This window comes from Gouania willdenowi, chromosome 1 (genome assembly GCF_900634775.1).
Source record: "Gouania willdenowi chromosome 1, fGouWil2.1, whole genome shotgun sequence".
NCBI classification, from domain to species: Eukaryota; Metazoa; Chordata; class Actinopteri; order Blenniiformes; family Gobiesocidae; genus Gouania; species Gouania willdenowi.
Genome location: NC_041044.1, coordinates 23,600,437 through 23,722,617, shown reverse-complemented (window position 1 = coordinate 23,722,617; position 122,181 = coordinate 23,600,437). Strand labels below are relative to the sequence as shown.

At 38.2% G+C, this 122,181-nt stretch overlaps 8 protein-coding genes and 1 pseudogene across 11 annotated transcripts; 3 read left to right on the top strand and 6 right to left on the bottom strand.

Annotated features, from left to right (window-relative positions):
• Window positions 1-4,439: 4,439 nt before the first annotated feature.
• On the bottom strand, window positions 4,440-14,593 carry LOC114471897 (CD209 antigen-like protein D). Its single transcript, XM_028460887.1, has 7 exons — window positions 14,401-14,593; window positions 13,306-13,423; window positions 10,865-10,954; window positions 8,449-8,643; window positions 7,835-7,959; window positions 7,213-7,316; window positions 4,440-6,220 (listed from the first exon to the last, which is right to left on the bottom strand). Exons 2-7 carry the CDS (start codon window positions 13,415-13,417, stop codon window positions 6,085-6,087), a joined length of 762 nt encoding a protein of 253 aa, XP_028316688.1. The 5' UTR covers window positions 13,418-13,423; window positions 14,401-14,593; the 3' UTR covers window positions 4,440-6,084.
• Window positions 14,594-17,117: 2,524 nt separating this feature from the next.
• Window positions 17,118-20,607, bottom strand: LOC114471890 (solute carrier family 22 member 7-like). Its single transcript, XM_028460882.1, has 10 exons — window positions 20,136-20,607; window positions 19,932-20,035; window positions 19,484-19,638; window positions 19,217-19,385; window positions 18,990-19,113; window positions 18,781-18,890; window positions 17,940-18,154; window positions 17,747-17,855; window positions 17,464-17,670; window positions 17,118-17,305 (listed from the first exon to the last, which is right to left on the bottom strand). The coding sequence occupies exons 1-10, from the start codon at window positions 20,586-20,588 to the stop codon at window positions 17,278-17,280; spliced, it is 1,674 nt and encodes a 557-aa protein (XP_028316683.1). The 5' UTR covers window positions 20,589-20,607; the 3' UTR covers window positions 17,118-17,277.
• A 6,985-nt stretch (window positions 20,608-27,592) lies between these two features.
• synpo2b (synaptopodin 2b) lies at window positions 27,593-35,163 on the top strand. The gene is made up of 3 exons (XM_028453667.1): window positions 27,593-28,241; window positions 28,963-30,254; window positions 33,910-35,163. Exons 1-3 carry the CDS (start codon window positions 27,608-27,610, stop codon window positions 34,432-34,434), a joined length of 2,451 nt encoding a protein of 816 aa, XP_028309468.1. The 5' UTR covers window positions 27,593-27,607; the 3' UTR covers window positions 34,435-35,163.
• Window positions 35,164-36,076: 913 nt separating this feature from the next.
• myoz2b (myozenin 2b) lies at window positions 36,077-40,270 on the top strand. The gene is made up of 6 exons (XM_028460429.1): window positions 36,077-36,232; window positions 37,012-37,128; window positions 37,770-37,936; window positions 38,179-38,272; window positions 39,485-39,641; window positions 39,721-40,270. Exons 2-6 carry the CDS (start codon window positions 37,047-37,049, stop codon window positions 39,944-39,946), a joined length of 726 nt encoding a protein of 241 aa, XP_028316230.1. The 5' UTR covers window positions 36,077-36,232; window positions 37,012-37,046; the 3' UTR covers window positions 39,947-40,270.
• A 2,082-nt stretch (window positions 40,271-42,352) lies between these two features.
• usp53b (ubiquitin specific peptidase 53b) lies at window positions 42,353-73,588 on the top strand. 3 transcript variants are annotated; one of them, XM_028453004.1, is made up of 17 exons: window positions 42,353-42,822; window positions 46,493-46,666; window positions 48,151-48,311; window positions 50,697-50,789; window positions 50,885-51,019; window positions 52,194-52,307; window positions 52,433-52,515; window positions 54,674-54,779; window positions 56,654-56,800; window positions 56,928-57,077; window positions 57,157-57,325; window positions 61,949-62,071; window positions 62,184-62,883; window positions 65,566-65,627; window positions 67,264-67,342; window positions 68,620-69,425; window positions 69,536-73,588. In XM_028453004.1, the coding sequence occupies exons 2-17, from the start codon at window positions 46,591-46,593 to the stop codon at window positions 69,610-69,612; spliced, it is 3,081 nt and encodes a 1,026-aa protein (XP_028308805.1). In that variant the 5' UTR covers window positions 42,353-42,822; window positions 46,493-46,590; the 3' UTR covers window positions 69,613-73,588. The 3 variants fall into 3 exon arrangements, with proteins under 3 accessions (XP_028308805.1, XP_028308814.1, XP_028308797.1); XM_028453013.1 differs by having other exon boundaries at window positions 42,353-42,826; window positions 62,217-62,883; XM_028452996.1 differs by having other exon boundaries at window positions 42,353-42,826.
• Window positions 70,674-71,779, bottom strand: LOC114456069 (uncharacterized; annotated as a pseudogene).
• A 3,819-nt stretch (window positions 73,589-77,407) lies between the features above and the next one.
• fabp2 (fatty acid binding protein 2, intestinal) lies at window positions 77,408-78,574 on the bottom strand. Its single transcript, XM_028447002.1, has 4 exons — window positions 78,404-78,574; window positions 78,028-78,200; window positions 77,710-77,817; window positions 77,408-77,607 (listed from the first exon to the last, which is right to left on the bottom strand). Exons 1-4 carry the CDS (start codon window positions 78,468-78,470, stop codon window positions 77,557-77,559), a joined length of 399 nt encoding a protein of 132 aa, XP_028302803.1. The 5' UTR covers window positions 78,471-78,574; the 3' UTR covers window positions 77,408-77,556.
• A 6,982-nt stretch (window positions 78,575-85,556) lies between these two features.
• gucy1b1 (guanylate cyclase 1 soluble subunit beta 1) lies at window positions 85,557-103,801 on the bottom strand. Its single transcript, XM_028444148.1, is given in 14 exon segments — window positions 85,557-86,893; window positions 87,095-87,249; window positions 88,566-88,706; window positions 89,864-89,985; window positions 89,988-90,100; window positions 91,694-91,891; window positions 93,500-93,633; window positions 93,910-94,026; window positions 96,118-96,348; window positions 97,398-97,595; window positions 100,588-100,706; window positions 100,800-100,900; window positions 103,333-103,406; window positions 103,678-103,801. Coding segments are annotated over 14 exon segments (1,857 nt in total). The 5' UTR covers window positions 103,681-103,801; the 3' UTR covers window positions 85,557-86,742.
• A 2,185-nt stretch (window positions 103,802-105,986) lies between these two features.
• Window positions 105,987-119,357, bottom strand: gucy1a1 (guanylate cyclase 1 soluble subunit alpha 1). 2 transcript variants are annotated; one of them, XM_028444129.1, is made up of 8 exons: window positions 118,903-119,357; window positions 118,631-118,698; window positions 117,918-118,006; window positions 117,110-117,825; window positions 115,380-115,865; window positions 110,589-110,732; window positions 107,358-107,512; window positions 105,988-107,134 (listed from the first exon to the last, which is right to left on the bottom strand). In XM_028444129.1, the coding sequence occupies exons 1-8, from the start codon at window positions 119,218-119,220 to the stop codon at window positions 106,996-106,998; spliced, it is 2,115 nt and encodes a 704-aa protein (XP_028299930.1). In that variant the 5' UTR covers window positions 119,221-119,357; the 3' UTR covers window positions 105,988-106,995. The 2 variants fall into 2 exon arrangements, with proteins under 2 accessions (XP_028299938.1, XP_028299930.1); XM_028444137.1 differs by lacking the exon at window positions 118,631-118,698 and having other exon boundaries at window positions 105,987-107,134; window positions 118,903-119,008.
• Between the last annotated feature and the right edge of the window lie 2,824 nt (window positions 119,358-122,181).

The window sequence follows — 122,181 nt, the reverse complement described above, 5'->3', positions numbered from 1 at the left end:
GGACTGGGCTGCCCCGCTAGAGGTCCTCTTGGGTGGGTTTGTGCATCCTTGTGGTGAGTTGGCGTGGTCCGTTCTCCCTCCTCCTCCTTTCTTATTGCTGGTCTTCTAGCTAATAAGTACAGTATAATCTGTGCCACAGTTTGGACCTAGCGCTGCCTGGCCTGCTGTGACACTGCGCCAGTGAGGTCCAGACAGAAGCTAATCCTCCACCACGGCTCTCTGGACGGCGCTGCTGTTTTGGCTCTCCGTGTTGAGCTGGCTTTATACTATTGCTTCTTTGATTTTAATATTCCCTGGTTCTGCTGTCAGAATACCGCAGCTGCGTTGATGCGGCTGTTTTAGTATTAGCCGCCCATGCTCTTTTGAGTTTGATTTATTTTGTATTTCTTTTGTTTTGCGTTGTTTATATTCTGTTGGAGATTTAATTATTTTTGTTGTTTGTTTATTGATTTAGGTGATTATTCCTTTGTTTATTGATTTAGGTGATCATTCATTTGTGTATTGATTTATTTTGTATTTATTTTGTATTTGAAAGTCTGTTATTACTTTGATTTGTTGAGTTTGATCTATTTTGTAGTTTATTGATTGCTCTTGGTTATATTGTATTTTGTTATTTCTATATTGTTTATTTTTTATGTGAGTGTGTTGTATGACCAGTTTACGGTGTGGCCATTTTATTTTTCCCCTTTTCCCTGTGGACAAGCGCTGTGGACTCCAAGCGGCAACCCAATTCCTGGTGGTGGTGGTTTTTTTTTATTTATCACATTATAGTTTGTTTGTGTGCAGTGTCATGGGTGGTCACATAGTTTCCTCGTCCCTCCTTGGTTTCGGGCCACCGAGGTAACCCAGCACTGTCCATTCCCCTCTCTTGGCCTTGTATAGCATTAGGTATCGATAGCATGTGGGATTTTTAGCAAACATTCTACTAAAGATTCTTTGTACTTTGAACACTATCTCTTGCCCCGTGGTTAATTTCGAACTTGTGTAGCCTTTAGCCTACCTGATACAACTGGTGATTACTTCCTGGAGTGAAATTCCCCAGGTGGCATTGTTCAGTAACCAAAATTGATTATTCTATGATCCTCATCTTGCCACATATTATTTGTAAAATTTTAGTTTTACTGTACTTTACTTTTAAATGTGATAGGCCGAGATTGAGGAGGCATAACATTTTTTCCCCCTTTGGCCGTTGTTGGAAGAACGGATGCTGTTTTGGATAGAGAACTACAAATATCTTTTGCATTTTTGTCCTCAAAGCTTCTGCCATGTTACATGATGCCTTTCGCTGTAAGACGCATTTAGGTCATTGTTGACAAACGTTTCTTTTTCCAAACTAACTTCAGTGACTGACATTCAAGTGACATCAGTGCCCGTTGTGTATGTCAATACTAACCATGATAGGACCATCCTACATTCACTTTTTTGATTAAAAGTCAAACATTATAATACCTTAAAACACTTCAAAATTCCAATCTGCAAATGTTACAATTTTCTACTGTCTAAAAATAACAAAATGAATGTCATGAAATTTATAAAATGTCATGAAAATGGCATTTTTATGTCAATGACATTTAATGTCTAAAAATGTCAGGCAAACATTTAAAAAATTGATACAAGCTGTCATATTGTCACAGAACCTATTCTTCATCTTCACTGGGATATTTGCTCTGCTTTAAAACTCCATTTCTCTCATTGTGTCACAGGTAATTCTCCCACAAATAGTGTGGGCTACCATAAAGATGGACCATTTGGACTCTTTTACTGTGACAATTTTTTTTAATTTTATTTATTTATTTATTCAGTTCATTTCCGACATGGTTGCAATCACAGAAATTCATTTTGACATTCAGAGTAAAATCACATCGATTTTTTTTTTTTTTTTTTTTTTTGTCATTTGCATGCCGGAAAGGGCGACGGAAAAAAGCATAATGCTTATCCAAATCCGTCCCCTGATTTGAACACAGATAATTTTACATCAAATCTAGTTTCTTCCCTAGTCAAACATTGTCATCTTCTTCATACCATAATTTCATATTTTCATTAACACATTTTTTTTTTTTTTTTTTTTGTTTTTTTTGTCCTTTTTTATGTGATGTGTTCTCGTCTGCAGTCATTGTTCCTGTTGTTACTCCTCCTCACTGTTTTTTTTCTCCGTATCTCCTCGAGCTTTCTTTTCCAGTCGTTGTTTATGTTCCTCCAACTCTCCAAACGAAAAGTTCTTCTTCTTTCGGAGAACCTTCATATCCTCTGAAAGTCGCCTCAGCATACGATGCATCAGAAAGGCACATGCACATACACATACCCCCATCATTAGCAGGCCATCTTCCACTGTGAGCAGGGAGAGACAGAGCATCTGGCTTCTCCCTCGTGCATCCATGACATATCCACTTGTGTATGTGTCCTTTGGACACGCTGGTTCGTGCTGTAGTAATTGCCTCGTCGTGAAGATTTTGTCAATGGCGCTTAATGACCAGTTGATGAGTTCCATGTAGTCGCTGTATAGTTCGATGAAGAGTTGACTTGAGACCTGTATGCGTGTAGAAATATCCTCCATGTTTTCTCCTGAAATACTTTCAGGTTTACAGATTGTTGTGTCTCTGCGTCGAGGCTATTCCAGAGGTTCATGGCTCTATACACAGTACTAGGTTTACCAACATTCGATTTGACCCTGTCCGGTCTGAACACATTATTATGTCTGAAGTCGTAGGAATTTTGATTGTGTGTGAAACGTTTTTGTATTTGATATGGTAGTTTTTTAGATGAAGCCCTAAATGCGTGTATTTGTGTGTTGTAGTGTATTATTTCTTGCAGTTTTAGGTATTTTGACTTCTCGAATAATTCGTTTGTGTGTGCGTTGTGTGGTGCTTTATGTAAAATTCTTATAGCTTGTTTTTGTAGTTTAAATAATGGTTCAAGATAAGTTTTGTAGTTATTACCCCATATTTCGGAGCAGTAATTTAAGTGCGATGCTATGAGTGAAGAATAGATTGTTTTAAGTGATTTGGTATGTAGGATTTGTTGAAGCTTCCATAGGATGTAACTGCTTTTGGCAACTTTGTTTTTAACTATTTGTATATGTTTTTTCCAGGTCAGCTTGTCGTCCATCCACACTCCTAGTACCCTATATTCTTTTACTTGTTCTATTATTTCCATGTTTAGTTTCAGTGTTATATCTCCTGTTATTTTTTTCTTTCCGAAATTGATGAATTTTGTTTTACTGACGTTTAGGGCTAGTTTATTTACATCTAACCATTTCTGGATTTTTGATAGTTCTTCATTTGTTGACTCTATTAGAGTTTTAATGTCTTTACCTGAGCATAGGATGGTTGTCATCTGCAAATAACGTTAGTTTAAGGCAATTTGTGACTTTGAATATGTCGTTTATATACAAAATAAACAGTTTTGGCCCTAAAATTGAACCCTGTGGCACACCACATTGTATGGTTTGGCATTTTGATGTGTGTTCTTCAAAGTCAACATATTGTCTCCTATTTGTCATATAGCTTTTAATCCATTTTAAGGCGTTGTGCTTTATTCCGTAATTTTGAAGTTTTTCTTCTAGAATATCATGATTAATTGTGTCAAAGGCTTTTTTTAGGTCCAGAAAAATTCCGAATACATATAGTTTTTTTTCTAATGCTTCTCTTATATTTTCCGTGATGTCAATTATAGCCATTGCTGTTGAACGTCCTTTTCTAAATCCATATTGTCCTTCATGTAGTATATTATTGTCTTCTATGAATTTGACGAGTCTTTTCATAAACAGTTTTTCCAAAATGTCATTTATTAATATGCCACTCGTTAGATCTGTATTTTGTATGTTTGTGAAGATGTTGTCTATCAGTGTTGAGCTGTGTTTATTAATTCTGGTTGGTTTCGTTATGAGAGGTTTTAATCCATTTGTGTACATGTAATTAGTAAAGTTATCACTTCCACCTCGTCTTACTTAATAAAACGTCATTCAAAGTTCTTTATACTGATGGCTTGAAAGTTTAATGTTGTACATAGCTTGAGCATAACACCACTGTTTTCACCGACGCCACCGTCGAACTAAAAACACAACATAAGAATACCATAAGGTAGAAAACAAGGTGTAAAATAAAGACATAAAATTTCATAAAATATATAAAACATACCTCGCTGGCTGACCCATAACTACAAGGCAGAAATGCGGTCTTATTTAGCACTTTTGTTGTTTTAAACTGTGGCCTTGATAAGCCAAGCTGTGTTTCTTGCTTGGGGTGTGCATCACTCTAAAACGCCCCAGCGGAACCAACATAACAAATAATTGTTCCTACCTGGGAATATTCACATAAATGTCCTAATGACATGCAAAAATATGCTTAAGGCAAAATAAAATACATAAAACAAAAGTATGGCAGTAAAAAAAGTCTTCAATGTGGGTATTTTTTAAAGGATTTAAAATGTTTATATTGAAGTCTCCACATATCAGTAATCTCTTATTTTTAACTTCTTCTATCATTTTAGTTAGTTTCTCATTAAATATGTCTATTTTACAGTCAGGTGCACGATAAAAAACAACAGATTATTGTCTTCTGTCCCTCTGGACTTGCAATTTTCACTGTTATACATTCCATCACTCCTTCCACGGTTAAACTCATCGATTCTATAATCTCCATTTCAATATTTTCTTTTATGAATAGTGCTACCCCTCCTCCTGGCTTGTGTAATCTGTTCTTATAGACAAATTTATATCCTTTTATCATGAACTCCATGCCTTTTTTTTCTTTCAGCCAAGTTTCTGTCAGCGCTATTATGTCAAACCTATACAATGTGGAGATGTAATCCTTAATGTCTTCAAAATTTGCATACATACTCCGACAATTACAGTGAATAAGTGACAGACCTTTTTCCTTCTTTGTTTCGTCTTTGAATTCAGTCTCTGTGTAGTAATGACTGTTGGTGTCTTGCTTCCAGTGTGAAAAGTTGTTTGGGTCCACTTCGTCCACTTGATTAATCGCCCGTTGTTGATGTTGATGATGTTGTGGATGATTTTCAGTGATTCTTTCCATATCCATAATTTCTATCAGTGTTCTTGTAGTTTAGGTACCTCATTCGTATTTTTCCAGGTCTTCCATCTTTTCGATTAGAATGGGTTTTCCATTTTCTTCTCCTGGGGGTGTGATGTAGATCCTGCAGCCTCTGGTCCATGTTTTCATAATTTTTCCTCCTTTCTTCAGTTGGCGTGCCTTCCATGCACGTTGGTAAATGTGATTTTCACATCTCTGGTATCTTTGCGTTTTGGCAGAAGCTGGCAGTAGTTGATGTTGTCAGGGTTCACTTCAATGCCTTTCGAGTTCAGGTAATCAATCACCTGTTCTTCAATCGATTTTGTGTCTTCGTTGGTCGGATCCTCTGCTTGTCTTGTCGCACTGGCATAGCTCCTTGGCCTTATCTTTAGGCCCGTGATGATGACATCTTTTCTCTTTCTTTTCTTTCCAGTTCTTCAACCCTCGCATCCAGTGTTTTTATCTTTTCAGCATTCTTTCCATTTTTTCTTTCAATACCTTGACGTCACTCTCCACGGTTTTCAATGATTTCTCCAGGGCATTCATCATGTTCTCTAACTTCGTAGACATGTCCTTAATCATTTCTTTAAGCTCTTCCATAGCCGGATCAGGTTCTGGATCCAGTGGTAGCAATTGACTTGCTTTCTTAGGCATGTTCTGGGCCCAGTTTTCCCAGGCTCAGGCTCAGATGCAGCTGTTCGCTGCTCGCTGTTAATCCCAAGGTCGTGTTATCAGACGGGAGTATTGCACTCCCGAAGAGCCTCTGAAAAACACATCTGCACTCTTCCAGACTCAGGAAGAAACTGAGAAAATCAGAAAACATATGGATGCAATGGACTAGAGATTGTGTGATTGACTTTGAATATGATGAAATTGTGAAAGAAGATGTTCACGATTTTTAACATTTATTAGTTTTTTGTCACTTTGATCAGACTGAGGACATTTTCTGGTCATTTTATAGCTCAAACAACAACATATGCTTGTTGTTGTTTGAAAGAAAGAAGCAGCACAACAAGTTTTGCCAGGGTTGAGAGCTCATGATCAGTGTGTAGACTTATGCTTTTTTCTTCTCACAGATCCAAAAGTTTAGATGAAAACAATTATGGTCATTCCAACAATCCTTTGAAGGAATATATTCCCCACAGTCTTCTTTTCCACTGCCGTTGTTGGGCTCATTGGGACACCAACTGCTGAATATCAACATAAAAAGAATATCAAGTTTCAATAAAAACATATGGTCTGTACTACAAAGCTGGATTTCCTCTTATCGCGCTGACTTCTGGGATTTAATCGGTGAGTGCTGTTCTACGAAGGTGGATAACTTCTTGCCGGGCTAAATCACTGTGGTAACTTATGCTGAACTCCTAACCTAGTCGGGACCAGGTTATGAAGTGGACAAGATCTGAGTGAGTATGAAAGTCCCGCCTCCTGACCAATCAGTTCTCTTAGAAAACGACCTGCCCAAGAAAAGGTGGATCATTCTGTGAACACCTCACTGTGTGGATCTGATGTGATGCTGACAGGAGAGAGATAATAATTAGGCATTGATGCATTCCTTTCATTTACCCAATGACATCCTATAGGAAACATACTTATGATGTAGGCTGAGCTGTATGAATGTAGCATCAGAGCCACAGACAATGTCTTTCTTTGTAAAAGTGAAAGTGATCAGTCTGTTTATTCTCCCAGTAATTAATATTGTATAATCTCACTAATTTAAGCATTATCATGTCATCAATGCCTGCATTCATTCCTTGCTGCTTTTTCTGCAGCAACAGTGTTGTTTTTGGTAAAAAATTGATTCCGGAATTGGGACATAAGTTGCTCTACAGTCTACATGGTTTGTCCGGGTTTGTGATTGTTTTGACGCTGCAATTTCCACCCCTTTCACAAGAGCGTGTATGGAGTCCGTCTGAAATCAAGTTACTTAAGTTGTCAAGTTCATGTCACGCTTTGTAGTATAGCTTCTCTCTGACGTAGAATGTTTGGTTAGGTGAAGCCCGCTAAGGGAGATAAATCCAGGATAAAATTATCAGGCTTCGTAGTACCGGCTTATAAAGTCCTGCCAACAGTACAACAACAACAGGAGCAACTTTTCAATTAAATTTGCTTTTTAAACTTATTACCCTTACCTGAGACCAGGATTAATGTACTGGTAGTTAAATAATAATCAAGTACAAACCTGGAATCTTGAAGCAGAGAACCATCCACCCATTTCCACACACCCTCAGTCTTTGCATCACTGAGTCCAATCCACATTCTTTTTTGATATGTTTCAACAAAATCCTAGGAAAAAAACATGCATAAACAACAATAATGAAACCCTGAACGTTTTTTGTAATAAAGCTCCAGCTTTAGTTTGACATGCATTTTTTTCTTCTACTTATTTGTAATTAGTACGGCATAATAAGATAATATCAATCATTGCCTTTGTAATGATAATTATAAAAACATAATTTTTTGATAGATCAACAGTCATTGAGTGATTTTTTTTCTTTGCTATTTGGGATCAGCAAAGTGGTTTATTCATAAAAACTTCTCTCAGAGTTTATTGTCCTCTTGTGAGGACAATGGGTCTTTCTTTGCTGCTAAATTGGTCCTCCTGTGTCTTCAACCTGTGAATACGTGTCATTGAGGTTCAGTAAATGTAAGCAGGAGTGATCATAAAGGACCCCTAGATAGTTCAACATGAGACCAGTAATGAAGCCAACAAGTCAAAGTAATATTATACAGAAAGGTAAACATGTAGTATTGTCATATTACTATAGTAAACAAGGTACCAGGACATTAACAGAATGAGAAACCTGCTCTGCTCGGTTGTCAATGATCATCAGATCCGCCCCTCTGTCCCAACAGTCATCACGACTCTTTTGCCAGGATTTCTTCACTGAGGAGATGTAATAGAGACTGGAACCATTATGAACCCATCCTATAATTGAACAAAAAGAGGATCTTTGTGTCATTTTTTTTTTTTTTTGCCAAGGAGTCATTCCCTAATAATCAGCTCAGGTATATTAAAGCAGAACTAAGTAACTTGCGCTTAGCGCTCTCCCTAAAGGTCCCTTTTGGTTATGTTACTGTCTTAAAATTCTGCACCCCCCGCCGCCTGCCCCACCCCACAGCGACATGCGCACCTTTGCTCTCCCAAGACGGTAGCAATTGATTACTGAAAAATCCTAATAGAACAGTGACACTAAGGGTGCTTTCACACATATAATCCCATGTGACCAGTATGAGGAAGCGAGACAAGTAAATGATGATGAAAGACCCCACAATCACCCCATAAACACTCGTATTACCCTCACAGGGACTATGAGAATAATTTATTAAGGTGAAAAAGTTACTTTGTTCTGCTTTAAACAGTAGTAAGTCAATGCACTATTTCATTGTGATTGTTCCAGATTCCTCAGCAGCAGACCTTGCGCTTTAAGCAGACTCTTGTACATTTGTTCTTTCTCTCTCATCAGGTTCTCATGACTGCTCTCTAACTGGCGTGTACGGATGAGAAGGTTGTTGTAAGTCTTCTCCAAGTCATCTCGTTCTTTCGTCACGTTGTTGTTGCTCTCACACAGCAGAGCCACCTGTGCCTCAGACTCAGAGATGCTCCGTGTAACTGCAATAGACACAAAAACAAAGAAACCCAAGAACAGAGATTTACAGGAACCATAACAGATGTCAAGTACAATGTACTCCAGTCTCCTCAGCAGCTGATCTTTCTATTTGAACAGGCTGTTCTAACTGGTTTGTAATTGGTCTCTATCAAAGAGCTATATAGTTACTTGCTGCTTTGCTTCATACCACACATTCATTCTCAAAGTTCTTCACACTGATAGTCACATTCACCCATTCACATATATGGCAACTGACAGGGGCAGATCTAGAAAAAAATCAATGGGGGGGCAGGAATTTTTTAGAGGTGGCAACATATAGCAGACGTACATAAAGCATACTGAATTATAGGGCTGGGTATCACCAGGTACCTCACGATGCAATATTTTTGCCCGCGAAAATGATATTGCGATAATCAACATATCACAGAAAAATTAATCCATGATACATGATCCTTTCACTGCAACTACCTAGTCAAATTCCTCGTATTGTTCTAAACTGTACCTGGTCAATAAAAGATTCTGATTCTGATTCTGATTCTGATCACGATAACTGTCACTGAAGAAATTCTGAATTTATCTAGTGCACTGAATCCATTTCACAGGAATTACAAATGATTGTCAATCAATTTCACATGAATGACAGCCAAGTGTATACTGCACAGTGGCTCTTCTTAACACACAACTAGTCACATGTCCTTGTGTTATGTTTAAGTCTTTCAGGGAAGACTAATACGAAATATTGCTTCACCAAAATATTGTTAATGTTTGTGCAAATTAACTTTAAATCATTAAAAACAAAATGAATGCAGAAAATAGTCATTTCAGTGCAAGTATTATCAACTTCTCTGTAAACATGGACACATATCAGTGCTGCTTAACAAGCACAATTATTATATCCTCTTCATTTCTGTAAGATTCACAAAGTAGCTTCACCATGTTTTCTTTGACAGTGTAGGCCTACCTGTACCCCTAGGGGTACTTAAACACCTTGCAGGAGGACCTTGAAAATATTTATGAATCCCAGACAGTGCTCACCAAATATGTCAGCAAATAAATTCACTAATTTACATTAGAAATTGCTAGAAGGCTGCTCAACTAAAGGAACAATAGGAAATCTTAAAAAAAAAAAAAAACTGTACTAATCTTTATTATTATTTTTAGAAAAGTTTGACGAGCACTTAATTTAATTATGTTTCAGAATTTTATTGAATTGAACAAATGTGAGTGCACATTGCCTCACACACATTCAAACCTACACAATCCTGAACTCAACTAACTCACAAAGAAGTCCCACAAGTGAACACACAAGCTGCAGTGCACAAAACACACTCAGACGAGCAAAACCTGTGCACAAACACTCACCGATGTCTGAAGGCAGTGGAACATCAGTCAGGGAGGGAGGGAGGGAGGGGAGAGAGAGTTTGGCGTCGTTACTTCGTTTTGGAATGACTTTTTTCTTTTTGGATGGTACAAATGTGTGCTCACGGCAAATGCTTAAGGGTTGGCAGCTGTGTTTTTACCTTTTTCCTCTCGTGCTCCAATGTAAAAAACGCACTTCTGTGCTGCTCTCGAGATACTTTTGCGTCTTCTTTGTTGGTGTTTTAGAACAATGGCTCCTCAGCCAGGACGCGGAAGCGGGGCATTACCGGGTGGCATTACTGGTCGGCGGACCGCGGCCGTATAGTTCCGTGCTCGTGTGTACAAATTAGGGTAGCAGCAGGGGTGAGAAGGCTTTGTCGTCGGGTGACATTTGCCAGTGAAGGTTTAGTAGTTATGTGAGCTGCGGTAGTTTACTTTTATAGTTCGGAGTACAATTTAAAAAAAAAAGAGGTTCAGATAGGGAGCAGACCTTCCAGCAATAGAGTTCGAGCAATCCTCTAAGGTCTAAGGAATCAATCAGTGGTCTACCCGGTGTGATTCTAGAAAGAGGAGATGTGGTATAATCTTGCGATAGAAAAGGGTACTTAGAGCGATGATATAATGACGTCACCATGGAGATGCTATGCTGAACCTACAGTTGGACTCACGTGAATCAATAATGCAACATTTTCATCCATTTTCTTCTTTTTTTTCTTTCTTCTATTCATTTTCTGACCCTCTTACTCCTTTGTTCAAGGTCACGGGAAGTCCTAAGTCTTGGAAAGTGTATAACGCCAATTAAGTTTGAATGTGGAAAAAGAAAATTAGTTAAGAGAAGAATAAATACAGTGCAGAGCAACTCACAGTAACCAAGGCGAAGGGAAACGTTGAGGGAAACTTGAAGTACACACAGAAGTCCAAAGCTAACAGCAACCACTTTAAGAAGTTTTCCACCTGCATGCAAAAGCTCAAAAAAATCAATAACACATTTGGAGGACACACTATGATTTTTTATGACATTTTATCCCACTTTTATGTGATGTAATGGTCTTAGTTTTTACCTGAAGCATCAGTTTGATGAGGACTTTCCGTGACAATATTAAAATCCTCTCTCTTAAACATCTTTGCCATCTTTCTCTGCCAGAAGAAGAGAGCAACAAGGGACTAAGTTAATACTTATATGCACTTCTTCTTTCTCAAATGACAATGCAAAAAATATGTCTATTACTTCCTTTTTCTTAAACGTTCCACAGAATGCGGGAGATGAAAACATTTACCATGCACTGAAATGAGTTATTACACAATAGGGGAACAAGAACAACTCTGGAATTCCTTCATCCCCTCTAAATTGCAAAAAACTGTCAATTTATAATGGCTTGGATTTATATCGCACTTTTTTTGAGGAGACTCAAAGCGCGTTGCAGAAACCATTATTCATTCACACCAGTCACTCACATCAGTCATAAACGCGGTGGTACGCTACAGTATAGCCACAGCTGCCCTCTGGCATACTGACAGAATTGTGGCTGCCATTTCGTGCCTATAGCCCCTCTGACCACCACCAACATTCATGCACAATTCATACCCATTTATACGAGGCAATGTGGATAAAATTTCTTGCCCAAGGACACGAAGACAATGACTTGGATAGAGCGGAATTCGAAAACCCCAACCCTTCGGTTACTGGACGACCCATTCTACCACTGAGGCATGGTCGCCCCAAATTGAAACTATAACAGACTGATACAAGAATTTGATACACAACAACTCCTCTGGATGGGTTAGTTTGTGTTTGTTTTTTGCTTGCTGCCTTGGTTTTGAACTTCACCAACCTCTGTTTCTGAATCTTTTCCTTTTATAATACAATGGGTAAGCTGGACTGTTCATGAAAGGCCTTGTTCGGATCGAGAGCCTTTTTTTTGCTTGTAGGCATAACAGTATGCTTCAAAGTTGTGCCGTTTAGATACATTAGGCTGTTTTCCTGTGATCGTTTTGTATAGTGTCTTATTTGTTCTTTGAATGTTTCTCACATGGCTGCCCTCTGCATAGCATGGTTCCAAAAGTTACCATCCATCCATCCATCCATCCATCCATCAGTTTTCTCTCACTTATCCAAAGCTAGCTGGTGGGGCAGCAGTCTCAGGAGAGATGTCCAGACCTTTTTCTCCTTGAACACTTCCTCCAACTCTTCCCTTGGGAACCCAAAGCATTCCCAGGCCAGCCGAGTGACATAGCCCCTCCCCTCTCCAGCATGTCCAGGATCTTCTCCTGGTAGGACATGCCAGAATATTTCCCAAGGAAAACGACCAGAAGGCATAAGACACAGATGCCTGGGCCACTTCAGCTTGCTCCTCCCAACATGGAGGAGCAGCGGCTCTACTCCAAGCTCCTCCTGTGTGACAGAGCTTCTCATCTCAGCAAGAGCCTTTACTTTCAAAGTCTCAAACTCTTGATTTGTGAACTCTGTTTTGATGTTTGTATGGAAGCACTTTACTTTCTCGTAAGGTGTCATGTTTGCCTGGAAGGTTTCTGTGGCCTGTCACTCTTGGATTTACGGAAATATACTTTTATAATGAATCACAAGATGTGTTCTGTATAAAACACGACTCTAAGGTATTTATTTGTGGTAAGTCTTCTACCTCAGGCTTGAGGTCAGCCATGACTTTCTCCCTTCTTCTGACTTTTGCGCATTAGATTAAGTAAAACTGAGCATCTTCCATATTTCCATGTGTCATCACCAGTCATCTGGCAGATTCAGGAAGCCACCTTCTACAACAAAGTTAATTTACAGGGACAGGTTTTTAATACAATTTTAGTCACACACTTCCAAAATTTTTGTATGTATCGGTAAGATTGGGACGTCAGTTGTTTTCCCCTCTTCTCACACCAGGTGATGGTAGCTACCAACAGCCGGAAGTTACGGAGGCTGTCAGATGTCTCCAGTCAGTCACAAAATCAACCATTCTAATAAAAATAGAAAAATCAAAAAATGGCTAAATATATTCTTATTTCACCACTTTTTTTTTTTTTTCTTTGCAGATGGATGGGAATAAAACATGTATGTATGTATGCATTTTTTTCTTCTACTGGGTGATAAGATAATATTGATCATTGCCTTTGTAATGATAATTACAAAAACATAATTTTCTGATAGGTCAACAGTCATTGAGTGATTTTTTTCTTTGCTATTTGGGATCAGCAAAGTGGTTTATTCATAAAAACTTCTCTCAGAGTTTATTGTCCTCTTGTGAGGACAATGGGTCTTTCTCTGCTGCTTTATGTGGTGTAATGGTCTTAGTTTTTACCTGAAGCAGCAGAAGTCTCATTTTTTCTGGAGAAGCTACTGGGTGATGGTTCAGTTTGATGAGGACTTTCCGTGACAATATTAAAATCCTCTCTCTTAAACATCTTTGTCATCTTTCTCTGCCAGAAGAAGAGAGCAACAAGGGACTAAGTTAACACTTCTATACACTTCTTCTTTCTCAAATGACAATGCAAAAAATATGTCTATTACTTCCTTTTTCTTAAACGTTCCACAGAATGCGGGAGATCAAATCATTTACCATGCACTGAAATGAGTTATTACACAATAGGGGAACAAAATCAACCATTGTAATAAGTGTCCAATCCAAGCTCAATAAAAAACTAACTGCAGACCGACAATAAATACTGGACCACTCGATAGCTGTATGAACAACAGCCCCTGGCAAAACATTAATAAAAGAATGCAATCCTTGTAACATACCAGAAAAATCAAAAAATGGCTAAATATATTCTTATTTCACCACTAATTTTTTTCTTTGCAGATGGATGGGAATAAAACATGTATCAGAATGTGTAGAAAACAAGAAATAACTCACTGATGACAAAGGAAATTAAACTAATTGCTGGAAGTGAAAGATCTCATGGCAACAAGCATCTCAAAGTTAAGGAAAATCCAAACACTCAAACACTGTGGTGGTAATTTAAGAAACAAAAATTGCCTTCTGCATAAAAAGACGTGTGATGTGAAAGTATTGCAAGAAAGGTCGAAGTTCCTTTTTTTAGTAATATTACCACCAACTATATAGTCCGCTGAAAAACCCTTAGCATTATGTTGTCTTTTTTCTTCTTCTACATTTTCATGGTATTGCATTTCTGTTCATTTGAAAATGTACATCTATGATGACTAAAATAATTAGGTTGAGTACTATATTTCAAACTTGAAGATAAAGTATGAAACTGTGACTGAGTGGTGACCATGAAACTAGAAGACCCGTCACTCAGACAGTCAAACACTGAAGAACATGGTGGCTACAGCTCTGTTAGTTTCTTCCTGTCACAAACTAGAGAGAGAAAACACGTAGAAGTAGACATTTTTATTTTCATTTTTTTTGTATTTCAAGAGTCAGAGAACTAACCTTTGTGGCCAGAGTGGACCTAAAGGTGGTTTGGTCATGAAACCGTGTGCATTGGTTCAGTGGAGTCAGAGGAGTTGAGCAGCAGGTGATACTGAGGCTGTGAGAACATTTCGTAGGAGCTGGGGTTCCCGTCTTGTTGAAGAGGAATGCTAACAGTGATCCTGTCAGCCAGAGACAGATTACTGAAAACACCTCCATCATCCAATGAGCTGTTGTTGCAGTGGTGAGACAGGACTGCAGTGATGAAATTACTCAGCAGGAAATGAAAGGGCAATGGTCAATCTTTGAAACCATAACAGCGCCATTGTCCTGATCTAATTGATCCAAATCCATTGATCTGGGTCAACAAACTTCATGATGAAACAAAAAGACAATATTAATAGTTCCCAGCATATATAGGATGTAGCCTGAGGCAAACCTTGAGCTGTTTTCTTGAAGTGTGTTTATGGTCATGTCATTTCACCCATCTCCATTTGTTCTTAGAACCCCAAAAACATAGTATTTGAGGTGTATTTTCCCAAACTCTGTTTTCCATAGTTTTAGCCTCTGAAAAGTCACTTTTTGTACAACTCTACACACTACTTATGCATATTCATGAGTGGCCGTGTCTATAGACAGGACACTGACTTCCTCCTCCCCGCACGGTGAAGTAGGGCCAGAGGACGGCTCGACCTCCTCCCACCCACTTTGTAGCCGAGCTCATGCTGCTTTATAAACACGAGACAGAGCGTGGGGGCGGGGCGTTCGCCGGTACATACATATACTGTAGAAATTACATACATAGCACTGCGCGAAGGATGCTGACATGCTCACCTTCGTGGGCGTGTCTGATTCAATCACGGCAGAGAGCTTCCTGGAGGCGCAGCTTCTCCAGCTCAGTGCAGCGTCAAATTCGTCATCAAAGTGGGAACGCATCATCAAATTGGGGCGAGGTGTTTGGGCTCACCATGCAGTAAGAAAGGACCCTCTAACTAACGATTGAGGGAATCAATGAAAAAACACTTTGGGCATGTGTATGAAGCCCAAATAGTACTTTATGATGTTTATGATGTTTAAAGCACAGAAAAGTCGATTTAGTGTAACATGGGCCCTTTAAAGTCATCTCACTATAGTTCATTATATACAAATAGGCTTTTGTTGTTTTTAAAATTATATGTATCTACACATCAAGTTCCCAGTGTAAAAGCATGGCACCATGCACACTACAGCGCACAGCTTAACACACAGACAGTAAAAAACTGAAAAATGACAAACATATATTATGAATCAAAATTAAAGTTGGGACACATTTGCTCATTTCATTTAGATAACCGGTAGCATCTATGTCATGCACTCATATTCACCCCTTCACATATCTAACTAGGACAGATCACACATCTTTTTTTGGCTGTTTTCACACCTTATTGCAGTTGTCACACTCGTGTTCCTCTTAAGCTACTGACTTCCCACTGGCTCTAGTTCCAGCTGAAGTTCATTCAATCCTCCTGCAGGTCAACAAACTACAGTTTTCAAATGTTATTACTGGTAGCTGTATGCAAAAATTAGAAACCATTAGTTACAAAAAAGTATTATGAAAGTTCTATTTATAAATGTGGCAAATTACCTTCCACTGACACATGGGTGCGTATAGTGAACCTTGATCCTCCAGTTTAACCACAGCCTGCCACAGTCCACCACTCATAACAAACAACAATTTGTAGAACATTGTAACTGACGTGTGTGTATTCCCTAATCTCTCAATGACATTGAATGTACAATACATTTGGATCTTAGACCCTGTACATGGGTACTCATTCATGCTGAATGGGCTAATTTAATAATGGTATTGACTACACAACAAGGCTTAAAGACACAGAATTGAATGTCTCTCATTCAATTACTGTTTTATGTTTTTGACTTTAATAAAAGCTTGATTATTTGCATTTTATGAAGAAAATGCAAGTGAGGATACAATCCTTTAATGTCACAAGGGTATTACCCCTCAGAATATGTAACCCCTCAGAGTCAGTATAACCCAGTATAATGTAACTGTTTCAAGAGTTTGAATGAGTAATTTTTCATTTATTTTTGCCAACAAATCAAGTACTGTTAAAGTTACAAAAATGCATAGCATAGATGTTCTTAGTCCAATTGTACCAACCAGGGTACCCCAGAATACTAAATGTGGAGGAATGAAGTACACAGAAAACAATGAGGATATTTGACATGCTCACTAATAACTGGACCTGCTAATGAATTGAGGTGGGTGAGTGGAGTGTGCAGCACTATCCCAAATGGTCCACAGACCTCTACTAGACGAAGGGCACGGTGGTTTCACTTACAGGGAGCTTTATTTTTTACGAAAACATGAACATGGTTCATGAACTCATGAAATCATGAACATGGTTCATGATTTACGAACCATGGTTCATAGTTCACTCATCCTGAAATCAGGATGTGCTATACATTTTCACATTTTTGGTATGTGAAAACACATGCTGTCCTCATAATGGTAATAAAACCAAAGCGCCAAATGACACTATCATCCTCAGAATCACATAGTTAAACACAACTATTTTGTAATCACAACCCTGTATTTGACTGAACGGTGTTGACACAAAGCCCTACATAGGACCACTGGATGTCCTTTTGTCAAGTTTGCTGTTCTTCCTTTGCTGATATTTACCTCCTGTGTCCTGTAGCAGTGTATTATAGTGTTGAAAGCATAGCATTTTCCATTCATTAGGTATTGGATTTATTTTTAAATGTCCCATAAAACAAAGACACAGTATGGTTTTAATAGTTATTAATGATTTTAATAATTAGCAGAATGAAAAGATCATTTTAAAATTGATTATTTGTTATTGATTGAAAAACATGACATATCCAAACAGGATTTCACTTTTCTGACTTTGTGTGTTGTTTCCTGTAAAACAAATAAAAATGAAGTTTGTCAGTTGATGCAAGGACTCAGATTGGAAACTTTTGTCAGATAAACAATATAGTTTAGTAACACAAACAAGCATGGCTTATCCATGGCTAATACCCTGCTGTAGTGTTTATGTTAGAATTGAACATCTTCACCTTGGTTTCTCAATGTCCTCAATTAACTCTGGTAGATGAATGTTTAGCGTTTCTGGAAGGAGTACGGCCACCAAACCGGATCCAACTGCCACAGAAGAGTAAATGAGTGCAGGGAAGTGATTCCACACATCCTCCAATAGCATGATGAGTGGGGAAATGGACACTCCCAGCCGTGCAACAAACGAAGTGTAGCCTAAACCATTCTGTCTGAAAAGCCAAAGCACTGAGGTCATTGAACTGACATCATATAAGGAGAGTCTTTAGGTGAATCTTGAAGACGAACCGAACGATTGTGGGAAACAGCTCAGTTGTATAGAGAAACATAATTGTGAAGGACGCCTCTGACATGGACTTCCCAAGAACTGCTACGACTGTACGGATGATGACATTTTCTGTGGGAAATAGGACGGTTGCATTACATCAAATAAGAACATTTAAAAATGACAAAAATCTGTTTAAAAAGAGAGGATCGGTACCTTTTGGAATTAACATGTTGACGAAAAGACATAGACCAACTGATAACAGAGTTACTATCATTCCGGGCTTTCTACCAAACTTCTTCAGAAAGAAATACACACCAATTTTCATTGGCATTTCAATTGAAGCAAATGTAAATTGGGTGAGGTATGGGTTGAGTCCAAACCCTGTGATATTCAAAGTTATTCCGTAGTACGTAAAAGCAACTCCGTACCTAGAAAAAGAAAACATCAAAACTTCCATGATGCCATGATGAAACATCTCAGTGGAGGTTCTCTGTGGTCGTAGAATAATCTTCACCTGGCCTTGAGATTCTTTCGTAAAAGCTTTCAAACATAATTAAATATTTAATGCCAGACATGTCAACATGTTAACTAGATAACAAAATCAATTATTTTATCACTCTGATGCAGAAAATGCAAAAAAAAAAAAAAACTAGTAAGGAAATTGCACGGCTGGATATGTGAAAAAGAAAATGTGTTTCCTCTAGGAGGAACAGAAACAAATGGACAAAAAATAAATAAATAAATAAACACGGTGATTGTATGTTTCACATCACTCAGGTGGGGCAAACATCATATTTTGGATGATCTCAGATATCCATAAGCTTAGCAAGCCCAGATAATGATTATCTTAGTGTTACATAAATCAAGAAACAACACATTATTTAGCTCAATAATTAGCTGTGTGTGAAATAATGGATGGATTATTGTTTTCTGATTAAACCACGGCATTATGGTTAAATCATTCATTGCCGACAATACATTTACCACAAAATCATGAGTAAAAATACTTCATACAACCTTCTGAAAAAAATACCTATCACTAATAGATACTTACCATACAATTCCGGAACAGATAGCAACTTTTCTGAGGTTAGGGCTCTTGAAAAGATCTAAAAAAGTGTACTTCTTATCTTCAATTTCCTCCTGTGCAGACTTTAGCAACGTCTGTTTGAAATTAGGCCAGATGTATTGTTATGGTTTAAATTTATTTCATACCATACAACAATAGTTCAATTTAAAACAAAGCACATTTTTTGATTGTACCTCAGGTGTGATGGCAGACATACTCTTGGACCTGTTGTTCATCTTGGAACATTGCATAATGTAACGGTGAGCTGCGTCCACCTTTCCATTTGCCATCAGCCACCTTGCAGATTCTGGAAGCCACCTAAATTGGAAAAACATCTTGACTTTTACGTTCTAGCAAAAAGAGAACTTTCCTTCTTGAGGTATTTGCAACATTGTAAAGTGCAACATATAGAATATATTACCTCCATGCAAAAATTGATAGAATTAGCGGTGAGGACACAGCCAGGATTAGCATCCTCCAATCATTTACTCCATATGCAATTCCAACCAGAAGCCAGCTTCCTAAAGTCCAATCCAGGCTTATGATTATGCCTGAGAATGTTCTGTGTTCAACGCTGAACCATTCGACATCTGCACAAGTATGAGTGATTATAAATGTATTGATTTTTTAAAGATAGTACATTTCTAAACACAGCACAGCAAACTTTCATACACAACAGGTATCTTACTTAAAGCAATGGAGATTATGCTTATGCCTGCCTGGGACAGCCCTGTGAAAAATCTCATGATGGTAAACATTATATATGAAGTGGAAAAAGCACTCAGCACCGCAAATATCAGGGTTGAGAGATAAGATACCAGCAGCATCGGTCGTCGCCCAAAGCTATAGAAATAAAACAAAAAATCACACGTGAGATGACAGCATTCACTGTGTTTCAAGCCGCAAATTAAAGCACAAATTGCATTTATAAGTGATTACAACATGTAAGTTTAGTATTTTCAAATTGAGGGTTAAAAGTTAAAAAAATTAATCAAACACATTTATAAAATCTTAGAGAAATAATAAACAAGTGAACTTCCAGAGTAAAAATAGTCTTTGATGAAAAATAATTTAATTGGGTCGGAATTTTATGTATAGGTTAGCGATTATTTTAAGTAGGCAATCCAAACAGTTACCTGTCACTGAGAAATCCAAACAAAGGAGCTCCAACCATCACACCAGCAAATAAAACAGTGGCTGTAGCTTTTGTCATGGTTTTTCTGCTGCACACAAGATCCCACTGCAAGGAAACATTACAACTCAACTTATTCACATGTTTCATTAAATATTTGCAAATGTTGCAAGCATTGGTCTTTTAATTTATTCTCACTGACACTCACCTCTGTCGCCAGCGTAGATTTAAATGTGCTGTTGTCATACATCCATCCATTCTGACAGGGAACAGTGGTAACTGCATCCTTGGTCCCAGTGCTGTTTGAGCCCAACAAATATTGATACTGTGGACTTGGGAACATCTCACAGCCGTTGAGGGTCCCATCCTGCTCTGCTGGAATGCTCACTGCTAGTTTCTGTTGAAAGGTTAAATTGCCAAACACATCACCATCATCCAGAGCACTGATGTTACAGTGGTGATTGGGAATCGCTGCCATGAAGTTATTCAGTAGAAAGTGACATGGCAGTGTAATACGAGAGAGCATCTGAATCAATATTAGCCTGAGTTGAAACTTTCCAAATCCATTAATTTCTGAAAGTATACTGTCAAATTTCATCTTGCAAAGCAAGCCTAGTTTACAGTAACCCAATCCAAAAGTGAAGAGTCTACAGTATGGCATGCAGAAGGAAACACATCCATTTATGTGGTTGGTGTTAATCATTGCCAGATTGTGCAGAAATAGTTTAACATTTTTTTTGTGCACAGACAGTAAGAGAATACACATTTGCTTGATGCATACTAATTGGTTTGTGCCACCATCACATGCTTTCACCACCACAAGATGACCAAAGTTATGACTCTCACTAATAACTGTATGTTTAATAGCAGCTCTCTAACAATAAGTGAGGCTTGCTTGAAAACCAAATCTGTAACTGTGAGCTTAGTTGCTCTCTCTCACTGTTTGAGAACCTAATGTGATGCCTAAGCTTAGTGATATCTAAACATTATTAAAATAAACAAGTATATTAGTCATACATCGACATGATCTCAATGAAATAATAATAAATGTGACTGTAGTCTCTCTATAGAAGATTAGGATTACCTTATGTGGTTAGTGCACAACTGCTTTATAAGACATTTTATTATTCTTATTGATGCAATGGTCAAAGACACGCAAAAGGCCATCCCAGCTTAAAACCTGGGGACACATGCTGCCTTTGTTTTTAAAGGGCCCATGTTACGCTAAATCGACTTTTCTGTGCTTTAAACATAATAAAAGTGCTATTTGGGCTTCATACAAATGCCCAAAGTGTTATTTTCATTGATTCCCTCAATCGTTAGTTAGAGGGCGATTTGCTCCTTTCTTACTGCAGGGTGAGCCAAAACACCTCACTCCAATATGATGAAGCGTTCCCACTTTGATGACAAATTTCACGCGGCAATGAGCTGGAGAAGCCGCGCCTCCAGGAAGCTCTCGCCTTCGTGCACTGCTATGTATGTATTTTCTACAGTCTATGTATGTACCGGTGAACGCCCCGCCCCCACGCGCTGTCTCATGTTTATAAAGCAGCATGAGCTCAGCTACGCAGTGGGTGGGAGGAGGGCGGGCCGTCCTCTGGCCCTAAGTCACCGTGCGGGGAGGAGGAAGTCAGTGTCCCATTTATAGACACGCCCACTCATGAATATGCATAAGTAGGATGCAAATCAGCCTGTTGAGAGTTGCTCAGAAAGTGACTTTTCAGAGGCTAAAACTCAAAAACAGTTGAGTTTGGGAAAATAAACCTCAAATACTATGTTTTTGGGGTTCTTAGAACAAATGGAGATGGGTGAAAAACAGCATAACATGGGACCTTTAAGCTACTTTATTGCTGTTATAAATATGTTTTTTTTTTGTAGTTTAGAAGAAAATCTTTTCCTCATATCAAGCAGCTCATCTGAGCTAAACACTTTCTTTCTCTCTCCTCCTCTCCATCTCTTTTCCTCTCCTTCTTGAACTAAGCTGCACACATGAATGACTCAGGGTACGTCACAAGCTGTCTAAATGGGGAATGAGCATTTTGGTGCTCTGAGTGTAGTTTGATGGTCAGACGAACAGGTTCCAGTCAGCACTGCTGGACATCTACTGACAAGACACCCTTTGTTTTCTTTAGGTTCATCCGTGAAAAACTAGGTAAGTCAAAACTTCTGTCATGTTTGTCGAGAGCATCCAATCAAAGCTTTCCTTCCTGTTATGTTATGGAAAAAAAAAATCTTTGTCTCATTATTATCCGCCTGAACAACTGCTTTACAGTCACTAAAGGCTTTATTACTGTAATCAAGTCTTAGCTTGGTTCTTGATGGAAAACCAAAGGTTTATAAAATAATGCAACACCACCTTGTGGCATGAGGATAATGTGATCAAAGAAAAAAAACAGTACGGTGGATTTGACCCCCTTTTTCATATCATCATATGTTTGTACTGACCATATCATATCTCTGTTCCCAGTAAATCGGATAATGTCACCTGTAAAGATTGGTAAATATGTGTCTGTGTTGTGGTCGTGCTAAACCAGGCCTATACTACGTGATGTCAAGAATACATCTAATCCTCAAGTGCTCGGTCCATGAAGGGGTCAGCCACTGGACCAGGAGTTCACTCATTTGTCGAAAACGCTGGCTCCCTGTTTCCATGGGAATGTGCAAACAAACTGCAGTTGCTTCCATAATAGGGAAGAGAGACTCCTGTGGCCCCAAAGTCAGACTTAAAGATGTTGGTGTGTCAAACCAAAGTGGAACCAAGTGTGAAAAGAAGCCTCCTTTGGGAGAAAGGTAGAGCTAGAGGCCTCATCAGGGAAGCGCTGGCTATTCAAGGAACCTGATTGGACACCTCAAGTGCTACCCCATTTGATTGATAGGTCACTGTAACCTGGGTTCTAAACTGTGTGATTAGAACAAATTAAAAAAAAAAAAACATATTTAACATCATCCATCTGTCTATCTCTTAAACATTTTACTCTGAAATAAGTTTTAAAGGGGTTTCCTGATTAGATTTAAACTATTGACAAATTTCACATGTTACAGAAGAGATTTTGTTAGATTAGATTAGTAATAGTGTAATATGGGAAAAACCCGTGGCTCTCTCACTCTGCTATTGTCTTTGGGGATAAACGTTCACAAAGCTTTTATTTGAGTCATAAAAGCAGTTTTATCTTCACAATGCAAGATAGTGTTCATAGCAGTAAATGTGACCATATACTGAAAAAAAACCTAACTCTAAGTATTTTTTATAAAGCCCTTTTCTCTGATAAAAATCACAAAGTGCTGTACAGAACAGATGAGAAATTAAAACAACAGGAGCAACATTATAAAAAGATAGTAAAACAAAGGTGAATCTAGAACAACAGGAACAGCGTCATAAAGGGATAAAATGGATTAGAAAAGTGAAAAATTTTTTTGAAATCCATTTAACCAAAGGCTTTTCTGAAGAGCGCAGTCTTCAAATGATTCTTAAAAGAGTCCACACAGTCAAGCTCCCGGCGGAACCGGTGCAGGTCATTGTAAAGTCTGGGGGCCACAGCCTGGAACGCCAGGTCTCCCTGGGTTTTAAAATGACTTTTTTGGGAACTTTAGGAGACCCTGGCCTGAAGACCGAAGGGTGCGCCCTGAAATGTAGGGGCACAACAAGTCAGCGATATACTGTCTTTATTTCTATTTCTCTGGACTTTATTCTGAACTTATAAACTACAATCATGGCATCAGGTAATTGCTTTTATATTTGTTAGTACAGAAAACTGAATCAAGTGAAACATAGGAGTGGTATCTGACTTTGTATTCACATTTTACAAGACATTTAAGCCTGGTTTAAGGTTCAGTATCAGGACCTACGTCGGGGCATGCTGTCAACGTGACGCGGAGGTTGGCCCTTTTAGGTCTGCGTGGAGGGAACGCCTCGCTATGCGATTGGCCGCCCTGCCGCTAGGGGGTTGTGGCTGTGTGTTGTTGTTACAAATGAGCATTAAAAAGCCCTTGTTTATCTTCCGGTCACAGAAAAATACGTTTTATGTTTTTTAAGCATCTTAAAATGTAATTTATTATTATTTATTATTACTGACCTACTGTACCAAACCATGTGTATTTTATTGGCCACAAACATTAAAACAACGGTTTCAAAACGTGCACTTTATTTTTCAATATAAACATAGGAAACTCGTAAACAAAGTATAAAAAGGAAATCGAGCGGACTGTCGACTGCTCCGGTCAACAGTTACACCGAGGGTGAGGGGACCCCAACCTCACCATAGAGCAGAAAGAGAGCAGCGAGGTAACAGGGTCCACGGCCCTGGGAAGAGGGTAGTTAGAGCGGGACAGCGCTGGTCAGATTGCTTTAAACATAACGTCACGTCTACTCCCCTGGCTCCTCCACAGGATATTGATCATTGTTTACAGTTAATGAAGCACACACACACACACACACACACACACACACACACACACACACACACACACACACACACACACACACACACACACACACACACCTTTGTGTGAGTCAGTGAGCAGGTTCTCACAGTTCCTTCCTGGTGTGAACTCAATGCCATCCAGAGCTAAGAACCCTGAGGAACCTTTGATTCCTTCAAACACCATCTGAAAAACAGCAGCAACACATCCACACCTTTTCACACACAACTATAGCTAATGATGGCCGCGCCCCCTGGCTTTGATCCCACAGGTCAATAACAACTGTATGTTTATGACAACATAAACAGAAATTATAAATACAAAAATGACTCTTAAAACACACAAAATAACAAAAATACACAAAACTACTCCAATCTACACAAAAATACACAAAAGAAAGTTAAAAATAAACAAAGAGAAAAATATTTTAAAAATACAAAAAAAAAGGATGCACAAAATGTCAACACAAACTACACAAAAGGTGGAAAAAATAAATAAAATGAGAACAAAAATACACAAAATTAGAAGAATCAGAATATACAAGATTTCATCTTTAATAAACAGAAACCACACATCTGTTCTGTTGTGTATTAATGCTCACATTCTAAATGCTGACATTATTTTGATAACGTAACCATCTGATCAGATCAATCTGCAGCAGGAAAAACATTGTGTAAATGACTAAATCATTCAGATCTCAGTCCTTCTTAATTCACAGTTAATCAAACTTCAGATTATTGACAGGTTCACATTTTTTGTAATGTTTATATCGTGTGTGTGTGTGTGTGTGTGTGTGTGTGTGTGTGTCTGTGTGTGTGTTCTGACCTGATATTGTTCTGTAGAAACCACATTGATGTCAAAGCGTGTCCATCTTTCCTGAAGGTTCCGTAGCTCCATCAGCTGGTGGACACGCCCCCCACTCCTCCTCCACACACGTCAGCTGACGTTGACCTGCTCAGGTACACACACACACTCACACACACACACACACACACACACACACACGCACACGCACACGCACACGCACACGCACACGCACACACACACACACACACACACACACACACGAGGCAGAGTAGTGATAATAACAGTAAACGCACATCTTTTGTCTGTGATTGACTCTGTTTGCCGGTGTTTTGCGTGCTGCAGCCATGAACGGAAATAATACAACTCTGGCACATTTAGTCCATCTTGGTTCTCTCTTTGACTCAATTCACTTGTAGAAAAAGGCAGTGACCGGGACTGAGGTTTGGAGCTGACCAATCACAGCCCTAGTTGACTACGTGTCAAGACGTCGGCTTGATGGGTAGTCAGAAATTATTTTAAGAACAATATGTTCAGTTAATTGGAGTCTTTAAAGGGGACATATCATGCTAAATCCACTTTTTTAGTCCTTAAATGCATTTTGTTGTATATTTGCAGCGGAACTGCCGAATTAGGACATGGACTCCATTCCCAACACTTCGAGCAATCCGCCATTTTTATTTCTCGCTTTTATTTTGTAGTCCAAGCTCAAGGATGCTGAAGTTACGAGAGGATAAGTCAAAATGTTGGGTTGTTGGATGTAGTAACCCACACGCTTCATTACACCGTCTCCCAGCATCAGAACCTTTTCAAAGTGCCTGGTTGAGTTTTATTTTTCACGGAAATGTACCCACATTTGTGGGTAAGGTCATTTTTGTGTGCGCGAAGCACTTCAAGGATGACTGCTTCACCAGTATAAAGAAGGATTTGCCGAAAGACTTTGTCTGATTGAGGGTTCAATTCCTTCTATCTTTGGAGACAACGAACAGAGCACTTTGGTAAGCTGTAAATAACGCTAAAAAGTGTGATGATAAGACGTCCCTGTCATTGTTTTGTTAGCATTAGAAGTTGCACCGTCTTCATATGTTAGCGCTGTGTGATCGTTTTAGATCCTTGATGATATGGCCTACGTGGTTTAATTTAAGTCTAAAGTTTTCATTAGTCATTTCATTTTGCCGTTTTTGTCTCCAAAAAAACTGTATTAAAATGCATTTCGTGACGTTAGCTTGGCGCTAGCGTTAGCTTGGTGCTAGCGTTAGCTCGGCGCTTGTGTTAGCTCACTTGTTAGGGTTCTGCAGGTTCATCATTTTCATCTCGCTCCGCCGGGTCCGACTCTGGCTCGAACATGTAAGGCTGGATGGACAAGTCTTCTGTTGTTGACATTTTGTAAATAACGTGTGAATAAAAGTTTCTGCGCCACTACATAGCCGTATCTCTTCTATCAAACTACAAAAATGGCCGAACAGGGTGGAGTTGAACCGAGTCTCACCTCTGCAACCTGAAGAGGGGGCGGGGTATGGAGTGTCTCATTTGCATTTAAAGAGACTGCACCAAAACGAGTTGCTCTTAGAAGCACACCAGAAAAGGGGTAGAAAAGGGGCCTGTGGAGTTATAATAATGAGGAATTCAGACCCAAGCATTGCAGTTCTGCTTTATATAGACCACAACTATATGATTTATATCTAAAAAGGAAGGATTTAAAAGCATGATATGTCTCCTTTAAATTGCCCATAGGAGTAAATGGGAGCTGAAGTCAGTCTGTTTGTGTTTACCCTGCGATGGACTGGCACCCTGTCCAGGGTGTATTCCCAACTAACACGTGATGAGAGCAGGAGATAGACACCAGCAGACCCCTGCAGTCCTAAACAGGAATATGTGAGTCAGACGATAACTGAAACAATGAAAAATGACAAGATTAACATTAGCCTCAAATGGGAATAAGGTGGATGATATACAAAGCAAACAGTGCAATAGATGTATCTGTTGAACAAAAACCGGCCTGTTGTGACAACAGATGAGAACAGTCGGAGGAAAAACCTTTGCTGTATAAACAAGAGTTCAGAAAACAGCACCCAAATGTTTTGCTTATACTCTTGCTTGGATGTGAATGAAGATTCCTCCAGTGATATTACATACCATTCCATTTACAGCAATGACAATCCTGTTGGATGTGTTCAAGCAAAGCTTCTCTTCCTATTGGGGATTGGAATAATTCAGAGAGCTGCATGTGAGACATTAATGTCACAAAGAGGACTGAATGTGGAAATCTCTTTAGTTGATCTGAATTCATGATAGTACGTCTTCCTGTTCTTTTTTACAATCTTCTTAAGAAAGAAGATTGTAATAGTGTTTTTAAATGTGAAGAAATGTTTTGTGTTGCAATGCACATTTTATTGTATGTATTATATAAGTTGTTTGTGTTTTTCTAGATAAAGGTAAGATGAATCAGCTTTAGAAATGGACCCTATGGCTGAAGACCTGGAAAACAATGACACCTTGCCCACTTGGTCTGGATCCGAAGGTTCCCAGGATCTTGATGTATCAGAGTCCTACACTGAATATGATGTCATTGAGTCCCCCGAGGTCATTGACTCAGACCCTGAGACCACAGATCAACAAGACTCAGTAGATGAACGACTCAAATATTTTGAAAGCAATGAGGGGGTTTCATACCAAGAAGAGGATGATTCCTACCTAAGTGATTCAAGAGTATCCACTACAGATACTCCCCTCATAGAAACCTCACAAACATCACAGTCCTCACACCCAGAATGCCCAGAGTCTGTGCCTAATGTGGACCATGGATCAAAAACACATTCCAAGTCTTCTTCCTCCTCGCTCGAATACACAGCAGATATGACCCTGGCCTTGACCCTGACAGCAGAGGCACCCCAGGGTGCCTGTAATAGGCAGGACCTTGGGACTGGGAACAGGAGGGCTGAATCTTCAGAGGAAGGAGGGAGTAGTGAAGTACCTCCTGCTTCTGTCTTCTTTGGAGCTTCAAATGAGTGTGCTGAGCAGGCAGAGACATGGTACTTAGAGTCTGACACAGATCTGTACAGACCGGACAAGCACAGGACAAGGTACACACGTGAGTATTTGATACTACTCCTTTTACTTAGCCATAAGAGCAAGCAGAGCAAACTGCACAGCATGTGGTGAGAGCTTTTTAAACATGAAGTATTCCATGGACCTTGTTTTAGAAAAGAATTAATCTGGGATTAATCTATTTTGCATGCTGCAGAGTCTTATCCTTTGGAAAAACTTATTTGGGGGTTATTTTAGGAGCTACTTCAAACAATGAACATCACATACAAAGAATAAAGTGTGCTGCTATTTCCATGTTGTAACATGGGCTATTTACGGTGGACTTGCAGGGAAAAATCCCATGGCTTTAATAGTCAAAGCAGGATAAGAATAAATTATGACCATATGATGAGGCTGGCAGAACCATATTTGACAGACACGAGCATGTGTCAGCCTAGGCTGTCATTCGATCTCTTATCCGATCGTAGGACTGCAATGGAAAAGTGAGCTCCTCACTTTCCTTGCCTTATGGTTTACCCACCCACGCAGGGCTAGCTGTAAGTAAATATGATGCTTTTATTAGTGTGCTTGCATCAGCAGGGGGAACCTAAGAAATATCTGTAATACTTCCCTTAATCCTCAGAATTATTCTTGTGCTGATATCATTTTTTATGTATTTATTTGGTATGGAGGTTTAAAAATGGTAATCTGTACATGATATCTTTATGTTACATATACCTTAAGTCTTCATCTTCTTCCTCCCTTCATCTCTCCCTTTGCTTTAGGGCGTAGCCACAATGACAGCCAATCAGAAAAGCAAGTCAAAGAGACCAAGTCCAAATGTAAGCGAATTGCACGTCTTCTAACAGAGGCACCAAACCCACTAAACAAAGGAGCCATTCTGTTCAAAAAACGTCAGCAGAGAGTCAAGAAATACACTCTTGTAAGTTACGGAACTGGTGATGATACATTTGATGATGAAGAGAAAATAGAGGAAGAAACGGAGCAAGTTAGATCATCTGGGTATACCTTTGTGTCAACAAGTGACTCTGAAGTGGAGGAGCAATATTCCCTGTATCACCAGCAGCACAGTTTGAGTCTAAACTGGGAGAGACTCCAAGAAATGGATTCACTGCCAAACGCAAAGGGTAAAGGAGTTTTAATGTTTTCTCAACGGCGCAAACGCATTGATGAATTACAGTCGGAGCATGAAGACATGAGGAGGCAAGGATTGGCTTGTGAGGCTGAATGTACGGAAGGAGAAGATATTTATGACATCAATGAAAGATATGTGTGTGCTGATAAAACCAACAACATGGATGCCAAGCTGCTTTTAGAGTATAAAGGAAGTATTCAGGAGATGAACCATGCTTCCGACATATCAAAGGGTTTGGTGCCAAACAGAACAGCAAAGCCTTTCATGGGATTTCAAGACAGCAGAGCTGCTCCGTACATGTCTGGTACCATCAGTACCGTCACAAAAAAACCTGGAGCTAAATTGAAGGTACCTGTACCTATCATCACTAATCCACAGGTTTGGTCCCCCACTGGTGACATCATAGCCTCAAGGGATGAGAGAATTTCTGTGCCAGCTATTAGGACTGGTATCCTTCCAGAGTCAAAGCGCAAACCCACAAACAAACAAACAAAACAAATTAATATTAATCAACAAAATAAAGGTGATAGATGCTCTTACATTGAGCCAGAGGAGGACTGTTTTAGCCTGGGCGCTGAAGCTTGTAATTTCATGCAACCCAGAACAGTAAAACTCAAGAATCCGCCTCCAGTTGCTCCAAAACCAACCATTAATCCAGCATGCCCCCCCTGGATGAGGAGGAGTCCCTCCTGTGAACAATATATTCCTCCAAGAAGTCCAGTTTCACAGCCTACACACAGTCCTGTGGGGCCTCATAGTCAGCGCTACTTACAGCCACAGGAGTGGATACAGCCTTCACAGACAGCCATCCCTCATGTCCAAGACCAAACATCTGTCAACTCTTGGGCTTCGTTGAACACCTCTCAACCTCACCTTCAGCAAACCACAAATAGAGAGACCCAACAGTCGCTAAGAACCCCTGTGAGTATGCAAGTACGCAGTAGCCCACAATATCCAGCTTCACCTGCAAGGAATTGGTCAGAAAGTGCTCCAAACTCAATTGTATCTTGCCCACCAGGATCAGGGACAGTCCATCCATCCTCAAAGGTAGCAGCAGTTGTTTCAAAGAGTCAGTTCACTGACAGAAGTGGTAATCGAGCTGGTGAGGGTTCACCTTTGGCAGGAAAAGGTGCACAACTGTTTGCCAAAAGACAGTCCCGTATGCAGAAGTTTGTTATTGATGGTGAATCAGCTCAAGCTAGCAAAACAAGATCCCCATCACCAACTTCATCCCTGCCTAACTCCTGGCGATATTCACCAAACGTTCGTGCTCCACCTCCTTTGTCCTACAATCCCCTCCTTGGTCCTTTCTACCCTCCTAGAGCAGGCAAGCAACCACTTTCCACAAGCCCCAAAATCAAACCGAAGCCCAAAGAAATACCCACTCCTGCTCCCAAGCAGCTTAACACTTTAGATATTATGAAACATCAGCCGTACCATTTGAATTCATCACTGTTCAAGTATAGTGAAACCCCTGAGGCAAAAAGCCCAAGCCCTAAACCTTCTCCCAGATTAAAGTTTGAGGTCACCAAAAACTTAAAGCAAAGGTCTGCCTCCACTCACTCTAGTCATGACAACCTTGCTAATCAAAGCAAGTCAGAAGCTTCTGCTAAGGCTGCAGGACCAGTTAGTCCCCAAAATGTATTGGCCCCAAACATGAGATTAGCTCAAACTTTGGCTGCTGACAAGCCCATTGGTGCAAAGCTTGATGCCACACATGCAGCAAGTGACTTAAGAAACAAGCAGCCTACTTTCTCTGACAGCATAGCGTCAGCTTTTTCTCCTGCATCCCTTATCGCCAGAGGTGTTCGCCAAATGGCTCCTCGCCCAAAGTTCTCTGCTAAAAAACCTGTGGTGACAAACAAACAGAAGAAGCTTGTTGCAATGAGTCATTAGTTTATTTAAATGCAATATGTGGACAGAATTGGGTGTAGCCTGAGTGATCATCAGATTGGCAAGTGGATGCATAAAATCAGTGCACTTGACAGGCAGAGAAGTGACCTTTTGCACTAAATGTCAGCCTAATTCCAAACAAACTGCTACTGCAAATATGTTTGCATCCAGCAGTGTCAGAGAACAGATGAATGTATTTTCTTACAATGATAAAGACACAGAATAAAACCAATTCACATTTACATTGCAAGTGGCATGTGAACTTGGAAAAAATTAATTATTTTCAGTTTTTTAAGGAAGTGATTGTATATGCAATGGTGTATACAGAGGTTTTTATTAATCATCGATTTATCTCTCTCTCTTTATTTTTTTTAAATAACTATTTGTATGTAGCAGTTGTAATGACAAAAACCCTAAACAATAAACCAATATTATATCTTTTATAGGATTTCTAATGTCAGATAAAAGTAACATTAAACTTCTGATTATATTTGCAGGCTATTTCTGAGCACTTGTTTTGAAAAAACTTAACTCTGCACTTCCACTTTTGTGCACACAGTTTCCATTTTCTTCAGTCTCATTCCACCTTTTGATGGCATCAAAATAGCTTTACGCAATGTCATTTTAAATTTAATACGTCACTCGACTCATGATGAAGTTTCTTGAGTTATCTTTTTATCTGCAAAGTTTTTTTATGACCAACTGTCAGAAAATTCACCAGATTTCATGTTGGCTAATTGTGGAGTGAAAACTCGATCGAATGATCACAAAGATTTGAATGCTGTGCCACTCCTTTGAAATATTATTAGCAACGAAATGTGAAAACAGAAACGATTGTCTCCTTTGACTCCACGTCATGCTTCTTTACTGTATCACTTCTTACTCAACTCATTCATGCTATTAAATCTCTCTTTCCTTCTACTTGTGTCCTCTCTGTGTCTGTTGTAAATGTTTGTTAGCCTGTCCTGAGGGGCTAATCCCTTCTTTTTCTGATTTATTTTTCAAATATTTCACACTTATTTATATTTCAATCAACACTTTGGCCACATTAACTTGAAACACAGGTATCTATTACCTTTATATTTCTATTGCATGTCTTTTGCATGTCTTTCACTTCTAAAGCAAACAAAGTAAAACAATATTCTCTGCCTGTCTTCACTTAAAAATATCAACATAATTCTTACAAAGAAACATTTAAAAAATGAACGAAAACATCAATATATATTGATCCACTATGTGCTGATTATCAATAACTCTCAAGGTCATTTCCACTTCTTTTTTTTCTTCTTTTTTTAGAAAACAGCATTTAAATTGCATATTTAAATCCACATCACCACTCTTTGGAATAAGGTGGAGGTATTATACTGTATGTGACCACATGCATAATAACACCTTTGAAATGGCAACCGGTTTCCTCATGTTTAGAACATTACAAAATTCCCATATTGTAATATGTTCTTACTGAGATTGGAAAACACTGTTCCAGGCTTTGCTGTTGTTTAATATTTAACAGGTAAGACAAATTCAAGGAAAGTAAATCATAAACAAATGTTGATGTTGGCAGTGAAAATGGGTTCAGGTCAAGTTTTATCTTCTTGTTGATGTTTGACTTAATGCTGGCGTCAGGCTGCAGGAATCAACTGCAGGTGAGTTTTAAAATCTTTGTCAACAACATTGATGTGGTTCAAATTTAGCTTTACTCACATATTTCTTTCCATCTGATAATGGAACGGAACAGAAATCAAATTGATTGTAAGGAGTTTAGCGATCAAAAGCTCTCAGAAATGTTTTAGAGAAATACAGTTTATGACAGCGGGAAGTTTCATTTTAAACTTTATGTGTATCCTGTTTATCAGAGCTTACAGATGACTATTGGCAGCACCGTGTGTATGGGGCGCAGATTGTAAAGTTGTGCATGCTAAAATAAACTGCAACTTTTTGCAACATTTAGCAACAAACCAAGTTTAAAAAATGTATGTGAATTTTTTTTTAATGTTACTTTAGACCAGATTTAAAGGAATATTTGTGAAATTTTAAACATTAAATTTGATACTATATATTGTATTACATACTTAAATGTAACATTTATATTTAACATTTTGGTTTAGATTTAATATTTAACATTTAGATTTACTTTTTAACATTTAGATTTAGATTTAACATTGTGAATATCAAGTAACTATCACAATTTTCACAAATATTGCTGTAAATCTGGTCAAAAGTAACATAAATGTGGTTTATTGATAAATGTAGCAAAAAGACGCTGTTTATTTTAGCATGTGCAACTTTACAATCCGCGGCCCATGTATGTGGATCACAGACAGGTCACAATAATCAGTCAGAAGGTCTAAACTCTAAATTTAAATAATGATAACTTACCAACTATGAGGAGATGCATTGGTTTATTCCATCAGCTTTGTTTTTAATCCCACAGTCACCCACAAAAAATAATTAGTTTTACATTTTGGTGACATGTTTGAGGCCGAATAGGATGCTCTGTGATTTCCACACTTTGTTCTGTGTTGCATCGTGATCTCATGGTGCTGTGAGATTAATCTTCAGGATTTATAATCTTTTCCAAATCTAAAGTGTCTATACATAGAAGCCAGACGGTGGCAGCAAAAACTGTATCCTTCACACTGATGTAACCACTCATTCAAACCAATGCATGGTTTTCTTTCAGAGTTCAAACCAGAGCCGCTCCCTGAGTCTGCCCAGGCGGCTGAATTCAATGCCTTCTCCTCGACCACAGAGACCAGTGATGACTCCAACACAGAGGCAAACATCCTGCCAGGAAAAGGCCTTTAAGCCTCTGACACCATGGGAAGCAGCCTCCAGGAGTCCTTTGGGTTCAGTGGATGAAGCCTTCATGTTTCAGAGTCTCACATCATCGGTTGCCTCCAATGTCAAAGCTGCAGGGCTCCTCATGTCTCTGCCACAGCCTCCGGATGAATGGAAGCGCAGGGTGTCCCTTGATCCTGCCTCTGTCAGCAGGGGTCAACACCATCACACAGCCCCAGCTTTTCAGCAGCAGTCTATGAGCAGGGTGCTTCCACCTAAGAAACCTGCATTTTGTGGGCCTCCCTTCAGACCTGCTCAGCCTCTGAAGTCCATCAGTAGGACCAGTATAAGATTCATGACACCAGACCCCAGATCATCAAAGTACTTACCTGCATACGGTGCCTGTAGTAGAAGTTTACTGCACTAAAAGCCTTATTTTAAAACAGAGGCAAAGGGCACAAGCACAAGATTATGATTGACAATTAAGTTTTACTGCATACTATATATGTATATTTTTACCAGACTTCCTCATCAAAAACAAGGAAGGACTGTTATATTGTGTGTTTGGTAGACAGAGGATGAAAGAAATGGTCAGTAAATGGAAAAGTGGAGTTGATCACTGACACTGTTTGCTGTTGTGTTTTGACAAATCACTCGTTGACGCACATGCCCAAATATTGCAGCTTCACTTTAAATTAATAGGTAACAAATCCTTTTTCTTATCATTTATTGTGGTTATTGCAGCATTTATGGGAAAACTATAGGTAAAGATCAGATCCCATCATTAGGAACTCAATTGAAAATGCTTTGAGAGATATTCCCAACCCAGTTGATATTCCAACAGTTGGATTATAACCAGTGCAGTTTTAAATGTTTTTTTTGTTTTTGTTTTTTTCATCATTAATTGAGTCACTGTGTTGTTCTTGTTGTTGATGGATGCATTTAAATAATGTTCTGCTTTGTTTGGACACAATTGGATTATATAATGGTGACAAAAATAGAGCTAGGTTATGATTGTCAATGGTTGATAAAGTGTTGGTCAAGAAAAAGGTCAGTGTGTGCATCAATTAATTGAGTGAACAAAATAAATGTTTATTTGCAATATTGTGTTCTTCCTTTGTCATTTTTGGTGATCTAATAAAACACAATTTTGTATGATGGTTGATGACGTATATATTTTGCATGGCGTGTGTTGTAAAGACTTAAAAAATTAACATATCTATCGTTACCTACATTTCCAGACTATTCACCAAAATGTTGATTATGCAGCATGTAACTTCCTATGGGAAATATAGATTAAATAAATGTAAAGAAATCAGCCTTGTCAGATGAAATTATCTATGTGGGCATACACACACATCCAGGAGTCTCACAAACTCAACATCAACTTCCTGGATATTGTCTTTAGATTTGTAATCCAACACCTGTTTACTGTCTTTGAAATGTGTAAATTCCCTATAATTACTAATAAATAGGCATAACTACGAACCAATTTGTTTTCTATCACAAAGCAGTACCCATTAATAGAAGCACCTCCAGTGCCTCAACATTACATCACCTCTTGGTAGGTCTTGATTGCAATAGTGTATTTGCTACTTGCAGCAATATTTAACCCGAGTCAACTTATTTATATACAGTACATCACAAACCATTGTGCTATTCACAGTATGCTGGGCCAGTTTCTTGATGTCCGCTTTAGTGCTCTGAAGGAAGGGATTTTTCAGAGATAAACTCGTTGTTTTTTTCTCATCTCTCTGACAAAGCCGTGCTACAGTTTTAACCCCAGCACTTAATTTTCTGTCAGTAGTTACCCAAAATCATTTTTCATGTCATATTAGAGTCTAATGCGCAGCTGCTGCCTCAGAGGTTATATCAACCCAAAGACGTGTTGACTTCAGGTCCAGAAGGAGGAAAAGCGATGGAAGTCCTTTCCCCAAACACCATCATATATGTAGTGTGTGTGCTCCTGTCCTCTCTCGCTCTACTGGTGGCCATCTTTGCTCCATGGTGTTTGAGAGGGGTTTTGAGTGTTTGGTGGGTTAAATTTAGCCTATTGATGTAAGCCGCATTCCACCAACAACAGACAGAGACACACTCACACTTTGGCTTTAGTGTCCGGCACTGTGAAGATCAGGGCAGATCAAACTACCTCCTGTAGGTTGACCCCTGAGCCTCCGTGTCTCCTCGTTAAGGATACAGCTTGCACACTAGGGACACCATCACAGGTATGAACGAGCCTTGATGAGGTGTATTCTTTAAATATGCAATAGATTTTTTACAAAACTTGTGGTTTAATAATCGGGCTAGTGTGACGAGTTTTACGTAAATTCTCATTAGACTTTAGGCTTGTCATTTGTAGGTTGTATTATTTGTCTTATTTTTCTTTTCGTTGTTGTTTCCACACACCAGTCCTCCAATGTGTGCTGCTCCACTGCCATTTGATAACAAGTAGGTTCAGTGTGGTACAATCTAGCGTCACAGTCTTTATATCTCTAAAAACTAGTTTCTCTAAAACGATCGCGCTGACTAATGAAAAATTGCAAATGATTTCTTTACCACATTGGAGCACTCCTCGGGGACTGCTGTCCATTTGTTTGTGTGTCCAGCAATGCAAACTATCTTTGGGATTCAGTGTTCATCCTTGACCTTTATGCAGGAGTTTCATTTTGGGAGGACATGAAAGGGAAATGCCACCACACCTCTCTCACTTGAAAACCAGCACAAGAACATTTACAGGTTTAGATATTGCCGGTGCATGTGTGATTATAGTTAAGATGAAATAGTACTTTAAGGATTGTGCAATTATTTTTGGCGGATTTTTTTTATAGTTATTTATGTGTAGAATATATTGGAGTTTTACGCAAAATTAAAAAACGTATCAACGTTATAGTCATAAACTTGCACTGTATTTATGTCCTATTAGGGGGTGATAACGCAAACAAAACTTCTTTGCGTTGAATTGAGCAGAGGAACTACATCCCGTGTCCTTTTGTTTTGTGTCCAGTCCTCCTGTAGTCTGCCAACCTCGTCAAAGCAACAATGTCACAGTTCTGTACAATGTCCACTGGAGAGAGGAAGAAGCATGCTGCAGCTCTATGCCGAGAGGTCCATGGAACAAGTGGTATGATGTTCAATCTGAGACCTGGCAGAAAAATCAAAACATTTTTCCAATCTGACAAGAAGTGAAAATACCAGAGGAGCTGCTGTCCAGCACCTGCCATTACATGCTAATGAGATGATTTACTGTCTGTTAAGTAAACCTTTGTCGTTGTCCTTTGCAAAGGTCTATTTCTGGGTGGGCAGGACAGGGGAGGGATGTTGTACGCACGCGACAACTGTCTAGCTGTTTGGGTGAAGGTTGGTGACAGCTGGGGTACAGTCTGTTGTTATAATACAAAGGTAAAGCATCGTCTAGATAGAGAACTAACAACTGACTCTCTTTATAAACATAGATTGTTGTGTTTCATATGTTCTATTAGTTTAATTTACTGAACCATGATCAGACGACAAAACTCTATTAGATGAGATTACTGGGAGTTTTTTTTTTAAAGTTGCTCCTGTTTTAGCAGCATGGTTCGGCATCCTAAAACTATTCCAAAGATAGATAATATTCACCTAGTCGCCCACCTATTGGCTTCAATGATGATTTTTCATGGATTTGTTTTGACAAAAGTAAAAATAATGGGCTTAAATACCATGAAAATAACGATGTACAAACCGAATGAATATCTGTAAGAACAACAGAGCTTGTTTGTGACACAGAGGTCGTCATGGATCTTGGAAAGAAGCTGAGCACCCCCAAAGACATCATGTTGGAGGAGTTATCCCTGCTTTCCAACCGAGGCTCTCGGCTTTTCAAAATGCGACAGAGAAGATCTGAAAAATACACCTTTGAAAGCATCCAAAATGAAACAAATGCGCAACTGAGCGTAAGTAAACTTTAATGTGGCATTCAGTCCTTTTATGCACTAAAAGGTTTTAATCAAAGCAACAACTGTATTTATCTGAACGTGTGCTCTTTAGAAAAGGTGCTACAACACATGAATGATAACAGAGACACGTGCAGTGTGTGTGTGTGTGTGTATTTTAATCTCACAACTCTCCATTGTGGCTCTTTGATAGTGATGACTATTTTAAGTGTGAACTGTAAGTTCTTTATTGTTTATTGCAGAATGATATTTTCAGTGAGAATACACACAACGTGGAAATCAAAGTGGACCCACCACCAAATGAAAATACCACAGATGAAGAAAACATTGTTTCAGGTATTTATACCATCTGAAGCCTTTTCTTCTTTGTTTCGTCTTCTTCTTCTTCTTCTTCTTCTTCTTCACTTAAAAAAAATAAAAAAAATAATTTATTTTATAAAAAACAATCAATACAACAATGCAAAACCAGCAATGTTAAATCCCCACTGAAATGGGTCTTTGGTTCAGTCACAAATTTTGTCCAAATTCATGTAGGTTTGTTTTTTAGTTTCTGTTGTTGATAGGAGTGAATGTGTGCAATAGCTTTGTGGTAGACTGCCATCATGTCCATAGTGTAATCCTTCTGACACCAAAAGTTATCAGAGACACGCTGAAGAAGCTCCTCTGATGTGAACAGAGTAGGTGATAATCCACCTTTTTTCGAGCCACATGTGATTTTTCTTACCTTTTTAAGGTTTATGTTACTCCTGAACCTCTGTCAACCTGTCTCTGCGTCTCTTCCTTCATCTTTCCTCCACAAAATGTAACAAAATGAAGATGCACTTTGAAGCGTTTCAGAAAAGTAGTGACTTTCTGCTGTATTACAAATGTAATTTCCCTGACGGAGCCTCCCCAAAGGATGAATAAAAAGTCTATCTAATCTGATCTAATCTATTATTCTGGATCTCTCGTCAGAATGTTACTAATGTGACTAAAAAATGTTTTACTAAAGTCTGCCACATTAGATTGGGGCACAAACTAATCTATCTATGTTTTGGTTGCCTTTTCACAACACTGTTAATTAGCATATGCAGGCCTATGTAAGGAAATGAAATGCAGAGAAACTTAAAAAATGAAAAGAAAAAGAAAAGATGATTAACTTATAACAATGCAAAACCCAACAGTATTTTGAAACACTGATGATGTCAGAGTCATAGCAGCTAGTCCTTTGAATGGAAACCTATCCTAATGCACAACATTGCAAACTGCATGTTAATTCTGTTATTTGAAGTTACTTTTATTTTACAATGAAATGCAGCCCTAAATGTGACGCGCACACACTGGATGTGCTATTTTGAGTCCTTAGACTCTGATAACCCTGTGCCATGTTTTCTCTAAGGACAGTATCTATTTACAATCTACTTTAAGACTTTAGAAGTTATGAAGGGGAAGGAATATCTCTGCATTAACCACAACTCCTGCCAACAAGCCGAGTGTTAACGTCTGTAGTTTGTGGAGAATCATCTTCCTTGGAGTCTCATGATGACTTAGTGTGATCCTCTATTGTAGACACTGCTGCAGAGAAGTCCCCGACTATGCCCAGGTCCTTCCACTCTCCATGGGACCAGGCCATCCTTTGTGATCCTGACCTTGCAGAAAGTGTCAAACTAGGAATGCCAGCTCTAGACCCCAGACCAGATCTACCTGAATATAAATCCTTTAATCGGTAATAAACAAACACTGTGAGTGTATTTCAGTGAAGTTTTTCACTAACAGATGGACTAATGTGTTGCTGTGTATTACAGGGTTGCGACCCCTTATGGTGGCTTTGACAAAGCCCCCAGAGGGATTACTTTCAAACTTCCCGAGATTGACCTGAATCCCCCAAAGTACCCAGAACTCCAAGAGCAGGGAGTGAAGCGGCCCACCTTCAACAGGACAGCCCAGGGATGGATATCAGAGGGGACACATCTGATCCTGCCTACAATCATCCTGGAGCCCATGAAAGTCCCAGAGTCTGATGACCTGTAGATGGTTTTAAAGCGATCTGTCATAAACTAGCAGGTTTTCTGACTAATGAATACACAACAGTCATTTATTGGCACAGTTTGAATTTCTATCCAGGACTTATTTGTCTTTTATTTAACAAGAGCATAAAAGGTTTCACGCTTTTGTTGTTGAGCTAAAGAGTAAGTCTACCGCACACCAGACAAATGAATTCCAGAGGATAAATGTAAATACCCAAAAACCAGTACAATGTTCAGAACTGACGCAGTGATGTGTTGTGTTGTAAGGAAATGAATAAACAAATGCAATGTAAATAAAAAAAATTAAAATAGAAGAACAAAGCAGAAACACGGCAGTGGTTACATGTATTTATTTTAAATTTGCATTCATTTAAAGCAGCTTTTTCATTGAAAACAAATTAAAATGACATTCTCGGGGGGTTTCAGGTGGTCAGCAATGATGTTTTTCAGAAGTTCCATTCAGTTATGTGTATGAAGATCTGTGTGCTCACAAACATATTAAATGCTTAATTTATTCACAAGCAGTTTCAGCTGGGATATGTATGGCAATGAATGGATGAGTGAAAGATTCTAATAATTCTATGTGATATTTGAATTGGCAGTCTTTAGCATAATAATTTGTGAACGAAAATATGATGCAGATAAAAATAAATCAGTAAGGCTTTCTGACAGGGAGAAGCAGATGTGTCCCACATGATAGTAGCATGAATTATGAAGGAGGCTTTTTATCAACTCCAGAGAATCAAAAAACCATCCACTCTATGGTTTCACAAAATGATGAGGGGAGAACTTAATATAAAAATACTTTTGCATCTATCTTTTTTATCCTTAGGTCATTGGCATCTTGGATAAGGTTTTATTCTCATGTTACATAGGCTGTAAAACACTTCCTCTCTTTAAGAGATTTAAATCCACTTCAATGCTGATGCAAAAATAAAATAACACAGATACATCCAACTCTTAAAATAACCTGAAGAGAGACACGTTTGAGTGGAGTACGACAGCTTATTTGAAGCTCAGCTGTGTCACACTCAAACGGGAAGCAGGAGCTCCTTTTTTTCCTTTAGCTTTTTGTTAAAAATAAAACTAAAAACTTGTCATGTATCCCCGGGGAAGGTTTGTTTGCTAGTGCTGAATCATTAGCAGAACGCACAGCCCCATGGAATGCTTTCTGGAAAGAGATTTATTACAGTTGTGTTTTCCAAACTTCACATGAAAAGTGCCCTTAATTTATCTGTTGTTTACATGTCCGTATCTGAACTCAGTAGCTTATATTAAAGTTTACTCTGATCTAGAACAATAATTTGGTCATTTGAAAACTTGCAACATTTAGGAAGGATTTGGTAGGAAAAAAGCTGTATTATTATTTTTTTTCTACTGAATGTCAATAGGTGGAAAAATTGTCGTGTGGACACATGCAGGATATTAAATTACTCATTGTGTTGGAAATAAATTAATGAATGTTTTCAAATATCCCCTGGAATACCTTCAAGTAGGGTGTTCTTATGCCATGTTTAAAAGTTTATAAATATGTTATTTTTGTGCATAGTTCCTGTTATGAATATATATTAAATAATAATAATTAAAATATAAATAAATAATAATAATACAACTGGTTTCCATGTGTTTCCGAGCCGTAGAAACTAATCGCCGGTAAATAAAGCCCAATAAATCTCTGGAAAACAATAACAAGGAATAAATATTTGGTCTGACAACTGGTACAATGATAAACTTGGTGATATTACAGCATGTGAATGCAGTACGGGGCAGAATTTACTCTGTCTCTGGTATGTTTCCAGGTTTTAGTATCTCACGTTCAAGTACCGCTAGGGGTACACGTACCACTGGTTGGGAATCACTACAGTAATACGTCACTCATCACTTTGAAGGTACAAAAATGCACAGATTAAATGTTACTTTTCTGACTTCAGTTTTCTTGCAGCATTAGCTTCTGTCCGTCCTCTCTCCGTGTTACACTTAAAAACCTGCTCATCTCCCATGCCAGGCTCTCCGCCTTTTTTTGCTATTTAATTTTCTAATTCAAACTACTGCTTTCTATGAAACGTAGACAAGAACAGTCATTGAAGGGATCAGGTTGGCCTATTGTAAATATTTGCACATTAGGAATATGTTTGACGTGGAAGAAAAATGAAATCATGGCGGAGAGACAAAAAATAAATAAATAAATAAAAAATAAAAAACTGAACCTTTGTGCATTATGATGCAGTTTGCGTGAGATGCTCCACAGAAAAAGGACAAAAAAGGGGGTTAGTCCCCACTGCATGATTATGAAACCACTGTGGCCATGTGATGTCTTTTCTCATCATCATCATGACAAGTTGGAAGTCTGACCTTCCGCCAGCACAGCACAGCACAGCACGGCACAGCACAGCACGGCACGGCACAGCACAGCACGGCACAGCACGGCACGGCACGGCACGGCACGGCACAGCACGGCACAGCACAGCACAGCATGCAGGGATTGAAGGATGGCTACAGAGCAGAGCAGCAGTGCACTACAGGCTACACTAGGGGCGGAGTTTGACCTCTCAAGTATCAACACATCGCTAATCCTCGTCGGACATTCTGGTGCAGGGCCTCCATCGGCCTGACAGTGAGGGAATAACAAGGAGGAACATCAGCACACTGTCACTGCTCCATGTGCTGCTGCTCTGCCTGTTGTGACGGGGCTGCAGATGCCGCCGGCGGCGCTCGGATAGTGTGTGAGCGTGTGTGTGTGAGTGTGTGTGTGTGTGTGTTTCCTGCGGCTGGACGGAGCTGCAGTCCTCTCTCAGCAGGTTTGCTGCCAGGGTTGAGTTAGAAGTGGAGAGCTTTGACAGCTGGACCGCTGAGCGCCGTCAGACCCTCCGTCCGCTTCCTGTAGGTGAGTGTGCACGCGCTGCGACTCCTTCCTCCTCTGTGCATGAGCGCAAGTTGCGGCATATCTGCTTTACTGTAGCTGTTGACATAGACACACACGCACACGCACACACACACACACACACACACACACACACACACACTTAGAGAGAGAGAGAGAGTGTGTGTGTGTGTTTGTCTGTGGGAGGAAAACACAGGTCCGTGTTATCATCAAATCCCGTTCCTTTCAGAAAGCATGGCCTCCCCGTGAACCTGACGGTATCCCGGGCGCTTATGTGAGACTATAAGGTCTATATCATTGTTGCATCGTGTGACATGAGAAAATGGCTCTAAATATGAACATAAACCCTAACGTTGCGGACTTTACGACAGTCAACGACCAAATACGATAAAGAAGACTGCTTTAAAACCTTCAAATTAAAGCCCCGACCGATTAATCGATACAGCCGATTAATCAAGCAGACTTCGGCTATCACTGATGAATCAACATATCGGTCATAAGCCTAGCTGTATAATCAATCGGGCTAATAAAACTGATCTTTTCTGCATGGAGATTTTGTGGCGCTGTGCTGTCTGTTATTTAACTATACTTTTGAATCAGCAGTAATGTTTACAAAATGACTGGGAGAAGTCACTAGTACAATGCAGTTTTTTTTTATTTTATTTTATTTTTATTTTGATGTATCCATGTTTACTGTTTGAGATTTGAGCAACTTTACTTTTAGAGGTGAAAGTAACAGATTACAAGTACCCACGTTACTGTGTAATTGAGTTGCTTTTATGGGTACTTTTTTTAGTACATTTCTAAATCGGTATTTTTGCTTTGTCAGCCTACTTAAGTACGTTTTAAAATAAGTAAAGTAATTTGTTGTATTTCTCCACCCAACCGTCACTGAGTAAATTGTATGTTTTTGTGATTATTTTAAAATTTCTGTTCCAAGGCAGATTGAACACAATCCACATGTTCATAGTTGTGCCATTTTTGATTAATGCCGAGACACTTTCTCCGGTTCAGGTTGGGATTTCTATACTTATTATGTTGTTACCCACATGGTACATTTGGCATGATATTGTTTCAGAGTTAATACATTTAGCTATACAAGCCTGATAATTTTTTATTATTATTTTGAATTGAATTAATTAGTGTTATTTTATTTAAAAAATAATAAAAAAAAAAAACAATTTCATATTTTGACAAACTATTTATCTTATACAGACGCCTTTGTGGAAAATAAATGAAGTTCCAATTGTGCACGATTTAGTCTCTTCCTTTTTGAGTTTATACATGAGATGTTTACTGTATGCAAGGGAACCATGGTTAGATTTATTACCAAAGATAAACGTAGGGGGGAGAGTAGCTAGTAACTTTTACTTTAAGTACTATTTAATTGAGCTACTTTTTACTTGTACTTGAGTATTTTATGTATGACTTACTTGTACCTGTACTTGAGTACAATTTAAATCGAGTAACTGTACTTCTACTTAAATAGGATATATCAGTACTCTTTACACCTCTGTTTATTTTTGAATATTTCTATACCGGAAATACATGTTGCTCTTTCGTATTTATATTTATCACAGGCTTTACAGTCCTTTTGTAGACTGTGTTATGAGTTAAAGTTTCTTATTTAATTTAGTAGAGTTTTGCTTTTTTGTCTTGAATCATATTTTGGGTATTTTAACAATTTGTGTTTAAGATGTACAGTTTATATTCTGCATAAAAATGTATTTCATATATGAGGCGATACATCGGCAGACGACTGATTATCGGTTATCAGTAGATGGATATCGGCTTTTAAAAACATCAGCCCTCAAAATCCCAAATCACTACTTCAGATAAACGCATATTTAAACTGGTAATGACCATTAGAGTTACCTTGCGAACATGTGCTGAGCAGACACTGCAAAAAAACATTCACAGATAAAAACATGTCTCAGTTGACAATCACTGTGGCACGTATGACAAATGTACCAGGCTTTAGCCAGTTGTTTACATCTGCTTATATCTTAAGAATCAGATTACATAATGAAAAAGACTATAGTTTTGTTGATATTTTATAGATACTTCTAAAGCATGCTGTTTTATTATGAAAAGTGCTTTAAAACAAATAACTGGCTTCAAATATTAGATAATATGTGTGTTTTGTTGAAACTATCTAGCTCTCTCATATATGTTCTTTTAGGTAATTTTAGACAAGCACACAACACTGATTTTTTATGAAAAAGTCATTACAACCAGGGATGTCCCGATACAACTTCCGATATGATACCGATATTGCAGCCTTGTGTATCGGCCGATACGATATCAACATGAATCATACTTTTTTTTTTCTCTCTCTCTCTTTTCTTTAATAATAATAATAATAATAATAATAATAAAAAAAAAATACTTATTTTGCTGTGTGTAATGTTAGAAAAGGCTTCATCAAGTTATGTTACTCTAACAAAGAACAATAGTCAGCAACAGTAGGTATGATAAAAACTGACTCATTTATTATTAACCAAATGGTTACATAATCTTTTACCTTCAAAATAATATCTACAGTATTCTACAATTGAATAAAAATAAATAAAAAATGAATTGGAAAAAAATAAATAAATCGAAAAATCCGGAAATTTGAATCCGATATCCGATATTCGTTTTTAGGCTAATGTTGGACCAATATCCGATATCGATATTGGATCGTTACACCCCTAATTACAACCACAATATTGTCTGATTCCACCGAGTCAGACATTTTCACTCCATCCTCCTGTACTGTTTCAGAAAAACAAAGTTGACACACTTAACTGCTCCAGCTTCATGTAATGGACACTCTCTGTGGTGTATTTTATGGTACTGTGCACTTTCCTTTATGTAAATCCAGGCAAGATTATGGAATATCAGCGATCAATAAGTCCAATACCTTAAAGGTGCAGTCCGCTACTCTCAGATCCCTTTCTCCCCCTCCCTCCCCGCTGCTCTCTTGCCGTGCCTCCAAACTTTCTAAAGTCCCTCCCTCAGAGGAGCTAACAAGCTAATGTTAGCTCAACAGCAACATCACAGTAATATAGCATGCTCTGTTAAAAGCATATTACTGCAGCACTTCTCTCTCTCTATGTGCACATGCAGCAGCAGCAGCAGCAACAGTGTCACTTACGGCAGCCCACATGGATGCTGCTGTGCGCACACACAAACAACACATGCATCACAGAGTTCTAGTGTAACAATTACAAATCAAACATAATATAAATCAAGCAGCAGTAATTACGTTGCAAGCAGAAAAGTCACCAATTCCATCTTCTACTCCTCCAGACCATACACTTTAAAAAAAAGGCGGCGCTCCAGCCTGGGAAAGGGGCGGGGCTTGTGAGCACCAGCTGTCAGACAGCCCATCAAACACAATCCTGGCTCTGATTGGTTCTTTTTGCTCAGTCGCGGTGCATTCTGGCAATCTGCCAAAGGCTGCAGGAGCAGCGGGGGGGCTCAATGAGCCTGTTTTTTTCACACAAACTACTAGTTTGATGTAAAGCTGTCCATACATAGTGACAGCTTTAGCAAATATGACAAAAAGTCACTTTTATAAGAGTTGCGGACTGCACCTTTAAATTAACATAATTTGATAGACAATCATTTTCACGTTTTACATTTAGATGCAACAATATCTGCAATTATTTATCCTTTCCTCAGACCAAGTATCACATGGCTGAAGCTGCCCTGGGTCTGATCTCAGGAATTCTTATGGCACACCACTCAGGAGGTGCGTGGGGGTGAAATGGACAGAGCCCATGGCCAAACCATTGAACCAGCTCCATCGTTCCAACATGTCAAGCTGCAGCAAGTCTCCCCCCAACTCTGGAGAAGGTATGTGGTTGCTGCATCTGTCTGGCTTCTCACCAAATCAGCCATTTGGATTAGTAGTGCAATGAACACTGTGTCCAAGATGAACTGAATTCTAATGCAGAGCTGCTCCTGTGCAACGCGAATATTATGAATAGTCCCATGTACTAGAATTTTAACCTGAATATACTACAGCATCAATGAAACATTTTTACAATATTACACTAACTGTAATTGTTTTTGGTTCTTTGGATGTTTCGCTTTTAAAAAGGTTCTGTCAATCAACATGACCAAATACAGATCATTTCACAATCACAAAACTGAACTAGGCCTAACCCTCATGTTGATTTGTTTTAAACTGGAAATTCATATTGAACCAAAAAAGTAATAAATCACCTTGAATGTAAGTCAGTATTCCTAAAAATAGTAAATAAATGACTTCATGTGAACTAAAGCACTCGTACTAAAGCCTTTACAAGCAGAATTTGTTTAGCATTTGAACCTCACAAGGTCTCCCAAGACCAAGACAGAAATAGTTGGTTTAAGTTTCATTGGCCGAGTTTCTCTGCAGGGATTACATGTTTTCTCTCTGGGTATTTGGCTTCTGGATGGATGTGGTATTTAGTCACACACTTGCACTAAAAACACTAAAATAGAGAAAAAATGCCTTAATCTTGAGAAATTGGTAATGTTTTTAGGCTTCATGATGATTTCTGGTGACACTTGAAGTTTTCTACATCAGGCTGACATTACGCTGTCATTATTATGACAATACACTTGTCATTAGCATGAATAAGGTGTCATGAAGGCTGTCATTGTATGTGTTCCCATACCTGTAAGCTGCTGGAACTGTGAATTTCTCTTGGAGATGAATAAAGTATCTATCTATCTATCTATCTATTAAGTGTCGTCCATTACCCTAACCCTAACCCTTCGTTACCTTAACCCCTAATCCTAACCCTAACCTTACTTTTCTCCAACCCGCTTCTGCACATCCCAGTATAGGCATTTTATCTTTTGGATCCATATTTTAATTATTTATTTTTATGAAACTTTCAAAATTGGGTGGGTAGTACTCTGTTTTTTTTATTCTCACAGAAAGCTGCAGAGCCTTTCCTCTTTTATTGAATCCTGGGTCTGTTTTATTCTTTAAATTCTTGGTTTTATTTTTTTCTTTTATTTTGATTTTGCTATTTTAAATCTACTGTTATAGGGAGGGGGAAAGGTTTGCTGTAGCCCGTGCCTTTAAACATGTCTATCCCTACCTAACCCTTAACCCCTAACCCTAGCCATACCTAACCCCACTAGCTCCCTCCACCCAACCCAAAAAATGCCAACATAGCTCAAAAGGTGTCATCATTTAGCGAAAGGTGTCTTAATTTAGCAAACAACACTTAATGACAGGCTTCATGACACCTTGTTCATGCTAATGACAGCGTAATGTCAGCCTTATGTATAAAACTTAAGGTAAAGTCTTACTGAATACCTCTTTGTTCTTTCCATGTCAGCTGCTGCCTCTAACTCAATGGCATGGGTGAAGATGTTCAGAAAACCTGGAGGAGGCTTAAAGAAATCCTACCAGCCTGGCAGTATGTTGTCTCTGGCTCTTACCAAAGGCCTGCTGAACGAGCCGGGCCAGAACAGCTGTTTCCTCAACAGCGCTGTTCAGGTGAGCACCATCTTCTCCTGTACATCACTTGTCAACCCTGAAATTACACAGCTGATACACTAACTCTATTGAAACAAAACAAACAAAAAACAAACAAACACAGAAGTCACATGTCACTATTGATTTGTTCCGTGGCGAAGACTTAACACATATTACTCCCCTTAGACAATTGGATTAAACCATTAATATGAGAGCAAAGCTAGTGGTTGGTGTAACAACTGTGTTTACTGGTGTTTTTAGACAAAAAAAAAACCCCATTAATCTGTTTTCAAATTTTTATTTTTTATTTTTTTTAAAGAATGCTTCAAGTTTGCATTAAGATGGGATGTACCAAAATAAAAGTTATTGGCTGAAACCAAAAACCAAGAATATGGAAATTAAGAAAAGGAAACCCAACAAACTAAGAGAAATGATTACGCTAACTATTAGTACCATTGCATTTACGGCTCTGACTAACCTCAATAAAGTCAAGGCATAAATCAATATTAATGTTTCAAAGAGAAACTAAAAAAAAAAAAAAAGTAAATATTTATTTAGCACTGACATTCCAACAATGCAGAGTCAAATTAAAGTCTTTCAGTGGCTGAGTTTTCAGCAGATGTGTAAAGAGTACTCATATATCCTACTGGTACTTGATTGAAATTTGTACTCAAGTACAAGTAAGTCATACATAAAATACTCACGTACAAGTAAAACGTAGCTCATTTTAAAGGAGCATAAGGCAGGATTTATAAATCAGGCTCCATAGTGACATCACGGTGGTTAGTGTAATTGCAGCCATCAGGCCAGCCACCGCAAGGGCGCGCATCAACTGTTTGCCGATCACAGAGTACAGCTGATACTGTGGATAGAGGATGGACACTCGACCGAATCCTGACGGGGCCGGACGGGTCGGCTTCGGACAGATATTTAGAAGTGGTGTTCGGGTTCTGTCACATAGTGTCCTTTGCGCTGCAGCATTCTTCTTTTCCTGCTGCAGCAGCCACAGCTGATCTGCAGTGGATGTAGAATGGAGCAGAGGACAATTTTAAAGGAATACAGCGTTGAAACATTCCCTTTACTGCACAATAACATGAATTATCTCTATCTTTTATACATGGATTATGTAAATAGATCCAATGGGTGTCTTGTGTGCACTGCACCCCTGTTTGTGTTTCACTTTCGCTTTTTACCATGCGCTGATCTGATGTTGACATTAATAGTTGTTTGTTAATAAAATTGGTGTTTACCACTAAAACAAATGTAAATGTAATTTCTTTCAGAGAAAAAAATGAGTTTTTCACTGTTGGGTTGGACTTGGATGAGAAAATGCAGCCCGATCCACGCTCTAACGGTGACACGGTTATTTATTTACTCTCCGTTCACATGACTGTTTACTGTAAGACCTGTGCACATGCCTCTGCATGCGTCTGTGGAACCCAACAGCAATTTAGACCACTGTGCTTGTTTTCAAGCCATCTTTTTCTCATTCTTTTTTATTTCCGGGTTATTGGGATGCCTCTCCAAGCCGTCGTGAATGCGCACCATCGTCATTTGATGTCACCATCACCTTCATTTCACTCCACGTCCACAGAACTGGGCGGGAAAATCAGACTCCGAAAAGCAGTACCAAATGTATCGCACAATATTTTCAAGGCATTAGGTAGAAATACAGTATGTGTGGACTCATTCTCTTTGGTTTAGAGCACTTCATCACTCATTAGCATTAAAAAAAGTTAAAATGAATGTTTATTTTTTCTCAAATCCTGCCTTATGCTTCTTTAATAGTACTCAAAGTAAAAGTTACTCATTACTTCTACGCCCCACATTTATTCTTGGCAATAAATCTTGCCACGGTTCCCTTGCATACAGTAAACATCTCATGTATAAACTGAAAAAGGCAGAGACCAAATCTTGCACATTTGAAACTTAATTAATTTTTTACAAAGGCATCTGTATAAACTGTACAATTCCTTTTTAAATGAAACAACATCAATGAATGAAATTCATGATAAAAACAATTCTTAGGCTCTAAGTATAAATACATTTATGAACTCTAAAACTCAGAAAATAACCTCCATTTAATGCTGTTTTGGCGCGGTACATTACGTTTAATCTGATTGGTCGGTTATGATGTGATGCATTTTAATGTTGTCTGGTCATTTCTTTTTTTTGTGGTTTCACAATGTCCGTTGATCATTTTAAATAAAATAATAATAATTTATTAGTTATGGTTAGGTGTAGAAATGTATAACATACTTAAGTACAATTAAAATGATTTAGAAATGTACTAAAAAAGTACAAGAAACTCAGTTACAGTAACGTGAGTACTTGTAATCCATTACTTTCACCTCTGCTTTTTGCTGCATTATAATTAACTACATGTGCTATGGTAATCGTTTGCAGGTCCTCTGGCAGCTGGACATTTTCAGGAGAAGTTTAAGGCAGCTCTCAGGTCACTTTTGTCTGGGTGATTCATGCATTTTCTGTGCTCTGAAGGTAAAGTGTGCTGCCTACACAGTTTCTGCTTAAAATATAGCACTGTTTGTTCAGACTGATAAGTTTGGATCATTTTGATCATTTTTCATTGTCAGAGTATCTTCAGCCAGTTTCAGCAAAGCAGAGAGCGAGTTCTTCCTTCCGACAGCCTGCGGAATGCTCTCGCTGAAACTTTTAAAGATGAGCAGCGCTTCCAGCTCGGCCTGATGGATGATGCTGCAGAGTGCTTTGTATGTTGACACTGCACTTTTGGATTTTAGTTAGTAATAGATTCAGCATTACTTCTACTGTAAATGTGCATTCAATGATGTCAAATGTTATTTTAAATGGATCCTCCACTGTTTTTACAGATGTGGTCTAAAACCTTTGAAATGTTCTTATTAGAAGATCAATGCCTAACAAAATGCATTATTTTGCACCATATTTGTTTTATTAACTTTTAAAAATGGGACTACTTTACCGTTTGAGAGCCTGTGCGCCGCCATGTTGAAATGACGTCATTGAAAACGCGAATTGCCCCTTGTAGTTCATTGAGTTCTATAGAAGAGAAGCATTTAGGATAATTTAGCAGCTTTTTCAGTCAAAATAACAACTTGTGCTACTTTGGGTTGCTCTAAAAATCAAAGGTTTTAGGCCACATTTGTAAAAACAGTGGAGGATCCCTTTAACATCAGAAAACAGGCTGCAGTGATCAGAACCAGTGCGATGGAGGATTGGCTTATTAGTTTTCTGCTGAGAAAACTATCAGTGCCTGTTATGAGCATCAATATCAGTGTTCATGATATAAAATAACTTACTTGACAAACTTTTTATCCACTTGGTTAAGAACAGTGTGAATTGTGTAGGCTAAAAGTGGCAATAACTACATTATGACTAATTAAAAAAAACAAAAAAAAAAACAAAAAACAAAACATGTTAACTATAAAAACTATATCAAAATATATTTATGTTATTGTCGACTAATAATAACAAAATTATAATTTTGTCTCGTGTGACAAATTCCAATCAGAACTCTTGTGATCATGTGATCATGTGATCAAGTGTATTAACAAACACTAATACCATCCTGATACGGTATGGTATTATGGGATGGAAATAGTATTTGAATCCATAAAAACTACATAAACTTTTATCCTGTATATTTTAGTTGACTATATCTGTAACAGATTTAGTCGACTAAAATCTTAATGACATTTAATTGACTAAAACTAGTATATACACTGTATTTCAGTCCAAAGTCTTTGATTAAAACTAAATCAAAGCTGTCAAAATAAACACTGGTCAGGATTAAAAATACAACGAACATTCCTAATATATAAAGATGACCTAAAAAACAGTAAAATGTGCTTTAAATGGTGTTGTTCTGCTGTAGTCTGATGTTGTTAATGTTTTTTTTTTTTCTAGGAAAACATCTTAGAGCGAATTCACCTGCACATTGTTTCAGACACTGCAACAGACGCTTGCTCTTCCAAGTCCTGCATCACCCACCAGAAATTTGCAATGATGCTTTATGAGCAGGTGGCTTAGATTTTTGATTTTCACTATGATTGTGTTTACGAAGCCCTGACCTGTTCACATTTCGTCATCAAACCTCACATGACTACGTACAAAGAGTGTAGCAAAGTTCTGTTTCTGTTTTGCAGTTTGTGTGTCGCTGTTGTGGAGCATCCTCAGACCCACACCCGTTCACAGAGTTTGTACATTATGTGTCCACCACTGCTTTATGGTAAGTAAGTACTTGAATGTCTGCCACGGCTCTACAGAATCAGGCCAGAGAGCAGATCCTGATTTAAAAATCCCTGTGATAAATGGGGTTACCAGGAATACCTTTTTTAATTTAGATTCATTTTAAATCAGTTTTCTTTCTGCCATCTAAAAAAAAAACACAGCTGCCAATAATGATTGGTATTGACAGAGTCCTGTATGGTAGGTGGCAGGTTTGGGGGCAGTTATAATTTAATCGTGTAATTGAAAATTTATTAAAATGATGACGTAATTAGAATTTTCATTGTAACTGGAAAAATCTGTTGCTAATCGTGATTGGATTGTAATTGAGTTCAGATAATTGACCTTGTAATTGTGATTTATTTTAATGCAAAACTGAGGAACCACGTTATAGTTATATGGCTTACATGTACACAGTTATCAATAATAAAATATGTTTCATATCAAGTTTACCTGTCAGTTATCTTAAGGATCAATATAGTATTTAAGAAACATGTAAATCTAGGGCTATACTGAAAAAAAGCTCCTACGCCCATACCAAAAACATTCAAACCAATATTTTCATTGATTAGGAAACCTAACAAGGTAACCAAGAGATGAAAAACAAAAAACAGGATAATATTTTCTGGTGTATTTTACAGCTGTTTTTTTTTTTCTCCAATTATGACTTAATTATAACTGCAATTATAATTGAAAAATTTTTTACTGTTGTAATTGTAATTGAGTTCAGGTAATTTACTTTGTAATTGTAGTTGGCATATACTGTACATTCTATAAAAACTGTAATTTACAATTTAATTAAATTCAAACCCTTAGAAACATGTTACAGTTCTCTAACTTAAAAATACATAGTTAAGAGTTATAAAAAATATGTTTTTTATATTAACTTTTCCCACTAACTGTCTGTTCTCTTGAGGATCAATTTACCATTTAAAAATAAAAAAACAAATATACATACATATCTATAGCTCAGCCTAACAAGGTAACCAAAAGATGAAGAACAAAAAGCAGGATAATACGTATTTTACAGTTGATTAAAGATATGGGTCAAAACTGACCTGTTATTATAACACAATAGGAAGATTAAGTTGTATGGCGTTAATTATTTAAGACTCAGTAATTGTGATGAATTGTAATTGAACTTTAGTAACTGAGAATGTAATTGTAATTTTCTTAAGGGGGAAAAAAACGATAATTGTAATTGGAAAGAAAATGCCCGATACAGTAATTGTAAATGAGTTGTAATCATACATGGATAATTGAAGGCATAATTGTAATTGAAAAATGTAATTGACAACCCAACAGCCTGCATAAGATAAATTAAAATATAGCCTCTGAGCCAGGGTTGGGGTCAATTCTAATTGTAATTCTGTAATTGACAATTAATTACAATTATGTCATAATTTTAATTGTAACTGTAATTTAGAAAATGTGTTGATGTCGTAATCGTAACTAAATTGTAATTGAGTTTAGATAATTGACTTTGTAATTGTAATTGCCATGAAAAAATATTTAAAAAATTGTCAATTATAATTTAACGCAAAACTGTTGAACCATGTTACAGTTCTATGTACAGTTCTACACATATGTAGTTTACAATTATTAAAATATGTTGCATATATAGCTTTCCCACATTTTACCATTTAAAAAAATTGAAATCAAGGGGTAATACTGACACAAAAAAGGCTCAGACACCCACACCCAAAATATTAAAACCTATATTTTAATTAATAAAGAAGCCTAACAAGGAAACCAATAGATAGGAAAAAATATTAGATGATAGATATTTGTTTTACAACTGATTTAGGACCCGTTATCATAAGAGAAGGAAGTTTAACTTTTATTAGGTTATTTATTTCAGGTTCAGTAATTGTGATTAATTGTAATTCAAATTTAGCAATTTAGAACATAATTGTAATTGGCTTTCTGAGGATAAAAAAAATAATGTATATTAATTGTAATTGGAAAAAATGCCAGTCACTGTAATTGTAATTGAATTTTAATTTAATTTAACTGAAAAATGTAATTGACCCCAACCCTGCTCTGAGCTGTGTATTGTTGAAATGTGCATTAGATGATTTTTTTTCTGCATTTTATGAAAAATAACTTAATATTGATGCAAGTATCATTGGTTGACTCTCTGACTTTATGTGCTGCAGCCAACAGGTCGATCGTTCGCTGGGGAAGAGCGAGCGGCTGAGGTCAGACATGTTTGGGGAACTGCTGCAGGCAGCAAACAACACAGGTGACCTCCGAAGATGCCCGGTACGTTTAAAATATTGGTCTTTTCTCTCACTAATCTCTACAGTACACGGCTGTCCCCTCCCCGGGTGCTTTTCTGTTCAACATCTGAAATCCAACCCCACTCTGTTGATTCACCCCAGTCACTCGTTCATGAATCATGTATTCAGCTGTCCAGGTTAAGCGTTGTGGTGTTTCTGTAAAGTGGACAGGAAAGCGGTTCTTGCTGCTGTTCAGAGTACACTGTGTGCTCTTTCCTGTGACTCAGCACTCGAAGCGGCCGGAAAAACACGGTGCCAGACTAGTGTTAGGATATAAATAGCGGTGAGGGCTTATCCACTCTTTCTCTCCTCTCTGAATTTGCTCTTCATATCTTTCACTGTTCATCAGTTTGGTTAAAACACTAACACCAACTTCATTTTGTATCACAGCAGTAATCTGGTCCTTGTCCACATTTTATTTGTTCCCAGTGAGGTGACATTTAAGTAATAGGATTGATTGATGATTCAACCCATTTGCTTATTTTTTTACATTTTATTAAAGAGAGAGAAAAACAGGGCTTTCTCCAAAATGCCTTCATTTATTTATGATCCAAGCTTAAAAAAAGGATCAGACGTATTTGTATCTCTTTACACTCAGTGGGATTGATTCTGTGTTGGTTATATAAGTGTGCACTGAAACTAAAAATGAGATTCAGCAATTCCAGGTCATATTAGCATATTATTATTTTACACATTTTAATATTGATTAAAATTGATTTTCATAGTTTAAAATTCTTCAGGCTTAGCAGTAAGATATTGTGTTATTTATTCTAATTATGATTATTTTTATTATTAGGGCCCGAGGAACAATAGGACCCTATTGTAATACAATTAGTTTCACATACAGCTACGAAATTCTGTACAATTCTGACATCATCACTGTAGAGGTAGAACTGATGACATTATCACTGTAGAGAAAGAGAGCCCACCTCCACGCCCCACCCATTTTGAACATACAGTGATGATGTCATCAGTTAGAAATTATTTAATTAACAGTATCAGCCTTGTGATTCTCCAATATGAACAATACAATATAATCTAGTATTCCAATGTTCCAAAATGGGTGGGGCATGGAGGTGCGCTCTCCAGTGATTGGCTCTGGCACACACATGGCTACGGAGTGCAGTGATTAGCCACCTATTGGTAAAAGCAAATCATAGACATTATATTTGCACAGAACATTGCAGGAAAGTTTGTGATAAAATCCTTGAAAATGGTCAGCTACGTGTGCTTATTATTATTATTATTATTATTATTATTATTATTATTATTATTATTATTATTATTATTATTATTAATATTATTATTATTATTGTATTAATGTATTATTATTATTATTATTGTATTAATGTATTATTATTATTATTATTATTATTATTATAATAATAATAATAATAATAATAATAACATTAACAATAAACTGATTTTTTTGTTAATGCTTCAGAAATAATATATGCTTTTTTTAAGCTAAATTTCAACACAAAAAAACAACCAAGTAAATCAGTAAATGGAGGATACATAATCTGAACCCCTCGGAGTCAGTATTACCCCTAGGAGTGAGTGTTTTTAACAAAATGAACTGTATAAATAGTGACTAAAAGCAGGGCTGTTCACTGTCTCAATAGGTTTGAAAGGGAGAAATGTATTCAGTAACTATAAACCAACCAAAACACCATGAAAAAGCATGAGTGTCCTTAGTACGTTGAACGCTGGAGTACCCTGGAAGGTAGAATCAGACAAAATTTGGGGGGGACAAGTTATCAAAATCAGTTCAGATAAGTTTTGCAATGTGTTTAAGCTTTAAGATTTGTCTCGGGAGTAATGTGTTCATTGATGACAACAACATATATTTTACAGAGTGACTGTGGTCAAAGTATTAAGATTCGCCGTGTTCTCATGAACTGCCCAGAGATTGTAACTATTGGGTTTGTTTGGGACGCTGAGCAGTCAGATCTTACAGATGACGTCATTCGCTCCGTTGGCCCACGTTTGAACCTGAGTGGGGTAAGATTTGCACATGCAATCATTTTTGGGTGATTTCCCAACAACACCAGCATCAGTCATATTATTGTTTAAATGTAATTGTGACTTGATTTGTGCAATAATCCAACAGGATCTTTTTGTCTTTCAGCTGTTTAACCGAGTCACAGATGAAAATGCTAAACGCAGTGAGCTGCATCTGGTGGGAATGATTTGTTTCTCTAGTAAGCATTACTCGGCTTTTGCCTACCACACCAAATCTTCAAAGTGGATGTTCTTTGATGATGCTACTGTCAAGGAGGTGAGGACTGCAGCTGACCGTCTTCTGCCTTCTGTTGTGGATGATGTGTCAGATTAAGTCTTTTCTTTTCTTGAACTAGATTGGATCTAAATGGAAAGACGTTGCCTCTAAATGTATCAGGGGGCATTTCCAACCACTTCTTTTATTTTACACCAACCCAGAGGGAAGTCCAGTGTCTAATGAGGATGCACTAAGACAGACAACCATGTGTCCTCGGTACAAAGCCCAGGTGAATGGTGACATCAATGGTAAGACAAACTAGACTAACTTTTTAACAATTAATAATCTTTTGACATCTCATAATCCCCTAAAATCTATGGGGCGCCAATTGTGATGTTGCTCATGCTAAAATGAACAGCAACATTTTGCAACATCTAGCAACATTTAGCAACAAAGCACGTTTAAAAAACATTTGCACATTTTTTTACGTTATATTTGACAAGATTTACAGCAATGTTTGTGAAATTTGCAATATTTACTTTTCATCCAAACATATTATGTCAATGTTAAATCTGAATCTAAATGTTAAATGTAAATCTGAATGTCACGAGTAAAATAGAGGTTTAGATATTTAGATATTTAGATAATATACAAATTCACCAGAAATACCAAATAAAATTGACGCGAACAAGCGCTACCTGCTGATTGTGTTTCACCTTTAGATTTTTACATTTAATATTTAGATTTACATTTAACATTTATATTTAATATTTTGATTTAAATTTAGATTTAGATTTAATATTTAGAATTAATATTTAACATTTAGATTTAAATTTAATATTTATTATTTAGATTTAGATTTGACAATTTACCATTTAATATTCAGATTTAATATTTAACGTTTAGATTTATAACATCAACATCATATTTTTACTAGAAAAATAAATATCACAAATTTCTCAAACATTGCTGTAAATCTGGTCAAAAGTAAAGTAAAAAAGGTGGTGTTTATTTTACTTTTATCCTCCGTACGCCGTGAGAACCAAGACTCTGTCACCAGGTAAAATGAGAAATCTGTTTAATTCAGCTCAAACTAAAGTTTTAGTGCATGTTTCTCACCTTAAGTCCAGTTAATTTGGTTAGTGTGAGTCGAACTGTGCTGGAACGGGGCTTGCTTAAGTGTGCAATGTGTTTGTATTTGTTGATATTTTAAAGCAGTATGTAAACACTGGGTTTGATCTTGAATGGATAGTTTATCTTGTAATTTCAGCTGGGTCAGGTCAGGGATAATCTGCTGTGTCGTCATAAATAAAGACCCTATAACGCACATTCAGCTTTGGTCGAGCAGTGGCTCAGTCTTGTTGTTTGATGTACACAGTGTATGTCACGTCTGTGATTGGAGGCTCTTGTTGATTAACACTTTCAAGATGAATTCAAAGGCCAAGTGTTACATGATGATTCAGTAGTAGATATTTTCTTGGCAGTAAAGACACTTTGAGAGTTAAAGCTGCAGTATGTAAGTTTTTTTTAATGGCATCATTTGATCAAAAATCTATATTCGTTTGAGCATATTGTAATTCAGAGTGTTCTGAGTGGAGAGTGAATCATTTTTATGTTTCGTTCAGAAGGGGAGGGGAGAGCGTGGAGCGTCACACAATTCTACATATTGAATTGTTCCCTGTTTTCTATTTTAGGTTTAACAACTCGGAAACATTATGAATACATAGATAAATCAAAATAAAATTTGGAGATTATGACAAACATTTGAACATATCTGGTTTAAAGTGTAAATACACCCCCAGGTTTTAGCCGACCTGGCACTAGGGGGGAAATTTAAAAAAAATGCTCATCTCATTTTTATTAATCAAAGTCTTTACTTTGTGTGTTGACATTGAGTGCAAAGATATAAGATCTCTATTTAATGATTTACAATCTGTATCTTGTGTTTAAAAAGTAAAGTAAAGACCACATCTAAAATTTAAATATAGAAATACTTCCACGGGAAACTGCACCAACTAAAAAAATAGCTTCAAATATTGGTTGACTTTAACTACAGTACTCAGCCAACTCCTGAACTGAAAGACCTTAAGTCTAACCTGTATGTATAAGGGTTATAGTTAGACCCCAGGCCTACTCTGTGCAGCCGGGGTCTGTTGGGCATCTGGGGGGTGGGATGGTTTGGGTCCTCTCGGTGGCCGCCTGCCTGGCATGTCTCATGGATTCGGGCGGCTCGTGGCATCTAGCATCTCATACTCGCATATCTGTTGTGAACTCACAAGCAAGCATGGGGCTTCTGGAGTGCTCTTTTTGTGACATAATATATAGATGTTTGCTTCGAACAAATAGCTCTGTCACAATTGTAAGCACACACCCACTCCCTCTGTTCACTCTTATCTTGCTAGTATCTGAGCATGAGGGTGTGTTTCCCCCTAATATTCTCTCTATGTGTCACTACATTGGCACAGCAGAGTTTGCTCCTCTGCACAATAGTAACATCACTTTACCAACAGCATGGCCAAAATTGCCTCATTTTGGTTGTTTTTTCCATCCTCCCTAAACCTTTTACTTTTGTATTTCCCCCTTACTCAGATGTAACACTGATCTCTCTTTTGATATCTTTCCACTAATTAAGTCTAACATACCCTTCCTTAGGGAGGGCTGGTGACCTCACAGTTAAATAATATACATTACATTTTTTTCAAGTGTTATAGGTCAATACTACAAGATGTAATATTGACTTATAATATTACATACATAATACTCGGTAGTATTGACCTATAACTACATATTTTTTTTACATATAAAGTTACAAACATATTGTTGAAAATTTCATATGTTGTTTTTCATGTATTTCTCACAAATCTAAGGAAAATTAGCTAAATGTGAAGAAAGATAACTACTCTTTTTTTAAACAAATTTGCTAAAAAAAATTGTCTACCAATTCTTTCATTCAGCAACCTATACCAGGCACTCTGCGCTTTAGATCACCAAAAATAGGGGTGCATGTTTTTTTTTGGGTGAAATAGATGGAAGTATTCTATTTTGAAAATGAACCAGATATTTTATTATGTGTCTGTGCACTACTTCCTGTTTCGCACGGGCTTATCTTTGTTGAATTTATGCAGCACAGCTCTGTCGTCGAGCAAAAAATAGAAGGGCTGTGTATCTGCTGCAGAGGGCTCCCATCATGCTGCAGTAGTTACGCATGCGGTGGAAATTTGGCACATTGACTTTATTGGAAACCTATCAGCTTCGTTGCGGATCCGTAGCTGACACCGAGCAGTTACGGATCCGGTGGAAATTGGGGATTTCATAAATAATTGCTGCTGTCAACAAGTTGTGTTTCCTGTCCACAGTTTTTATTAAAAGGTGTCTCAGCAACAAAGTTTTAACTTTCAAAGACTTTTATGATTGTAATGATAGGGACACTGAGGCTTAGGGAACAATGTGCAGATACTTCACCAGCAAGAGAAATAAATATTACTGTACTTTTTATTTTCTGAACTAGAATTAATTGCAGTGCATATGGAAATATCATAAGGTGAAATGAAACAATTTTATGTAAAAAAAAAAAAAAAATGGTTATGGTTTGCATTAGGATTGCAGTGTTAAACAGCAGGCGTTGAGATTGTTTTGCCCCGCGTGGTGGTTTGAACTTAACATGAGGATGACGCTTCTGTTGCACGCAGATTACCACCCACGCTTCCCTCCCTAATCCCCACTCCTGTAGCCAAACGCACTCATGCTGCTGCTCTGCAGTTTTTGCTCCGCCCTGAGTCATTTCCAACATTCGCTTCCATCAGTTCATCGGCTTTGGTTTTTGGCAGGGCTGCGCTGCCTCTTTAGATGGATTGTTTTAACATTCTTTAGCATGGGGCAGCAGTCTTGTTTTTGTGACTGTCAGAGTAAGTACATAATGCGTGATTTTGAATACCCACATTGCTCTGTTTTCTTAACATGAGAAACATCATGTGCAATATTTATTGATATCCAATTTGTTGAGTAGATGGTTTGCATCACTTTCTCACTTGGTCCCATATTCAGCTGCCTTGCAGTGGGACACTTTTATTAGTGAATCATTGCTTGATGAAGGCTGCATGATGAAGTGTGCATTAGTTAATTACTTGGCAATTGCGTAAGTCATACACTATCCTTTTTGTAGCGGAACCACTTAAATGTCTGGCTGAACGAACAAATCCAGGAATCTTTAATTCTACAGTTTACACTGCTGTCAGTCATCAATGCTGCTGCGTCCTGTAGCCATTCACATACAGTACACACAGGCAGCCTATTCTTCTCTGTTTACGTTCACCTTTAATGTAAATAAAGTGATTCCACTGACAGAACTGTTCAGAGTGAAGGCTATCAAATCAGCTATCAAACCTTATTAATGAGGTTGTCAGCAGTTGCAGATTATTGATGCTACATCTGTTTATGTCTGTTCATTCTAGGCTCTGTGTTATTTCATCCAACGGTATTATTTTATCAATTTGAAAAAGACGCTTCTGCCATTGCATTTGGTGTTTTGCAGTGACATTAATGATCATTTATCAGGCAAAAACGGGAAGTTATAGACTATCCAGCAACCAAAACAGATTGTCCGCTATCTATAGGGATTTAAGTTATATTCCCACTGTCGGAATATTTGATGGATGCTTGTATGTATGACATGTTAAAACCTAGTGTTGCCCTTAAAGGAGTGAGATTGATTTGCATTGGAGCATTTAGCCAATAGGGGGTGAATGGGTAAATTGGACTAATCATTTTGGTTAGCCTGTTAACATATTGTCTTAAATTAATATACAGTAATTCAGCTATTTAAAAGCAGAGACTACAGAATGCATTGTTGGTTGTAGAGGTTTTCGTTCTACGGGTCTTTTAAAGACTCTAATGTGAGCATTCCCTAATTTTTTTTTCTTTTTGCCTCACAGTGAAACATCCTCTAAGCAGCCCAAAGAAATTTCAGGAAACCTTCATGGAAAATACCCAGAGGCCCGCCGAGACATCCAAAAAAGACAGAGGGCATCGAAGAGCCGAAGCATCCCAGCACAAAGGTACCAGGTTTTAAACAAGAAAGTTAGGTTAGAGTTGGAACATCTGACCAGGTTGGAAGTAGTCACTCTACATGTAATATTTCCAATATGTTCAATGTTTAATTTCCTTCAGACATTGCACATGCTAAATCTTCATCTCCTCCAGAGAATGTACCGAGGCTTCCTGTGGAAAAATCTAAAGGTCACCAACATGCTGATAAGTTATCTGCCCATTCAAACCGAAGATGTCAGGAGCCGCACGGACAGTCCTCCAGCCGAAGGACCAGCACCTCACCGGGGCGACGAGATCACGATACCAGCCATGAGCAATGGGAAAAAAGTGTTTGTGCTGGAAGCCGCACTAAGCCCAAGTCTACCTGGAGACCCATTCGGGAAGTATTGAATGTGGACAGTGTACTGAATGAGCTCGAGCAGCGACGTCAACACCAGCATGACGGCCCTCGCTGCAGCCAGGCTCCCAACCAGGAACGAGTGCACACAGAGCAAAGCCGAGACCGAGAGCAGGATTTTGTACGAGCGAGAGACGATCGGAAGCAGAAGTGTTTAATGACCATTTATGAAGATGAACTGCGGCTGGAGACCGAGAGCCACAGCTCTGTGGAGTCAGAAAGCAGGCTCAGCCATCAGAGGAGCAGCAGGCTGAAGGGCGGCCCTAAGACTCTGCTGCGCAGTGACACGTGGACCATTCAAAGGACAGAGTCTGGCTACGAGAGCAGTGACAGGCTCAGCAGTGGCTCCACCAATCCTGACTCACCTGGAGTCGATGGCTTTGCTGTTAAAGACCCGAGATCGACACCAGAGGCACAGCAAAGGTGACAGGGTCATTGTTCATATTGCACCAACAAACTGGAGACAAGTCAGTTTGTCACAAGAGATAAAAAAAAAATGAATGCAATAAACAAGTGGATGCATGGAAAGATGGATGGATGGATAGCATTACAGGCCTGAAAGCGTTACTTTCATGTAATTGCCTTCAGCTGAGGTGCTCTCCAGTTATTTTTGGGGTCTTTTACTGTTCTGAGCTTCATGACGTATTAACACTCAAGTGTAGATGCATCTTCACCCAGAAATGCTTTTGATTTCCTTAGAAACTAAAAAAACTAGAGAAAAACGGTATCAACTCTGCCGCAGTGCTTGTTCCCCAGGCACTATTTTTAAAACATCTTATGTTATTTATAGGCCTAATGAGTCAGAAAGGCAGCTACAACCACAGCACTGACAGAAACGTCAACTCTCAAGTCAATTTTGAAGATCACAGTAAAGCACAGATACCATTGTATTGTTTGCCAGTGGATTTGATCAACAATACCAAAACTTTGGTCACATGCTAGCAACTTTACGGAGAGTTTTTTTTCTGCTTTTTATTCCCATTGTTTCTTCTTGTTTCGTGGAGCATGATGCACAGTATCTACCGTACAGTTTGGTTTTCTTTTGTTTTTTTGTTAGTTCGGTAATAGTCCAGAACAGAGTTTATGTCTCATTCTCTAGTAAAAGTGTAATGAGCAATAATGAGATGTCCCGATACAACTTTTTCATTTCCAATATGATACCGATGTTGCAGCCTTGCGTATTGTCGATACCGATATTGATCCAATATCAGTATGAATCATACATAGAGATGGGAATCGAAAACCGGTTCTTTCTGAGAATCGGTTCCCAGTAATCTTATTCCTAGGAATGGTTTGTTTGCTTGTATTTCAATTCCGCTTATAGGTTCCTCTTACGTTGCAAATCCGTAACGATAAACTCCTCCAGGTCCTGTGTATTGTGTTTATGCTAGCACCAAGTGAAGCTCCTTCCACCATGGAGTTGTTTTCTGTCCGCCACGTAGAATCCACCTCCTCCATCCGCAGCTCTGCTGCCCTTCGTGCTGTGTTTGTAGCGTCTCTGTTGCTACGCAACTCACTTCCGGGTCTGTACACTTGCGCTATAGTTGCTTCTTGCGCTGACTTTTCTTCTGAAAACAACAAACTTCAGCAAGAACACACACCTCGTTGCCAGTTTATGTCCTCATAACAAGTAATCAGACATGGGAGGCGGACTGGTACTGATCGTTGTCTTAAGTTTGCTCACACACACATTCATACACACGGCTGATGACGTCACATGTAACAACGGGGACAGCGTCTCTGAAGGTCCATTTTTCATAAATGTAAACAAAGGCTAAACTAAAGCTTTACTGTTTAAAAACATAATAAGTGCAGCTGTACTTTTCGTTAATATGATTTTTTTTTTACAGAAGAATTATTTGTTTTGTCTGAATAAGTTTTGGATCAAGTTGTTCAAGTTTAAAGGAGCACTGTAAATATTCTCAAATGTTTGGAGCCAAAATGTGTCATATGTTGTAATAATAATAATAATAATAATTCATCAATTTTATATAGCGCTTTTGTATATATTATTATCCAGTGAAAACAATCTATACCTAGTGGATTAAAAGAGAGCTGATCTCCCTGCAGGACATTAAAGAGACAAAGATAATATAATGAAGAGTTAAAGCAAACAAATCCATTTGTATTATTTAATTCCCTCACCCAATGAGAATCGATAATAGAATCTGTAAGGAATCAAATCGATGAGCAGTATCGATAATGTAATCGCTAAATTGTTATCAATTGTTCCCATCCCTAATTATACATAGTATTTTTTATTTTATTTTTCCTCTCTCTTTAATAAAATAATAATAATTACCTATTTTGTGGTGTGGAATGTTAGAAGAGTCTTGATCAGGTGATGTCACTCAAACAGAGAAGCAACAGTAGGTATGAGAAAAACTGACCCATTTATTATTAACCAATTGGTTACATACATTTTAACCTTCAACATAATATCTACAGTATTATACAATTGAATAAAAAATGAATTGAAAAAAATAAAAATCAATCAGAAAAATTGGAAATTTGAATCCGATATTTGTTTTCAGGCTAATATCGGACTGATATTGATATCGGAATCGGGACACCCCTACAAACTGACCCATTGAATGCAAAAAGAGCTCTGTTTTATTGATAGAGGCTGCAAAAGACTGGGTTTTGATTATTCCAGGTTGCCACACATTTTTTGTTGCCACAAAAAAAAGTTCTTGTTCAGCAACAGTTTCTCAGTTGCAGACACTTATTTATTTGTTTTAAAGTTGCCCTTCAGCTAAATCTGGTGTATAACATACAACAAGCTGTCAACAGTGCTTTATTTGAAATAAAGCCTTGTTATTTTACTCCTAGAAAACTGTCCGAGCTCACAGTATTTACAATTTACATCATATTTTCTCTTCCCTGAAGTTTACTAAGAATATGTTACAACAAATCATTTACAGGCCACAGCAATATAGTCATAAAAAAATCCTTAAAAAGATCATTATAATTAAGTGTTTTTGCCTGATTTGTTCTTTATTATAAAAACACATCTGCTTTGTTTTCTGTTCATACCATTTACAGTAGCTATGGTGATTTACTGTTTGTTAATATTTATTTGTTTTTTTTTTTTTTTGCCCACAGCCAGCTGCCTCAAAAAGGAAGTGACGTGAAACAGGGGGCGGTGACATCACCGTCGCACAATGGTGAGTTTCAGCCTTAAGAAGCTTTATCTACATCAATGTCTCATAGTGAGGATTCATCTTAAATCATTGTTATGAAAAAGGATTGCAGTGTTTAGTCAGTGTCTCAAAATCCAACCGGTGGCACCTGGGGAAGTTAACCTGCTACTGAAGATTGGAGGCACCCAAACAAGTGCTTCATTAGTTTCTTTAGTTTGACCCTGAACATTGGAGATTAGATAATCTGATACTGGAAATGTGAAAGTAATTGGAGGAACAGTAATGTCTGTTGATTTGTTCAGCGTGGTTTATCTAACCTCTTCACCCATCCGGTCGTGTGTAGGAATTAATCTGATGATAATCCCACACAGCTCACTCAGAGAGCACAGCTGGACTGGGCTGCTGTCATTGTCAGAAATGTCTTTGTATTGCATACTGTTCTTCTGCAGTTATAGGTATAGCAATCCTCTGAAAATGTAAACTCCTTTTTATCATTACTTATGCCTCTCCACGGCGACAGCAAAGACAAAAATAACAGGTCTATTTTTAAAGAGAAGGAATTCAGTAGCACACTGCCACTCAGTGATGCTGATGGATTCATCCAGCTGCAGGAAGGTCCTGAGAGATGAAGTCTCTGCTGCTGCCATCTAGTGTCCTAAGAGGACAACAGCGTTTCAGTTTCACATGAAACTTACTATTTTAACTGTGTGCAGTCCTCTCAGAGCAGGGGTCAGCAACCTTTACTCTCAAAGGAACCATTTTGCCTAATCTCGCCTGGACTGAAGTCCTTCCGGAGCCAAAAAAAAAAAAACCTTCTCAATGAGCACTATCGAGGTACCCTTAAGCAAGGCACCAAACCCCAACACTGCTCTGGTGCACACCCTTCAGCCCCACTCTGACATCTCTCCATTAATGCATGTCCACAGGTCCTGTTTGTGCGTGTGTGTGATTCCATCCTATGTGTGTGAGAAGCATGTCCATAAAAAATAACAGAGTGGAATGTAATTTCCCTTCAGGGATTAATAAAGTAATTCAAATCAAAATTCAAAGACAATGCAGTGTATAATATTCTATACAGTTAAAATTATATCGAATAATTTTACGAGTTAATGTTTTTGAAGGGCTACAAAAAATAACTTGAGTTTGATAACACATGATCATGTTGGTCAACACATGCTAGTTACTCGTTTCTTGCAACATATCAAGCATGCATTATAAGCTGACACATTGGCAATTAAATATATCTTTTCCCCACACAAATAAAATCTCCATTTTCTTCCAGAATAGTGTTCTGTTGATGAAAGTTGATGGTCTGTGGATGTTGCAGGAGTTGAAGTAGGACGGTGGCAGAGTTATTGCACGATGTGATTTATTATTAGGTTAACCAATTATTTTATCATAGTTTTATTTGACGTTAATGTCATTATCAATACCCTCTGTAAGAAATAACAACTCTTTATTTATTTTTTTTAAAGCTATAGGGAGCCATTGTAAAAGAATCAAAGAGCCACATGAGGCTCCAGAGCCACAGGTTGCAGACCCCTGTCAGCAGGCCTTACACGTTAGCCTTGTTTATTCCTCCATGTGACTTCCTGTTTCACTTTTAAAAACTATTTTTCATACTGTTTTTTTTTCCCCCTGTATTTACCTAATCTTTCAGGTAAACATCAATCCAAACCTCAGGGAAAAATCCATGATCAAGTTTCACATTTGCACCCAAAGTCCAGTCCTAGTTCAAGGTAATATGCTTCAAATGGGAAATGTCAGTATCCAAAATCTCATGTACTGTATATAATGGCAATCCTGTCCTATGTAACCCTACACATGTTTGCATAATAGCATGTATTGTATGTGATTCTTGCAGTGGTAATACTCATCCTTGTGAAGGAAGACTTATTTGTCTTCAGTGGAAAACATCTTATTTCTAAATGAAGCTAAATCAAATCCTGGAAAAGGATTATTTAATTTTAATTATTTAATTATTTAAGGGTTAGTGAAATGCAGCTGTGCCTTCCTGTTTAGCTCTTTAATTTATTTACAGGTGTGTCATTTATATTTTGGGTTCATTTGCAGTGGTATATACCTTAAACCAATCAGAAACTAAGGTTTGATTTTCTTTAAAGTTGTTTCTGAGTAGATTGTGAGCAGGGTGGGATAGTTTAGGGCTTCCCCGTGCTATACAGAATTCTAAACTTCATAAATTTCTCTTCCAGTCATTGTGTCAATTTGTCCTAGGTTGCTCAAACTGGTGTGAAGCTGACTGGTAATATACAACAACTGATCAGCTGTTACTTAGGCAAATCCAACATATATTCGCTTCGAATAGCCTTGTGCTTTGTTCATTCTCTTTAAATAACATCCTAGCAGATCTAAAGAGTAATACTTATCTTCTTCTTGTACCAATATCAATAAACCTTCGGCCCAGAAATTCACTTGAGCACACCTCCCCCATGCCCACAAAATAACAGCGGCCTTTTTCCTTTTTCTGTGTTTGATGTGTATGAATGCACCCAGTTTCAGTATGAGAGAATCTCAGGGATAAAATAGGCTTTGCATCTAGTGACATGATAATTTTAGTTGCAGCAGTTGAAAGCTGATTATCTTTGGCATGAAGAAATTATTAGGAAAAAGTCTGAAAAAATGGACCCTAGGTTTTACAATGATTTAATTGTTCATTGGATGAACAAAACGTCCTCAAACTCAAGTGATATTAATGTGAAACAGTTTAAATCAAAGGGTAGATAATGGATAAACTCCCAAAAGAATATGAGCAGAGGCATGCATTTGGACCTCAGCTACTGGTTTCATGAGTTCATGTAAGGACCCAGCACAGCAGTGCATACTGTTTCTAGTTTTTATTATTGAACAGAAAGGACAAAATTAACAAGCATTTTCCTTATAGCCACAATAAATGTTTTATTTTGCAATTAATATTGTTTTATTGGTATATTTACGGGATGTATAGTTACATATTCATCAACATTTTTTGAAGTGTTTATCATTTTCTTTTTTCTAGACGGAAAACAAAGTACACTGCTAGTTCGTCCTGGAAAGCTGTGTCCTCAGATATTCGTCCGATTGAGCAGCAGGAGCTGACAAACTGTCGAGGGCATCCTGCAGAAAGTACAACCCTGAGGCACATCTCAAAAACTAGCAGCTCAGAGTGGAACAGCTCAGAAGATCTTGCGCTTTCTGAGCCAGAGGATAGAGAGAGCACTTACCTCTCCAGTAACAGCGAGGCGGTCGCCTCTGATTCTCAGTGTCCTCATGTAGCCCCGCCCCACCATCCCAGCAACGGGCCCGTAGATCCGCTTCATCTGCGTCAGCCCAACACCTCTGGGTCTCCTCACCTTCGCCCCACCCAGCAGCGCTCTGCTCATCCAGGTGAAACAAGCCATGGTGTGTTTCGTCCCAGGATGCTTCAAGAGTCTTTTTCATCCTGCCCTCGTACTTCATCCTCATCCTACGTCAGTCCTCACAGGAAGCCGGACATGTCCGGCCTTCGAACTCTCTCAGATGCAAGCTCCAAGTCGGGCTCAGACCCGGAGAGAAGCACTCCGTCCTCGTGTGAGAGTGAGGAAAGGCTGACAGGATGCCGAGGGGAGCAGGTGGCACCAGCACAAGAGGTTTCTCTAACAACATACTTTAACGTGGATAACTGCATGACAGAAACATACCGCCTCAAGTACCACAACCAAAGGCCTCTTGTGCTCTCTGCCACTGTACCACGGACAACGGTTGTGAGTGAGCGGAGAGATAACAGCCACACACTCCCCACTGACACACACTCACAAGATGTGCCAAAAGCCAAACCTGAAACAAGTAAGCCTCCGTAGAAAAGTTAGACGAAAGGACTGAGCGACAGTTCCCAGTTGCACAAAGAGCTGCAAAGAGCCGATTCTTATTAAGATCACTTTCTTTTTTCTTTACAGGCCATAATAGCAATAAACCCACTGCAAAATGGAACCCAGTGAAAGCCAAAGGACTGGATGAGCGAGGTTTTTTATGAGTGGGACTCGGTAAGTTTTGTTTACACGAATGGACAAAATTAACTGGATGCCAAAGAGTTTACAGGATGGAAATCCGTTCAGAGGCCAGGATGTCTCCAGAAGCTAATGGAGTTTATATATGCAAGCTTGTCACATAAGTAAAGCCTATTTTGAAACGCTGTTATGAACTGTTTAAAGGATTATCAACACTCACATTAATCTTCCCCTGTGCTGCAGCCTCGCTGCCGCGAGTTTTTTGTTTAAAACTGCTTTCAGTTTGGACAAAACCTTATTTGCGTTTGTGATTATTTTACCCGCGTTGTGTTGACTCCACATTACTTTCCTTACTAATTGTACAGCAGCACTACAGAGGAGAGGCTATATGGTACTATACTCAGACAAGAGATACGGTTCTGTGGTCGTTAGTCGTTAAAAGACTAATTCAACCAATTTGCCTTGCTAAGATAGTTAATAAATCAAAAGATGTCACAAGACACTGCAAAATATGACCTTCTCCACATGTATCCAAATGGTATTGTTAAATGTGAAAACTGCTTTTGGCATTACTTAAAAGGTAATTGTGATTTCATGCTGTTGTTAGAGGGTTTGGACCATTAACTGGAGTTTTTAGATGTTAGATATCTCAGTCTGAATGATCAAACAGAGTTGGTAACGCAGCCATATGCATTTTAACTTTAGGTTATGTATATAACCTCGGTTCTATGAGTAATATGGGTGAGATGTCTCACTATGGGATGCAACCTCTGTCTGCATTCCTTATGCATTTGTTTCAATCTGCCAATCCTGATAGGCCGGTGAAGCGCGTCCGTCCGCTAGCGAGAGACCCACCTCCTATAAAAGGAGGACACGTACCATTCAACATAAGCACCTCTTTTTCTTGTTCGAGCAAGAAGGATAGTCTGGTGAGACATCTCACCCTTATTAGTCATAGAACCGGCGTTATATACATAACCTAAAGTTCTATTTCATAATATTTCGTGAGATGTCTCGCTATGGGATATGGAAACTCCCATAGTGCAGACATGCTTATCGAGTGGTACCAGCCCCCAGGGCAGAAGTCTGATCACGTCAGGACGGTAAAACCGCCAGTGCCATGCACGGGGCAGAAACATCCAGCATGTAAAAACGGAAAAATGTGAGGGGCGAGGTCCAACTCGCCGCCGCACAGATGTCCTGAACAGACACTCCCCTGAACAAAGCCCACAATGTGGCAAGACCCCGAGTTGAGTGTACACGCAGACTCGTAGGCAGCTGCAGACCCTGACACGAGTAAGTCAAAGCAATAGTTCTACCACCCAGTGTGACAGGCGTTGCTTAGTAACAGGCCTCCCCTTGCAAGGATTGGCCCAGGAGACAAACAGCTGATCGCTCCTCCTGAGGCTCCTAGTCATATCCATATAAGTGGGGATCGCACAAACTGGACATAACACATTCGGCCGCTGCTCACCCTGTGAGGCAGAAAAGGCTAAAAGGTCAATGGGAGAACATGAGCCCACAACCTTTGGCACAAAGGCCGGGTTGGGTCTCAGGATGATCCTCGCATCACCCGGGAAAAGCTGAGCGCACAACGGATGAACCGAGAGCACATGGATGTCACTGACCCTCTTAACCAGTAACAAGATAGCCTTAAGAGAGGCGAACTTCAGGCCCGCCTCCTCCAGTGGTTCGAAAGGAGGATGCTTGAGTTCTTCTAAAATCACTGCTAGATCCCACAGTAGCATCAGTGGGTCAGGACACGGGGAGGAGCCTACGCGCTCCCTTCATAAACCGGCAGATCAGCGGGTGCTGACTGGCCAACTTATCCCCAAAGCCAATGTGACAGGTGGTGATCGCCACCAAATACACCTTCACAGTGGAAAAGGCTCTGTTTTTGTCAATCAGGTCCTGCAGAAATGACAAAATCACTCCCACCAGGCACTGAAAAGGGATGTGGTTCCCCTGGATGCACCACCCCACAAATATCCTCCACCTAGAGTCATAAAGAGACCTAGTGGAGGCGGCTCGAGCACTCTGTGTCGAGATCACACTCTGTGACGATCCCACAGCTGCCAGATTGAGCCACTCAGGGGCCAAGCCCACAGCGCCAGACGTGGGTGGAAAACTGTGCCCCTCCCCTGTGACACCAGGAACCTGCCAGGGAACGCGTGAAGAAGCATGGTTGATCATGCGCTAGTGCGTCTACGCCGTGGGGTGCCTCCGTGCTGCGTAGGAAGAAGAACATTGTGCACTGCATGTTCTTTCAGCCACAAACAGGTCCACCTCAGCCCTTCCGTAACGGGCCCATAGCTGCCGCACCACCTCTGGGTGCAGCATCCATTCCCCATAAAGCTGCGCACCCCTGGATAACAGGTCGGCGCCCACGTTCATGATCCCTGGGACGTGCGTTGCTCTCAGCGAGAGGAGATGCCCAACACTCCACAGGATCAGTCTGCATGCCAGTGACAGCAAACGACACGAGCGTAACCCACCCTGACGGTTGATGTATGCCACCGCCGTGGTATTGTCCATCCTCACCAGGACATGATGTCCCCTTGAGAGACAGAAGGAAGTGGATCAGCGAGAGGAACCCCGCTGACAGCTCGAAGTAATTTATGTGAGCGCCCTAAGGACCGCATATCACACAGCCCCGCCCTCGTGGGTCCCACCCCAGCCTGTCAAGCTGGCATCCGTGGAGACCACCTTCCTGGGCGTAACTATGCCCATAGGCACCCCCACGAGGTAGCTAGCACAGGTGCTAGCAGGGATGCAAGCCAACATGTGCTGGATCGTCTGAGACGTTGAGGACAACGTTGGTTCCTTTCGAGATGGCAGCTTTTGCTGTAGTCCGTGCTTCACCGGTCAATCAGGATTGGCAGTTTGAAATAAATGCTTCTGAGGAATGCAGACAGAGGTTGCATCCCATAGTGAATCATCTCACGAAACGTTATGAAATAGAATTTAAGGCATTTAAGCCCTACGATACACTTGCGTCCTATCCAGGGTGGACCATTGCTTTTCACTTTAAATCAGCTGGGATTGGCTCCAAAAACCTGGGGTACAAAAGGATTTATTGAAAGAATAAAGGGGATAAAAGGGTACTCTCTTTGCATGTTCTCTCCAAGTTTAATTAAACTCAAATAGGTGTGCTTGTGCGGTGTTTGCAAATCGTGTGATGTGATTTTGAGGCAGGCTCCACCTCCTTGAACAGAATTATTATAAGGATTATGGTGGATGAGCTTTTTCACCAAGGTACATTCAGATATTCTAATGCAAGGTTCTCAAACTCTGGTTCCGGTGGCTGTAGTCCTGCATGTTTTAGACCTTATTAGAAAATATTTTCTGTGAACCTTTTTAAATGCTGCAAAAAGAAGAACAGTTTGGATACATGTGGACAAACCTTAAAACGTAAAGTTGACTTTGTTTACAGCAGGTTTAAAGGAGCTCCTTTGAATACTAAACACTAAATGGATCTATTTATAATGTTGGCAGCTTGCTGCAATAAATGCACACAGGATGGCTTTGGGTTTGTCAGTGTCTGATCAGTTCTTGTACAATTCTTCTGTGGTAATGATTGACTGCAGGCTGCTCTCGACCACTTGGTGTCCATTCTCACAAATATTTCTTTAGTTCTCTGAAAAAAGTGAGTTTTGAGTCTTTTCTCTTTTTTTGCCATATTTTTGTTGTCAGTAAGTGTCTAATTTTCCTGACTGTGTGAGTGAGTGGGCGGGGCTTCAGGCTCTACAGAGGCTTACTTCATGCTCTCACTCAAGCTTGTGTGTCTTACCTTCAAATGTGTGGCTTCCCTTTTTTTATGTGATTCAAAGTGATGTCAAAATGTATTTTTCCAGTCTTCCTCTTTTAGTGGACCAATTTAAACAGGTCTGTATTTGCAGGTGTTTTCATACCAATGAATATGTAACTGATGTACTTACCTTGACTTTATTATTGACAACCTAACACACATGTACTCTCATTTAAAGGAAAAATGTTCTGAAACCTGCATGTGGCCTTGACAGATTTGTACTAGCTGTGTACAGCTTAGGCATGAGCATGAATCTTTTTGACTGTGAGCCCAGCAAACATGACATTATTGACATTTGTTTGTATTCAAATTACCTCATCATTTAGCAATTTGTAACCACGCTTGATTTGGAAACTTTAACACTTGAATGATGTTCATATTTTTTCTCCTGCCCACACAGAAACACACACACACACTATTATGCATTTGTTTTTAATGTGTGTGTGTATGATGCAAACAAAGCCTTGGAGAACTCTCTAGGCTCGAGGCTCTATGCATTCACTACTCCAATGTTTATTTTTGTGAACATTTTAAGCACTTTTGTTTGATGTTGTTGATGAGTTTATTAGTTTAAGTTTTCTCTTCACTTGGACATGCATATCTTCAGAACTCTACTTCTGTTTGTACACTTTTATTACTTTTTTGTTTTATTGAATGTCCACAGCGTTATTTCTCTCAACTTATATCACAGGGCATATCTTACACTATTTATCCATAATATTATGGCCACTGACCAGTGGAGTAATAGTGATTATCCCTTTTTATGGCACTTGTTTGTCGTCAGTGGAAAGAATTAGGCAAGAAAGATGCATAAGAATTGATTGTGTATCAGGCTCAGTGATTTGGAAAGGAAGACTGTTTCTGATGGAATGTTTTTTGAATACTTATTGCATCACAGTTAACTGTATATAGAGCTGAAAAGCTTTGATTGGATCCTCCATTGTTTTTACAAATGTGGCCTAAACCCTTTGAAATGTCCTTATGAGAAGATCTATGCTTAACAAAATGCATTATTTTGCACCTTATTTGTTTTATTAACTTTTAAAACTGGGACTTTACCCTGTGCGCCACCATGTGCGATTTACATTATTGATGACGTAATTTGCCCCTTTCAGTCCATTGAGTTCTATAGGTGTTGAAGCATTCAGGATAATTTAGCAGCTTTTTCAGTCAAAATGACAACTTGGGCTACTTTGGGTTGCTCTAAAAATCAGTAAAAGTTAAAAGAAAAGTTGATGTAAACCTTTTTTCTTTACCAAGATTTGATAAACAAAGGCCGTGCCCCGAAAAAATCTGTGACCGCAAGGGGTGACAGTTCCAAGAGAAGAAGAGCTCCGTGCATGTAAATGCAGGCAACCAGGATCGACTGCTGCTCATTAATGCCGAATCAAGTTGAATCTGTTTGTTGCAAAGAACCAGCATTCTTGTCAGAAATGGTTGAAGGTATGGTTTAATGGTTTAAGTCGGGATTTTTTGCTCTTCTCTTCTTCATGGCGTCTACGAAACAGCAGAGTTGGAACTGTCGACCCCTACGGTCACAGCTTTTTTTGGGGCATGGATTTTGTTTAACAAAAGAGGTTTACATCGACTTTTTAAATTTTTACTGATTTTTAGAGCAACCCAAAACAGCACAAGTTGTCATTTTGACTGAAAAAGCTGCGAAATGATCCTGAATGCTTCACCTCCTACAGAACTTAATGGACTAAAAGGGGCGATTTGCATTTTTAATGGCGTCATTTCAACATGGCAGCACACAGGCTCTCAAACGGTAAAGTAGACCCATTTTTAAGTTAATAAAACAAATATGGTGCAAAACAATGCATTTTGATAAGCATAGATCTTCTAATAAGGACATTTCAAAGGTTTTAGGCCACATTTGTAAAAATGCTGCGTTCACACCGGATGCGTCACGAAATGTCTGTACGTCCAGATTACATACAAAGTCAATGGATAGATGCATCCCAGATGCGAAATCTTTCCTGTGCGGCGGTGCGGTCCGATCCGCACGTCAGTACATTTGCAAAAGTTGAAAATATTGAACTCCTGCGACTGTTTCCCATGACGAAAGCTTATTAGAGTCTTTCTTGACGATGATGTCAGGCCGTCAACAAAGGAAGGATTTGACGTGGAGGAGACTCAGCAAGGAGGTAGTAGTAGCAGAAAAAAGTTCTCTCTGTAGTTTTCATCTTAGAAAGTCGGCACTGAGCTAGGATAGCATTAGCCGCTAATCACACCGACTTTTTTCACTGGTGGTTTATGTTTATGAGAGGAGAAAAAAGAGCACAGCTCCTCGCTTCAGCAGGCAGTGAAACTCACCGAGTTGGATGTGTCACTGGTGGGCGGGGCTTCGCTTCAGACGTGCGTATGAAGTACGTCTTTGTGCGGCAGATGCATCCGGTGCTGCAGAAGACGCATTCGGTGTGAACGCAGCAAAACAGTGGAGGATCCTTTTAAAATACTCATACATGTGGACAATACTCTGACACATGCCATTCATCTAAGCATTGTTGCAGGTCCTTACATGGACATGGTATTTTTTGTTTACCATGGACTATTTCAAACAGAAAAATACTTCCTGCATTTTCAACCTTCCACATTTGTGGAAGAAATACCTTTGAATTATTGAGGCTGACATTATGCCTTTATCTGTGTTGAAAGACGTGATAGGGATGGTCGCTAGCAGCTTTAAGGGAACACAGTAATGAGTTTAAGGTGCTGACTTGGCCTCCAAATTCCTTGTAACTTACTTCAAATCACTAAATCAGGTCCAAATACATAACTCGTAATATTATAAAGATCTAGTGTCGGATGCCACAGCACAGCTTCAGATATGTGGTGTGGAGTCCATGGGTCAGCAGTCATGGAGTAAAATACAATAAAAGAGTGATAGAGATAACAGAACAGGTGGCCATAAAATTATGGTTGATTCTTGTAGCTTTTTCACTCACTGTGTAGTTGTGGAATATGTTTAAGGGTGTGTAAACACGTTGAGGCACCGGCCTGCAAAGGCTCACTTAGTCGCACATAAGTCATTTTAAAAGGAGCTCTTTTAAAACAGATACACCTCTAAATATTACATATTTACAATCCACTGTTACTTTATTGTATGCAGATTAATACATAGAAATGAGTCAAATATTGGATACAGTAAACTTCAGTATAATGAGCATTACCTTAATATGGTCTAACCTGCCAAGGGAGTTTCATTTAGTATTTTTACAAAGAAAAATAGATATTATGATATGATTTTCTGTTATTTATTGTCTCATTGTTATATATACATACACTTATAGTTTATTATTTATTTTTTCATTTGAATTGATAGTGCCTTGACTTTCCTGTGTATTTTGTTCATGATTGAGCCACAGGTAATGAAGGAGAAACGGGACTGTAAGAGAGATTAAGATTTCATTAAATGCAGTGCAAGCATTAACATGTACAGCCTGCCCTTCATTTCTGTGATGTTTAAGTCCCATCAAATCTGAAAGCTCTAAACAGTGAACTCTCTCCAAACGTCAGGGGTCATGCAGATTTGCACTCCTCACATCTTCAGAGACTCAACGCTTCCAGGTTTGAAGGTCCCTTAGTTATGTAGAATGACAAAAGTAGAACTTGTTACTGCTTGCATTGCATAAGTCTGTGCAAATTAAACAAGGAACGGATGTAATTGTGCTTTTTGCATCACCACTGAACTTTTCCACCGTACGACACTGGTTTCTGCTGATGAATGAAGGTTGATGTGTCGGGCCTGCATGCCTCACCGAATTCTCCTGTCATACCTCAAAAGAGTGTGTCTAGCCCCGACACTTATTGTTGTTGAACTTTCAGTGAAGGCTTAATGACGTGCGTGAGAAGGGATGAGCCCTGAAATCTGTCTACACTTTATATTTTGTAGATAATATATATTTATTTTTATTTATTGTTGAATAAAATTTCAATGACTGCACCATCAGAAGCTGCGTGGCTTTACTGTGTCGCTCAAGCATGAATAAACTCTGCAACAATCACACAAATCAAAGGGAGAATTGAAGTCATAACTTTATTAGTGCAAGTATCAAAAGCTGACCCATCACAGAGAGTGTGTGTTTGTTCAAGTTAAGGTCATCTTTTTCTGTGAGTGAGGTCCAGATGTCAGTTCTTCAGTTCTCTGGGTTGGTTTGGTTTAACACCTCTTGAAAATCCTCTTAGCATCCACGCCTTCATAGTTGTAGCTCTGTGAGCAAAAAAAAAAGTTACTTTAATAATTAGCCCCAACATCTGCATCATGCGGATGTCTTCACACTAAAGCCTGTGACAAATAACAAAGATGTTTCACCTGTATGAGTTCGTCTCCTTGGACAGTCCTTATTGTTATCAGTGGTTTTCCGTTATCCTTCCTGTTGAAGGTCCCCTTCAACACATCTCCTTCCATAGCCCATGAACCCTGATAGATTAAGACAATGCACACACATTAAACGATAAACCCCTACATGACATGAGGATTAATACCATGAAGCAGATATTTAACTGTAGAAGATTCTTTATCTTACTGCATCTCAAAGGTCAATTAAGGTGGTGAGTGAAATGATTGTCTCAGCATGCAGGTAAAAACTATTCATCTCATCAATGGGAGCCAGTGTGTACTTTGACTCACTGTTAGTTCTGTTCCATCTGCAAGACTGTACTCGAAGACGACGCCAAGAGTGAAGTCTAAATCCAGGGTGCGGAAGTTGCTGCTCTCCTTGATGTGAAATTTGTCCCCGTTCTGCTCGATGGTGATCTTGAGGTTGTCGTGAGAGGCCAGCTTCCTCTTCACCATGTTGATTCCTGCCACAGGACACATTTTAGGCCATTTTTTCCATTACGTTCATTCATTCAATCATGATACTTGTATATTCTTTGGCATCATTACTATGTCTGCTGTAAGTTTTTGTATTTATTTTGTATTTTATATCTTTAATATTTATAGATTTAAATGTTGATGATGACCAATTCAGGTACATCATTTACATGAACACTTTAGTACTCACCCATTTGCTCCATGAACTTCTCATAGTTCTCATTGCGGTCAACTTTCCAGCAGCCGTTGAAGGTCATGGTGGCAGTGAGAAAGAGCTGGACGACTCTGCAGAAAGGAGTGAGTTAATCAGAGTCCACTGCTCCTTTTAAACCACACACACTCTCTTATCACCCATGTACGGGTAATCGCTGATGTGGAAGTTTAAAGCTCACTTTCTCAGGGCAAGATCCATTGTGTGTATTCACTGAATGGACAACTTGTTTAACCTGAACTTGTGTTTACAAAGGGTGTGGATCAGAGCTCAACTACACTAATCAACAGCGGCAAATACAAATGCATCACTGGATGCACTGAATCTACAAACACTGCATGTGTTTCATACTAACTGTCCCATCACAGTGAGGAATAAAAGCAAATCAAAGTATACAAAAAAAAAAAAAAATACTTTCACACCCTTTAATCTGTTTACTGTAGTGTACAAAGTACTGTCTTAGTGCTTTGAACAAATATATCCCAGTGATGTATTGGCTTGGCTGATCTGAGAGGTTGATAACATGCTTCAGTCAGTGGTACCTCTGACCTTAATCTGTTTATCACTGATAAACGAGACCTTTGAAATTTTAAGTTAATATTAACCACAACATCCATGGCATGTTTAAAAATAACACCTCAAAAGTTCAGCCAGTATTCACCAGCACTGTGAGCCCACAGTGAAAATTACTTAAATGAATAATTAGTGAGAAGGTCATTTTCTCACGCTGCAACCACCCGAAAAAAAATGATTTAATTTTCTTACCCTGGAAGAAAAAAGAGAACTTTTTGCTTCAATTTATTTGAGTTTGTAGTGAAAAGCAATGAGTTAATAGCACTGATGGAGATCAAACTCAGTTCAATCTCAACTAAAATTTCATCTGAAGCACAACTGAGGCCATGTTTTTTCATAATAAACAACCAGAAAATCTAATTTTGAAGCTGCTGCTTTTTGCAGCCTTCACAGAACCCTGGTAATCAGAGTATATTTACAGTGGGGCAAAACAATATTTAGTCAGCCACCAATTGTGCAAGTACTCCCACTAAATAACATGAGAGAGGCTTGTGATTTTCATCATAGGTTTACCTCAACTATGAGAGACAAAATAAGAAAGTCACATTGTAGTGAGATATTCAATTGGTTTTCTGGAGTGTATGATTGTGTTTTCAAACCTGACCCAGAGATAGCATTGTTTGGGTATTCCTCATCTCTACAAAATCACAGTCTCTCTGTACAGTGTACAATAATGTATGGGATGATCATTGCCAAGAAAGCAATATTGAACCTTTGGAAATTGAACACTATACCTCAGTTTAAAACCTGGCTTGCCGACCTCACCAATGTACTGCACATGGAGAGGATCCGATATGGCGTGATGGGCTGTCCTGATAAATTTTACAACATCTGGGAACCTTTTTTCTTGCCCGAACTGATAACATTTTTGGACAGTGAGACATGTGTACATGTCATCTTGACTGTTAGCCCTTGTGTTTTTTTTTTTTTCCTTTTTTTTCTTGTTTTGTTTTGTTTTATTGGCTTCTTGTCTGTTGTATGTACTAAAACATTTGGAAAAATTCAATAAAGATACTGTATAAAAAAAAAAAAAATCACATTGTAGGATTTTTGATGAATGAATTGGTAAATCCCTCTGTAAAATAAATATTTGGTCTCCTACAAACAAGCAAGATTTCTGTCTCTCACAGACCTGTAACTTCTTCTTTAAGAGGCTCTTCTGTCCTCCACTCGTTACCTGTATTAATGGCACCTGTTTGAACTCGTTATCAGTATAAAATACACCTGTCCACAACCTCAAACAGTCACAATCCAAACTCCACTATGGCCAAGACCAAAGAGCTGTCAAAGGACACCAGAAACTAAATAGTAGCCCTGCACCAGGCTGGGAAGACTGAATCTGCACTAGGTAAGCAGCTTGGTGTGATTATTAGAAAATGGATGACATGCAAGACCACTGATAATCTCCCTCCATCTGGGGCTCCACGCAGGATCTCAATATAGTTCTTTGGCAGCATTGTCCATGTTATTGTCTACATGAATTTTTAAAGTCACCTGTTATTATTAAAAAGTTGTATTCAGTGCATACAACTGACAGCAGTTCAGCAAACTAATCCATGAATTCTCCAGAATATTTTGGGGGTCTATAAACAACTAAAAACAGAACTCTTGAGTCACCCTTCATTAAGAATGACATACAGCATATTTAAAGGAGATAAAATCACCAAATATTATTTCTTTGCACTGAAATATGGATGTAAAGATGGCAGCAAGTCCACCACCTTTCCTGTAAGTATGACACTTATCGAAATAAAGTCTTGTGGTGCACTTTCATTGAGAATGGTATTATTGATGCCATCATTCAACCATTAAGAAGTAAAATTTCAAGTCATGTGTCAAAATAATATTAATTAGCAGTGATTTGTTAACAAGTGATCAAACATTAAGAAGAGCTCATTTTAAAGACTTTACTGGAGACACTGGTGGCCTCTTTGGATGACATGTTATAGGAGTCAAATTGTAATCTCTATTAAGCTTTTTGTTTTTCTTTCATTTAACAATTTTACCTGTGTTACTTGTCACCACAGGAATTAAAGAAGCTGCATTAACTCCATAAGGCCCTGGCTTTTTCTGGTTGTTCTAAAGATGGAGGTATTGCAGTTCGGACCCAGCACACATCAGGCCTGTGTCGTTTTAAGTTGAACACAGCTGGCCTGGTATCGTCGAGGATAGATGGGTGGTGCTGATTCGTTCTTTAGGGGAGAGAAGACGGGACCGTGATGGGGTAAAGGGTGGGGTGTCAGTCTTGTGCCAGCAAGAACCAACTCAACGGGTTTAACAAATACTAGTGATTGCCTGATCCAAGGGCCATGTCACCAATATTCATGTGTGCATTTAAAATAATTACTAATCCGAGCACTAATCTGGAAGTGATTTTGTCTCATTTTGTATTCATTTTTGACATTTTTGTGCATACTTTTTGTCATCTACATTGAATATGAAAAAAATTGTTTATTTAATATAACATATTTAATGTTTTTGTAGTCATTGTGTGTTTTTAAGCAATTTTGTGCATTTTTTTTTCCCCCTTTTTGTTTTTGTTTATCTTTTTGAGAGCCTTAAACTGTAAGTGTTGAAAGGCACTATCAATTTAAGTATTTATATATTTTATATACAATATTTATGATAATACATATGTACAAATGGAAAAAATTATATATACCACTAAAGCTTTTTTCTGTGTATTAAATTGCTCAAAAAATAAATACATTTATATATAGATCAGATTCTGAGTCTTGCTGAACCTGGTTTTTGACAAGTGAACAGTCAGTGCGTTCATGTATTAACCATGGAGATGTTAAATCATGCACAGGATGCATGATTTGTCACTATTTATTATGATGTTTTTAAAATAAAAAATGAAAAATCTGAAATTTCTGGCATATGTAGACTTAATATTGTTATCAATTCAACTTACATTGCTTTATAGGGTTTAGGATGGGTGGAAAAAGTCTTATTTGGTGGCATGGCTTTAAAAACATTAGAATTTGGTCACCATGCATGACAACAGTTCACCTGCCAAACCAAAAACTCCCAATGACCTCACAAAGTTTAATCAAATCTGTTTTACGAGTTTATCATGAATAATAGCTAATTCCAGTTTAACAGTATGTTGAAGGAAGCATATTCACCCTGAACAGGACACTCGTCCATGCAATCAAATAATCCAGGGGTAGAAGACCCAGTGCACCCATGCAAACTGGACAGAAAGGCTGTAACACAAACCAACAGCCTTTAGTTGTAAGGCAGCATAGATAACCATCATGCACATGTTATGTCTTTCTTTATCTAATCTTTGACTCTTCTCGTATAGTAAGACAGACCTTTGCCTGACCTTCACTGCAGAACTCAATGAATCTCCTCTTATCAAACTCATAACACATCCACTGCATCCAAATGGCAAGTGTGCTGGAACTATACGATGTAAGTTAATCTTTAACTGTGCTGCTGTAAAGTCTCAATGATAAGGTTTGGAGGAAGATGCAGGTCACTCTGATCATTAGTGTGTGGAGCATATGTATTTATGACACCACATTAATTACAATTATGTCATATAACATATATCATAAAATTACCTGCAACTGATTTATAATGACTATTTATGCTATAAAATTCATACACACACACACACCCTGAGAGGAGACCAAACCCAAACTAACTGAAACAAAATCTGACCTATTAATAATTTAGTATAAACAAACAGTGAATAAATCAAAAAACTAAAAGTGGGACTAAAAAGCTGATGGAAAGAATCAAACATCTACATTTGAAGCTCAGTCACATCACACTAAGCTCAATATAAAATCAATAGCATAAAGATATGTTGGCGGGTGCCTTGGGGTCGGTGGTGGGGTGCCCTGGGATCCTCGGCTCCTTGGGGTATTCTGGGGTGTGGCTGCCTCTAGGCTTGGGATCTTGGGGGCGTCTGTGGGGCTGCTCGGCCGTGGGGGGTGGCCTGGGGCTCCATGGCCTCCGCTCTTTCTGCTGGCCTGGCTGCATCTGCGGGCCCGAGGCCGCGCTTGGGTTTGCAGTAGCGTTTTTTGCGCATACAGTGGTCTACAATGCACTGGCACGCCTTGGGCTGTGGGATAAAACTCGTAGTGGGCTTAACTTTAGACACGTTGATCCCAAATACCTGTTTTAGGTATTACCACTCACTCCTTTCCTCTGTCCACAGCCACCACCATTATACCTAAGCTTCACACTTGTCACCAGACTGGCTTGATTACACAACATAAGTGCAATATGCACATCTACAACATCACATCTCACTCTCACTTTAAAATAATCAACTCTTCCCCACCCTTTCCATTTCCTACCTTGAGTCTCTCCTCCCATTTCCCTTCCCCCTCACCTAGGTGTAACACTGCCCTCTCATTTTATATCGTCCCTTTAATAAAGTGTTTCTTATTCTTCCTTAAAGGCTGGTGATGGTCACAATTATGCAATAAAATCCATCCATCCATTTTCTTCCGCTTTAACCGGGGCCGGGTAGCAGGCAGCAGTCTCAGCAGAGATGCCAGACCTCCCGATCCACGCACACCTCCTCCAGTCGTTCTGGGGGGACCCCGAGGTGACACCAGGCCAGCTCAGAGACCTAGTCTCTCCAGCATGTCCTGGGCCTTCCACGAGGCCTCTTCCCAATAGGACATGCCTGGAACACCTCCCGAGGGAGGCGATCAGGAGGCATCCAAAACAGATGCCCGAGCCACCTCAGCTGGCTCCTTTCAACGTGAAGGAGCAGCGACTCTACTCCGAGCTCCTCCCGAGTGACTGAGCTTCTCACCACACTGTTCCTCCTGGGGGGAGGCTGAGGAGTGTGATCCCTTTGTAGCTGGAGCACACCCTCTGATCCCCCTTTTTAAAGAGAGGGACCACCACCCCGGTCTGCCAATCCAGAGGCACTGTCCCCAACTGCTACGCGATGTTGCAGAGACGTGTCAACCAAGACAGTCCTACAACATCCAGAGACTTAAGGTACTCAGGACAAATTTCATCCACCCCCGGAGCCCTGCCCCCGAGGAGCTTTCCAACCACCTCGGTGACTTCAGCCCGGGTGATGGGCGAGTCCACCTCTGAGTCCCCAGCCTCTACTTCCTCATCGGAAAACGTGGCAGTGCAATAACAATAAAGCAATAACAAAACATGCATTGCTGTCTTAAAAAGATTGCACTTCTTGTAGTGTTGACCTTTGACTGCTTGTGCAGACAAAGGAGGAAAAAAAAAGGTTTTAAACACATGGTGAAAATATCAGCATTCTGCTTACACTGTTGTGTAACAGTCCAGAGACAGAGAATATCCAAACACCCTCTCCACTCTCATGTCTGGCCTAACCTGTGTTCAAAATAAGATTAAAATAAGCGTTTTGCAACACCAAATAAGTCCAAAAATAATGGATGCACACCATGGAGCCATGTATGCGCAAGCTGCTCAAAAAGTTTCTCATGTCAAACAGACATTGCGTCAGGGAGATATGTGCTCTACACACACACACAGACACACACACACACACACACACACACACAGACGTTCCTTGATTTATAGATAGATAGATGTAGATAAAAGCATGAGTATGCAGTAATATATGTAATTGTTTTTTTGTTTATTTTCTGGAGGGTAGCCATCTGCATCAAATCCTTTGTTTAATGTAATATTGTTTTATGTATTATTGCATTTGCTCAAAATAAAACAGTATATCAATATCAATGCTAGCTTTGCTTTGTCCCTGGATGTGAAAGGTAGAATGCCTGACTTATTCATCACCAGTATGGGTTTTAAATCATCCATCCATCACACATCCTTAAAGCTGCCTGCTACTGACAGCCAGTAATCATGTACCGACTGTGTTATGTGACTATCAGTAATGAAGTCAGTGGTGCATAATATACATGCCTGTTAGGGCATCTACAGGCCCAGAACTGACCAGCAGATGGCAGCAAAACTGTCCCACAGATGTAGCAGTGTTAAATAATGACAGTTTCATTAATATTGATCATGAAGTAAAATACTTGGGTTTTTCAGTTCCATATATTTGTGATTAAAAGTGTATTACCCTTGTGGATTTACATGTACACTTAAAAAAAAAAAAAACTTAAACCTTGTGTTTTGTTATTTAGAAGTGAACGTTTTTAGAATGTACTTTTACTTATTTGCATTAAAAGCAAAGGAAATCTGTTGGAATTGTCACAAATAGATTATATGTCATAATGTTACTGATCCTTGTGAGAACAGACTGAGGTTGGTGTGGCCCATAATTTAAAGGTTCAGTACCCTCCCTAACCCCTGCAGCAGTCTGTTGGTGCCACTAGGTTGAGACAACCTGCAGTGTTTGACCTACTATTGTTGAACACAGCACCAAAGGGAGCACATCACTCACTAATTTGACTCTTGTTCTGCTTAAATGTATTTATTTTTTTGTTATACTTCAGTAGCATTTATTGCTCTACATCGAGCCACACATTGACTGTTTGATGAGATCCACATTCTCTCTAAATATTTACTAGTTATCTATTACTTTATTATGATCAAAAAGACTCACAGGTTAGCAAACACAGAAATGTACTCAATAGGCACTAGTTTATTCCCACATGAAGAATAACAAAGTACATACATGACATATTATACAATGAACAAAAAAAAAAAAACACATTCTGTGAAATTATTTCTTTTATACATTTGAGCACATAAAGATATAAACTATGCTATTTAAAAATACTATAGACAGACACTTACAGTAGTTTCTTTACCTTTCCTCTTTAAATTAAACACTCACTTTATTGAAAAATAAATATGAGTCATTATTAAACTTTTGAACTAAAGTAGTGTACAGTCAAACTAACTGCATTACAAGGTGTTTTATCAGAGCTGACATTAATGTGCTATACATCAGAATAAGTTCATTGTCAATAATATATTTATGGGCTTCTTAATATGATATATATAATTTGTTTACTCAGTGATCAAAGTAAAAATTTTGTGGCCAAAATTAGGAATAATTATGAAAAACAACTTTTGTTCAGCAGAACAAACAGAAAATGTAGTGTAGGAATATGGAAATGTAATATTGGTATAAGCAATAGGTTACAATATAACAGTGTAAAAAGATTCAATTCAATGCCATAACAGGGTAAAATATTTCAAAAATATTTAGAGAAAAAGAAATAATTCTGTAAAGAAATTAATTGGATATATGATTTTAACTCACAATACTACTATAAACTTTTTGTTATTTTCATTTCATCACAAAAATATTGTTCCGCTTCATATTTGAAGTTACTTTCAAAATTCTGGTAGTGCCGCTCTGTGATTAATTGACGTCCTACTTCTCATGTAAAGCAGCATTTATTTAATAATAGTTATCATTAGTCATGGATTAATTATGACTATTAAAGTACTGTTTTTGAGTTCAGACAAATGATTAATTCATTCTGATGGACTTCAGTTCACAAAAACACCAGCATATCAAACTATTACCAACGGCTGAAAACACTTGCCCTCTTCCAACCATCACTAATACTCTCACATATTGAACGATCATAATATGAAAGCAGCACACGGTTTCACTAAACTCTCCAAACATGAGCTAACGTTTGTTTAGGGCTGAGCTGAGGAGCACTAAGCAAATACACACCGATGCTTTTCTTCATCTCCAACGTTTCTACGTGTGGCTGCTGCCTAAAAAAAAACATTTACAACTCCAGACGACACTTCACAGATGAGAGTGGAGATGTTTTGGTGTTGAGCAGTTAGGCTTTAACTGTGGAGGACTTTGTTGTGTCAGTTGGCATCCTGGAGAGAAACCACACCTTCATCGGCTCTTTCTTTCCTTTCATGGTGACCGGACCTCGGTACTCCAGATGAAACTGAGGGTCGGCATTTTCAGCAGATTGCAAACACCTGTCGTACAAATGATATAGACATACTGTAAAGCCCTGGGTGGCCTTTTGTCCTTTAAAAAAATCTATCTTTTAACCGTTTGTTCACATTTCTACAACCACTCCTAATGCTGTGCATGTTATATAAGCTCTATTTAGTCCTCTTTTAAATGTTGCTAAATATAAAAAGTGAAGATGTGACAGGACATGCAGCGCTGCTCACCGGTAAGTGTACTCGGACACGTTTATTTTGCCCTTTTCACCAGTTGTTTCTGTACGACTGGTGAGGTTGACAGTGTTTCCAAACAGGCAATATCTGGGCATCCTCTGACCAATTACTCCAGTCACTACCTCTCCTGTGTGGATCCCAATTGTAATCTGGAAAAAAAAAGTCACACAACAAAGCATTCATGGTCAAAACAGATGGTGTTTGTATTGAATCATGTTTACTGAGGTTCTGATCATTTTTCAGGATTTAAAAAATGTGTGTAATTGTCAACAAAGATGATCTAAAGAAAATTAAGGCAAGTAACTCCAGCACTTGTTGTGGTCTGCACGCACGCGCGCGCACACACACATACACACATTAAAAAAAGTGGGTTTTGAGTTTTAGATTTGCAATAAACAGTTGTTGAAGTAGTCCTCTGGGATCCTGAGACTAATATTTACACTAGGACGGTAGGTACTTCAGCGCATGTTGTCCTCAGAGCACGAACATGCCGTGAGTGTCTGAGACAAATGAGAATCTATTTTTGGTGCTGAGATCGTGAGATGATTTCAGTCTGTTTCTGCAGCTAAACTGGACTCTATACAACCGGTGCCATGTCTTAAAAAAAACATTACGTTCTTAAACAAACATGGTTTAACAAAGTTAAATCTTAACAGGCATCTTTAAAATAAAAGCCTCCTTTGGCCAGTGACTAAGACGTTCCCTTCTTCATTTAGTTGCTCATTACTTACAACTGAAACATCTTCAAATTCACCAATAGAAACACATTAGGCTCGGAAAAGTTTTTTTTACAAGGATTAAATAAAGCAATATGAAGATGTTTGATATCAAAGCATGCCCCAGAAGAATAAGTGGGAAAATAAAAGAAAAAATGTTGAATTTCAGCTTATGTGTGGAAAACAGAATGCATTGCTTAATTATGTAGGGTATGAAAAGAAAAACTTAATAAATGTAGTTTTTTTAGTTAATTATAGCAATATGTTTATTTGGTATTTAAACGTGTTGCATTTAATTCAATGTATAGTTTCATATCATATTCATTTTGTACCTCGGATTATATTCACTTCTTTCAAAACCAACAGAAAACAATTGTATAGTAAGAAACTTTCAAATTATGGCTTTTATGATGAATTCGGTTTATTCATTTTTAGGTATATACTGTATATCCAAAGCACTTTTATTTTACTTTCATCTGTTAAAAGTCACGCCTGCCTTGTTCAATAACAATGACTACATATTTGATGCATAATATACACAAACTGTGAGCTGCACTTTATAATTGTTAATGCTAAAGATTAGTCTGGTAAATACTGCTACATATATTTTCAGAGTTTATTGTGAAATCCTGTTTAACCCTTTTCAGAGTGACACACATTAAATGACAGTGAAATGATTTGTATTGTTGAAGGCGACACTGAGCGCATGAACAACAAAACATTCTCCTCAGCATTTATCAGCAACACACCTGCACCGGTTCATTGTCGACTTTGACCTGTCCGGCGATCTCCATCATATCGAGGGCGAGGTGGCAGATGGACTTGGCGTGGTGCGTGCACGGCTCGGGCAGTCCGCTTACAGTCATGTATTTATCACCCACCGTTTCCACCTAAAACAGTCATCAAAGGACGAGACATTTCCAAAGCATGAGATTAGTTTGGCTTTATTTTATTTTCATTTTAAAATAATCAAATTTACACCAAAGAACAGAGGAATACCTTCTGCTCCGTGAGGCCAGAGATAAACGGAAACACCCAGAGATAAACAGTTAAACACTTACATCAGCCCTGAGGCATTCAGGGCCTCTCGGAGCTCCACTAAAACTCTAAGACCACCAAACCATTCAGCCTTAGAGTAAATATTACTTCTTTTGGTGACCCTGTGCCTGATACCAATCCTCTGGACGTGCCAAGGTCTGTTTGACTTCTTAAAGTGCATTCTTCTCTGAAGGCCTGAAGTGTAAATCTGCTGCACACGGCCTATAAAAAGCTGCAGTCCTTCTGTAAAACCACACTGTGTTTACAGCTCGTACTATCAGGAGTCTATACATAATACCAGAGAATCATTGACATTATTCTTTTAATGCCAGGGTGGAGAATAAGAGATACAAATATTGTAATACATTACTCCAGTATCTGATCACCATCCCTTATCCCTACTGTTTCCGTTAGCAACAGGCAGAGGTGAAAGTAATGGATTACAAGTACTGTAATTGAGTTGCTTTTATGGGTACTTGTACATTTTTTAGTATATTCCTAAATCAGTAATTTTACTTGTACTTAAGTATGTTTTAAAATAAATAAACCCGTTATTTAACCCGTAAATTTAACTATATTTAGAACCTGATCATTTTTTTTTTTTATTATTGTTTTTATTGAATTCATTGGTGTTATTTTATTTAAAAAACATTTTGACAAACCTTTTATTTAATACAGATGGCTTTGTGGAAAATAAATTAAGTTCCAATTGTGCAATTTTTAAGTTTATACATGAGATGTTTACTGTATGCAAGGGAACGGTGGCAAGATTTATTACCAAAAATAAACATGGGGGAGTAAAGTAACTAGTACCTTTTACTTTGAGTACTATTTAATTGAGCTACTTTTTACTTGTTCTTGAGTATTTTTTGTATGACTTACTTGTACTTGTACTTGAGTACAATTTCAATCAAGTAACAGTACTACTACATGAGTAGAATATATCAGAACTCTTTACACCGCTGGCAATAGGAATACACTCTGTAGTGTATAGCTTAAGGCTACTGACCTTGTATACATAGGGGTTCTTCCTTGAGTCTGTCAGGATGTCAAAGCGTGTGTAAACATCATTGAGCAGGTTGACTATCTTGATGGCTCCCTCTGCTGAGGCGTGTTTGCTGCAGAAGACGTGAATCCCACGATGCCACTGAAGAGAACGGTCAAATTGTCGTAGCGTTTGGCCGGGACCGGCCTTTTGTGTCGCAGCTCGTTGGCAACAGATGGCGGCAGGACTGAGTAGAGCAATCTGAAAATTAATTTTTTTTAAAAATAGGGGGGGGGGGGGCAATCGTATGAAAACAGATCATCACTGCTGTGGACTTGTGCAAGAGTGTAACAGACTGGGATCCATGGTGTGATCAGCATTTTATTTGCCAACCCACCACCTTTTAGTCTTGGCAGTGTGGTGTTTCTATGGTAACTGCTTGGATCATGTCTGACGGTAAATGCAAAATACCGTCTGTAAATGCGTAGTGTTTCAAAACAGATGTATCACAAGGGTAACAATTACTGCCTAAATCAACACACGTACTAATAGATATAATAATTAAACGTGACATCTTAAAGGACTCGCATAAAAGTCTGTATGAGTTCTCTCTCTTTGTCATTTTTAGAGGCCAGAAACAGCCTGAATACACACTTTTATAACACACTGTGGTAATCAAATATATGAAAAGGCAATGACAGTGTGGCAACAGCAGCAGGTCTCATAAATATTTGGAGAAGAGCCATGAATTGTAATCCGTTTTTGGAGCCAGGGAGGCAGTAACTCCAGAGAGCGGTTGGAATAATCAAACAGGGGCGACAGGGGAAGGAAGACAGGTTAGACAGAGGGAGCTGCACCTTTAAAGGGCACCTCTGTGCCGCTTCCCAGCTCTCAGCCAAATTACAGCAAGACACACACACACACACACACACACACACACACACACACACACACACACACACACACACACACACACACGCTTCTCTGGTTTGGGTGGATAATTGTTGCTGCTGTTGTTACCCTCAAAATGTACTGTATACAGCAGGGTTGGGGTCAATTATAATTGTAATTGCATAATTGATAATTAATTACAATTATGGCATAATTATAATTGTAATTCTAAAAAACATGTCGCTGTTGTAATTGTAATGAAATTGTAATTGAGTTCAGATAATTGACTCTAATTGTAAGTGCCATGAAAATTCTATAAAAATTGTGAATTATAATTCAAAGCAAAAGTGGGGAACCATGTTGCAGTTCTATGTACAGTTCTTCATAAATGTAGTTAACAGTTATTAAAATGTTTCATATCGAGCTTTCTCACATTTTACCATTAAAAAAAATTTACACCAAAAAAACATTTAAACCTATATTTTCATTGTAAGGCAACAAACGGAAAATAAATTAGATGATAGATATTTGTTTTTTAGTGCATTTTACAGCTTTTTATTATTCTTATCTTTATTTATTACTCATTTAGGACCCGTTATTATAAAAGATGCTAACAGAAAGCTAACACAAGGGGAAGGTTAACTTTTATTAGGTTATTTATTTCAGGCTCAGTAATTGTGATTAATTGTAATTAAAATTTAGCAATTGACTTTCTGAGGATAAAAAATAATTGTAATTTAATTGTAATTGGAAAAAATGCTGGTGAGAACGTAATTGTAACTGAAAAAGGTAATTGACCCCATCCCTGATATACAGTACTAAATCATCTATTTTGTTTCCAATTTGAATAAAACACAATTTTAATCACCTAGCTACTTTACAAACATAAAAGAAAAAAGAACCAATGGTGTAAATCTCTGTCTGCACACGTGCCCTGTTATATATAAACACTCAGATCCAAACCTGTCTGTCTTCTTCTTCTCATCTTCCAAGGCCCGCAGTGTGTGCTGGAGACGATCAGTTAGGATTTCCAGCTCTTGGGTCAGCTTGTACTCTTCACGAAATTGCTCCCCCAGCAGCACCAGATCACGAGTGGCGTCGTGAAGTGGGATATCACTGAGGTAGAGCCCCCTCCGCGTGAGATCGTCCAGGTTCATCACACTGAGCACAAAGGCAGAGAAGAGCTCATCAATGAAGGGAATATCGGGACACAATGTAACATGTACATACGCAATTAAACACTGTGTTGCATCATATCAAAGAACAGGGTGGAAAATTGAAGACTTTCATTTGATCTCAATCAAATTGAGCCTGAAGGAGGAAACATGATCAAAGAGATCACTCCCCTCTTGTACAGATGTGCTCTCAGATGAAGGAAAGTACTTCCCTGTCACATAGTGACAATTTGTTGCACTGACATTGTTTTCAGCTAAGTGTCTTTGATCCCAGGGGAAGAAACCGCTTGAACCTCAGCCTCTCCTGCCCATAGAAGCTGGTGGACACAAGGACTTGAGAACCAAACAAAGCAAAACAGCTCATAGTGTGAGTGCCTTTGTTAACAAGGTTAACATTTTAGAGAACACACATGGTGTTAGTGCTGGGCGATATATGGAAATTAAAAACATATCAAGTTTTCTATTTTGGAGATGTGATAAAATACTATATATATATATATAATTTATTTTTTTGTTTCATAGCTTGTTTTGTTTCAAAATACTTGTTTTAGGAGTCGCTGCTTTCACTACTTCTCAGAACAGACTTTCCCCTAAACAAGCCACACAACAGAACTCACTCACACATGCTGTCCCTTACAGGAGAAAAAGCCAAAAGTGGCACATATTGTGCAGCTGTTTGTTAGTAAATGTGCCTGTGTGGCATTTGGATCATCAAATTTAACACATAATTGTCTTTCTGGTCAGACTTTATTTGAAATAAAATTATATAAGAGCTATATCATGCATTGATATTTTTAGAAAAATATTGAGATATGAGTTTTGGTCCATATTGCCCAGCCCTACATGGTGTCAGGTTTTTACTTAATATGAGACAGCGGCAAACTGTTGTTTATTACCATTAAAACCTTTTTTAGTCGTGAATAACTTTATCTTTCTGTTTCTGCCATGTGACATTTTTATTCCTGTAAAACAAACAATTCTAAAGAAACTGAAGAAAATTTGCTTAACGAGCATTAGCAAAATTGTACTTTACATAATTATATACAGCAGCCATCAGTGCTTTTAAAAATGTCTCGCAAGATACAAATCCAGGTTTTAGCACTGTGTCTAAAAACGTGTTAATAAAAAGGTCAGCACAAAAGCTATTCTTTTATTGTTGCATTGTTCAACTAATTAATATCTTAAATACATGTCAATAACTGTGAAGTTGCAAAGGATTCACTCTGTCAGAGTGAATCCAGACAAAATAGTGTTGCAAGGTAGAAGATTTAGTTTGTGCTTATTTTGGTTTCAGAGCACTACATACTGTATTTTATTTTAGGAAGATTATGTAACTTTTAAAGTTTAGACATGAATGTTAGTCCATTGCTGAGCTTACCTATCAATAACACAGGAGCAACAGTAATTAGAAATGAGAAATGATGTGCAACCCTTAAAGGTTCATAAATGCATAATTTGATTCAATTTAAAAGTCAGCAGACATCCAGGTAAAGTATAGTTGAGGCTTTTTTGGATTCAGAAACCACTGATGTGCTTTGTCATTTGCTGTGTGGGCTCGTTGTTCCTGTCAGGAGGGGCTGCACATTGAGCTTACCTGGGTGAACAAAGAAAGAGGATGTTCTCTGCCTCTGGCAAGTAAATCATCTGTCCTTTCAATCTGAGGCAGCTGATCTCAACCCCCGTCAGCTCGTCCTCGTTCTCCACTGTCTCCACATTCAGCAGGCCCTCCTGTCCACATTATATCACACTTATAAATATTTCATGGTGTGTTCTTCTCCAAATCTGCTTCAAAAACTGGGCATTAATTCAGCTCTCACTTTTTTAAACCTGTGCTATTTTTGCTTAAAAATGTTTTTTTTTCTGAACAACGGGAGGGGCTCGTGCTCTTAGAGCTGTAAAAACTGTTCAGCATCCTTAATGATTTAAAGTTTAAGGCTCCTTTATGGTTAGATGTGTAACTACCACAGTGACAATGACAAAAAAAAGTTAGTTTTTTTCTTATACCTTGCTCCTCAGAACAAAGACAGTGTTGATGTGGGAAAGGATGCCATGAAAGCTGAAGTCGATGTGAGGACGGACCAAAGAAAAAACTGAGGGTAGGATGCACATTCCTGGTTGGAGCTAGGAAAAAAAAGCACATAAAAACACAAAATGCAATAAACAAAGAGTTTCATTTATCTTTGAAAGTTGAAAGTTTCCTCACTGAATACAACAAGGATATTCCAACTTGGATAATAAGAGCCACAAGCTGGCAGGTTTGAATGGATCCAACATTTTCAAAATACTTGTTTACCAGAAAGTACTCGATATGGGAGGTTCAGCTGCACGATGACAGCTTCATGTTGGAGCAAGAAACGTCTAGGGCCTGTACTACTAAGCTGAATTTCTTTGTATCGCTCTAACTTCCAGGATTTATTCCGTGTGTTCTGCACTATGACGCTGGTTAACTTCTGACGGGTTAATCACCATGGTAACTTGGACTGAACAGCTAACCTGGTCAGGAGCGGTTTTGTTCTGGCTAAGATATAAGCAATCGAAGCCATGGACTACCCCTTAAATGAGGCGGATACGTGAATAGAAAGTGTTTGTGTCGTAGTAAATTGAATCTTTCAGTGTGTCCGTTTAATGTCCAATGAATTAATATTGTAAAATCTTACAAATTTACGCATTAACCGTCCACAATTCCCTGCCAGCATTCCTTCCTTCCTGCTTTTACTGCAGTAACAGACTTTTTATGGATTTTAATTCTTCATATTTCTTAAGAATATTCAGTTTTATTGGTCAGACGCAGCAAACTCTACCCCTTTTATGTGAGTGCAAGTGCACGCATCGAGCTTGAACACCACTGGTTTAAGTGAACGTGTTGATAACCTGCATCATAGTACAGATACTCTGTGACTGAGAATAATTGGTTCAGTGAAGCCAACTAAAGAAGAGATATCCCAGATAAATGTATCCAGCTTCGTAGTACAGGCCTGCAGGATTGTGTCCCTTTAAAGATGCAGTCCTAACTCTTAAAAAGTGACTTTTTGTCATATTTGCGAAAGCTGTCACTATGTAAGGACAGCCTTACATAAAACTAGTAGTTTGTGTGAAAAAAACAGGCCCATTGAGTCCCCCCTGCTGCTCCTGCTGCCGTTTGCCAGAATGCACCGCGATCGAGCAAAAGGAAGAAATCAAAGTCAGGGTTGTGTTTGATGGACTGTCTGACAGCTGGTGCTCACAGCTCCCGCCCCTTTCTGCCGTGGCCAAAACACAGCAATGCTCATAGCATGGTAGTGCCTGGAGCGCCGTCTTTTTTTTTTTTTTACAGTGTATGGTCTGGAGGAGTAGAAGATGGAATTGTTGACTTTTCTGCTTCAAAGGTAATTACTGCTGCTTGATTTACATTATGTTTGATTTGTAATTGTTACACTAGAACTCTGTAGTGCATGTGTTGTTTGTTCGTGTGCACGTTGCCTCTGTGTGGGATGCTGTGAGTGACACTGTGTTGTTGCTGCTGCTGCTGATAGATTGGTGTGCGCACATTGAGAGAGAGAAGCGCTGCAGTAACATGCTTTTAACAGTGCATGTTATATTACTATGATGTTGCTGTCGGGCTAACGTTAGCTTGTTAGCTCTTCTGAGGGAGGGACTTTGGGAAGTTTGGAGGCAGGGCAAGAGAGGGGGAGGGAAGGATCTGAAAGTTATGGACTGCACCTTTAAATCAGAGATGGGCAACTGCAGCTCTAGGGCTAATTTGTGTGGGACTCAAAGTAAACGCAAATGTCTCCAAACAACAAACCAAACTACAGAAAAATGTCAACAAAAAACAAAAAACAGAATGACAACAAAAATACACAGAATGACACACAAAAAGTAAAGATAAATATACAAAATAACACAAAAATTACTCAACACACAAAATGATTCAACTCACATAAAACCATAAAAATATCAGAGAAACACTCAAAATGACAACAAAAACCCAAATCCTTAGTTATTTCCATTATTAATGCTTGGATTGGTCATTATTCTAAATGCTATTATGAATGCCGATTATGTAATAATAATTGTTTTGTCCCCCGCTGTGGTAAAAGTTGCCCATCTCTGCTCTAAATGTATTTCTCCAGGGGAGAAAAGTGGTAAACTAACCCTGCACTGCTTGGATAGCATTGGTTTGTTTCCTTGTCATAAATCAGAGCTATCGGTATAATTAGATGCAAATGAAACCTGCGGTAAGACTCGGTAAATGGCATTTCCACACTGTGTGAGCATCAGGTCCTTGTCGAACATGAGGTGAAATGGAAAGGCCTTGCAAAACGTGTAAGGACTGATCCGAGTCTCCTGAGTGCCATTTTCCTCAAATCCATCGAGATCTTCATAAAAAGCCTCCTCCTCCGAGTCCTTCTCTTCTATCAGGAACTTGATGTGGTCACACTCCTCACTTTTGGGCTGGATCATCTGCAGCAAATCACAATCAGAATCAGAAGTACTTTATTTATCCCAGGGGGAAATTACTTATCAGGTTTAAGAAAAGGCCATAACATAAAACAAAGTGATACATTAGTATTGGTTATGAATAATTTAGCACAAGAAAAACTGTAAAATGGGTTGCTTTCAATATAAAAAAACGGCAATAGTTTGACTTTTAAAATCTGAAAGTGGTAACATGATCTCCAGAGAGTTTCATGTCTATTGTGTAGGATTTGAAGGGCAAAATAAAAGTTAATATGCTGTGAGTTTAGGGGCAGACGGTCTGCTGACGTCAAGCTGCCGTCTCTGTACCCTGTTGCCACAGCAACGCTGGCTAATACTTGCAGAAATTGGGTGGTAGATTTGGAGCCTCCGCCATTTTTTGCTCTTTCTTTCCACACAATGGCTAAAAAACATCCATCTGTGCATGTGTACAAAGCAATTGTGTTATTAGGAAAATGTGACTGAAGCACATGGAACATTAACAGCAGCCTGTGATTTATGGGCTGAACATTAATCCAGAAACAAAAATTATTTTACCCTTTAGCTTTTGGCAGGATTTAAATTAAAATCTGTGAGAGTTAACAATCTCAACTAATAAGTTGAAGAAAGATAAGAACCTAAAACGTATTTTTCCAACAACCCGGCAGTCAACAGGCATTTTTAGACTACGTGAAAAATCTGTCCAACTATAAAACTCCCTGAAAATCTCAGAGCAGGAGACTTTTTAACTTGGATCTAAAAATATCCTCTGAGTCACAGACACTAGCCTAAAAATGCATGCTGAACTACAGTTTCCACAGCCTTCTCCATTAATTGGAATCATCTGATAGTTAATAATCTCATATTATCTCTCCGACATTATTCTTGGACACAAACTCTCATATTACAGTGCCAAAACATTACCGAGTGTGTTCAGGCTGCCATCAATCAAAACGAAACTAAATTGTCATCATCATCTTTCATCTTCACAATCAGCAGCAAAGTAAGAGCTGAGTGCAGTATACGAATAAAGAGGAAAACGTAGAAAAGCAGACCTTCATCTCTATCTCAGTTCCATGAATTTGCTGTGCGACTGTTTTAATGATGCCAATCACAATGTCCTGCAGGCCTTCTCTCTCTGAGTAGTAGTGCAGAATCAGATTGTTTCCCTTTTCTGCATCCGTGCAGCGAAATGATGGCGCCCTCATCCCTGGATAGATGGTACCCAGGTGGTCATGCAGAGCATCTAGATTCTATAGACACAGATATGAGATAAAATACACACAATAGATTACAGCTTAGCATCACCACAACTGTGTTTTGAGGGATAACATGTGGGTTTAACACAGGTGACAAAACCTGATTGACAGAGGAAACACTACAGCTTCTCCTGCACTGACACACAGTTACAGTAGGTGTTCATCATGAATCCCATCTTATGGCTGACAGCAGAACATTTTTAATTAAAAACCTCATTTAATCAGCACACGTACAGAAAATGACCTCTGCTTTGATAAAGACAAAATCCTTCAGGGCAGCAGAGTTTTTTCAATCCAAACTTTGGAAGAATACAGATGGTAAACCTCCCGTGGAGACCAGCTGGACAAACACAGTTGGTATGAACTGGGACATTTTAGTACATTTACAGTACAATGCAGCGTACTTAAGGCTGAGGGAGATTTGGATGGCTTTTACCTGCAAGTCATAACTTGATTTTAATTCAAGATGAAAACAGCCCATGTGGCTCCTTAAGAATAACAACAGACCTCTTAAGTTTAAAAACAAAGTAGGTCACGCTGAGTAATTAAAGCTCTACATTGTATCATATTCATGTTTCATTTTCATGCATTATTTCAAATAAACATAAATAATCATCAGCGCATGAATCATTAATTCTTACCATTTGTACCATTAACTTTGATCCATGGTTTCCCTCTTAGGCTTCACAACCCCAAAGATATTTATTATTTATTCATGACAAACCTACATCTTGTTGAGTCAATGTTCTCCCAATTCACCAATCGTGGTGTACGAAGCGCTGTAATCTAACGGCTCACCAATGATTATTTCCTTTCCTGAGTTGCATGGGAACTCTTTGGCCTTTGTATGTTTGCTTGAGAAGGTCATTAGTGAGCTCCAATTTCCTCCCACAGTCTAAACACTTGTATGCTAGCGTCATTGGAGCCTCTAAATTGATTAAATGTGTGTGTGTTCGATTGATTGGTAATCTTTTCAGGGTTTACTCACCCTGATTCAGCAGGGATGACCTCTAATGTAAGAGGACACCATATACAGAATAGACAGGTGTGAAATGTGGTTTTAAATGCATGAATACAACCAGGATTGGGGTCAATTACATTTTTCAATTACAATTAAGTCTTCAATTATCCCTGTTCAATTACAACTCAATTATGATTACAGTGACTGGCCTTTTTTTCCTATTACAATTCAAATTACAATTACTAGTACAGTGCCAGTCGGAAGTATGGATTCATTAAGTGGGAGGAGCTTAAGTAGAGTTGTCAATTATGGCCAAATGAGTATGTGTTTGAAGGTTGGATGTACAAAGAGGTGTACATACTCTGTAGTGTTATAAAGAGTTATATTTGCGGGTGCAAAGTAAAATAGCGTGTGATTTCCCTAGTTTAATTCTATGGAACATGCGCATTATAAATTGATAAAGTTTGCACCAATGCGGCGGTTTAGGTAGAACCTGATAAAAGACATAAGTTTGTACAAATAAAGATATTCATTTATCATTTAACATTTCTTAGGGCAGGGGTGCTCATCATCCAAGGTTAGTAATTCATATACAAACAGACGTATCTTAACAAGCAGACGGAGAATAACTTAATCTATAAATCATGTGTGTGGCTCACACTTCCAGAGAAAACCTGGTAAATGTGTGTGTGTGTGTGTGTGTCTATCGCTCCTCCGTGGGCACACTCACACACACGCGCATCAGCCGCACACTCGCACACACTCAGTGACTCACATCAGGTAGACATGCGTGTGCCTCACACCCAATGCGTGAGACTTGAGAGCTTTGCTAGTATATCAGTGTGACTGCGGCTGCTCAGACGGCCCTCCCCCCTCTCCGGTCTAACCCTCCGCCAGTGTAACCTGCGTTGATTCTGCGTTGATTTCAAAATAAAATGAAAATAAACATTTTGCAACACCAACTAAATCCAAAATAATGGATGCACAAACTTGTGCTATGCGCACGCTGGTATTCTCTCCACAAACACGCACGCACACGCACGGGCACGCACACACACACACACACACACACACACACACACACAGAATTTCCTTTATTTATTAGAGAGATTATTTCCCCCCTGAATGTCATTATTACAATGATGTCATTACAATTATGCTCTCAATTACTAAATTTCAATTACAATTAATCACAATTGATGAGCCTGAAATAAATAACCACATAAAACGTATCCTTCCTCTGTTAGTATCTCTGATAACGGGTCGGTTTGACCCACATCTGAACTCAGCTTTAGAATACACACAAAAATGATCTATGATGTAAATAGTTCCTCATCTCATGGTTACCTTATTAATGAAATTATAGGTTTCAATGTTTTTGGAGTAAACGCCTGAGCCTTTTTTCTGTCAGCATAGCCTTTGATTTAGTTATTTTTTTTAAATGGTAAAATAATCCTCAAGAAAAGTGACAGGTAATATGAATATGATATGAAACATATTTTTTTAATTATTATTAACTATGTATGTGCAAGCAATTATATAGTGATTATAAATGACAATTTTGATAGAATTTCCATGCCAATTACAAAGTACATTTTCAGAAGTCAATTACAACAGCAGCAGTTTTTTTCAATTACAATTATAATTTCCCCATAATTGTAATTATTATTGACCTCAACCATTTATCCTTTGATATTTCAGTATACATTGATTTCTTGTGACCACTATTGGGAATTTTGCCTTTTATCCTATAGGACGATAGAGATAGAAAATACAGAGTGAATATAAGCATTAATCGCTCTAAAACAAGAGTTGAGGAATGATCAAATCTTTGCATGAGCACCATAAGTTACACAAATACACTTCTCTGCCATACAGAATAAAGCAATAATAAATAATGTCAAAAGATCTACAGAAAGTGACAAAAAATATGACAGAATTTTTTTTTTTTAAATCTCATTTCCTGCTAGTTCTCATAAAAACTTTAGTATAAATATCCACCATGTGGGAATGAGAGAACCTTACCTGCAGAAATTCCCGAACATTTGAGCCCAGCACGCGTAGGATGGTGTCATAACCAGACTCCTGGCAAAACTCAAAAAACATCTTTCCAAACATCTGTAAGATGTCTCCGGCATCAATCTCTGAGGTGCAGAAAAAAAAATATATATATATATTTTTCAGATTTTCACCTTGAAGCATCATTTGATTGTGTAATAAAACAAGCATCCACTCACTGAGAACTTTGCTCGCAGCTGCAACTAGATCATAAGTTTTGCCATCTTCGTATATAATTCTGACAAGGAACTGACCTTCAATATCAAGCTGAGCCTCCCTCCTGAAAACAAAAGGAAGTAGTTACTCATGCACCACAACGAATGTCAGCGCAGAGACGAACGGTCAACAGAGGGAACTTGTTTGTCTTATTAGATTTGTGTATGTCTTGTTGCTTAAATCACAGGCAGACTTCTGTTTAGGCGAACAAGTCATTAGTAACTGCCAGGCCTTCTGCATGGCAAGCCACTGGGAGCCGTTTATTATTAGGAAATTTGAATATGAAACATTTAGAAAATGTGTTGTAAAATACAGAGTTCTGACTGTACACACGAGTAAAGGTAATAATCCCAAGCAGATCTTGAACTCTTCTACAACTAAAGAGGATCTGATTTCTTGGTTTAACTAGAAAAAACAGAAATGATTTATAGGCCTGACCAAAAACAAACTTTTAATCAGTGTGTTTCAGCTGAGAAAACATGACGAGTATCCCAATTACTTTCTTAAAAAAGACAAAAAATATAACGGACGTGATAAAGTGAGCATTGCAAATGGATAGCTTATGGAGGGAGGACAGAGAACCAAGGCAGAACGTAGAAGCTGGAACAATGACCACTTTGGAAACATTTACACACAACAGCTGCTACTGGAATCTGACTTTTTACTTTTTATCAAGCAAGGTCAAGTCTCGGTCAGTTATGACGACAGATGAAAAATAAACTCAGTTTCAGCCGCATATGTTGTCATCATACACAGTCTGTGGAAAGTTATTTTCTGCAGAATAAATGCTGATAATTAGTCTAAGAGAGGGAGATAAGATACACCACAGTGTCTGTTTATGTCATACAAAGGTTATGCTGGTGTAATGACTGCAGGTACATGTAGCTAGTTTATAAATACATAGTCATCACAGTGAAACAGAGTCTTGATGTCAGGCTTTAATTCTAAATCTTTGCACATGAAAGAGTTTTGATTTCACTTCTTCAAGAGTTCACTATTATTCAGGTCCTGGTCATTCTGCTAAAAGTCCTTCTTTACCCAAACATAACATCTATTTATAAAATACATTGTTAAGGAAAATAAATAATAATACAAAAAAGTTTAGAAGTAGTTTCCCTCTTTTTTGCTTTACCTTTACTTTTTCATTTTTTTCAGGATGAACAAGAATAGTTTACATTACTGTAACACATAATGCAGAAATGTGACCTGTTTATTCATTTGCGATCTGACGATCAATACTTTAAAGTCTTTTTAAATTTCAAACTGAATACCTACAAATCAATGACTTTATAACAAAAAAAAACAAAACAGTTTTTTGAGATTAAACTAAAATTAGGAGTAGAAGACATGCTGTTTGGTTCGGCGTTTACTCATCATTTGCAATCGTGGATTTGTTACCAATAGCATTGTGTGACCTATTTTTTTTACAGTGTAATACTAATTCACTTGTGTTATGACACTCACTGCTGTTGAAATCTCAATTTAGAAGAATATTTGCTTTACTGTATTTCCACATTTTTATTCCCACAAACATAGGGCTGGGCAATATGGACCAAAACTCATATCTCAATATTTTTTTCTCAAAATTGTGATATACGATATAAATCTCACTTTTTTTTTTTTTTTTTTTAACTTAATAAAGTCAATTCTGGGTTAAAATGATGATGAAAAATACCATATAGGCACATTTATTACCAAACAGCAACACAATATGTGCCACTTTTGGCTTTTACTCCTCTAAGGGACAGCACGTGTGAGTGAGTTCTGTAGTCTGGCTTGTTAAAGGGGAAGGTCTGGATAAGGACACATTTAAAAATCAATTTAAGTGTGCTTTTCATGCTGTTCTGAAAAGTAACAAAAGCAGCGACTCCTAAAACGACTATTTTAATACAACAAAAAAGCTATAAAATATATATCTCAGAAAAGTGAAAATCTTGTAAAAAAGGACACATTTTGAATGTACACTGATAAGATTAAACATTTGTATAATGTTATTTGTACTGTGTGATTGTATGAATAAAAAAAAAAGATATAGCTCGATATATGCGATATTGTGATTTTCTACAACGCTAAAATAGAAAACTCGATATATCTTAATCTTTATATACAGCCCAGCCCTACACAAACATCAATGTTGTGACATTTATTACCATTTAAACCTAGCCAGTGGACAGGGGCATGTGGAGGTTGCTCATGGGACCCTCAGAAGAGATGAACAAAGTAGGAGGAGCCTGATGTAATTCTAATACTCAGAAATGGAGAGAATTGAAGTTAATCATTGTCACAGTAAAGGTCTGGTCCTGTTTGAAACACAGTGTGTTCCTTGTGTCCATGTTGTGTGAGGAGTGTAAACATTGTAACCACACACACACACACACACACGCACGCACGCACGCACGCACACACACACACACACACACACACACACACACACACACACACACACACACACACACACACACACACACACACACACACACACACACACACACTCACTTGATGTCCTCCCACACCTCGGGGCCATAGTTCCTCAGCACCAGGAGCTCCAGAGCGTGATTCACAAACCCATACTGCGAAAAAATGAAGAGAACACACCATGGATCCTTATACATGCGTGTTGTGTGTACACACAAATGTGTTGAATGATTATAAATACATGCAGGTCCGACCACCTGCCATTGAGACATTGATTATGTAGTCTATAGTTGAACTGCATCCACTACAGCAGCCTGACAGCAGGAAACGTCCCAATTCACCGCATCACGCACACAAACAGCCTCTAAATCGCCTCTCACACCAATATTTCACTACAACACACATGTCACACATCTGTATACTTACCATGGTGACCACAGATGTCCTTTCTTTTCTTTTTTCAGGCTGAAATCCGTTAAATCAGATAAAAACGATGCTGATCAGATGCTCAGCGTCTCTGTGTCATCCTCCTTTTTCTCGCTCATTAACTAGTGACTGACAACCTTGTCGTCCAATGAGAGAGCCCAATGTGTCTTACGTAACATTTAAATGGCCAATGAGAGTGGAGCTAGAGTTGTCCAAGTGGTTTAGGGCAAATAGATGTTCTGCGTTTACGTCGTGGCTGCTATGGAGATAGATTATTTAATTTATGAGATAAACTTTAAATGTAAATAATTGTTAAAGCAACTGCTGAAGGTCTTTGGTAAACTTTGGTAGTTTTTGGAGGAATAAACTGTTAAACGAATGGAGTTTGGAAGAATAAGATTTATATGGTAGATTTATGTCTTTATTATTCAATCAAAAATAAATAAATAAATAAATAAATAAATAAATAAATAAATAAATAAAACATTTTTAAAAGAAAAAAACATTTTTAATCAAAAAGTGTTCAAATGCAAAAAAATAATGTATATTTTGATTGAAACTTTTTTTTAAATTTTAATTATTATTTAAGCCATCCTTTTTTGTATTTGGGCCATATTATGGGTAGTACATTTATGTCGTTATTATTCAAATAATAAATAAAATATTTCAATTAAAAAAAATCATTCAAAGAAAAAAAATTCAATCACAAAAAAAAGAAAAAAAAGAAGAAAAAAACATAAAAAAAATTGCGTTTGAAAACTTTTTTTTGATTGGAGTGGAATTTTTTAAGCTGTTTTTTGTTTTGTTTGAATAATAAAGACAAATCTACCTCCTTAGATTTAATTCTCCTGACCTACTTGGTGTTGCAATGGTTATTGTCACAGCAAAAAGACAATTTGGGATCTATATAATTGAATATAATTTTATTTGATTAAAAATACATAAACAGAATAATAATAATAATAATAATAATAATAATAATAAAAATTCTATAGAAAAGCCATCAATAAACAAGTCAAACCAACAGTATTTGAAAATGAGTTGTACTTTTTATCACAAAAATTATAATGTAATAATTTTAAGTATTCAGTCCATCTTCTTTCAAATCAAACAAATGTACATCCAACAATAATTGCTTTAATGTCAGTATTTAACATTTTTTTCCTCTTTGTACTTCTAAAAAAAATACCCTTTTTTCCCATTTATTTCTTCTCAAATTCATATTTAACCAAGTAATCTTCCTCCCACATTATAACAATGTCTATTAATTTGTGTTTCTAAATTTGCTTGTATTTCGCTTTAATGTGAGTACGGTATTAGGGGTAAGACGATACAGTGCTGAGTTCACAATACAATACAATAGACAATAATGGCCTTGCATTAAAGATACAATATTTTTGGAAAGAAAAAAAATAATAAAAAATTGCAGAGAGAAAAATAATGCATGTTTTTATTTGACTTTAACTCCTGACATACTTACATTCTTACACTGGGTTTGACCTTATTTAACACAATAGGAACATAAAACAAACTGGAACAATCTGGTGTTTAATAGATCATCTGGATTTAAAAAATTATCTGATCTCCCCCTTTCACCTTGACGATGCATCTTGTGACGTTTTAATATAGCAATATCATCCTAAATTTAGTGAGTGTGATTGTAGTTGTCTGTCATTTAGTGTCAGCTCTGCCATCAACTTGCAATAGCAATTGTGCTTAGTTATTATATCAAAAATAATGTAATCTCTTAAAACTCATGAGTTGTTTATTTTATTGATCACTACAAGATAATTATGTAATGCAGCAGATGTGGGATATATATTGAATGTTGTGGGCTAGCAGCTGGACGATTTTGCTCTAAATTGAAACACACACACACACACACACACATATATATATACATACAGGGGACATATTGTGCATTAAGTAGATACCCATGAACTGTTGTTCAGCTAAACGTGTCTGTAAATACATATTAATTTATATACAGTGCATCATTTATGCTTAAACCATTGAAAATGCACTTTTTCCCATCAAACAGTAGTTTTAGGTCCCTGTTAAGATCTCACTTGGTCATTTGTGACCCCTGAACTATGAAGAGTTTGACGCCCTTGCATTAAAGGCTTCCTAGAGGACTGCATTCTTGTGTGTCATAGATGTTGTCCTGCTCCAACACACCACATACACTCTGTACTGTTACTGTATCACACTTTCAAACTGTGGAAAACCAACATTGACCTTAAAATTAAAAAGAAGAAGAAGAGAAGCATGTGCCGCACAGCAGACAGTAATCTCATTTCAGTCAATTAGTAATAATTTGTTTATGCTGATATTTATTGCACTTTGATTACATTACAATAATGAACAAAGTACATCATCATGGGTGACAATAGTTAAGACATTCATTGTATTCTTGCTGTGTTTCCTATCCCCTATTCCCTCTGTATAGGCAAAGTGTGCTAATAAACCTCATAACAAATACCATAGAAATGTGTTGAGTGAAAATTAAAAATGCAACTTGCGGTACATACATTAGGAAAAATAGGCCAGGCAAATGTTGTTGAAGCATTCACCACACAAACAAAGCCTCTGCTTACCTGCTTGTGAAAAAATATCATTACAATGATTTCAATGATAGCGATCATTATCTAAGAAAAATATTTTGGTGATTAAAAATACCGTCAATTAGGCTCTTTGCTTTGTCAGGATAAGGCACAGAAATCCGCACTGCATGCTTTGTTTTATTGGACATCCTTAATTGTGAAATATTTTCAATAATTTAGCTTCAGAATGTTATAAAACAGGAAAAGTCCAATCAGTTTACACTTGATTACCTCTGAAAAGTAACAAGTAGGTAGGTCCCTAAAGTTAACAACAGCCTTATCATAACTTATAAAGAAATCTATACTCAGCAACATCACATCAAGGCTTTTACTCTTTTTGGTAAATTTGCTTTTTACGCGTGATGTATCTTGTCAATATAAAACCAAAGAAAGAGAACAAAACAGTCTGAAAGTCTTTAATTGACAGTATATCTATGCCACTGGAAGAAATTAGAAGTGAAAGCTACTTTTATGTTACATCACTCATGAAGAGATGACACGTTTCGGAAGAACGATGCAGTGATTGTGTCTTTTCTATCAGTACAAAGTGACAGTTGTACAGAGACCGCATGACACCGGTGTCCTAAAGAAGCTGCAACAGTTTGACGATATCATTGGAACTGAAACAACCCAAACCAGAACAGACATTAGAGTCACACTGTATTCACTACATCAACTTTCACTAAACACGTTGCGGTTATCCAACAGTCTGTCTTCATTTCAGTGGCAGCTTTGAAGTTTTGAAAGACGCCTCCAAAAAGTAACAAATACCAGGGATGTCTTCTGGGAAGTTGGCCGGAAGCTCTTGTCTGCTCCTGGGAACGAAGACAAACTCTGGACGACCCTTGAGCAATCTGGGACAAAAAGTGCACAAATAAAACATGAGTTTCAAAACATTGTGGCAACAGGAAGAAGCACAGTGCTTCTCAAAAAGTCCCATTTCCTGTCAAGTGTCCTGGTTTTTTTTTATTGTTCATTAGCCACTAGTGAAAACAGTTGATATCATAGCTCAGTGAAGAGTTACTGAGCAGAGCCGTCTCATTGTCCTCAGTAGAATCTTACACAGTGTTACTTCACCTGTGGGTCGTAGGGCTGATGTTGATTTTCCTCGGTTGGCTGCCGGATTCAAACTTGTTTGCGAGTGTGACATTGTTTCCAAACAGGCAGTAACGGGGCATCATCACACCCACCACCCCAGCCAGTACTGAACCACTGTGGAGACCAATTCGCATCTAAGGACCAAAAAGTACAAAAAAAAAAAAAAATCAAAGCAACATGTATCACATTTATTCAGTTTGCTTTGGTTTGTTTTGTCCTGTGCCACTGCCTACACACAAAGACCCACACAAGTGTGCACAAGCTTGTGGGCAGTGCAATACTATTTCTATTTCTGCGTCTGCTTTCATGTTCAGATGGATTAAAGAAACAGCAATGAATTTAAGGCAGGTTCACTAAATAAAATTCCCTGATGTTCAGGATTTTAAATGAATGTGGATTGTAAAAAGTTTTTAAATGAATTCATAGTTAACCAGCCCACTCTGTGGTGGAAACTGTGCGAGGGATAATAATCTAAGCAGCTGAAATCTTTACAACCCTTGCTTTGCAGTGTTTGTTTATTATTTTGTGCAATGTGAGCAGATTCCACAGAACGTTGATGGTGGTTTGAAGACAGTTTGTAAAGTCTGTAAGTTTCACTAAAGATGTCCTTTCAAGGCATATGAAGCAATGACTGCATGAGCTAATATAGCTTTTGTATTAGAGATGTGGAAATTGTTTCTATGAGACATTATCAATCGATCATCAATGTTTTTTTATAAAAAGAGCTTTTCATACAAAGAGATGCAGCTCAAAGTGCTTTTACATAGTTTAAAATACACCCACCACATACAGACCTGGGTACAGAGGATCCAGGTAAGGAGACATCACAAGGAGCCGTCTGCACCAGGAGCAGGACACAGACCATGGCCACAGGGCGCTGAGACAGAGCCCCCAGTCCAGCAAAACAGCAAAAGCCATTCACCAACACTGAGGGCCACGATACAGCATCACTGTAGTCACGGCCCATCACTGCCCCTAGTGCAGAGGATTCCATCTGAGGAAACACTGGGATAGTAATACTAAACAACATAAAAGATAACAATCCTAAAACTATTTAAAAACAACATAAAAGATAACAATATATAAAAACAACATAAAATATAACAATCCTAAAACTAAAAAAACAACATAAAAGATAACGATCCTAAAACTATAAAAACAACAAAAGATAACAATAAAAACATGAAATGAATAAATAATTTAAGGCCTTCTTTGCATGCAGTAAGCGTGCGAAGAAAGCCATGAACAGAGACAAGGGGGGCTATATGCTCTCACACGCCTGGGACACTGTATTACAGAAAACTCTGCTGGTTGTGCAGCACGTGCTAGCTAGGAAGGCGAAGGAAGATATTGCTGAAACTGTCAAGCAAAAAGGTAAAGAGCAACATCTACTCTTAAATTTAATGTCTGAAAAAAGAACCAAAAAACATCTATAGTAATAAGAAGACATGATAAATGTGAGCTAGTTAAAAGCTAATTTGAAAAGGTGGGTCTTGAGCATGTTCTTAAAAATATGAACGTTCTCTGCAGCCCTGAGGTGCTCCAGCAGACTGAGACACTGACTCACTAACCACGGAACTAATCCTATAGATTCTCCACCATGAGTTTTTCTCACTGATAAGGTCCTCTCTTCATCACTCTCCACTTCAGAATAATTCATCCAATATTTCAGTATTTTTCATGACAAATTAGATTAAATAAGTGCTCAAACAAAATACATGTACATGTCAAGGCTGTGTCATGTTTTTCTTTCTGCAGTCTGTGATTTATCCTCGCTCTTCTCTCTTTTATTTTTAGGTATCTGGCATTGGAGCTGCAGTTTGTGCTCTGTGCGATTCCACCAGTCTGAGATACTCTGATGTTCTTTCTCTCTACCCTGTTCAGTTCTCCTCTTTCTAACCCCAACCAGTCCCGCAGATGGCCGCCACCTCTGACTCTAGTTCTGCTGGAGATTTTTTTTTCGTTAAAAATGAATGTGGAAAGCCATTGGTTGCAAAAATCACATATTTATATGTTTTTTGGATTTAATGTGACCACTGGAAGCTTGAAAAACATTTGTATTTTAACAGTGAGATCCCAACATCTTGTAGTGGAAAAACTCCATCAGGAATTGATGGAACCAGTGATGAGGGGGTTCATTATATTATCATAAACCTTTAATACATTGAGATGCATTTCTGAATGCACGTTCTTCTCAGAAATATGTTAAAAAATTAATTGTAAACTATACAGTTCATAGTTTAGTGCAAACTTTACAGTATATAGATTGGTGAATAAAGCAAACACATTGTCATAACTTGTTTGTATTTTTAAGTTTATTGTAATATTTAATGAAGATCCAAATAATAGCTGCGCAAACTTTTTTTTAAAAATTATTATTAATTTATATTTATTCATCTTTTAACTTTCAGCTTTTGCCAACAGTGTGTTGTTTACTTAAGATACAACTGAGTGCATAATGAATAATATTGACAACATATAAATCTTGTGCTTGCATTGAGTTGTGACAAATTGCTAAAATTTAAAGAGAAACAATTGAATTTTTTTTTTGATATTATCTATTTTAAAATAATCAATTACTATAGAGAATAAAGGGGTGATCTTTAATATTCAAGAAGAAAGCTTATAAAATTCTAAAAGTTTGAAGTCTTTTTGAAAATCATTTTCGGAAAAGACTGCAGCAAATCTGAAAGGTTTTTCAGCTTATTTTTTACCTAATAATTCAGCCCAGACTCTTGGTACCAGCATCTGTATGTTGTCCTGGGAACAGTCTGTACTGGATGCGGTTTCTACATAACGCAAATAAACAGGAAGGAGTCTGAGAATATACTTTAAGACAAAAGCCAGATTAGGATTTAATTTGGAATAAAACACACTACTTTATTTTAATGAAAAGTCTTCAAAAAAACAAATTGGTTTTTTTTTTGCAGTTCAGTCATCAAGCCTTTATCTCATTATAACAATACATTATTATGTGTACTGGTTTGTCGACCACAACGCGTGAGAAAATGCAAATTCCAGACAAAATGGTCTGAGACGCACATCAGTGGTTATATTGGCAAACTAAATGAAAAATAGATAAATAGGCTTTATTTCAGACTTGAAGTCCATATTATAAACAGACAATGTATACAAATCACAGAAAAAAAAGGGGGGAAAAAGAATACACAAAGAGAGTACATCACAAAGAAATGTAATTTTACCGCTCACCTGTATCGCTTCACCAGTTGGTGTCAAAACTTCATCTGAAAGCTCCATCATCTTCAAAGCCATTAGAGCGATTTGGACAGCGTGAGTCTCGCTCTCCTTGTGTAAACCACCAGCTACACAATACGCATCACCAATGGTCTCCACCTGAAGATAGATGAAGATCATAAAAACGTTCAGCACAAAGCTACACATAAAACTGCATAAAGACTTGAAAGAGAAACCCAATCCATGTCTTTCCACCCTCTATCATTGTCATATATTAAGTGGAAGTCTTTTACTTTACTTGAAACCATTAATATACTATTTCAAATATATTATTACATGAGGACAGTCGGACTAAACTAAATGATATATGTATAGTGAATATGCATCCAAATCTTGTCAACTGTCTGGCTTCAGTGCGCTGGGAAGAAATAAAGTCAAAAAATGAGCAGCAATAAAACTTAAAACTGTAATAGCACTTGTTCCCAGGCTATAGTAAAAAGTTAAGTCCTACTTCTTCTTCAACTTCTTCTTTGTTTATGTAAATGAGAACTGGAGAGCACTCAGCAGCTGCATGGCTGAGATGAAGCAAAACTATTTTTAGGTCCACACGTGTAGTGGAAACAGGGTCCTCAAGGAACCCCTGACTTCCTAGAGTTTTACAAGATATTTGTCAAACATGTTTCTCTTTGAGTTATACTTCCATGACACTTTGATTACATTTCCAACCTCCCTGCAGATTAGCATCCTTTGGCAGACATCAGGGTGGATGGTTGAATTACAGCTGCAGTTCATCTTTACTACAAAATGACTTAGTGTGCTGTCAAAAATGTCAAAATACATTTTTAAAAATGACAGTACTTTTAGCATAATTTTTTGCCCTCTCTAATGTAATTTCAGAATCATTTTAATTTGTTTATACTCTTTTCTGTTTTGTACTATTTCAACATTCACTACATTAGCCTACTGCAAGCATACAACAATAATTGAGTCATTTTATTGGAAAAAAATAGTGTTGTATGCGCTCGTGTTGATATTAGGGGTGAACAGAAACAACATTTCCACTTCCGATACAATGCCGATAATGCAATCTCGCATAATGGCCGATACCGATCCAAAACAATATGAGCACAAACGATATGTCTCATGGAATGTTACAAAACGAACAATAGTCAAAAACAGGATGATAAAAACGGACCCATTCATTATTAACCAATGACACAGAATGTTTCCCATCCTGATAGTTTGGCTTCCATGTCTCCTATCTTGGAGAGCTCCTGTCCTGCTGACCTGACAACTGTGGAAACTGTCCCTCTGACTTGGCCCATCACTTCCATATCCAAATAACTTAGGAGATGCTGAGAGAAATCCAAATTCAAGGGTAGGCATATTTTACTTTTTTTTGAAAGGACAAATCTTATTGAGTCATTCAATCTTTGAGTAAACAAGCAGAATGGATCGCTTTCCTTTGGGAATGGACACATTTTTGCACCACTAAGTGGTAAGTATGTATTTTAAGTGTCAATGGGAGTTCAGGGAAAATGCTGTGGGTGTTATTTGCCAATTATTTTAACTGTATCTTTTAGGAAGATATTCCTAAAAGACCGTAGTTCTGCATGTATAGTAGTTGTAATCACAGACAGGATAGGTCAATAGTGGCCTTTAATCTGCATGTAGTGTCAAAGTGATTGGACCACTGTTGCTTCTGGGAAGTAGGATGATCACTGTCAGGGGTCAACGAATGTAAAGGTTTTGTTAAACTATAGTTATTGTGAAACCACAAAGATCAAGAAAAAACTGGCAGAAACACACAAATCAGCAAAACTTAGTGTCAGAATGAATACATATTTTTTTTAAAACTACCCAACGCTTCATATGCACTTCTGATGCTTGTTCATGTAAATTTTTTGGGTTTTTTCTTTTTTCTTATGAACTTTATATTTTGATAGCTCTTCGAGATGACTTTTGCTGTAATTTGCGCTATATAAATAAAGTTCAATTGAACTGAATTCATACTGACCACCTGTCTCTGCTTTTGCTTGCAGATTGATGCATCCTTGGCTTGGTCGCTGACCTAAACTCCTGCCCTTCTCAAGGCCAACCCCCTGTGCATGTGGCAGGCTAAATGCCATCTGTTAACTACTAGTGGCCCCCAACCCCAAAGCGGTCCAACTTCTCTCAAATGGGCGGCACCACCTCCTCTGTGAGCTGACTGACAGCTGATACTCGAAACTCCAACCATCTGACCATGTCAACACACTGACTCTTCTCCTAAACTCTCCTGTTATTGACAACCTTCTCACTTTTTTCCTTCTTAGAAAACATTTTTGATTTATAACTGATAATATTTCCATCTTTTGAATAAAAAAGGAAAAACAGAGGAACAGCTCAAAATGTTAGATGTGTTTTTTCTGAGTTGATGCAAAGAAGCTTGGAGTTGTTTTCATCCAAGCGTTTAAAAGAATTCAAATGTTATGTTCAGCTGTCTGCTGCAAAAACCTTTATTTTTGAGAAACTATAAATGTGATTTTCTAGATATTTTTTCTGATTTTGTCTCTCATAGTTGACGTATACCTATGATGAAAATTACAGGCCTCTCTCATCTTTTTAAGTGGGAGTACTTGCACAATTGGTGGCTGACTAAATACTTTTTTTGCCCCACTGTAAAAGGAAGTCTTCCAATGCCAGTTTAAGAGATTAAGGTTAAATATAAAAAATGCAGTATCATAACTATATGATTAAATTCTAGAAAACTAAACTAATCAAGATAGAAGTACTTAAAACATAGGATTTAATGTTAATCTTACACAAAATTGCACCAAATTGAAAAATTTTAGGTGGGTAAGCTGCAAGAGAGGACATTTTTTTTAAATCCCTTCATTTTGATCGAGAGGTTGGGGGTTCGATTCCTGTGTATGCGTCGAAGTGTCCTTGGAAAAGACACTCTCTATGCTGCTCCCAATGGTTGACTCCCACCTTGCATGGAAGCTCTGTTCCACTGGTGTGTGAATGACAATGTGAATGAGCTAATATTGATACTACCTTAGTGGGACTAAAGTGCTATATGAATCAAGTCTATATTAACAACAAAAACAATGACTCAAATAATAATCTTCTCCATGGATAGTTTAGAATAAGTAAAGGTTTCTTCCATATCATCAAACCTAGTGCGTGCGCTGTGAGAGAGCAACTTTTATCCTAAACCATGCAAACATTAAAGCTGATTTGATGGACACTCCTAGTCAGTCACACTAAAAGAGAGGCACCAGGAACAACAGGCTACATTGATCCAGTGGAACGGAGCTCACTGCTGCTCCAGTTTCATCAGCTCAGGCATGTGTTGGTGTACCAAGGCCTGGAGGACACTCACATGGCCACTGGCTGATGGAACAGAGCTTCTTCTCACTGCAGAGTCTATCACTTGGACCCATGCTACATCAACATGTGTTGCTGGGTTGAAGCTTCTGTTTATGTTCACAATCACATATACAATCAGTGATGCGTTGGCAACAGATAAGCATGGATTTTACACTGTCAGAGACAAGAGATCGTCACCAGAAGACGATTCTGCACCCGGTTTAGGTGGTATCAGAGCAACTGTGTATATGTTGTTGATTAAACTCCTGTGATAGTGGGGCAACTGCTTTGGGTAGATGTTTTTCCTACGTCTTATTTTATGTCAGGGCCACACATATCTAATATAACTGATAAGTCTACTGGGATGCAAGACACTTTGGCTAATCACAACCTGTAATGCCTATGGGATGTGAAAATCATGTGACGACTTAACAACTTTAGCAATATCAATTATCTTTGTAGACATCTATCTGGAGGGCTGGTATAGTGCTGGCATACTTTACCCATACATGTACTGTTTCTGTCATGTATTCTGTCAAGACAGGCATATCACACTAACTTTGTGGTTATCAGACATCAAAACACAGCATATGAATATGGACCTTTTGGTGACATGAATCAGAAGTGACTTATTTTCCTTTCCCGGTTTTCCCTTTCTTCTGAAATCTTTTCTAAGCCTGTGGCAGGGAGCTCTGTTGTTTTTTTCTGGCCTTCATGTCACTGTTGGTACCTTTCTGCTAAATTGTGCCTGTGTGTGTCCTTTGTTTCCATGTTTCCCCTACCCTATGACCATAGATTTTTTTCAGTAACTAGTGATCTAACGCGCTAACATTTCCAAACCGGTAAGTGAACTAAAGGTACTTATCCAAATCACTGTGAGTTACTATTGATGTCATTTTCCTCTTATACGCAACAAGTCACCTTTAAGTCACGTTTTCAGCATGAGGTCAAGTCACGTGTTACATACAGACAAAATATGACCGGTAAGATACTTACTGACAAAATATGTCAGGTCAAAAAAGACTTTCTTCTTTTTATTTTCTATTAAAAAATTATTATTATTAATTGCATTAAGTGAAGTCAAGGAACACTGTTTTTTTCTTATTTAAAAATAAAAAAAAGATATTTTTAATAATAGTTTGTCAAGAGATACTTTGTTGGCGTTACTGTTAAAGATGCACATTCAACAAAGTGAGTATTGGCAAAATAGGATGTCATTTTCATGTTGGAGCGGTGGGGCGAATTGCCGACAGCTTTTTTCATACAAGGGGTCGTCAACATGGAACAATTGTTACTATGATGAATGTGCTCTATCTCACCTCTTTGCATGGCATTTTTTCTAAAAATTTTTTTCATTTGCAGGTCAATTAACATAATCAAACAAATACATTAGGGTTAGGGTTAGGGTTAGGGTCAGGTGTTCACTCAATGTAATTTTTCATATAAACCTACCTTATAGACATCGAGCAGTCCACAGTAGTGGTCAAACCGTGTGTATAACTCGTTAAGCATGGTGATAACTTGCATTGGTGTGCAGCTTGAGCAAACAGCCGTGAAGCCCACAATGTCAGAGAAGAGCATTGTGACCCCATCAAACTTCTTGGCTTGGACCGTTTCACCCTGCCACAACTGCTGTGCCACTGTCCCTGGGAAGATGGAGAAGAGGAGATCCACTGTCTTCTTCTTTTCTTCTTCCAGCGCTTGATGAGCCTGTTCCAGAGCAGCCTTGGCCTTCCCAAGTCGCTTCTTTAATCCATCCTGAGCTTTGGCCTGTTCTCCTACCAGGACTACATCACGCAGTGCATTATGTATGGGGATGTCAGACAGATAGAGGCCACGTCCTGTTAGCTCTTCAAGCTTGTCCACACACGGCGAGCCCAAAAACAGGATTACGTTTGACTCTGAAACGTAAATCATCTGACCTTTCAGATCCATGAGCTGGAATGAGATATCAAACAAAACAATAACATTTTACTGTCATGGAAACAAATCCAAACTATTATAGTACTCTTCATATTCTGAAATGTTCGTTGAAGAAACTTTAACTAGATTGTATTTCTTTGGGACTGTGTTAAGAAAACTCATGTAAATACTTTGTTTTCTCTTCAGCAGCTTGATTCAACTTCCAATCATCTACAAAAGTAAATAACTTCAAAGGGCTTTTTTTGTGAACCAGGAGAAGTGTCATCAAACTAAAGGCACTTTTTATTAGCAGCATGAATCCTGGTCGCATAAATCCCTTAAACAAAGACTATCCAGTGAATCACAGATAGAGTATGATTAGAACTTAATGTAGATTAAAAAAAAAAAAATCTATGACGATTTTGTGTCGAATTACACAATTCTTTGAATCCTGTCAAAATTGGAGGTTCATGTCATTTTACTGCTCACCAACATTAAAAATATTAATGTAATTTTTATGGTTAAGGCTTTAATATGGAGGTTTTTCAATACATCAAGTAAAGATGCATATGATTTTAGAGAATTCGCTTTGGTAAATAGTTGTATATATCATATGAAAATCATATGATATAAATATCATATTATATCTTACTAAATTATAATGTGCAATTGTCATCACTAACAATTAATTAACATAAGTGAGTATGCTTTGAAAGGATGGACAAATGGATGTATGTTTTGTGTTTCAAATTAATCTCCTGGACTTCTATAAAAGTGTCACATTATTGATGTTAAACATGTGACATCCAGTGAAATAGAACGTGTGATTTGTTCTTTGCAGACTGTCAGGGATGTAAAATGATCTCCACGTGAGCAAAGGCAGTTATTCACTCATCCACTCCAAGTGTACCTGTTTTTTTTAATTTGAAACTTATAAATCTACCTCTGGTGGAGACGTGGATGCTTCTTTGACTGGATGTCATTTGTCATTTTATCTCCAAGTCGACTCTTTCTTCTTGTCCATGCAACCAATGCTGTGCACCCATACAGAAATAGCACAGGCCCAGTGGTGCCTTTGATGGATAAAATGGTTTGACATTTGCTTCTGATCTCTACTGGGGGTATATGTTGATCTCTTCCTCAAGCTAAATACACGCAAGTACATCACTAATAGGCTTACAAATGGCTCAATGTCTACCACTCTTACCTGGTTTGATTTTAAAGAGAACCATTTTTAGCTGTTTTGTCATTATTATTGTATTTTTTTTACATTAACGTACCTTTCCTGTGTTTTCTGTGGAGGAAGCTCCAGGCTTGATCCGAATGATAAACTGTGCATTTAGCATTGTCAGTATACCTTGAAAGGTGCGTTTGATCTGAGGCGAGACTATAGAAAAGTGTTCTTGAAAAGTAGCAGCCCGCCTGAGTCCATCCTTCCTGCTCAGTCTCTTTCTCAGTGCATGTCCTATTTGTACCAGGACCAAGTCCTGATCCAGGATAAGATGGAAGGGGAAGACAGTAGAAAACAAAGAAGTAGGAAGGGTCCCAGCCGAGGTCGCTCGTAATGGACTGGGGGTCAGATTTTTGGTGTCCTTCAAGACAACTGTGTACAGAAGACTTGGCTGTGGGCTGGACTTCAAGATGCTGTCTTTAGCATGTGAAGGATCCCTCAGTACATCCACAGTGGTGTGGTAGAGGAGACGAGCTGCAGCTTTGATGACTCCCGGGAAGAAAAGCTCAGTGGTTGGGTGGGGGTTGAAAAAATAGACACTAAGCAGACCCGGATCTTTGTCTAAGCACAACACAGAGGGATCATTTGAACACTCTTCTCTATCCAGGTTGGGCTGCATGCTGCTCTGTTTCAACAAAACATTGAAGCTGTTGAGGAAATCGTGAAGAGCTCCCCCCACCACCCTCAAAACGTGTCTGTCCTCCTCGTAGCACATATTGAAGATCTCCTCGCCAAGAGAAACTTTCAACGCTTCCATTGGGATTGCTGTCAAACACAGGAAAGACAAAACAGGCAGAAGTTTTTTAACCAACAATCCAAATTCACTTTGGATAATACTTCAGAGTTCTGATTAATACCTGTTTTGGTTGAGTGAACCTTCATCATCTCAATTAAATGCTGTACATCATCACTGCAACTCAGAGGGTGAGTGCAGCAAACTGCCGGACTGGAAAGTGAGACATAAACAAGCAACAGGCTAAGTTCTATTCATCTGTCATGGCCTCAAATAATCAGGATTATTTTTATTCAAAACCACAGAAATTCATTATATTAATATGGAAATGTTCTCACTTCACCATCATATTTAAGTAAAATGAGCAGTCCTAACAATCCTCGTATTTGAGAAGCTATGTGTGGCTAATGTGTAACAAAATCATGTAAAACAGATAACAACAGGTAGATATCAAATTCCATCTGTTTGCATAATGGATTGTCTTCGGATAACAAGCAATTTTCCATTTTCTGACATTTAGCAGGCTTGTAGGGAGATCTCTATTCTTCCTCTGCAGGTGTTTATTGCAGCTGGAGCCATGCATCACACCCAATATTTATTATCATCATTAATATCACCGAGGGTGACAAGAAGGATTAGCAGTGGGGATAAATGGGGCTGTAACATAATTGTTTTTCACAGTTGTAATTCATTCAGCTTGACAGACCTTTAATTCAATGCTAATATACCAATAATTGTAGTTTGGTTTTTTTTTTGTTTGTTTTTTTTTTTTTTTTTTGGGGGGGGGGTGTAGCATGGAAGTGAAGCATCTATGACAACAGCATAAACACATGTTACCTTTCAGAGTCCCTGCTGTGTTCTGACACTGTCATCAATCGTTGGAGAGCAGTATGCAGCCTTTGAAACTGAATCACAAAGTGTTCAGCAGTTTAAATGCAGTGTTTCAAATCTGATAACTTAGATTCATGGATAAATACAGAGACCTTCAACCAAGGGAACCTGCTAACATGTAAACAACCATGCATTTTTTTTTTCTTCCAGCCTGATCTATTTACTGCAGCAGCCATTGGATACAGGAATCATTACAATACATGCATTTTAGTACTCACATCTGGACATGCCAATTTTTGAATGCTCTCCCCTAGTGTGTGCAGGTTAACTTTGGCTCTGCTCGTCTTCTGTCGCGGTAGATCGTCGCCCAGTTTTCCGTGCACGTCCATAGAAATAGGCAACGGATCCGCCGCGTCACCTGAGCGCTCCTCAAAGTCTCCGTGCAGCTCATTCTTTTTGGCGCTGCCAGAAAACGGACACTCTCCAGATATCTTCAGTTCTTTCAGCTTAGTGCAGAACATCTTCTGTGATCTCGCTCCCTTTTCCCCCCCCCTGTCTCCTATCTGGTCCCAAATTCCATCATCTGCCGCGCGCATCCAGGGATGCCTTCCTGCTGGTTCAGGTGCTCGTCACCAAAATGCCAGAGACCACATAGAATATTCATAAACTGACTGCACGGACCAAATGATGGCATGGAGCGATGGTCGCCCAAAGCCAATGGGAAAGTAGGGGGAAAAAGAGCAGTGGGCCAATCCATGCGCAAATGGGGCCGCTGGAGCTGCGCAGCCAATCAGAGACGAGCAATTATTTCCAGACGACTCCACGCGTGCAGAGGACTTTTATTTAGATCAGCCTTAGAGCCATGGTAGTCACGTGATTAACTGTTCACACCAAACACCGATAGTACAATGCCAAATGTATTGTATTGGGATGCACGTGGACTTTAAAAACGTTATATTTTAGTGAATAATAAATGGACCACACTGAGCACATCATACCGTAATAAACTCTGTGCTTTACACTATAAATCACATTCACTCATTCAAACATGAATAGCAACAGGGCGCATAATCCAAGAAAGTAACGCTTCACTTGCAGGCCAAAGTTTAATGCTCAACGACTCAAGGCATGGGTGTTCTCAATCTTGGGGTCGGGACCCCATTTGGGGTCGCGAGACACAGGGAGGGGGTCGCCAGATGCCTTCAAGAAACTAAGAATATTTTTGAACAGTTTGAGCAAATCAAAATTTTGCTTATTTTTATACACCCTTTGTGCAACTACACAAAACTTGCCATATTTTAAGCTATTGTCAGCACTTTTTCTTGCCATATTTCTGCTCCTTCTAATGATTTTTTGCTACTCCCATTTCTGCCACTTCTACATCAAATTTCAAAGCCTTTTCTGCACATTTTTCTACTTTCAAGACATTTTCGACACTTTAAAAAAAAAAAAAAAAAAAAGTACTAACTTTCTGCATTTATTTGTTGTTCTAGGCATATAGCTCAGTTAAGTTGCACTAAAGTCATGTTGGTTTAAAAGCCACAAGCAAATTGTTTTTTGTTTTGTTTTTTAAGTTGTTGGCACATGGCATGTTAAAGCCAATATTTTGAGTGTAAAATAAGCCAATAAAATATATTTCATACAGATTAGTTGTTTCTTAAGTCATATATTAAAAAAAAATTGCATTAATCACCTTATACTTCAATATTGGGATATATTGTATCATACCATATCGTGACCTATGTATCGGGATACAAATCATATCGCCAGATGCCAGGCAATACACACCCCTATTTTTAACCTCTTTTCACCATATTTCATGCTTATTTCTGCCAATTTAACCACATTCACCATTTGTCATGCCCATTATTTGCCAGTTTAAGCTAATTGTTCCTACTTTTTTTTCTACACTTATTGGCACTTTCAACCCTTTTTACCACTTTTTCTGTTCGTTTTGGGTCACTCTAATTTACAAATTTTAACCAACTTCTGTGGTGTTTCAAATCCCATTTCACCACCTTTCACTTTTAACCCATTTTATTTCTGATAATATTATGTCTTAAGTGTATGCGTTCATATGTTTCACATCTTGTGAGAAACCAATATACAGTAAATCAGGAGGAGGAAAAGTGCCTATATATTTGATCACAACATCTTTATTCATTCTTGTCATCCAGAGGAAAGCTGCCCACACTGTGTCAATGTGCTTTATTGCCATGACTATGTGAGTAACAATAACTCAATTAAAAATAACTTTCCGGTAATTTCTGGAAGACTTTAGGGTTTCATTTCCACTGTGAGATGAAGAGGATTGGTTTTGTCCAAAGGGGAAGGAAATGTACCTCTGAGCAGAGAGAGAGAGAGAGAGAAGTTAGTACCCCATAAATACAAATGTTTTATAAATAAGAGATTAAAAGTGAAGTTTTGTGCATTAAAATCTCAAGCATCAAGATCAATTCCTGCAATTACATTGTCCCTTGGCTTTCACCGCTTTATCAAGTTCAACAATTAAGTAGATGGGGTTTCAATCGACTGCATATAAAACATTTATATCTTCTGTAATCATGCATTGGCTCCACAAAATCCCTTCCCCCTTATCAAATACAAATATATACGATCATTTGTATTATTCTATGCTCCGAAAAATATTAAATAGCTAATCTGATGACATTGCCCACACTTTGTGGTAAAAGGAGACAAGAATAAAAGATCCTGGACTATATGAACACTGAACAGGGGCTGAAATCAACACCAGGCAAGACCCAATGAATCCTCTGAAATATGTCCATTAAAATGACTTCAACAATCTCTCAATGCTTTTTTTTCCCCTGTAGCCAAAAAAGTTCCTTTTATTCTGCTCTGGATTTATGCCCCCTGTTTGTTACATGCACACACGGACTTGGTTGTATTCCAACAAGAATAAAGTGAACCCTTCCCATTAAGAGGTACTTGAGGGTAGCATCTCTACCACACTCCTAATAGAGGATTGGCATCTTCTCTCTGGGATAATATACTCTCTTTGGTTTCTTCCCACAATCCAAAAATGTGCACGTTGGTTTAAATTTAGTCTTTAAAAGTTGTAGAAACATAAACTGTTCAAATTTGAGTATAAATTAGATTTTTCTGTGAGAGTTCACTTTAAAGCTATACTCAATGTGGTCAGTCAAACAAGCACACATTTTCAAATCCAACTCAATTACTTTTCACATGCTCTTATTGTGACTGAAAATAAAAAAAAGTAAACAGTGCTCTTATAGAAGATATTTTGATCAGAGATACTTGGTGTGCCCACTTCATTTATTCTACTGCTTGTATACTTTTAGATGACAAAGATAAACAGTCACATTTTACCATTTCTTTGTGATGAATTTACTCATGTTTTTCTCATAAGACCAATAAACAACCTCTCATTGAAGTGACTTCTTGCTGTTAGAAAAAGTAAGGGTCTTGTACACTGTAAAAAAAAGTCTGTAAAATATACAGCAAAAGACTGTCAAATTCCAACAGTAAAGGAGCGTAAAACCCAAAACCCAAAACACAAAATACATCGAATAACA

What these genes read in the sequence shown, in the direction of transcription:
- LOC114471897 (XM_028460887.1), bottom strand. Translation starts at nt 13,417, where the DNA reads ATGACAAAGATGTTTAAGAGAGAGGATTTTAATATTGTCACGGAAAGT. An exon ending in TTCCCTTCGCCTTGGTTACT is followed by an intron (nt 8,644 to 10,864) that starts GTGAGTTGCTCT and finishes TGTCTATTGCAG; the next exon opens with TTACACGGAGCATCTCTGAG. An exon ending in TCTCTGCTTCAAGATTCCAG is followed by an intron (nt 6,221 to 7,212) that starts GTTTGTACTTGA and finishes GTTGATATTCAG; the next exon opens with CAGTTGGTGTCCCAATGAGC.
- LOC114471890 (XM_028460882.1), bottom strand. Translation starts at nt 20,588, where the DNA reads ATGCCATACTGTAGACTCTTCACTTTTGGATTGGGTTACTGTAAACTA. An exon ending in TGTCTGCCATCACACCTGAG is followed by an intron (nt 18,891 to 18,989) that starts GTACAATCAAAA and finishes AATTTCAAACAG; the next exon opens with ACGTTGCTAAAGTCTGCACA. An exon ending in CAACATGTTAATTCCAAAAG is followed by an intron (nt 17,856 to 17,939) that starts GTACCGATCCTC and finishes TATTTCCCACAG; the next exon opens with AAAATGTCATCATCCGTACA.
- synpo2b (XM_028453667.1), top strand. Translation starts at nt 27,608, where the DNA reads ATGGACCCTATGGCTGAAGACCTGGAAAACAATGACACCTTGCCCACT. An exon ending in GCACAGGACAAGGTACACAC is followed by an intron (nt 28,242 to 28,962) that starts GTGAGTATTTGA and finishes CCTTTGCTTTAG; the next exon opens with GGCGTAGCCACAATGACAGC. An exon ending in AACAGTCGCTAAGAACCCCT is followed by an intron (nt 30,255 to 33,909) that starts GTGAGTATGCAA and finishes GTTTTCTTTCAG; the next exon opens with AGTTCAAACCAGAGCCGCTC.
- myoz2b (XM_028460429.1), top strand. Translation starts at nt 37,047, where the DNA reads ATGTCACAGTTCTGTACAATGTCCACTGGAGAGAGGAAGAAGCATGCT. An exon ending in AGAGGTCCATGGAACAAGTG is followed by an intron (nt 37,129 to 37,769) that starts GTATGATGTTCA and finishes TTTGTGACACAG; the next exon opens with AGGTCGTCATGGATCTTGGA. An exon ending in AAACAAATGCGCAACTGAGC is followed by an intron (nt 37,937 to 38,178) that starts GTAAGTAAACTT and finishes TGTTTATTGCAG; the next exon opens with AATGATATTTTCAGTGAGAA.
- usp53b (XM_028453004.1), top strand. Translation starts at nt 46,591, where the DNA reads ATGGCCAAACCATTGAACCAGCTCCATCGTTCCAACATGTCAAGCTGC. An exon ending in CGAAGCATCCCAGCACAAAG is followed by an intron (nt 62,072 to 62,183) that starts GTACCAGGTTTT and finishes AATTTCCTTCAG; the next exon opens with ACATTGCACATGCTAAATCT. An exon ending in AAGTCCAGTCCTAGTTCAAG is followed by an intron (nt 67,343 to 68,619) that starts GTAATATGCTTC and finishes TCTTTTTTCTAG; the next exon opens with ACGGAAAACAAAGTACACTG.
- fabp2 (XM_028447002.1), bottom strand. Translation starts at nt 78,470, where the DNA reads ATGACCTTCAACGGCTGCTGGAAAGTTGACCGCAATGAGAACTATGAG. An exon ending in CAGATGGAACAGAACTAACA is followed by an intron (nt 77,818 to 78,027) that starts GTGAGTCAAAGT and finishes TTAATCTATCAG; the next exon opens with GGTTCATGGGCTATGGAAGG. An exon ending in AAGGAGACGAACTCATACAG is followed by an intron (nt 77,608 to 77,709) that starts GTGAAACATCTT and finishes TTTTGCTCACAG; the next exon opens with AGCTACAACTATGAAGGCGT.
- gucy1a1 (XM_028444129.1), bottom strand. Translation starts at nt 119,220, where the DNA reads ATGCGCGCGGCAGATGATGGAATTTGGGACCAGATAGGAGACAGGGGG. An exon ending in CACAGCAGGGACTCTGAAAG is followed by an intron (nt 118,007 to 118,630) that starts GTAACATGTGTT and finishes CTCACTTTCCAG; the next exon opens with TCCGGCAGTTTGCTGCACTC. An exon ending in GGTTCACTCAACCAAAACAG is followed by an intron (nt 117,826 to 117,917) that starts GTATTAATCAGA and finishes TGTGTTTGACAG; the next exon opens with CAATCCCAATGGAAGCGTTG.